This window comes from Saccopteryx leptura, chromosome 3, assembly GCF_036850995.1.
Source record: "Saccopteryx leptura isolate mSacLep1 chromosome 3, mSacLep1_pri_phased_curated, whole genome shotgun sequence".
In the NCBI taxonomy this organism is placed as follows: domain Eukaryota; kingdom Metazoa; phylum Chordata; class Mammalia; order Chiroptera; family Emballonuridae; genus Saccopteryx; species Saccopteryx leptura.
The window spans coordinates 12,140,397-12,284,575 of NC_089505.1; the positions used below are offsets into that span (position 1 = coordinate 12,140,397).

Below are 144,179 nucleotides of genomic sequence, written 5' to 3' on the forward strand. Positions count from 1 at the left end.
CTCATACATACAAAGAACAGATTGGTGGCTGCCAGAGGCAGGGGTAAGGCGTGGGTTTAATGGGCAAAGGTGGTCAAAAGGTATAAACTTTCAATTATAAGACAAATGAGTCCTGGGGATGTAACATACAGCATGGTGAATATACATAGTTAACAACACCATGTTACATGTTTGACAGCTGCTAAGAGAGTAAATTTTAAAAGTTCTCATTATAAGAAAAAATTTTAAGTATGTGTGGAAATGGTAGTCATCTAAGCTTGTGATCACTTCTCAGTACCAAATCATTCAGTTGTACATCTAAAGCTAATATAATGTATGTCAATTATACCTCAAAAATCGTTATGTATACGTCTTGCAACAGCGAGACTTTATTGAGCACTTATTCTGTGGCAGGTCCTTCCTTGCCAAGTGACTTATGAATGTTTTTTGTTTGTTTGTTTTTTCCATCTATTTCTCAAGACAAAACTACAAAGTGGATGGCAATACTGCTCCAGTGGGCACTTAAAGGAAGGGAAGTTCAAAGATAACTTGGTCAGGACCATTCTGCCAGCCAAAGCTACATCCGGGTTCTGATCCTTACACTCTGATTCCAGGGACTTCGCTGTTGGCCACTCTGTTCTAACCCCTGTGGCACATTGCCACTCCTAGATTTTGCGCTGCACAGAATTAACAATCCAGGCTTGATCAAAACAGCAACCTTAGCAAATCTGACTCAGAAAACAGCATATTCAGAAAAAGGAACGGTTTTAATGCCGGGGGAGGGGGGGGTCCGAGGGAAACTTATAAAGAGCTTTACGTGGAGCAGATTGAAGGCCGTTCCATCTTCAGCTACGCAGATAACAACGTCACGAGATCAGAAAGCGCTTTTCCAATAGCCCCAATCGATTGCTTTCAATGTCTCGTGCAAATGAATTTACAGATATGTAAATGCAAAGTCACAGAAGAACTGGCAAACCTGATGAATCTGTGATGCTGCCACCCTTATTAGCCGTCAATAGTTCCGGCAAGAAACTTTGTAATTGACAGCAGTGGCGCAATTATTCTGTTTCCCGTAAGTGGCTTCTGTGGTGACAGCACGTTCGTCACATGTCACATGGGTGACAGCACAAGTACACACATAGCCACATAGCTGTGGATTTTCAATAAGTCAGATACACGGATGAGTATTCTGTAGCAATAACCTTATGGGATGTATTTATGACTGTGCGTGGACACTGACTGAATGGCACAAATGAAAGCACTAGATAAGTAAATATGGCAGACAATGAAACACAGCGCGCAAGTAAACAAAATCCTCTCGTACGTTTTGTAATCTTTGCCTTAGTACTGCTATAGACTTATCCGTGTGTGCCATGTTTCCAGTTAATGTCAGCATGACAACGTCACCATAATCAAATGTGAAGAGAACCTTATGCATTATGTAGTTTGAAGGGAAGAATGATAAACCTAAAATCAATCAGCAGACACAAGCACATCTGGAAACACTTTGGAATCCTATTTTTGAAATATTGGTATTAAATACCAAAGACTGGCTTAATTATCTGATGTCATTGCTCCAAGGAAACTTTTCATTATTTTGCTTCAAAGTCCAAAATATTAATAATGGGGTGATTCATAGACAGTGATGACAGTAACCTTTTCCCTTTGTTATATCTTGAAAAGTCATTTGGTTTTATGGACTTTATAGGCACTTGATTCACATAATTGTGTACCATATATCAGTGAGATTGCATATGTAATGTCAGAAGAGAAAAAGATGCTTTGTGACTGTCTATTAACTGGGTTATCCCCGCCCCTAAATGATAAGTTCCTTGAAATGATTATGGGGTGATTGTGGGGGGTTTTCCTCATTAAATCTTCATGTTCCTCTTTGAATCCCCCAGTGCTGGAGTAGTGTAGGCATGTGCTTCCCCTTTCTGGAATGAAGAAAGGAAGAGAAAGAGGGGGACAGAAAAGAAGGTATGGGGAGAAGAAGGGAAGGAAAGAAAGAAGCAATGAAAAAAATAGGGAGTGAAAAGGAAGGAAGGGAAAATGGAGGGAGACAAGGAGGAAGGGGAAGAGGAAGGGAGGAGGACAGGAATAGGGGAAGAAAGGAAGAAGAACAAATGCTACTGTGTCCTCTTCGTAAACGAGGAGACTCTACCCTTACCTTCCTAGCAGAGGCAGACACGGGAAAGGCATATGAATTTTCTAGACAAAGATATTCGTGCAGTAATGATAGCAAGAAAATGCATCAGCACAATATCTTGCTACTATAAAATTCAGAGAAAATTTCTCTGGTTGCAATGTACTTGGAGTTTCATTCAATTAGGTTAATCAAACATGAGATCATACTGAGCATTGCTTTTTAATAATAAGTTTAAAATACTCAAATAGTGTTTATGAAGTATCTAGTACATGTCCAATATAATGCTAGTTGCTGAAAGAAAAGCAAAAAAAGTTGTGCAATTATCCACTCATTCAGCATTTACTGAGAACTTAGTAATTTCCCAGATATGCTGAACATCAAGGTGCTAAGCATTGTACGTGCATTATACTATTTAGCGTTCAATGTACTTCTATTCATTGTCATTGAAATCTCCATTTTATACTGAGAAAACTCAGCTTAAAGCAGTTAAATAATTTTCCGAAGTCATCAGCTAATAGCAGAAACCAATCAATGGTCTTTCCGGCTCCAAAATTCATGGGCTTAAACATTATGCTTTACAATCTCTGAGCACCTGCCTAAAATTTTGGGTGTAGATAATATATTCTAAGAAATAGAAATTCAGTTTTGCCTAAATTTTCTTGAAAGTGATAAAACCTGAGATACTGCTCTTGAAGTGTTAACATGATTTATATTACTTGAATAAATAGCAGAAAAATTGATAATATCAAGATGAAGGCAGGGATAGTAAGTTCAGAAATGTCAATGCAATTTTATGCAAAATGATGAGATCTGTCGATGAGCAGATAACTTAATGAGATGGAAGCTTTGGGTCCCTGAGGCTATCGAGACCAGTGGACAAGCCCAGATGGCGACCTAGACCTTGCAAGCCCTCCCCTTCCCCATTACCATTTAATGATAGCAGTTCTGTCCCTGTAACTTTTGAATCAGTTTTCTCTTTTCCACCCCCACCAGCAAAACCTTAGTTCAGGGCCGCACAATTTCTTCCCGGGATTAGTACTTCAAAACTAACTTGCTTGTAACACCATGCAAATATTAAATCTCTCTCTACTCCTCAGTTTTATTTTTATCAGAGAAGTGAACAGGATAATAAGACCTGTTTCACAAGCCAGTGTGTGCATTAAAGAAGACAATACAGGTAAAGTACACAGCTTAGTACTTTTTCCCGACAAATACTATGAACACAATAAATATTAGCTTTGTCATATTCTTATTTCATCTTGTTTATGATGTCATTCCTATTAGCTACCTCCTAACCTATGGCCAGAGATGATCTTTCCAAAAACGTATGTTCAATCATTTTAGTCTGATGCTTTGAAGCCTTCCAAAGATTTCTCATTGCTCCCGGGTGAAATCCCAACTGCTTGATCTGTCAATAGCCTTACAGTCTATTCATTCACTGGTAGATTAGTTTCAAAAATCAGCGAGCTCCTTTTATGTGCCAGGAGCTACTCTCGATGTGCAACAGTAACAACAAACTTGGTCCTTCAAAGTCTGGAGCCCAAGATGAAGCTTGGGTCTAGAAATAGAGATGTGGGTTCCTCATTGTCATGCAGAAACCATGGGCATGGCTGAGATTGCTGATGGAGAACATTCAGGTGCAAGAAGGAACAAAGAATCAATGTTGGTCAAATAGGTTTTTAAATATGATATATATGTTTGCTCGCTTATAGTTTGCATTGGGTGTGGGGGACAGGCTGTAAGCAGGCTGGGTCGTTATACCCTAAGGCTTAGTTTTAAGAGACTTCCTTATTTGTATATTGGATTAAAGGTTTTGATTTCTACCCTATAAAATGGGGCAGACCAGGGGCTTTCTCTCTTGGTTCCTGAGATTAGCATTGGAGGGGAGCAGAGAAAGGCCACGTGGAGGAGAGGAGAAGCAGCCAAAATGGCTGAGTGCTGAAGGAGAAGCCAGTTTGTACAGAGTTTGTGCAGAGAGAAGGAGATGGGGAACAGAGGTGAATAAAGCTGGTGAGGTAGAAACCTTTGATTCTAGGAAACTCGGATCAGTCAGTGGCTTTGAGAGCCCTGAATGGAAAGGGAAGTGTTTTCCCACTGTGTCTATTTCTTGCCCGCCTGGTGCAAGCTAGGATTAAAGCTAATGGTCTAACAGTTCTTGGCTTTGTTGTTTCATTACTGTCTGTTTGAATCAAATGCAAACCTGCATGGGCCAGGTGGCTGTGATGGTGGCCATGGCTACTGGCTTTACAATCAACAATAAAGCCTCTGAGACCACCAACATTTGAGGGCAGGACAAAGGAAGAGGTACCTGAAGGAAACTGAGAAGGAACAGTTAGGAGACATAGAACGGGAACCAGAGGAGGCTGCCCTGAAAGTCAAGGGAGATGGAAACCAAGAAGGAGGGTGGGGCCAACCCTGCAGGTGAATAGATTCTGCATTAGCAAGCCGTCGGTGGTGTTGCCTTAGTGACGGAGGAGACCCAACTGCCAGGACTTGAAACGAGAACCGCAGGTAAGAACATGAAAACAGGATTATAAGCTATGTCTTTAGGTGTCTCTTGGTGACATGAAAGACAGAGATCCCTCCACCCCTACCCCTAAATCCCCATGCAGCCAAGAGCTGAACTATCTCGCAAGGGACGACTTCATTTGCTAGTAGTTTTCAACCCTGGCTGCTTATTAGAATCACTTCAAGATACTTTAAGAAATAATGACACCTTGGCCTAATGCCAAAATTTGTGTCCAATTGATTTTGAAGTAGATCTGACATATATATTGTTTTAAAGCTTCATAAGTGCTTCGAAATTGAGGCCAGGTTTGAGGACCATTATCACAGGTGACAGTGAAGAAACCAAGCACAAGTCGCCAGGTCTCACAGTAGAGACATGCAGACTCCTGTTACGTGACAGAGACTTTAAGGAGGAATAGCTAACATGGTTTATGTCTTTCTGCTGCGCTGTGCCTGGGGAATTGATTTATCCCATCTCATCGTATCCTTATAATCATGCCATAAGACTCTGGCCGGTTGGCTCAGCGTTAGAGCATTGGCCCGGCGTGTGGAAGTCCTGGGTTTGATTTCCGGCAGCGCACACAGGAAAAGTGCCCATCTGCTTCTCCACCCTTCCCCCTCTCCTTTCTCTCTGTCTCTCTCTTCCCCTCTTGCAGCCAAGGCTCCATTGAAGCAAAGTTGACCCAGGCACTGAGGACAGCTCCATAGCCTCCGCCTCAGGTGCTAGAATGGCTCCAGCTACAATGGAGCAATGCCCCAGGTGGGCAGAGCATTATCCCCTGGTGGACATGCCGGTGGATCCCGGTGGGCGCATGCAGGAGTCTCTCTGACTGACTTTTCTAACTTCGGAAAAATACAAAAAAAAAAAAAAAAAAGAAAGAAAGAAAAATATCATGCTATAAGCTTTATAACCATTTCCACTGCATGACTGTGGGCACTGAGGTTCAGGAAGGTTAGCTGGTACTTTAGCCAGGTTTAGTTAGCTGGTAAGAGCAGAAACAGGGTTTGTAGGAACCCACGCTGTGTGCCTTGCTCTGCTGCCTTCCACGTGTAGGTCATCAACCCACCACAACAGCACCATGGCTGGAGACACAGAACAGCCAAACTAGTCGTTCATTCCTGTGGCAGCCCAGACAAAAGACAAAAAAGCCAGGTGTGAAAATTTAAGACCAACAACACAAAATGAACTGTATCTGATATAGTGGGATCTGTAGCACGTGGGCGCCCCGGGGTGCCACTTTCCAAAGTCACCCCTAGATCAGTTACTGGGCTAACTATAGGCTGCGGACATTTGATCAGCTGAGCTGGCACAGTCCAGATAAATCACTAAACAGATCGTTAATTTTGCTGCAACTTACCCGGAACCTGAATGGCATGTCTATTCTACCTTCCTAAGTGACCCAAAACTGAATGGATACAATGACATAAACCTAAAGATTTAGTGGAGCGATTACTCAAAAGTTCAAAATTTTCTTCTAAATGATCTGCATAACAGAGAGTCCTAACTTCACACACCAGTGAACGTTTGTAAATGACTCAGCCCAGGCGAGCAGAAGAGTATCACCAGCTGCTCTACACTGTAACTCTTTGTAACTAAAATTCATTTCCTTGAGCGCGTGCACTGACCTGTGCCTATCCTCAAGGAGTGAACATACATGTATCCACGTGGGCACGCATGAGTGCAGGGTCCGCGTTGTTCCTCAACACGGACAAGCTCAGATCCATCCCGGAGTGTGTGGTTGCCTTGACAGCCACAGCATGGCAGGGGCTAAGTAAACAACGAATCCTTTTTTTAATTTGTAAGTGACAGGATGAAAAATATTGTGGATTTTCCCCACCAGACTGTAACAATATTAAGGTAAATCAAATTTTGCACCTCATTTATTTAACAATGTCGTTTTTCGGTTGCTATGGGTTTTGTTTTTTTTTTTCGTCTCCCAAAATATGAGGCTGCACATATTTCCCAGAAATTATTTTTGAAAAGAAAAAAAAAAGTTAGCTCTTGAACACTTAATTATAATTGGCTATGCTTCTTTCTTTTATTAAGTGATAATTTATGAAAGACTACTTCAAGATCGTCTAAAACGCTGCCTTTCGAAAGACTGAAGCCAGGGAATGTGTAATCACTCTGTAATGTAATCAGAATATTTAATGAACATGTAATCATAAAAGAAGAAAATAGTCTCATAGTCGTCATGCCCCAAAGTCAGCAACAGGAATTGATTTGAAAGGTTATATGCTTTTTAAAAGATTTTTTTTAATGAGAAAAACAATTTTTTATAAAGTATTTGCTCAATTATTCTTTTATTTCAAACAGGAAAAATAAGAGCATTGGCCTAGAATTTAGTAATGAAAAGGTACTGCCTCTGGTTTCTAATCAGTTTACACCCGCTCCGTCTCCCCCAGACAACACCTAACTTCTGACACTCTCCTTTGCAAATGCTTCTCTAACCACAGCCTCCTCCATTCAGCGCCTGTTTCATCTTTCTCTTGAGTCATGGGTTACTATTTAAAAGTATCCTCCAAAATTAATTTATGGTCATTTTTTTTTAAATTTAGGAATCCAGAAGAACATACAGAAGTAGAATTTTGGAACGTCACCGAGAAAGAAGGAGGACACAAAATTTTGTGCACCAAACCAAGGGCAAAACAGAGGTCAAAACATGAATGTGATTAAGAATCAAAAAGGTAACACGCAGAATTAAAACAGTGAACGTCGCTTATGGACATGAGGTGGTTTAAAACATTACTTCTTTTAAAAGGTGCAATAAACTTTTGTGTATAAATCTTTTGATGCATGAGAGAGAGGTTGTTGAAGGCAGGTACCTGGAAGAATCGCTAGGTGGTAGGGTGTACAGGTAGTCAAGATGGCGACACACTCTTTACAGCTTTCCAAAGCTGTTATGACAGTTAACACTCCTGCCCACAGGCGGGCAGAGTGCCAGCTCCCTCTTCTTGCCAGCTCAGTAAAATCTGTCACTTTAATTTTTGCCCGTCAAATGAGTAAGAAAGAATACTTCATTTCTTTAGTTTGTACTTCTCTGATTATTAATAAAGTTAAACTTCCTTTTAGATGTTTGTTAACCAATTTGAGTTCCTCGTCTCAGAGTTGTCTTTTTTCATTTGTCTGGTTTGAGGGGAGGTCTTTGTCTTCCTTATGGATTTCTAGAATTTTCTCATATTTTCCGTACGTTAAAGATGCTAATCTGACATAAATTATGTATGTGAAAATTTTTTCTCGGTTTTCACATTACTTCAACTACATATTGTATTTGTTATTGCATAATTAATACCTTAATTTTGATGTGGTCAAGTGTATATATCTCTTTTAGAGTTGCACTCTGTGCACCTTGCTTTAGACATCCTTTCCTACTTCCAGATGATCAATCTAACTCATGTGTTTTCTTCCAGTAGTTTCAAAAATTTTGTTTTTCACCTTTAGCATTTAATCCACACAGAACTGATTTGTAGGTGATGTGAAAAAAGTGCTGAATTCTATTTTCCATATTGAAATCCATTTTTCTCCTTATCATGTATATATTAGTCAATCTGTGGTAAGGTACCGAAGAATTGCAAAAATTAATATTAATATTTTAGAAGGAAGAGTCAGGTTTCTTGCCTCCTCCATTCTGTGGAAAATGGAGAAGAATGTGGGAGCTTCCTGGCTTACAAGGACGTACTATGTACTGAGATAAGAAACCCCCTTTTACTAAGAGGCTTAAAAGGCATTTTATGATTTAGGCCAAGCATTCAGAGAGATTTTGTAAATATGATTTTATATATACTTGTGTGTGATTTACATCAGCTCAAGATGGCCGATCGCATTCATGCTTAGGAAGGGCTATAGTATTGTAAATAGAGAGGTTTCTGTACTAGGTTTTGAATGGAAGGAGGAAGGACACTTGGAACCCCTCTCTTCCCCACACCTATGAGGAAGAAGGTAAACAGCCAGGAATGCGGAGAGGGAAGAAAGATTTAAGTAGCCTTTTCCTCTCCCCTTTCTTTCTCCTTAATGGGCGATTTACAAACGCTTATCCTCTGACATCATGTAGGCCCCCTCCCACCCTGAAATCGTGTGACTGATGTACGTACCTCTAGACAAAGGAGTCGCAAGACCACGCCCCCTTCTTTCCCACCAAACCTGTATGTGATCGAGTGTATACCACTAGCCTCAGCTATACTCGAGGCTACACGATTTGGGTTAGCTATACCCCATGTAAGTCATATGCAGCTGGCTTATTAATAAATCTCCTCTTAGAAATTCTTCTGTATCCTGCTGGTGTCTCTACATAACCCGTGGAATTAAGGTACACTACTTTACAACAAATCTTCTCCCCAGCTGAGCTGCAATGGTGCCTCTCATATAAGTTCTCACACAAGACAACCATGCTTGTGGCCTGTAAACTCTGCACCATTCAGGAATTTGTTCTTATTCCAAAACCAGTTTATATTGTTTTATAATACGCTTTATGCATTTTTAATTAAACTATATTAAGCCTTTGTATATGATAGGGTTGTTATCCTTTTTTTAATTTCTATTTCTTTTATTTAATTTAATTTTTAGATTTGTCTTAGATATTTTTGGACTTATACTTTTCAACGTAAATTCTTAAATCATTTTCTCAAATTCCCCAAAATTTAGTGGGTGGGATTTTGATTGCAATTGCACTGAATTTAAAGATTGATTTGCAGGAAAGAAAAATGGCATCTTTATCACTGTAAGTCTTCCCATTTATAAAAATGGTATATCTTTTGCTTACTTTAAAGCTACTTCAGTATTTTTCAACAAAGTTTTGCCAATTTTTGCATTGTTATTATTTAAAGAAACTGACCAGGTTTTCTTATAGACATCTCTTAGTTTGGAATTTGCCAAATGCATTCAGGTATTATTTCAAATTTTCTTCTATACCCAGTACTTTTTTTGAGATTTTTTAAATTAATTTTAATGCAGTGACATTGATAAATCAGGGTATATATGTTCAGAGAAAACATCTCCAGATTATTTTGACATTTGATTATGTTGCATACCCCTCACCCAAAGTCAAATTGTCTTCTGTCACCATCTATCTGGTTTTCTTTGTGCCCCTCCCCTCCTCTGACCCCCTCTCTCTCCCTCCTCGCCCCCCCTCCGTTACTATCACATTCTTGTCCATGTCTCTGAGTCTCATTTTTATGTCCCATCTATGTATGGATTCATATAGTTCTTAGTTTTCTGATTTATTTATTTCACTCCATCCATGTTATAGTAAATGATCCGATGTCATCATTTCTTATAGCTGAGTAGTATTCCATAGTATACATGTACCAAAAAGCTTTTTAATCCACTCGTCCTCTGACGGACACTTGGGCTGTTTCCAGATCTGTGCTATTGTGAACAATGCTGCCATAAACATGGGGGTGCATTTCTCCTTTTGGAACAGTTCTATGGTGTTCTTAGGGTATATTCCTAAAAGTGGGATAGCTGGGTCAAAAGGCAGTTCGATTTTTAATTTTTTGAGGAATCTCCATACTTTTTTCCACAGTGGCTGCACCAGTCTGCATTCCCACCAGCAGTGCAGGAGGGATCCCTTTTCTCCACATCCTCACCAGCACTTATTCTGTGTTGTTTTGTTGATAAGCACCATTCCGATTGGTGTGAGGTGATATCTCATTGTGGTTTTAATTTGCATTTCTCTAATGATTAGTGATGTTGAGCATTTTTTCATATGCCTCTTGGCCATCTGTATGTCCTCTTTGGAGAAGTATCTATTCATTTCTTTTGCCCATTTTTTTATTGGATTGTTTGTCTTCCTGGTGTTGAGATTTACAAGTTCTTTATAAATTTTGGTTATTAACCCCTTATCAGACATATTGTCAAATATGTTCTCCCATTGTGTAGTTTGTCTTTTTATTCTGTTCTTATTGTCTTTAGCTGTGCAAAGCTTTTTAGTTTCATATAGTCCCATTTGTTTATCCTGTCTTTTATTTCACTTGCCCATGGAGAAAAATCAGCAAATATATTGAAGCAAGAGATGTCAGAGAGCTTACTGCCTATGTTTTCTTCTAAGATGCTTATGGTTTCACGGTTTACATTTAAGTCTTTTATCCATTTTGAGTTTATTTTTGTGAATGGTGTAAGTTGGTGATCTAGTTTCATTTTTTTGCATGTATCTGTCCAGTTTTCCCAACACCATTTATTAAAGATGCTGTCTTTACTCCATTGTATGCTCTTACCTCCTTTGTCAAATATCAGTTGTCCATAGAGCTGTGGGTTTATTTCTGGGTTCTCTGTTCTGTTCCATTTATCTATATGCCTGTTCTTATGCCAGTACCAGGCTGTTTTGAGAACAATGGCCTTGTAGTATAACTTGATATCAGAAAGTGTGATACCTCCCACTTTCTTCTTCTTTTTTTAATATTTCTGAGGCTATTCGTATTCTTTTTTGGTTCCATATAAACTTTTGGAATATGTGATCTATATCTTTAAAGTATGTCATTGGTATTTTAATTGGTATTGCATTGAATTTTAAATTGCTTTGGGTAATATAGACATTATAATGATGTTTATTCTTCCTAACCATGAGCACGGTATATGCTTCCACTTGTTTGTATCTTCCTTGATTTCTTTTACCAATGTTTTATAATTTTCCAAGTACAAGTCTTTAGTCTCCTTGGTTAAATTTACTCCTAGGTACTTTATTTTTTTGGTTGTAATAGTGAAGGGGATTGTTTCCTTAATTTCTCTTTCTGACTGTACATTGTTGGTGTATAAAAATGCCTCTGATTTCTGAGTATTAATTTTATATCCTGCCACTTTGCTGAATTCATTTATCAGGTCCAGTAGTTTTTTGACTGAGACTTTAGGGTTTTCTATATAAAATGTCATATCATCTGCAAATAATGATAGTTTTACTTCTTCTTTTCCAACTTGAATGCCTTTTATTTCTTCTTCTTCTTGTCTGATTGCTGTGGCTAGGACTTCCAGGACTATGTTGAATAAGAGTGGTGAAAGGGGACACCCCTACCTTCTTCCTGATCTTAAGGTGATTGCTTTTACTTTTTGCCTATAAGTATGATGTTGGCTGTGGGTTTGTTATAGATGGCTTTTATCATGTTGAGGTATGTTCCCTGTATTCCCACTTTGCTGAGAGTTCTGATCATGAATGGGTGCTGGATTTTATCAAGTGCCTTTTATGCATCTTTTGAAATTATCATGTGGTTTTTCTCCTTCCTTATGTTTATGTGATGAATCACATTGATTGATTTGTGAATATTGTACCAGCCTTGCCTCCCAGAATGAATCCCACTTGATCATTGTGTATGATTTTTTCCGTATATTGCTGGATCCGGTTTGCTAATATTTTGTTGAGGATTTTAGCATTTATATTCATCAGGGATATTGGCCTATAATTTTCTTTCTTTGTGTTGTCTTTGCCTGATTTTGGAATCAGAACTATGCTCACCTCATAAAAGGAGCTTGGAAGTCTTCCTTCCTCTTGAATTTTTTGAAATAGCTTGAGAAGCATAGGAGTTAGTTCTTTGAATATTTGGTAGAATTCACTTGTGAAGCCATCAGGCCCAGGACTTTTCTTTGTTGGGAGTTTTTTGATAACTGTTTCAATTGTATTTGGTGTAATCGGTCTGTTTAGGTTTTCTGATTCTTCCAGATTGATTTTTGGAAGATTGTATGTTTCAAGGAATTTGTCCATTTCATCAAGTTTGTCTACATTTTTGGCATACAGTCTTCATAGTGTTTTCTTACAATATTTTGTATTTCTGTTATGTCTGTTGTTACTTCTTCATTCTCATTTCTAATTTTATTTATTTGAGTCCTCTCTCTCTCTCTTTTTTTTTTTTTTTTTGTGAGTCTAGTTAAAGGTTCATCAATCTTGTTTACCTTTTCAAAGAACCAGCTCCTAGTTTCATTGATCCTCTGTATTGTTTCTTTAGCCTCTATGTCATTCATTTCTGCTCTGATTTTTATTATTTCCTTCCTTCTACTACATTTGGGCTTTACTTGCTGTTCTTTTTCTAGTTCTTTTAGATGTAGGGTGAAGTTGTTTATTTGAGCTTTTTCTAGCTTCTTAAAGTGTGCTTATAGTGCTATGAACTTCCCTCTCAGTAATGCTTTTGCTGTGTCCCATAAATTTTGAGTTGTTGTATGCTCATTATTATTTGTTTCTAGGAATTTTTTAATTTCTTCTTTGATCTCATTCTTAATCTATTCATTATTTAACAACCTGCTATTTAGTTTCCATGTGTTTGAGAATTTTTGAGTTTTTCTGTTGTGGTTGATTTCTAGTTTAATGCCATTGTGATCAGAGAAAGTGCTTGATATGATTTCAATCTTCTTAAATTTGTTGAGACCACTTTTGTGCCCTAACATGTGTTCCATCCTAGAGAATGTACCATGATCACTTGAAAAGAATGTATATTCATTCTGCTGCTTTAGTGTGAAAGGTTCTGAAGATATCTATTAAATCGAGTTGATCTAGTGTGTCCTTTAAGTCTTCTGTTTCTTTGTTAATTTTCTTTCTTGAGGATCTATCTAGTGATATTAGTGGGGTATTGAAATCCCCTACTATTATAGTATTGCTGTTGATCTCGCCCTTTATATCCATCAAAGTCTGCTTTATATATTTAGGCGCTCCTATATTAGGTGCGTAGATATTTATAATAGTTATATCTTCCTGTTGGATTACTCCCTTTATCATTATGTAGTGGCCTTCTTTATCTCTTACTATATCCTTTGTTTTAAAGTCCATTTTGTCTGATATAAGTATTGGTACTCCAGCTTTTTTTTCCATTTTTATTTGCTGAAATGTTTTTTTCCATCCATTTACCTTCAGTCTATGTGCATCTTTTGTTTTAAGGTGTGTCTCTTCTAGACAGCATATGTACGGGTCCTGTTTTCTTATCCATGCAGCTACCCTATGTCTTTGATTGAATAATTTAATCCATTTACATTTAAGGTTATTATTGATATGTAGTTGTTTATTGCCATTTTATTCTTTAAAGCTGTATTCCTCTTTTGCTATATTCTTTTCCCACTTTGATCTGTTTACAACAGGCCCCTTAACATTTCCTGTAGCATTGGTTTGGTTGTAATGAATTCCTTGAGGGTTTTTTTGTCTGGGAAGCTTTTTATTTCTCCTTCAATTTTAAATGATAGCCTTGCTGGATAAAGTAGTGTTGGTTGTAGGTTCTTGTTCTGCATTACTTTGAATATTTCTTGGCATTTCCTTCTGGCCTCAAGTGTTTCTGTTGAGAAGTCAGAAGTCATCCTTATGGGGGCTCCTTTGTAGGTGATAACCTTTTTTTCTCTAGCAGCTTTTAATATTTTCTCTTTATCACTTAGCTTTGGTATTTTAATTATGAAGTATCTTGGTGTAGGTTTCTTTGGGTTTCTCTTTAATGGAGTTCTCTGTGCTTCTTGAACTTGTGAGAGTTTCTCCTGCATTAATTTAGGGAAGTTTTCAGCTATGATATGATTGAACAAAGTCTCTATCCCTTGTTCTTTCTCTTCTTCTTCAGAAACCTCTATGATGCGGATGTTATTTCTCTTCATGTTGTCACAGAGCTCTCTAAGAGTTTCCTCAAACTTTTTGAGTCTCTTTTCTTTTTTCTTCTCTGCTTTCATGCCTTCATTCAACTTGTCCTCCAACTCGCTGATTCAATCCTCAGCTCCATCCATCCTGTTTTTAATTCCTTACATTGTGGTCTTCATTTCTGATATTGTATTTGTCATCTCCAACTGATTCTTTTTTAATATTTCAATATCCTTTTTTATACTTGCTATTTCTTTATTTAGGTGTTCGTGATGACCATCCATTGTTGTTCTAAGATCCCTAAGCATCCTTAAAATCATTATTTTTAACTCCTCATCTGGAAGTTTGGTTATTTCCATATCACTCAGTTCATTTCCTGGAGGTTTCTCTTGTAGTTTCATTTGGATTGCATTTCTCTGTCTTCTCATTATGTGTGTGTTTGGGTGTTTTGTTTATAGAGCTGGTTGAGTCTAGGCTTGGTGTTGTCTGCATCCAGTTTTCAATTGTGTTATTTCTAGGTCTTCTTGGGTTGGCATCAGCTATTATTTGTAATCCCCTTTCGGATTTGGGCCGCTCTGAAATCTTGATTTGTTTGTTTTCTCAACAGGTGATAGTCTTGTTTACTGATCTCAGCAGGGGGCTTATTTGAAATTGTATCCAGGAATGTGGTGGGTGTAACGTGAGACTCTGGAGACTTCTTCTGCCAGTTACTCTCTCTGGGGGCAGGGTGTTTTCTCAGCTTCAGTAGGAGGAGCTGTATCTCAGATCTCCATGTAGACCTGAGTTACTGCCCCTCCTCCCCACTTCTTGTTTCAGGTGTGTCTTGTTGCACTGATTGGAGCTGGAGAGATGTCTGGAGATCTGTGACCTGGAAGCACTTTAGCCTTTTGTTTTGTGGAAGGATCAGCCCCTCCCCAGCTATGGCTGCCTCCAGCACTGGATGAGTCAGCTTCTCAGGTCGTCCCCTGCATTCCTCTGCTCCTCACTGTCTCTCTCTCCCCTTTCTTTTTGGAAGACAAGCTGGCCCTTTCAACACACCTCATTCCCTGGTTGCCAAGCAAATGGCTGAGCAGTATTTTCTTCTCTTTTCCTTGGAATGAGAGCCCTTTTGGGCTCTCAGCCTCACCCCCCCCCCTCTGTTCCTGTAAGCAGGGGAGATTCAGGCACTCCCTACCAGGTTTGTTGTGGCTTCTTCTTTGCTCCTTGGTTTTTGAGAGCTGTTCTTGTAGTCCAGAGTTGGTTTTTCATGCTGATTGTTCCTAAATTAGTTTGTAATCCAGTTTGGTGGTATGAGCTGGGAGTCTGTGTCTGCCTACTCCGCTGCCATCTTAAGACTCCTCAGTATTTTTTAAATTGATGGTTTGACCTAGAGACCTGATTAAATAAAGTCCCAATATTTTATTTGTCAAAAATATTTTATAATGTTATGTATAATAAAGAAATTCATAATGTCTAATGAAATGGGGTTTTTTTTATGTTAAGAGCTAGTGATAAACTCAAGGTAAATTAGTGTTAGACTTAGGGCTAGAAGGTACAAAAGAATAACTTAAAATTTTTATCATTCTGCCTGACCAGGCAATAGTGTAGTGGATAGAGCATTGGACTGGGATGTGGAGGACCCAGGTTCGAGACCCCGAGGTCACCAGCTTGAGCGTGAGCTCATTTTGTTTGAGCAAGGCTCATCAGCTTGAGCCCATGGTCACTGTCTCAAGCAAGGGGTCACTCGGTCTGCTATAGCCACCCCCATCAAGGCACATATGAGAGAGAAATCAATGAACAACTAAGGAGCCACAACAAAGAATTGATGTTTCTCATCTCTCTTCCTTCCTGTCTGTCCTTATCTGTCCCTCCTTCTGACTCTCTCTGTCTCTGCTAAAATAAAAAATTATCAATCCTTTTGCAAATATAAGCTTGAAAGCAGTAAAGTAGTACTCTTAAAAAGAGAATTTTTTAATTCAATTATTTGTTTACCCTAGGTCCAGTACAAACAGAAAGATAGGATAAAAATGTAAAAATATTTTATTCTTCCCCTTTATCAGTCGCCAAACAATGAACTTCCTTTTCAGCATCTCTATGAATCCACTCATTTAAATATGTTATCTTTACTGCTGTTATCTTTAGTGCTTCTCAAGTTGTCCCATCTTTGGCCAATGGGAACCTTTTCGATCTGGCTCTTACGTCTTCTTGACATGTTACTAAGAGTCTGATAGCTTCCTTGCTTTCTGACAAGACATTCTAGGCTCTCATAACTATCCTGCTCTAGACCTGACTGAGCCACTTCCTGTGGACTGTGGTTTGTTTGATTGGTAAATGCTCCTTAGAAACCACACCCTGAGCCAAGAGAGGATCATTGCCATTGTCATCTGGTTGTGCTCCTTCCCCTTCGCCAGGCCTTTTTAATGAACAAGGCTAGAAAATAATCTTCTAGAGAAATATGTATCATGACTTTATACTGATGTTTCTAATTCAAATCCATAATAACAGAATCTGTACTTAGCCTCATTGACCTCATATCTGTCTCTTCACATTGTTTTTCTTCACATTGAAAAACCTGGTTCTCAATGACACCAATAGGAATATTCATTTGCTTTATCCTTCAGTACACATAATGGTCCTAGAATAGTATCACTACTACAAGTCTATTGGAGTTCTTTTTGTCCTTATAGTATATAATTCAAAATGTAGTCATATTACTTCTTTTAAAATAACTTGGAATAATTTCTCTCTGTGTAGTTATTACTCTTTTAGTCCTAATAATTTAGATAATAATCATCTAATTTATTGTCTGTGGACTGTCTGCTTTGTACTGAATCATGTAGGCACTAAAATTTCAGTATGTAAGGGCACCTCTCAGTCTTAAAGGAAACCCAATAGCTGAGTCCTTCCAGAGGGCATTTTCCAGTGCCTCTACCACATTTCACTGGTTATGGACTATTTTACATTAATTTGTGGTTCTGTGTTTCATTGCCTTTCAGTACACATTCAAGGTTTTAACTGTCAACATAATTCTTTCCTCCCACAGTATGGACCCTAGTCTTCTAGGCTTGCAAGCAAAGATGTTCCTATTATAGAGAACAGCAGTGATTTCACAGCTTCTGCCACTGGGCAGGGAGCCTGGGATCATCTCTTGGGGACACCTGGAGCCTTTTCTATAACCTGTAGGTTCTCAGGTGCATTTTCTTCCTGGAACACCCCCCACCACCATCACCACCACTACTGCTTCACATACTCTCTTCATTTGCCTACCTGGAGTTTTATTTTTTATTATAAACCTGGTTTTATATAAATAATATAATTAATATAATATAGTATAATATATATATATATCTTAATACTTTAAAATAATTAAATCAACATGTCTATATATATTAAGTAGTAACTGCCCTTGCAACTAAGGGCAGTCTTGACCAGAAGCCTCAGAAACTGACCTTGTACAGGTGTTCACACAGGTCAGAAAATCCAGGAGAAATCTGATACTTATAAACATCAGAATAATTGACTGAAGGTTTCACCTGGACACCTGAGTTCATGTAGATACACATTTAATTTAATTTCTGGTACTCATCTGAAAAGATTTTAAAGCATATAATCTATGTCTTACAGTATTTTGACCTTAAGCATGATACATACGTAGGCTCTTAGTGACTTAATGGGAATGATTTATTGCATTCTAGATCATGTGATTTTAACTGATAACGTGAATACAATAAAGCCTAATAGATCTTACAGGTTTGAATGCTCTTTCTCTCGATGTGCATCAAGCCCATATAGGAGCTCCATCTTTTCCAGTTCATTATTTAGTCATTTGTTGTCAAAGAGACCCCAAGGTTCCTCAAGAGCCTCATTTGCATTTAAGTTATTAGGGTCTTCAAAGTGAGCACCATCTCTTTTAAAAGTTTAATTTTTAAAAAGAGAATGAATTGTATATTTTCAGCACTTTCTTCTTTTATGTTTTCAACGTATCTTAAGATGATTTTAAAAAGATATTTAAAAATTCAATTTATCCCTTGGCAATCTGATTCATAGACTAAGGAGAACAAACTTTTACAAATGAACTACTTTTAAATAAATCATTATTAGTTAACTTTGAAAATATATCAAATAAATTTGGATACATAGATGACTAATTACAGTTAAGACAGGTTAGTAATTGTAATACTATTTTTTAACTTGGTTAATATAACATTATAATTGGGGTTGCTTTGATCACGGGGAATGTCAGAGACAATAATTTTTCAAGCTTGGCTGATTTGGAAATCATATGGTTATAAGTATTAACAGCTTAATATAGTATGTGGTGCTGTCCACAAAGTTAAAAGAAATTATTTTTTGTCATAATAAGCGATATTAATTTAATTAGTTGCGTAGAGTTTTCATTTGGAAATGAAAGCAGAGTGGTAGTTGATAGATCTAGTTACTAAAAAAGAGAAAAAAGGATTCTTTGATATTTTAATTTCTTGGGGAAAAATTTTTTGCCTCTTTAGGTTATATTATTTCATGTGTCCTAGAGTTTTTAAGTGCTCATTAATGCCTGTGTTCACTCGGGAACTGCTCACGGGGCTCAGTGGTGGGTTAGGGTCTGTCGTAGCTTGAGTTAACTCTCACATGAGTTCTCCTGCTCCACTGCAATGGCCGCCCACTTCGCCTTGTGGCTTCCAGTCTCCTGTCCTCCCGGGCCATCTTCCGCCATGACACCAAGGTCACCTTCCCATACAACAATCTGGGGCTTGTTTCATGCTTTTTTAGCCTTCCGTAGCTGGCAGTTCTAAATGGAGGATCCACGAGCCATTTCCTGCCAACAGGTGTGTTTTCTCGGACTCATCCTGGGATGTAAGTCTTGTTTCTTGTTTTAATTTAAATTTGACTCCAAATTTAAAAATAAGGAAATTTCATATAGAACGCTCAAAATCTGACTTTTCTTCAAAAATTAAAAAGCCAATAATAATGCCAGCAGCCACCATTCCTTCCGGAGCTAAGCAGAGGCTACCCCTCCCGATGAGCTGGGTCAGAGCAGACACCTCGGACCCTGACTCTCTCATACCAGCACCTGGAACTTGAGTCCGTCCCTGAATACAGGCTCACGCCCGATCTGTTATTGTTCTCACGAGGCTGTCATATGTTTAATTGTCACCCCAAAAAGAGATGTCCCACCGAAACATCAAATGTAACTTTATTTAGAATAGGGTCCTTGTCACTATAATAAAGGTAAGTATCTGGAGATGAGATCATCTTGGATTAGAACGGGCCCTAACTATAGGACAGGTGTCTCATAAGAGACAGAAAAGCAGAAGACGCAGAGACAAACCAAGAGAAGAAAACCACGTGAGGACGGAGGCAGAGACAGGAACAGGGCAGCCCCAGCCAGGGAATGCCAAGGGAGTGGCGGCCACCAGAAGGGACCTGAGAGGCATGGCAGGGACTCTCCCTGAGCGTTTCCAGGCTGAATCAACCCTGCAGGTATTTTAATTTTGGACTTCTGACTCCACAACCCTGGGACAATACATTTCTGTTGCTTTAAGCTGTCCGTTTCGTGGTGGTTTGTGAGCCACCACATTGAGAAAGTAATCAAGGTCTACAGTGATCTGGGCCCGCCTAGCTTCCAGCCCCCTCTCTGGTCTGTGCTGTCTTCCCCTTTCACCTCTGTGTACATGCCTGCAGCGGCCCCACATCCATGCAGCTTTGTCACTCTGCGTTCACCCCTGCTGTGTCCCCTGCCTGGAAAACTCTTACAACTCTTTCTTTCCTGGTCGAGTCGCAATTCACCCTCCAAGACGCAGATCAGAGGGCAAACTCCTTGGAAAATCCCTTCTCCTTCTCTCCCAAACTGAGTGGGTTGCTGCCCCCTAGTGGCAAACTGTACATTAAACCACAACACCTTTATTTCAGAATTTAGCAAACCAGGCAGAAATTATTCCAAGGCAAGAAAACTTCTAAAGGCAGCCATCTTTGAACTAATCACTGAAGGAGGTGAAGTTTACGAGACATGTAATGGTTAACTTAGTAGGTAAACCTGATTAAGCTATGATGGCACAGTTGCTCGGTCAAACATCAGTCTGGACGTGGCTGTGAGGTATTTGTTAGCAACACTGAAATCACTGTGCTCTGAGTAAAGCCAATTACCCCCTGTAATGTGGGTGGGCCCCTTCCGATCAGTTAAAGGCATTAGGAGCAAAGACTGAGGTTCCCCAGAGTAGAAAGTATTCTTCTCAAGACTGAAACAAGGAAACCCTGCCTGAGCGTCCGGCCTGCTGCCCTGTGCAATTTGGTCCCAGGGCTGCAATATCAGCTCTTGTCTGACTTTCCAACCTGCTAGCCTACCTGAGAAATTGCACACTTGCCAGCTCCCATAATCCTGTGAGTTCTAGTCAAGTGGAAGAAGGGAAGGGTCAAGGTTGGTTAGAAAACATATTAAGTCATCCAACATAAAAAAGCAATGTATAGGTTGACCAGAACTACCTATACAATGTGGAGAGGCAGGAAGGTAGAACAATGCCATGAGAACTGTTGGCTACTTTGCAATCATCTGACTTCAAGAACAAAGCCAGAGTTTCACACAGTAGCCTTACAGAAAGCCTCCTCCTCAGTCATATGGCCAAGAAATCCTCTTTCTTACAACAATAATATCATAGCAGGGAAGGCTCTTGCCCACTAAGTATTAATTATGGGTGAACACGTAGATGGTTAAGCTAGCTCCACCTAGAAACAGGGGCAGGAAGGTATCTGAAAAGAGCTTGTAACCCTGGCACAGAATGAGATAAGGAGGCGAAAATTGAAGTAATGTGTAAAAAGGGCAATGTGCCAAGACAAGTAGGTTTGTTCATAACCAGTGCCCGTTGATCGTACAATGCACAGCCATGATTCTCTCATCCCCTGGCCTCCTGGAAGAGGCTGTGGACTGAAAAGGGGAACAGTTACAGTTGGGGACTTTAGCTATTGTAGCACCACCACTTCAACTGACACTTCAATTGGCTGGAAGGGTTGAGGCCACATGGAGAGGAATTGTAGGCATTGAACCAGGCATCAAAAGCAACAATAGACCAATACGCTCATTTTCAACATAGTTATAAGAGTTAATTATTCTTGCAGATGACCCTTCTTCTAAAAAGCATTCCAACACGATTCAAAGCAATGATTTTGTTTTCCCTTCGCGGCCAAAATACATGCTATAAATATGCCAATGGAAAAAAATTTGAATTTAAATTATGTGCCAGTAACAAGGCATTTCTTCAACAATTGTCCTATTAAATGATATTCTACCACGGGAAAATTTATGCTTTAAGTATAAACTTTTAAACTGTGACATAAAATCTACCATCTTCTCGAGACCTATGTTGTCAGTGAAGTAGGAGAGGGTAGCACAAGATGACTGATCCTGTCTTTACATGTGACACAATCACAGCGTAAGAGCTCTAGTCCTTCAGGATCATACTTTTTCTTGATCGGTTCAAGTTCATTAGCCAGGCCATCATAAAATACATTTAGCTCTGGATGCCAATCAGAACAGAAGCATCCATGCACACAGGGAAGTTGTGGTCAGTGGTTTGGGAAATACATTTGTGCATCTATCTTAAAAGTAGCATGGTCCGACAGCAGAGCACAGGACCGAAGGTCGTGCAGCCCCGCCATAACACACACTACCTAGAAGATCTTAGGAGAGTTACTGAGCCTCTTTGTCTCTCCACAGCCTCCTCATCTATAGAACAGGCCCTATGCCTTCCTCATAGGTCTGCAGGGTGAAGTGTCATAATGTACGAAATGCCAGGCACCTGGGAGGCCTGGCATTCTCGTGTGGAGAATGTAGTGGCTACTGGAGATGACCACACCCTCCCTATCAGCACATTCAAGCCCCAAGGTCCAGGACCCAGGTTCTTGGAGCGAGCTCTTAGGGGATGTGCTTTGCTCATTTTTTTCATCTTTCTCCCCCATAGAGCAAAAACATGGAGACAGATGTGTAGTGAGTGATGTAGTGGAAGAACCAGTGGACTTGAATGTGCAGGCTCTAGTCCTGTTTCTCTGCTAACCTGCAATACGACTTTCAACTAGTCCTTAAGGTGAGAATGTTGCTCTATTTCATCCCCTAGGCTCTCTCCATTCCTGAGTACTATGATTCCAGGCCAGTTTGATTCAAATATGAGGCTCTGCAAACTGTCTCTAAAAAAACGTTACTAAGTCTTCTTCTATGCGTACCTCCTGTGCTGTTGGGCGCTGGTGATGATGACGAGTGTGGACAGGGTTGTCCCGTTTTGCCAGTTTCTCGTTTAGTGCTTCTTTAATCATTGTAGAAACCTTGTCATGGTACCAAGCAAAAATATCTCTTTTCTCTGCTCATAATTCTTTCTTCTATTGTCTATTGTTTAAAAAATTTTTGTACTGCTTTGGTTTAGTTTCCTAATGGCCCTTTGTCAACCAATCTTCAAAGTGGTAATAACGCAAATATTGGTAGCAGAGTAGAATAATAACAAATTGCACACGAGATGACAGGCGGAGGTCGAGTCATTTCACGCTGGCAGAGAGATACCACCCGACCCGCTGAGTGATACACTGGCATCCTTCAGGACAAATGTACAATGCTTTCTGCAGCTCATCTTTTCACATCTGGTGGCTTTACTATGAAAACAAAATACTAAACCTTTGTTTGATCTTCCTGTTCGTCTGAACTCTGATCAAACCGTCCCGCCGTTTGGCGAACCAGCCTGTAAGTCACTGGCAGGCTTAAAAGTAAACTTTTCAGCTTGTCTAAGCAGATCATGAAAACAGAGTATTTCAATAGATGTTCATTGGCTTTCTCTCTGGTTACCAGAAAATTCATGGCCGGTACAAAAAAATATTTATTTCTAGGAAGCTTGATCTGTTACTTCGCCCCTCCTCTGTCTATGAAATCAAACAGTTGTAGATCATCGTTGGATTCCAGAACCTTCCCCGGCGGCACAGGGGGATCGGCGAGCGTGCGGCGAGAAAGAGCAGCAGGAGACGGTGGTTTGGAAGTACTCCCCTCGTCACAAATATGTGTCTTCAATATTTAGTTGTTGTGGCAGGAAAACGGCAACAAATACATGAACTGTAAACCATCTGGCCTGAAATATGTTCAAATATGAATGTTCATCTTGAAAAATGAAATCTATGGAATTCTGGCATCCACTTTGACTTTGAGAGACGAACAGCTTGGGCATGCAAGGGAGGGGCTTCTAGGCTAGCCTTCTTCAACTTGCAGTTCTCCTGAACTCCTAAGCGAAGGGAAGCACTGCCTCGCTAGGGAAACTTCAGACTTCAGGGAAGAACACGGGCTGCTTGAAAAGCCTGCAGCGGCCTCTGTGGAGGGGTCTGCGCAGAACTGTTTGAATGTGTCAAGAAGCAGAGAGAGGAGTGAATGTGCTTCCCTCCCGATTAGTTAATGTTGACTGAGTTCCCACTCAGGCTGGACACAGAATAGAACAAACAAAGCATGATACTTCCAGCACCCACTGGATTCCTAAACTAAAAAGTTAAAAAGGCCAAACAGGAGACTTTGAACTGTGCCACTAAGTTCAGTGGAAGAAATGCCGAGTTGGTCACTCAGCTCTCTGTGGACTATGATCGTCGAGTGACAGGGCTGGTGCCCTGAGAAGCAGTTTACAAATGACTTGGAGATGGGTTATAGGTGACTTGCTAAATATACTGCTCACAAAACTTAGGGGATATTTCAAAATGAATATGAAGCGATAAAAAAAAGAAGCATTTGATTTTTTATTATTATTATTAAACAAGAACATCAGGAAAACATATGACAAGTCAAAGAAAGTTGTTCAATTATGCAAATGAGATGCAAAACCAACTTTTATTACATTGGTGAAAATGCACTGTACAAAAGGCTGAATGTTCCCTGACCCCCTAATTCTTGGGAGCAGTGTATGAAGTAACATGTTGCAAGCATATGTGAGCATGAGGAAGAGGAAGGCGGGACAATGGGGCTGGAACTTGGCCCGGAAGCCATCCGGCCGAGCTCACCTGACCAGAAGTGACCACAGGATTATTTCTGTGTGCTATCTGATGTTTGGGGAGCTTAGTCGAGTGACCCCTTCAGAGACACAGACACTTAAACTATTTTCCTCTTTCTCTTCTCCACACCATAGAATTTCTGACAAAACCCAGCTTGATCCACATTGGAAGAGAATTCTCCCCGAGGAAATCGCTCACCCAGGTGTCTTTGTGCTACAGGCGCCCCCAGGAGTACAAGCTCTGTGACTCCAGGATGCACTCACCTTTAAAAGCTGCTTTAGCACATGTACTTGTCACCTCCTACTACCTTGTAAGCATCTAAGGAATGGAATCCAGACTTCGGACACCCACTGCGCTTGGCATCGTGTGACATCTGCAGGGGTCTCAGGAAGAACTCATTTGAAAATATAAAAGTTGGATAAATGAAAGAGTCATGTCACGGATGGGGGGAAATAGCGTGAACTGGCTACTGTAAACTGGGTTTATGATACAAGCCTTTTCAAAATAATATGAAGAGAGGGTAGCATTTCCTGAAATAAAAATACGATATACTCAATTCAGCAAAAAGTAGGGGATTGATGACATGCTTAATTAAATTGTACTTAAAAGTCAGATATATTTTAATGTATGGACTTTCTTATCTTTTGTCTTTTATTGTGATGTTCTCTTGAAAAAAAAAACTGAATTTATTCAACATGTTATTTATCTGATATAAATACAGAATTATCACAACAAATGTACCTCAAAATAGCCAGGTAAGAATTTGAGATTATAAATTTTGTATTTATTTTTCTTTACTTTATCCATCTCTTTTCAATTTAACACTTAAATGTACATAAATGCTTTTAGGAAAAGCAATAAAAAACAATGCATAATGCTTAGAAGAGGAAAATCGGGCAATGTTCTCTTTATACTCTGCTCTGTCCATGGGGAGCTTAGAGTTGAGTATGCCACAGCCCATGCTGCTGCATGATCAATCTTGACCTTGAGGATCAAACTGCTTCTTTGTTGGGTCAACTGTTTAACTAAGAAACTAATAAGAACTAAAAATATAACACAGCAACTCCAGTCCAGGCCCATAATGTGGGCGATGCAGAGTTAGTGTTCGTATCCACGCGCAACTAGCCTGTCTTTTGATAAACATCTTTGTTCTGCTTCCCCTCCGACTCGACTCTCTCATTACAGAAAGTGGGTGTTTAGTGATCTTTACAAGGGAAAAGGCCCACGTCATCTTTTGTGTGTTTACTGAAAAAGCCAATGTGCATATCCACTTACTTAGAAGAATAAACATCATTAAAATGTCTATCTCACCCAAAGCAATCTATAAATTCAATGCATTTCCTATCAGAGTACCAATGGCATACTTCAAAGATATAGAACAAATATTTCAAAAGTTTATATGAAACCAAAAAAGAACACGAATAGCCTCAGCAATCTTGAAAATGAAGAATAAAATGGGAGGTATCACACTTCCTGATATCAAGTTATACTACAAGGTCATTGTACTCAAAACAGCTTGATCATGGCATAAGAACAGGCATACAGATCAATGGAACAGAACAGAGAACCCAGAAATAAACCCACATCTTTATGGTCAATTGATATTTGACAAAGGAGGTAAGAGTATACAATGGAATAAAGACAGTCTCTTTAATAAATGGTGTTGGGAAAATTGGACAGGTACATGCAAAAAAATGAAATTAGACCACCAACTTACACCATTCACAAAAATAAACTTAAAATGAATAAAAGACTTAAATGTAAGTCGCGAAACCATAAACATCTTGGAAGAAAACATAGGCAGTAAACTCTCTGATATCTCTCGTAGCAATAATTTTGCTGATTGATTTCCACAGGCAAATGAAATAAAGGACAAAATAAACAAATGGGACTATATCAAACTAAAAAGCTTCATACAGCAAATTACACCATTAACAAAATAAAAAGACAACCCATACAATCAATGGGAGAATATATTTGCCAATATGTCTGATAAGGTGTTAATAACCAAAATTTATAAAGAACTTCTAAAACTCAACACCAGGAAGGTAAACAATCCAATTAAAAAATGGGCAAAAGAACTGAACAGACACTTCTCCAAAGAGGACATACAGATGGCCAATAGGCATATGAAAAAATGTTCAACATCACTAATCATCAGAGACATGCAAATTAAAACCGAAATGAGTTATCACCTCATACCAGTTAGAATGGTGCTCATTAACAAAACAATACACAGTAAGTGCGGGTGAGGGTGTGGAGAAAAGGGAACCCTCCTGCACTGCTGGTGGGAATGCAGACTGGTGCAGCCACTGTGAAAAACAGTATGGAGATTCCTCAAAAAATTAAAAGTGGAACTGCCGCCCTGGCTGGTTGGCTCAGCGGTAGAGCATCGGCCCAGCGTGTGGAAGTCCTGGGTTTGATTCCTGGTCAGAGCACACAGGAGAAGCACCCATCTGCTTCTCCACCCTTCCCCCTCTCCTTCCTCTCTGTCTCTCTCTTCCCCTCCTGCAGCCAAGGCTCCACTGGAGCCAAGCTGGCCCAAGTGCTGAGGACAGCTCCATGGCCTCTGCCTCAGGCACTAGAATGGCTCCCACCGCAACCAAGCAATGCCCCAGATGGGCAGAGCATCGCCCTGTGGTGGGCGTGCCGGGTGGATCTGGTTGGGCGGATGTGGGAGTCTGTCTGACTGCCTCCCTGCTTTTAACTTCAGAAAAATACTACAGTTATATATATATGGAACTGCCTTTAGACCCAGCTATCCCACTATTAGGAATATATCCTAAAAACACCAAATCACTGACTGAAAGGAAGATATGTACTCCCATGTTTTATTACAGCATTGTTTACAATAGCCAAGATCTGGAAACAGCCCAAGTTTCTGACAGTGGACGAGTGGATTAAAAAGCTGTGGTACATATCCACAATGGAATACTACACAGCCATGAAAAGAAGCAAATCTTACCTTTTGCGATGGCATGGATGGACCTGGAGACTATTATGCTAAGTGAAATAAGCCAGGCAGAGAAAGACAAATATCATATGATCTCACTTACACGTAGAATCTAAGGGACAAAGTGAACTGAGGAACGGAATAGAAGCAGAGGTGGGGTCACAGGGACCAGAGGGACAGCTGTCAGAGGGAAGGGGGATGAGGGGATGGGATCAGAGACTGTAAAGGGAGTAGTGAACTTATATAATGCATAACACATAGATACAGATAACAGGACAGCAAATCCCAGAGGGAAGGGGGAAGGGAGGGAAGGGGAGGGGGTCAAAAGGGGTGTAAATAGGGACACGGGGGAGGGTTGGAGCGTGTTATATTCACTGAGACACTGGAATCCATGTTAACACAGTGAATTAAAATTAATAGAAAAAGAAAAAATGACTACGCATCTTGGAAACAAGCAACACAAATTTCACTTTATTTGTCCTGAAAAATAATATGAGCATTACATATTAGCAGTGAAAAGAATTAGGTAAGACTAGATCAAATTCTGAGTGCTTATATCACGTTAGTAGATTCTATACAATTTCCTCTCTCCTTAGGTGCAATCCCATTAACTTGGCCCAAATCAAGTAGTCTTGATTTAAACTGTGATCTGCACAGATTCCTTCAGTGAAATAAAAACTGAGGCAGACAATAGGGGGAGATAGGCATTCCTGAGCCTCACCCAAGCGGTAGGTAGCCTAAGAATACTGAGAGTCATCACAAGGTCTTACTAATCAAAACTGAGAGCTTCAGGGATGGGACGGAGCCCAGGGCTGAACCGAGTTCAACTTGGGTGTGTGATAGGATATAATATCTTGAGTCTTATGAAGTCTGATTTCAATATTGTCAAGTAACCAGTGGTGTTATCAAATTATTCCTAAATGTGAAAATAGAAAAGTTGAAGAAAAAAGGTATGTCTATCAATTGCACAATAGTGTTGAGCTCTGAATGAATTTGAATATAATTTGAAGTTCATATTTTTTATTGGAGTAAACTCATGGCCAGTACTATAAAAATAAAACTTATGAAGAAAAATGCTGAAGTTATGTCATGACTTATGCTTTTATAATACAACAGCGAACCATTTCTAAATGTTATAAATGAATAACAGCTATAGTTTCCACAATATATCTTTACATATTCAACAGAGCAAACACATTTAAGAAATAAGAATCAAGCATGCAAGGAAATGTTTTTAAACCTAAACCTTGAAGTTTCATTTTTACAGCCAGAAATGTCCTCAGCAATTAACAACAAAAAATGTGACCACACATTGTTATTCAGCAATATAAATATATACCTCTCCCTTATAATGCTGTGTGGAAAGTACAGAAGGCTAGAACATTCCAACTCTTTCTCATACCCATTGAATCTAAAACAGACAAAATAGTATAAAATTCTAGGTGTATTCTCTATGAATTAATTTTTATAACCCAACTGAATAAGGCCTCTAAGATATGCAAATCCTAAACACTTCAGAAATAACAAATCATTTCATCATGAAAGATTATTGGCTTACAGAAATGACTGCAAAGGCTTTACATCTTTATTCCACTCGCTATTAAAGAGGCAACCGGCCTGACCTGTGGTGGCGCAGTGGATAAAGTGTCAACCTGGAACGCTGCAGTCACCAGTTCGAAACCCTGGGCTTGCCTGGTCAAGGCACATATGGGAATTGATGCTTCCTGCTCCTCCTTACTTCTCTCTCTCTCTCTCCCTCTCTCTGTCTATCTCTCTCTCTCTCTCCTCTCTCTAAAATGAATAAGTAAAATCTAAAAAAAAAAAATATATTTCCAAGAAGAAGCAACTGAAGATATTTCACCAACTGCACTCTAACCTCAGGTAATGATACCAAAACAGCTCTACTTTTATATATTTCTAGAGGGGGAGATTCCTTTTAAAAGATGCATTTTCCTAAAGAGAAGAAAAGCTGCTAAATTCTTATGGGTACATCAAAGACTTCTAAAGAGACATCATCTCATGTGTGAGCGTACATGAGCGTGTGTGTGTGTGAGTGTCCGGGGGTGTGAGTGGGGGTGTGGGGGTGTGAGTGTAGGGGAACATGAGGAGAGGAGAAGCAAGCTTGGCTCTATGATGTACACACAATCAGCCCCAAGAAACAAAGTGGAAGCCAAGGCTCAAAGGATTTAGCACAGGAAGGGCTGGATGACAACTAGAAAGCTCACCTATTCATCCAAATGTATAAACTGTGATACCAACGTTGAGGGTGGTTAGAAATATAGGTGTTTTAAAGTGGAATTTGTTCTCATTGAAGATGGTAAGAGGACAGACATGGAGGTCTGGTTTCCAAAAGGAGTGGGTACACCGCAGCACGCAGGCGCGTGGAGAAGCACCCGGGTAGGTCAGGAGGCAGAAGGGGCGCGGAGAGTGCACGGGCCAGAGCCTTCATCCTGGTTTTTGCTCAAAAGAATGAGCAACACAGGGTGAGCAAGCTGCACAAGCTGAGGCTTGAATAGCTTAAAAAATTTCAACAGCCTCTGGTCAGGAGGAGTGGCCTGCCGTTGTCCAGTGCCCGGCCTCGGGGTCCGACGGGGCAGAGAGAACGGTAAACTGATGTGTGAGAGCTTGGGGAAGGAGGCGATTGTGGCGGCGAGCTCCGGCTTGGTCTGCTTGCCCATCAAAGATGTGTTCTCAAGCAAGCTGTTTGCTACCACTAGAAATGACCTCACCCGGTGTCAGCAAGGCCCCAAGATATTAATGACACCTTTTTACATAGAAAATAAACATGATTCATATAATAGAAGAACTACCATTTTTATATAATTCATTGGTATTATGTAGAAATAGATAGCATACTAAATCACCTATAACAACATATTTATTGAAATTAATAAAAATTAAATTAATGCCTATGGTTTAAATATGTCTAATTTATAGGGATAAAATTAGTATCTGTATATTAAGTATGTTTGATGTACAAATCCATATATTAATACTTCATAAAATATGTAGTGTAAGGTAGAGTTTAAAAATAAAGATGTTCAGGTCAGAAAGAACTGAATTCAGGTCCCAACTACTTCTGCTACAAGTGATTTCATTAGGCCTATTTCCACATTTGTGTACAGGGACCTATAATACCTACCTCATAGAGTTAATGTATGATTTAATTGGACAATACTCAAAAATTCTTACTTAACCTGGTACCTGAATTATTTATTTAATATTTAGGATTCTTCTTCTTCTTTTTTTTTTTTTTTTGTATTTTTCTGAAGCTGGAAACGGGGAGAGACAGTCAGACAGACTCCCGCATGCGCCCGACCGGGATCCACCCGGCACGCCCACCAGGGGCGACACTCTGCCCACCAGGGGGTGATGCTCTTCCCCTCCAGGGCATCACTCTGCCGCGACCAGAGCCACTCTAGCGCCTGGGGCAGAGGCCAAGGAGCCATCCCCAGCGCCCGGGCCATCTTTGCTCCAATGGAGCCTTGGCTGCGGGAGGGGAAGAGAGAGACAGAGAGGAAGGAGGGGGGTTGGAGAAGCAAATGGGCGCTTCTCCTATGTGCCCTGGCCGGGAATCGAACCCGGGTCCCCCGCACGCCAGGCGGACGCTCTACCGCTGAGCCAACCGGCCAGGGCCAGGATTATTATTCTTATTATTAAGATCAATAAATAATAATTATTTCTACCAGGATTATAAACATTTTTAATTCTTTTAGAAAAATTAAATACAGTCATATGAAGATGCAGAAAATTTCTGTAGGTAATCATTCAAATGATTCAGCTCTCTTCCTACTTTCATCTTAATTGTCTGAAAATTGTAAATAAACTACTTGGGCCAGGACTAGCCAGAGAATTGCTTTAATTAGGACAACTCTGCCTCCCAGAGTTGTCCCAGTTACTGTATTTAACAACTATAGTATAACACACAAAATCACAGAGAGACCAAGTTCACAGACAGCCACTCCTGGGACCACTGAGTATAAAAGGATATTCTCATTTACTTCACGGGTGCATCAAGTGGGATTAGAGAAAAATGGATTTATTTCATCAAACCCACAAAAATAAGCTACTTCATTCTTTACAGTCATGTTTTTAGAGTTTTCCTGTGATTTTTTTAAAAGATCTATTTCCTTTTTCTTCCCCATCTTCTGAAAGATTGCTCTATTAATATTTATTTAAACACCATTCTATATCGTTTTAAAGAGCTTCTTTTAAAAGGGGGAGGAAGTACGGGAGAGAAGATAAACAAAGGAGAGAAAGCTCTTGTGAAGTGTTTTGCTGTATTGCACACGGTGGTTTGGTTATTTTGCAAATTTACATAAAGACTTATTATCATCTCAACTGCAATCATGTAGAAAATGAATGGCGTATAAAGTACATGAGGATAATTTAATAAAATGAGCTTTCTTTTATTATAAGGTCTTTGAAGAAAGGAATCATTAGACAGAGACTTGCCTTGTATTCAACCTGACCATGAAGCATGTCAGCTCAGTGATGTGCCTTTGGCAAGAAGTCCTTAATTAAAAATTCCTTGAGAGCTGCTCCCAATAGGTGCTTCCTAAGACAAAAAGACAAAATAACTTAGCAGAAGAGCCCTTACTAAGGGTGACTCAGGTGACTCAAGGAAATAATTTTCCAACAGCAAAGGAGCAAAGCTGTCATGATGGGATGTTGGATTTTGAATGAGAGTCTCTCTGTCATATTAGTAGTAAGTTCATTTCTGTTATTCAACCTTAAATATAAATATATTGGATAGTCTTTGATTTTTAAAATAACTTGTATAGAGATGCTAAATAGCTTCAAGTGTTACTCTAGTTAAAAGACTAAGACTTGTTAGAAAACATTCAGTAGATGTATTTAATTTACCCTTGCAGAATCATGTAAAGTTGTTTTCCGATTGAGTTTATTTTTAATTGTTTTTAAAGTCAAGGAGCTTGTTTTTGCATAATGTATGAATGTTTCTCTAAATCAAATGAAGTCTTTGAATTAGACGATGAAATTTAAATTTTTCTAGAGTAGTTTCTAAGTTGTTGCTTTTAAGGGTACCTCCTTCTGCTTGACATCATTGACAAAACATTACAGCAAGGTTGACTAGAAAGCTTTTGTGCTTTTCATAGAATTCCTTAAAGAATACCCTTACATGCTTAAAAGTTTATTTATAAAGGTAACAATTTCTTATTAGTATAGTTACTGTTGAAAATTAATCTATAAAATAATTATATAGAGTAATCCTGATTAGTATTGAGAAGCTCATTTCACTTGAACTGAACCTCAAGAAGATCCCTAAAAGAAAAAGAGAAGAGGTTGAAGATAGTACTAATTGGTTCTTTTTTTCATTCTATTCTAGCTCTTGTGGTTGGGAGTTAATATCTATCTGTTTATCGACACATTCTGTTGGTATGAAGAGGAAGAGTCTTTCTTTTACACACGAGTTATTCTGGGTGTAAGTAGAGTCGGTGGCTACACATTATCATTTCAGAAAACAAAACCCATTCTATTTTCCCAGCTTCCTTGTTTTCACTATATCCCTTTCTCATGTCTTTATATATAAACAGTCGACACTGGCTTGGGCGAGAGCATCTGCAGTCTGCTTGAATTTTAACTGCATGCTAATTCTACTACCAATCAGTCGAAACCTTATTTCATTTATAAGAGGAGCAAGTATCGTAAGTACTAAACTATTTGAAATAATTCTAGTTGTTACAACTAATACACGTGCTGTTGAAAACAGAGATGTACTTTACTGTGAGATTCCCAATAATCTTGTTTAGATTAAGGGTTGTTTCTTTGTAAGTGAACACAACGGCTAAGACTGAAAATCTGAGATCAGGACCAGTGACTTGACTTTTCTTTTTACCACTGACTTCCTGCATGACTTTAGACCATTGCTCAGTCTTTCTCTGATGCATTTGCTCCATCTGGAAAGTAGGGCTATTAAACTTGACCTGCCTCATGAACATGGAAGTGTTATAACAGCTTGAACTATTACCATTTCTGATTGAAAGGAGACAACCACCACTACAAAAACATCTGAGATCTCAACACAGAAAACACAATCACAGCACACAGATTTTATTATGAATACTTTAACCTCTACCAGAGGTAAAAAAACATTTCCTAATTATATTGATTTCACTGTGTTGGGTACTTAACTGAGGCTCATGCTAAACATAGTAACACAGTACACAGAAAAGTGAGATCTTCAATAACCTATGGTAGACAAAATAATTTATTACATACCCATCATCATAATTTTATAAATTTTTACATGTAGATGACTACAGCAGTTTTCTTTTTGTAATAAGGAATAATTTATAGACTACTAAACCACATCAATGACAATTATGGTTATCATCTTCATTTTCCAAATAAGCTAAACATGGATATTAGCTTTATTCTAGAGTTTTGACTTGTATCCAGGGTACTACTAAACTTAATCACTTTTATTGAGTTGAAATTTTAGGAAAGCCAATAATAACCATGTGGTTTTGCTTGTTTGACTAATTAGTCAATGTTCACTAATTCTTGTACTATAATGCCCCACCATTAGTAAGTTAGAGGTAGAGTATGAGTCCTGTTCTCTTAGCTCTTAGAATACTGTCATCATTGTGATATTTCCCAAAACGAGACTTTTATTTTTGTTACTCTAGTGCTGCAGAGGACCATGGAGAAGGCAATTAGATAAAAACCTCAAATTCCACAAACTTGTTGCCTATGGAATAGCCGTGAATGCAAGTAAGTGCTTATTAATAATCGACTGGTGGATTTTACAGTGTCTATTGCTTAACTTTATAGCTTTGTTTAGTTTTTCTCACCAAAGCCTTGCCCTTTGGCAAAAGATATCTTTGCCTTCCAGCTGACCACATAAACCTCATACAAATGGATTTTTAATTTTCTAATTTATACTCATGCAGTTTTCTCTACCAGGCCCCCTGTTACTCAAAGAAAAGTTCATGAAATTTCATTTTTCATCTGTGAGTGACTGAGCTCATTGATAATACAATGATAAATGCCCACTTGAAAGCTGAACACTTTGTTATTCAATATAATTCACATCAGAAATAAAATTGACCTATATTCAAAATTTTATTCACGGTCATAAAAAAGTGACTCTCAAATGGTAGCCTGGGCGATAAAAAGAAGAAAGAAATGCAAGATCGTGTGAACAGGTCCTGAATAGTGCTGAGTTAGTGGATATAAAAGGATCTTGAAAAGACACGCAGCTTTATAGGCATATAAAGTGTTATTGTTATTTCTTGAACTGGAAAACAAAAGAATTCAAGAGAAAGGCACTAAAAATTAACATTCAAGGCCAAGGTTAAACTCTGGTGAGGAAGACAAGTAGAGGGGCAATCACCAACAAGCTTGTGGTTTTGTTTGGACAAAAAAATTACATTGAAATAAAAGGCTATCTGAATAATAAAGACTTATAATTCAGGACTGTTTTCCTCAAACTAATTTAACTATAAAATGTTTTCCTCATTCGCTTTTCTCCTTTCCTGCAATAAAAAAAAATAGCAGAGTAAAAAGAACACACAGAACAAATGTGGGTTTAATTAAGCAACAAGACATGACAGATGGTGTCCGAGTGCCAATTAACACAACTTTGGGCATGTGCGGAGATGTGGGGAGATTTCCCCATCGATTGTCTCCACCATCAAATTAAACCAACCCGGGAAATGTTTGCAAAAGGTCTTTGTAGTTTGTTGAGAAATAAGGGTAAAATGATATCACGTCTGGAGAAAACCAGCTCAGGGAGGGAGGGCAGAGAAGAAGGCTAGTTCATTTTTGTGTACCAAAGCCCACACAATAGCACTGGGCACTGTGCACAGGTGCCAGTGACCTTTGATGAAGGAGTGAATGCGTGAAAGAATGAAGACTCGGGCAAGATTTCAGCTCAGAAATGAAAGTCTTTTCCAGACCTTGAAAATTATCTAAAGTTAGAACAAGGGTCCCCTGACAGTACGGAGTTCCCTGTCCTGGGTGGTGTCCAAGGGGAGTCAAGATTGCTCCCGAGAAGGCTCTTCAAAGAGGAATTCAAGAGATCTCTTAGGTTTCCTTAAAAATCTTAAGAATTCTTCATTCCCACATAAAACAGGAGATAAAACACAGTAAAAAGGCAGGAAGAACATTGCTTCAAGGCGGAACTGGACTCTAAGAGAAAGTTACAAAGATACTGTACACAGAAGGAAAAACAGCAACAACAACAAAACCTCACGGCATCAAAACACATCTGCAAAGAAAGCAAAGAACAAGGCAAAATGTGTTATAAAATAGTTTTCACCTTAAACCTTTGGGCCTGTAAATTTCTCTCTGTATAATCATATATCAATAGTAGCAATGCATAAGCAATGTGTGTGAAATGTCTCCCAGGTGCAAGGTGTTCTGGTAGGAGCTATAATCTTCTCAAACGAGTGGAGTCAGTGCTGTTTTCAGAATGGAGTATAATTTAATAACGCAGCAGTTGACTAGAATCCAGTTATTTTGTACCCCTGTAGCAGGAGATCGGTCGTAGGATCTCAGATAAGTTCCTTAGGCCCCTCCCTCTGTGGAACTGAAAGAACACTAATACAATCTATCCGTCTCTAGAAGATGTGCAGGCTAGTGGTGAGGAAGAAACCTACAGACGACAAGGTCATTCCCTTACTGCCCCGAGAATCAAATCCAAGTTTAGTGTGGCCGGCAGGCTCTCCTCGTCAGCCCTGCCTTCTACTCCAGTGTCATCCCTCCTGTACCCCTGTGCTTTCCCCCTTGGGGTACCCAGCTACTAGTCGGCGCCTTTGCCTCTGCTGGGCCCTGTGTCTGACATTCTCTTCCTCTCCTTCAGTGGGTGAGACGTCGCCACATCCAGGACTCCTGGCCTGGTCCACCTCGCCCTGACCCACCAGCTCCGGGCTGGGGGCCACAGTCACACCTCCCACCACATAGAGAAAGTTCTCAGATTCTGATGACCCCCAAAGGCTGAGACTGGGCCTGATGCATCTTGTATCGTAACAGTTCCTCAACAAATTTGGTCGCACCTGAGGAGGAGTAGGGGGTCGACCAGCAGGCCAAAGAGGCTGAAGAAAAGATAGAAGACATGACAGTGCAGGAGGGTCTTCCAGGGAACCCAGAGCAGTGTAGGGTGCAGTAGACAGGGTGTGGGCAGGGCAGAGATTCAAAGTGATGCCAACTGTCCAAGATAATAAATTCACATCCTGGTGCAACAAGAAAAAGGGTGCTAGCTATTTCTGCCTCTTTCCCTCACAAATCCCTCGAGAGAATCGAGGCTTCTCTCCAGCCTCCTTCCCCTGGATTCCCACCCCCTTGCGGCTCCTCTTCTCCCACCACCATGGCAACCAGCGGGCTGCAGGGGTTTCCATTCCTGGCAAAGGCAGGGGCGGGGGCATAGCTCGCGTCTCCTGAACCCTGACAAAGCAATTATTACATTTCACATTAACTCAGAAATGCGGCTGGCAACTGCACTTTTAGAGAGAGAAAAAATAAAATAAAAGCTAAGCCCTGGGTTACCTAGCTGTACCTTTGCTTTTCACATTTTGTCCTTCTGCCGTATTCGCCTGGGAGCCGCTGAAAAGGTCCCCCGTGCTTATTTTATTAGCATCGCCCATTATGCGGCTTTTCAAATAGCCGACCGGCTTAATAGAGGTGTGTAACCTTGGAAGAGGCGCATCCACATGGAAGTTGGCGTGCCAGCCTCTAATTTCTCATCCGTTCCCCCCATAAGTTGAACTGCAGGCTTTAATTGGTCAAATCATTAAAGGAGGTAATTAGAGCCTGGTGGAAGCCGGCTGGGGGGTGGGGGGGGGGGAGGCAAACAATGATGTCTATAATCAAGGGCATCACCGAAAACGCAGCGACAGGAGCCTTCTCCCCTTGGCTCCCTGCCTTCCTGCTTGCCTGCCTACGATAAGAGCTGCCGTGGCGTTCTTCCGCCACCAATAAATCATTCCCAGGGACATATAACCTCCCTGGTATAAAAATCGTAGATTCACAGCCTCTTCGTTCTTGTTAATGCAGATCTTTCTGGACTCTCTGGTCCACAGTGGACCTGGGAGACCCTTTCGGGTGAAGAGCGCTGCCTGGAGCTTGCGCCCCCTTCAAAGGGGGCTGTCAAAAGTGACCCAGAGCTCTGCCCCGCAGTCTCACAGCTGGCGCCTGCTCGTTCCCAGGGGCACCGAGTTGCCCCTGTGCAGCTCCCGATGACTTGCTAAAGCTGGTTTACAAACCTCTATAAACATACCAGGGACGGGTTGAGAGGAGGGAGCTCAGGATAAGAGTACTGAGAAAAAAAGATTTGGAGGCCTCAGGGTAGTTAGAGAACTGCCCCAGGGGCCCTAACTCTCGGGGCCCGGTTCCTGAAGAATTGCTAGTAACCCAGTTCTGCTTTGGGCACTGGGTGCTCCGCGGGGACCCCCTCCCTGGTCGGGCGAACACGATGAAACGTGAGTTACAAATGAGTGGCACGCAGAGCATGTCATCGTCCATGCGTGTTCCTGCAGAAATCAGAGCACAAATCTGAAAGTTTGGGGCCAGATTCTGGCTGTCGGAGTGCAGCCAGGAATTGTCCCTGGGTCCTTATTTTTCTAACGGCTGCTTAATTAAGAGGTGACTAACTCCAAAATGACTGTTATCACTGACAGGCAGGCAGAAAGAGAGCAGGGACTGACCACACTTCCAAGATTCTCCCTCAGTTATGTTTCCTTTGATCTCCTGAAAAAATAAAAAGCAGGAAAGAAGGAAGGAAAAGGAACTTTCTCAGGGCAACTGGCTCTAATTGTAGCCTTTACGGGGTTTTTTTCTTTTCTTTTCTTCACTCTTCAATAAGAGCTCCTTATTTGAACTTAGAAGCTCACACACCAATTAACTGTGCATTTGTAGTGTGTCCAAGATTGCTGCTCTCTTTTAACTGTAAAAGCACATTGGTGAGAAAATAAAATTGTGGAAAGACCCAATTATACATCTCTAGCCTGGCGTTTAGGGGCATCCTGGAAATGTTTGTCTTGGGCTCTTCCAAGGGCTCAGCAGAAGGTCCCCGGAGGCACCTGGAAGCATGCACCTGCATAGTTGATGGCACTGGATTATCCACAAGGCTTACAATGCCCCTTTAAGCAAGTGTTGATTTTGAAAATATAGTAAAGCATTAGTTTTATGTTTGCATTACTTTCATACTGGACTGTAGACCCCTGTCAGATGCTAAATGTTCCTGGTTACGTTCAGATAGAGACAGGAGACAGGCAGTTGGAAGGGAGCTTAGCTACGGTGTACTGCAGTCCAATTCACCCCTTCAGCAGAGGTTAAAAAAAGTCAAGGAACTATCCTCTTCACTGTTCTTCCTCCGACATGATGTCGAACCTAATAATAGTATATGATTCTGATGAGCTAAGAGAGAGAAAAATAAAGCTGCGTCCCTACTTGATCACACACTTAAAACCATGGTCAGTGTAAACACAGGTAACGTGGCGATTCATGTGAAAATAGCTAAAATGTGTAAAAGGGAAGAACTGAAAATATAATGTCTGGAAATGAACAAAATCATTGTCTCCCCTGGTATCTATCAAGTCCCAATAGCTCTGCTGGAGATGGTAGCTGGGATACCTTTACTTCTAAGCCAAAAATCACAGTAAAATTAGGATCTGATTTAAGAGGAAATAGAATGTTCACACAAACCAAGTGGACCCCAAGTTTTTACTCTGAGAATTGCTGAGGTAAAGAAAATAAGATATTTCACTTATTTTCTCCTTGTGAAAAAAAAAAGCAGAAAAGCCAAGATGGAGGCGGCTGGGCAAAGGAACACTTAAGACATGTATTTTAAAGTGCATGAAAAAAAGAAACTGGAAAGAGTAGTTTTCAGCAGATTCCCTCAGGAGCTACCTCATGAAAAGCTCTGTGGGTTTGCACCTTGGGTTTTTTCATCCTACTGCGTTCATTTCTTCAGCTCTGTGATAGAGACCTGGCAATAACAATAAATAAATAGCTCGACATTCTTGTTCATTCAATAAATATACTCAAATTATTTTAACAGTGATTCTCATGCGGAAATCAATCTAACAGAAACCAGATTGCGCTCAACAACTCATTACACAGAAGACTGTGGTAGAATGTGGCCTATAAGGCATATCCTGTATTCCCTTCTGACCGTCGCATGTGGGTTACGTAATGGGAAATACATCATGTAATTTGGTTTGAAGCTCAGGATCTATTTCTGTCATTTGGGAACAGCTTTCCTCTCTGTCTGGTGTGTTTTATTTAGTCCATGGAGAGAGAATCAAAGAACGCTAGGAGCAGAGAAGTGAGGGCCAATGGCTGGAGTGTGCAAGGAGTGTTCACACCCACCCGCAACGATGGCTCCAAAGCCTGTGATCACTCATAAATCTTAGGAGCTTTTTGAGATCAGTGATACCAAGTAAACATTCCAAAAGTTTTAGCTGAGCCCATTTGAGATATTTGTTTACAGTAAAAAGTAAGGTATAAACAATCATTGATTAATGAAAAGAACCAATATAACTTGAAGATTGAAGCATGGAGCCCTCAAGTCAGGAAAACAGGGTTCTCCTCCACCCTTGCCATTAATGAACTTCAAGTTCCTTACCATTCTGAAGACTGGTCTATAAATTGGGAATAAGACTAACACCTGAGGATTAAGTGAGATATTATGTTTAAAACATTTATGACAATATTAAGAGTATAATAAGCGTTTGATATATGTTACCTATGAGAAACATTACCTGTTGTTGTTGTTTTTTCAAACATTAAAGTAATTATCAGAAAACAGCTATTAGGAATACTGGACAATGTTTGTGTTTAATTTAGTGAACAGTTTTTCTATTTTATATATAGCTGATAGGAACAAAGTATTCCTAGATAAGCTTCTCCAGCTTTGTGGGGGCTGAGACTAAGCAAGGCAGCCCCTTCACAGACGTGGCTGTGTATGTTGACAAATGGAACACAAGGAGAAAATACACTGTCCTTGGGTGCTAACCTCATGGAACCCATAAAGAGACAATCAAGGTCATAGACTCAGAAACACTATGATGGGCTTTGCCTTCATAGGTAGACCCCACTAAAACATACTTGGCTCAATTTCTATGTAAAGGCCGCAAAAAGAAAAAAAAGAAAGAAAGAAAAAGCTATCAAAAATTTACTTCAGCATAGAAAACTCTTTCAACAATGTTGCATTTACAGTTTGACCTTCTGACCTTTTCTTTCTCTCTGTCATTTCATTGTCACTCAGTACATGATTATTAAGGATATACTGGTGCAAAGTAATGCACCAGGTGTTGAAGTTTCAAGATGAACAAGATTTTTGTTTTCTTTTGTCTTGTTTTTCAGTTACAGTCTGCCGTCAATATTATGTTGTGCTAGGTTCAGGTTACAGCCCGGTGGTTAGACAATCATCTGCTTTACAACGTGGCCCCTCGCCCGACACGTCCAGTACCCCCTCCGCACCAGAAGTTTTTCTAATATTAACTACATTCCTTACACTGTACTTTACATCCCCATGACTATTTTGTACAAACCAATTTGTATGTCACCTTTCCCACGGGTCCCCCACCCCCAGCCCCCTGGCAGCCATCAGTGTTCTCTGGGTCTACGAGCCTGTTTCCATTTTGTTTGTTCGTTTATTTTGAAGATGAACAAGTCTCTAAGAGTCATTGTCCACTGGGAAATGTAGGTATAAATAAATACTCATAACAATAATTTCTGGGAAATGTTATAATCAAGGTAACATTAGTGCCTGTGGAATTGAAGACGTTTGCTGGAACACAGCGTTGAACCCTGCCAGGCAGGAAAGGGAACGGCTCTAAGGAAGGAACCCAGGAGACAGGCTAAATAGATGATGGCATTTCTAAATAAATTTTGCCCCTACAGGGACCAGTGACACGAATATCCTCAAAAGTTTCTGCTATTCCTTTTTTCCTAACTACCCCACACTTGAACCAACATGAAGCCATGGAAGGTCCTAGAAACCACCCACAACTTGTAGAGCCTCTATAATAATAGTGTCCTCTGCTACTTTTCACTGTGGCACAGGAAAAAAAGATGTCTATCACCTGGGAAATTACCTAGACCTGGTAATGAATTCTTATTTCACACTTGAAGCTGATTCCAACAGTGGGTGTCAATGGGGCCACACAGCAGGGCTTCCATTTACAGGAAAAGTATAGGGATGTCCTCGTCTCTATGTTGTGGCTGCTGGCTTCCCCACAGATTTCACAAGACAGAAAAGAGTAGCAGCACGGGGCACAGACCCCTTAGGCTAGATGAAGCGGTGTTTCTGAGAATTTAGGCACCACCAGTTCCCAGGATTAGAAAGCTGAGCTTTCTTCTTAACAATATACAAAGAGGGAGGAGGCTTTCGGTCAAGATGACAGCATAGGTATGACTCAAAACCTCCCATAACCGTGTCAAACTTAAACTAGACTACAGAGCCACCATCATTCGGAACTGCCTGCAATCTACCTGAACAGAAGTTCTATAACTAAGGGCATAAAAAAGAAGCCACATGGACAATGAATGGTAAGAGGCACTGAGAAGCAGAACAGATTGGTCTCACACCCACAGGTGGTGGATAAAAACCTAGAGGAATATTTCAGCTGAGTCCCCATCAACCTGGCTAATACTGTTGCCCCACCACCACCACCAACCCCGGTGATTCCCTGAGACCTCGCCCCACCTAACTCGCAGGCCCACCCAAGCCATTTCCAGTGTCTTTTCCGTACAAACAGCCTCTCTTGGTACAGGCTTCAGACATTCCTAAAGTCTCTCAAACAAAGAGCATCCAGCCTCGGTGTGCACCGTCCCTCTTGCTAAGCGGCCGCAGACCCAGCACTAGTGGCAGCCAGCTTTGGCGTGAAACTTGGCCTCTCTCAGTCACCTCCAAGCCGAGTACAAGTAACAGCCATGTGTGGATGGCTCTGTAGCCCACGCTGAGTGGCCCCAGGCAGGGCACAGGCAGTGGCTGACCTGGACCGGCACTTCCTGGAGGCCCCCGAGCCAGTGCGCTTGGTAGGCAGCTTCAGACCATGATGGATTACAACCCAATCATGTCCAGGAGTGGCACAATCAAGGGTCAGATTCCGCGGGCACCAAAGCCCCACCCTAGGGAGTCCTGATCTGCGGGGTCAGCCCCTGTATAGCAGCCCCTCCACTGTTCTCACAGCTGGTCCTCCCAGCCGGTCAGCTGGGGGGCAGGCAGTTTTATTCCCTCCCAGTGGTGTACCAGCAGCGATCAAGATCTTCCCAGACAAGAAAATGTTAAAGGAGTTCATCTCCCCTAAACCAGTATTACAAGACATATGAAAGGGTCTTCCTTAAGAAGAAGGTGAAAAAATTACAGTAATATAAATAATAAAATGGCAGTAACTACATATACTTAAAGCTCTCTTCATTTAAAGAAACATACCAAACAAGGTAATTTAAATTGGTTTGGTGATACAATTTTGACATTTAACTTTTTAAATAAGGTTTTTTTTCCTTTGCATCAACTTTAGCCTTTCCGTCAATATTTCCTACAGCATACCTTTCTGTGTCCCCTCCCCCCGTGTTACTATGTAATGTTAGCATGCTCTGTGACTGAATCTATTTGTTTCTGACTATTTTTTCCAAATTATAATGAATATGTTTTGTTTTGTTTTTTGGGTTCTTTTATTGGGGGGACATGCATATTAATTTCCTGCGGCTTTTCTAACAAAAAATACAAACTGAGTGGCTTAAACAATACAAATTTCTTATCTCACAATAAATTCTGGAGGCTGAAAGTCAAAACACAAACAAGCAAAAAAACACACAAGAAGGTTTAGTTCAATAAATACTGGTTTATTTTAATCCACTAGGAATAACTATGCAAGTATCTGTATATATATATATATACACCCTTCCCTTTTCCCATCACTTTTACATATATATAATAAAATACAGATAGTAAGAAAATAAATTATTATGTCTAAGAGAACAAAAACAGTATCTCCCCAGTAGCTATCATATATATCATATATACATATGTTAGTGCGTCTGAGGTAGAGTATTCCAGAATACTGATTTTGGGGGAGAGAAGTTGTATTCCTAATTATTCTGTGACAATACCTATTCCACATCCAGAAAGATCCCATGTTAATAACCAAATTATGGTGAATTGAAATGTACTCTTGTTTCTTAATCTAATTAATATGAATGTGGAGAATCATACAATAATCTGGGAAGTGTTCGAGTCACTCCATTTAAGACACTGGGAAAGAGGTATGTACAATTCAATTCCCTCTGCCTTGGAGATGACAAAAGCCACAATAGAAAAACTTGGCCATACAGACATGATGCTTCCAAGTAACTGCAAAGGAAGAAACCCACAGGGCCCACGTCCCACGCTGTCTCGTCCTCAGCCATCCACATCGTGGCGCATCTGTGCAACCTGGAGCGCTACCGCTGGGGTCAGTCCGCGGAGGAGGAGGGACTTCTGGCTGCACTTTCCAAACTTGGCGACGCCGCAAACGAGAGCTACCTCAACCCGGTCCGGACCTTCCACACCGTGAGTGCCTGCCTGCTACCTACTTCTTCATCTTAAACACCCTTCCCTTTTCCCATCCCTTTTACAATCAAGAACACTGTATTTTAAAAGCTTTGAATAAAAAGAGCTCGAGAAAAGTTTCTGCCAAATATTAACACTGGTTCCCTTTTTGAAAAAGTTATTTTTTTCTGACATAAATGTTGCTAAGAGGTTATGAGCAAGGAGAAAAGCTGATGCCACTTTCTTTGTTTATAGCAAAAATAATAATAATAATAAACATGCCTAAACAGGATACGCAGTAACCTGTTAAATCCCTAATATTTTAAATTTGAAAAGCAGCCCGTGATTAGCTATTTTTTCGCTGATGTTAGAACCATAAAGAATATGAAGTGCCTTATAAATCCGGGGATTATAAATTAGGTGTCTTCATTTTCAATTTGCAAATTGTTTTCTGCAAATTCTATTCTCTTGTGTCGTATCTCGGCATGCATGTGACTAGCTCGTTTGCCTAATCAGATGCTGGGCAAAGTAGCTAATTTCATAGTGAGACCTGCACGGTTTAGTGCCACCATGAACGTTGGTTGCCTGCGTGCACAGAGTGGCGGCACATGTGGGAAACAGAAAGAGAAGCAGACCTATGACCACACAAATCCCCCGGAGGGATGAAGACATTCCTCTAGCTTAATTTACCCCCCTACCTGTTTTCCGAGTGGATCTAAACCTGCATCCGGAACATTGATCAGGTCTCTAAAAAAGCCTATATTGCCCAAGAAGAGCCCTAAGACAATACAGCAGAAATGGAACTCTCTCCATCACCATCGGGGCCATGTTGCCCATGCAGACTTCTTTGGAAAAGCAAAATTCAAAGTATCTTTTTTGTGTGTATGGAAATTCTGCCATGTCATGTCCCCTAATTATCCTAAGATGACTTCCAATATCAGGCCATTGATCAAATAGAGCTATATTTTCTTAGCTGGCAACAGTTAAAAACACAAGTTTCAAAGTTAATCAAAAGTAGAGCTGCCCTAAGCCTGTGGGAACGCCTTGGTGTACTGATTTCAGCCAGTGTTTATCTGGGCACCTACTAGGGTTAACTGTTTTCCCCGCTAAGGCTCTGGAAAATTCAGTGCTACACACACCCAAGAATAAATCTCAACATCTTAAACAGACTATGTAATAAACAGCACTTATTATAAATACTATACTTTTAAAGCAATGGGACAACATGATTAAGCTACTTCTAATTTACTTATTTCAAAATTTTAGAAGTAATCCACTATATAAGTACTAATTAAGTCCAGGAAACCCTCTAATCTGGGGGTTTGGGAGAAAGATGGGTTTCAGGAACACAAAGTATACTTTATAGAGTACTTCTAAATAGATGCAGTGGGACTATGTTAGAGGATACATTGTAACTCAAACCAGTCTATAACACAAGCTGCAAGAAGAGGGAAGTATAAATTGGCTTTAATAAGCAAAGAGGAATGGTTTAAAATGAGCACATCATATCATGTAAATGGATTTCTAAAACGTGTGAGTACACTTGAAAAAGATTTTTTAACCATGTTAAACGTACCCTTTCCATTTTATTTCCACGGTTTGCTCTATGAAGCAAAAATAAACATCAGAGGGAGTGCCTGTCCAAATGATCTGGAGATCTCAAAGCAACCCAAATTAATGAGATTGTACAGATGAAAGATACAGTGTGAGTTTATTAAGGCTCCTGGTTGTCTCAGCGATAGTAACACACAATGCATGAATACTAATGACTCGGCAAGAATATGAGAAACTACAATAAAAACAAAATGCTTTGTGATTTATATTCTAAAAGCCTATCTAACCATCCCCTGAACTCACGGGCCAGAATCCTGGCCTTTTGGTAGTGTATACCAGACAAGAAAAGCTGTATCTTTATTGATCACCTAGGATTTACAAAGTCTTATGGCAAGCCTCCTGAGATGGCATGAAAGAAATGCAAGTCATGGTCCTTCCAATTAAAAAGCGAAAGCAAGGACTAGCTAACCACCAGAGGGGCGGCGTCCACAGCTGCCTTATCGGGAAAGCCTCGGAGGGGCCTCTCACCAAAAAGGGCTTTCTTAATGGTAAAATGCAATTAAGCAAAGCGATCCACATTTTCATTTTAAAAATTAAAAACTTGACACTCAGATTCTTTTTGGCAGTATTTTATCTTAAAATGTATGTGCATAGAGTGTCCTAATTTCAGTTCAACATCGTAACACTGACATGGAAATTGATTTCCACAGATGAAAAAACTGAAATTCATGAAATGGCATTTGATGAAATTTTCACAAAGCGAAGGTCCGCCATCAGATGGGAGGGGGGAGGGGCAAAGGAGCTCCCTTCCTGCGTTGTATGGGGACCGTTTTAAAGCTAATACAGGGAGGAGCAAAAGTAGGTTCACCGTGTGAGTATGCAAAAAACAGTTTATTCCAGTACTATTATTTTTATTTATTTTCCATACGAACAACTGTAAACCTACTTTTGCCGCACCATGGCTATGTGCCTGATTAGAGCATTTTGAATAGCTCCCTGCTTGGACTATCAAGTTTTGGTCCTCAAATGGAAAATTAGAACTAAGGTATTAACGTCACGGCACCTGTTTCTTTCAGAACACAACCACTGAGTTGCTCACAACAATCGCGGGCATCTCTGGCCTGCTGATCTCGCTGGCTTTAATCTTGATCATGACCTCTTCCACCGAGTTCATCAGACGGACCTCCTACGAGTTGTTCTGGTACACACACCATGCTTCCGTCATCTTCTTTATTGGCCTGGCTATCCACGGGGCAGGGTAAGTCCCCACTGTGCTCAGTGTGCAAGAATTCATCTCTGGGAACCTCAAAATAATCTTAGCAAGGCCTTTGCATGGAAGGACATGACATGCAGGGGACTAAAGGACCCATAGATCACATAAAAAAAAGCACATTCAATGTGGCAAATCCACCTTGCGTACCTTTATTAGTGAGACTGAAAATTAGCACCATAGGTGTTGGGGATTATATTTATTTTTCCTAGCTAACTCTATTGGGGACTCTTGACATGTCTATAAAATGCAGGAAGTGTAATGAAGGTTGATGACAATAGATATATTTTATTTGGAACTTAGCTCTACAATCCAATTTATGTGGCATTAGTCAGGATATTATATATTTGACACTCATATTATATTTTACTTCTGCTCAACCAAAACCATCCGCTAGGAAACCCAGTGTGGTGAGAAGATAGCACATGAGATGGTCTGTCTGACTTGGGCTTTGCCACTGGCCCTTTAAATTCTCTGGAGGTCAGTTCGCCCTCTAACCTCAAACATCCTGGTTGCTCAAACATTCCATAAATGCCATCTCGGCACTCAACCCCTACATGATACTGTTCATTCTCTTCATCAGAACCCTAGCATGGCCCCTAAGTCTGACGTTCTCCAATACAATGCTTTCAATTCTTTAACCAATAACAAAAGAGTTTTGAATCAATTAACCAACTGATGTCTATAAACTAGTTTGTCCCATATTACTTATTTTATAAAGTGGTGCCTTTTCTCCAATTTCACAATTTGCAGAGCACATTCACAGGCATGACCCATTTGACCCTGACAACAGTCCTGTCCAGCAGATACGCTGCTGTTTTCCCCATTTCATTGGGAGGAAACAGATGTTCAGAGGGTTCACTGATTGGCTGAAGGTCCCAGAATGGATAAACGGCAGAGTCAGACCTAGGACAGCTACACCTGCACTGGTAACAAGGCCAGAAGAGTAGGTTTTCATTTTCGAGACGTGAACATTCCTCCTCGACACCTGCCAGAACGTGGCCATCATGCTGCAAACACCATGCGTGGCTTGGAGCAGCTCTTGCTCCGTGTCCTGCACCAGCAGAAGCTCTCTCCTGCACCTTCATCTCCCACCTTGTTCTGCCCATGCCTGGAGGGACAAGCACACAGCCACAGAGACAGCATGGCATGGTGACCAGGGGTCCTAGGTGGGACCCAACACCAGCTCTCCTAGATCTGCACCTCAGCAAGTCACTACCTCCTCACCAGATGTTCCTTCCATCTCAGCACCCACCCCCAGGAGGGGTCACACGTCTGCTGCTGTCGCTCCTGTGTCTAAGACCTCCCCCACCATCCATAGCTTGTCTGACACACAGACACTGTGGAAGGCAGGATGGCCCCTAGGGTGTATTGTACCTTATCAACCGCCAGTCCCTCTGTTGATCCTTAGGATCCCAGTTGGTCAGCATTCGCATTGTTGCTGCCGCTGCCTGGCTAAGGCTTTCTGCTGTCTTAGCCTTAAAATATCACGTTTGACTCATCCGAATGTATAGTTAGTTATTCATAGCTTGAAGGGGGAGGGGTAGTTCCAAAGGGTTTCACCCCAGAGACCATTATTCCCTCCTCTCCCCTCAAATTCTCCTCCGGATGCCGGGTGTTAACCCCTATGCACATCTCAGGCCCTTCATAATCCACATGGTTCTAGAAGTCTCTTCACAAACATTACACACGTACCCCCACACACACACACCTTGACCCTGAAGTCACACTCGCACGCACTGTCCAAGCGCAAGAGGATTTCAACAGACAGTGTTTCATCGGAGATAGATTTTTTAATATCCATATACCATTTCATAAGATGAAAATTTTTTTCCATCGTTTTTAACTCAGTTGAAAGGCTTATTTTAGGCTAAGGGCCTCATTTAATCTTCTCAGCTTGAGGTATTTTACAGCTACTGTTTACAGCAAAAAAAGTAATTTGCAAATTCTAAGTAAAGTAGGATTATTGGAAAGTGTTAAAGCCCACTAATCTTCCTATTATGGGATGGCATAGATGAAGCCATAGCAAATATAAAATTTTTAAAAAGATGCTGCATTTGTGGAATGGCTCGAGTTTTCTTTGGCTCAGATCGGGAACGCTGCCCTGCGTCTGAGAATGAAGGCGCTGACATTCCCAGATCCTCTGCCTCCAGTGCCCACGTGTCAGTCACCCTTCCTGCATCCGGACACCGCTGGTTCCCGGGAGATTCAGAGACGGTTTGGCTTCTCTAACTCCATGGATGTTATCATGTTTGGATGACTTCCATAACAGACTGGGACAAAGGCCAAGACGCCAGGTTTCCAGGCTGTTTCCAAGGGCATTTCTGCGCCCTCCCCCATGTCCTATGATGCAAAGAGGCACATGATACCCCACAGGCTACCCAGACACGAGCCTGTGTGACGCGCAGGCCTTTCAGTCACTGGGTCCCACGCTTCTTAAAAATAAACCAATTCATCGTACTCGTAAACACTTAAATATTAAAAACTTCCAGATTCCACGACCTCAACGTCTTACGTTCCACAGCCTGGGCACCGATGGGTAAATCGAGGAACTTGCACCAGATTTCCTAATCAAGGGTCGGGCAGCACTCCATCTGTGGCAAATATTACACAGAAGGACCACAGGACTCTTGACCCAGGGCTCTGTTCACAAAGGCCAGTTCCCTTTCTCACTCTCAAGTTCACCAGTACAGTCCTGAAGACACACTTCACACTGGCCTATTTTGACCTTGTCAAACACTAAGTCAGCCAGTGTTCACTAGCAGTGTGTGTGTGTGTGTGTGGGGGGGGAATATATATATATATATATCATTATTCAAAGCACTTCTTCTGATTTCTTAACTTGAAAACGTCTAGATGCTCAGAAACAAACCAAGACAGGTAGAAGTTAAATAAATCCGCACAAGACCCAAAGAGTACAAAGCTAGCCAATTAGCCCGGATCAGCAATCAGGACGAGATGTAACCTAATTAAATTCAACAGTCTACAAAAGGATGTGTTCAAACAATTTCCTTTCATTATACATTCTCTAATACAGACACTTTCAATTTAACACAGGATACCATGGAGGGCCACTTCTTCTCTGGGATCTTCAAAGTTACTCGAAGCCTCTTAAAGTCCCATTTTCTGAAGATGCCAAGGGAAATGAATGAAGGATAGCCCGTTGCGAGACAGGGGAAGTCTTAGTTTGGAGCCCAGTGTAGAATATCTATCTGTGGTAACACAAGACTGCACAAAATCAATTTTAAATTTTGGGGTTTTGTTTTGTTCTGTTCTGTCTGTGTTTTAATGGCCAGTCGGATTGTTCGAGGCCAAACTCCCGAGAGCCTCGTGCTGCACAATGTCACCGTCTGCAGAGACCGCTACGCCGAGTGGCGGACAGCTGCCCTGTGCCCCGTGCCTCAGTTCTCTGGCAAGGAGCCTTCGGTAAGGGTGAACCCAGGGGCTTTTAAAAAATAGCTGTCTCCATAGTTAAAATAACGAGGGCTTTTATATGCTTGAGAAAAGAACAGCCCATGTCACCACTAGACAAAGCCAAGTCTTTATTAACTGTGCTAATGGAGAAATCAAGTTATGGATAATTTTAAAAGAGGTTTACTGCCAAAAGCACTCTTGTCCATTTTGAAATGTGTTCTCCCACTTAGGTTTCAATGTGGATGTCTGATATTGTGGGAGTTCGTAGCACTGCAAGCACAATAATGTCTCTGGAGGAATTAGAAAGCCCTGTAGCTCGCCACCCTCTGTTCTCAGCAAGCTCAGCTCCCTGTCCGCTCTTCCTCCCCCCCCACCCCCCACCACCCATGCTGAGAATTAACAGCGTCACCTCTCAAACGAACATTAAGCGACAACCGAAGGAGAACATGCCTTCTTTCTAAGCTTGCCTTCTTTCTTTCTATAGCTTTTGGGAGAGAAAAATTGGGGGTGTTAAATGCATTTATTTCCTGTTCTAATTAAGGTCCCATAACTGAGATCATGAGAATGGGAGCCAAAAAAAGACTTAATTAGAGTAGATGGTAGCACCCACAAGATCTCAAAAGTAAGGTTTCCTTAAGTGTGCTATAGTCATTTCCGTTGATGGCAGAGGCCAGTAGAAATAATGACCCCACTTGGTCTTCTCGGGTCCCTTGGAGGGATACAGACCTTGGGACAGCTGGGCTATGTGTTAAAAAATAAAAATAAAAATGAAGCCAGGGGACTAAAACTATTAATAGAAGAAAACAAGTGCCAAAAATATGTCATAAAAAATGGGTTCATAGTATATAACAGAATATAAATCATGGATTTAGGAAATTAAGCCATGACCTTTTGAAGAATAAAATGATCGACTTTTCTAAAATCCTCAAACGTATTTAATTAAGCACTAGGTTTTAAGGTGAAAACTGCTAGGAAGAAGGTTTAAAACAGAGCACTCTAAAATAGATGTGCCCATAAGACTATGGTTCTTTTAATGGCCAGTATAGATTGTCTCTGTCTTAAACTCAACTATCAGTAGCCACTACTTAGCCTGCATATTAATGGGGAACATGAATGCCTCTCTAAAATTTTCAGCTACAGCGTCTCCATAAAAAAATCAATACCCTGTTACACCTCATGAATACAGACCAGAGCTGCTCCCAGCAGCAGCCGGTGCCCACATTAATTATCATTAAAAGAGAGAACTCACCCATCTCTCCAACTCTCCCCTGCTACACCTCCTTGCGCACCCAAACTCATGTTGTCACTCTTGCCCATTACTTTTTAATGGATCCTAATTCAAAGTGTGCATGGGCTGCGCCACCACCACTTGGCTGGATGTGCGCTGCTCTCTCAGATGTCTTCCAGACACTGAACCAGGGAGGCATCCCAAGGACAAGCAAGGGCTCCTGTGCTTTGCACCACATGGACCCGGTCTTTGCCGGACTTCATTCCTTCCTCTTCGCTTCCCTAACTCAGTGCATTTTCAGGGTGCTTTCATCAGTAGAGCGTTTCAGTTCACCATCAGTGTTGCGCTACTCCCTATGTCAGGACAGAGAACGCTTTGTACATCACCTCATAGAGACTGGCCTCATCAAAGGAACCAATACACCCCACTGTCCCTTCTCCCTCTTTCACCCTGAAACTCGGACACACGCAAAACTCCAGAGTGTAGAATTGCTCCTGCAGTCCATTCTCCAAAGATGCCTGGTCTTCCTTAGCCAAAGAAAGCACCCTACTGCACTTGACTGGGGCATCAGTAAGTAATAATCAGTAGCAATAATAATGGTGATGATGATAAGATTGGTGCTTTTTACAGTATTAGGGAATGACATCAGCAGAATGGGGAAGTCTGGATCTGAGGTAGTGAATTCAGCAACCTCTCTCCAGCTGGCCTCTCCATTGTAGGTGTGGACTTGCACGAGCCGCAGGATTCAGAGATGTGGTTCCTGCCCCTGGAAATCTTACTGCCTAGAAAACGAGGCCATTCATAAGCACACACATCAAATAAAATCAAAACCAGCATGTTCTTATTTTCTGGTAAGAATGAAAAGCCAGGAGTGAAAGTGGAGGAAACAAGTTTCATTACTGCAGCTTTTAAATCAACGTGTTATTTCTGTCATAAAATGCTCACTGTGCAGTGACTTTCTGAGAAATTCTAGAGAAGAAAAGAAATAAATAAAGCCAAAAGTCCACAGAGGATTTTAGCATTAAGGAAACTTAGAGACCGAGTAGTGAGGACCCTTTATTCAATGGATAGAGAAATGGATGTCAAAGGAGTTTTAATTTCTTACCCATGGTCACAAAGAGCAGTCACACAAAAAAAGCCACATCACGAAACCAGACCTTATAACTTGGTGGCCATGAACTTTCATCTCTATACCCTTCAGCATTTATTCCAAATCTCTGGCCTTCTCCCACTTCTCACTGTGTGAGCTCTCTGCTATTTGGCAGCACCTGTCCCTGACACTATATTTATCTCTGTGAATAAAGCTAGAACATTTAAGAGCTTGGGGAGAACCCAAAATAATAATTTCTCCCAACACATTTTATGAAACAGAAAGTTTGAACATAAAAAGGCTCAAGATTTGCCTGAAGGCATCGGGTTGTGGATGGCAACCCCAACACCAGAAACCGAGTCTTCTGAGACCCTGTTCAGATTCTGCCTCGCCACCTGCCCTCTTGCTCTGAGCCACGGCCTCCTTGTCTTCCCTCTCCCTCGTCTGCATTGGTCATTGAGGCTGGGATCACTTCTAAGATTCACCTCTGGCCATACCTCTTCCTTACTCCTTAACTTCCAGGGGCCCCATGACTGTCACAGTGGAACAAAGTTGGGCTTTCTCCTCCTGATGTAGTCTAAAGTACAGATAGAGCTGAGAATTAATAGTTAACATTCTCCTTCCTGACGAGCCATACAAAGAAAACTAATCCGTTATACTTTATCAACATGAAAATAAATCAAAGACCATGACTGATTTGACATCACTAAAATCGAGTCTGTGGTGTCTAAAACTTTCTAAAATGTGCATGGAAAATTATTTTTTAAACTACATAGAGACCACGTGAGTGTTTTTGCAAATATCTCTCCAAATTTATAGAGAAAGAATTGCATTCTTGCTGGTATTTCTGTAAATATCCAAACCAATTCTCAAAACACTTTCCGATTCATTTGAGCATAAGCGACCTGAGTAATCATTGCCTCGGTTCCACCCCATCCTTCATGTCTACCTCTTCCTGTCTGTTAAGCCAGTAGCCTCGGCCACCATCACAGCTGCCTGGCCCATGCAGGTTTGCATTGGATTCGGACAGATGATAATGAAACAACGGAGCCAAAAACTGGTGGGCCATCATCTTTAATCCTAGCTTGCACCCGGCGGGCAAGTAAAAACACACACTGGGCTCCAAAACCCACTCATTCAGTGCTCACAAAGCTACTGACTTACCCGAATTTCCTAGAATCAAAGGTTTCTAGCTCACCAGACTTATTCACCTCTGTTCCCCATCTCCTTCCTTCTCCCTGCACAAACTCTGCACAAACTGGCTTCTCCTTCAGCACTCTGCCATCTTGGCTGCTTCTCCTGGCCTCCTCCACATGGCCTTCTCTACTCTCCTCTCTCATGCTAATCTCAGGAACCGAGAGAGCAAGCTCCCAGTCTGCCCTCATTTTATAGTGCAGAAATCAAAACCTTTAATCCAATATACAAAATAAGGAAGTCTCTAATACAAAGACACTTACCTGAGGCATGATGGGATTGCACCACCCCACATCAAAAAGGGTGGGAAAGGCTTAGTCCTAAAATCAAACCCCAGGCTACAAAAATCCTGCCTGCTCACAGCCCACCCCCAACACACATTAATATCACCTGGGCACGGGCTTCCATGTGGGCAGGGCCATCTTTAACAAAGTGAGCATAATATATTTTATCTGCCCAACACTGTCTTTTCCCTCACCCTGCTCATCATCACAGCCTCACCTGCAGCACAGGTGGACAAAGGCTTTCTTGTCTCTGCTATTCTGAACATGTCTCCAAACCCGACTGAGGCAGAGAAGAATAGATAGGGCAAATTGCTTTGTGTTGCCTGCATCAATCCAGCCTTTTTTCAGGTAAACAAGAGACTCTCAGGGAAAAAATGCACAGAAAGCTGATGTAGGTGAGAGCAGACGCTTCGCAGACACACCCAGAAATAAACATAAGAGAACTAAAAACAACAGGAGAGATAACAAAGGTAAAGATAATGCTAAAGGACTTGTGGCCTGTCAACAGAAAAGATGGAATTGAAAAGCAGGTAAGGGACTAAGGCAGTGGTGGTCAACCTGGTCCCTACCGCCCACTAGGGGGCGCTCCAGCTTTCACGGTGGGAGGTAGCGGGGTAACCAAAGTATAAATAAAAAGATAGATTTAACTATAGTAAGTTGTTTTATAAAGATTTATTCTGCCAAACTTAGTGAAAATCAGACATAAAGTACTTGGTAAGTAATTATTATTATATGCTTTAACTTGCTATAACTCTGCTGTATAAATTTTATAAAGTAAACTTACTTCCCTACTTTATAAATCACCATTACTGTGGAACCGGTGGGCGGTTAGAAAATTTTACTACTCACAGAGATACGAAAGTGGGCGGTAGGTATAAAAAGGTTGACTACCCTTGGACTACGAGGTGATGAAGGCAGTGAGTCAATCGGTGATGGTTTTGTGAACGTTCTTCCTGCTCCTAAGATAGTAACTATACTGGGAGTAAGGTTGTGCTGGGTTTAGCATACCGGGGAGGGAATTTAGGGAAATTGTGAAATGAGTTGAGTTATAGTCCTGGCTCTCCGCAATCCAGATCTATCTCCCTAGGCAACTCATACCCATTCACAGACTGTCTGGTTTTTTTAATCCTATAAATGCAAAGTTAGACTATATTTCCAAGAACCCTTAACATCCTGAAATGTAACTGTAAAGCCAGCAGCCAGGGCCAGGGCCACCATCACAGCCGCCGCCTGGCCCATGCAGGTTCGCATTGGATTCGGACAGTCGGTAAAGAAACAATGGAGCCAAAAACTGATAGGCCATTTTCTTTAATTCTAGCTTGCACCCGGCGGGCAAGTAAAAACACACACTGGGCTCCAAAACCCACTCACATTCAGTGCTCACAAAGCCACTGACTTATCCGAGTTTCCTAGAATCAAAGGTTTCTAGCTCACCAGCCTTATTCTCCTCAGTTCCCCATCTCCTTCCTTATCCCAGATACAAACTCTGCACAAACTGGCATCTCACTCAGCACTCCGCCATCTTGGCTGCTTCTCCTGGCCACATGGCCTCTTTCTGCTCTCTGCTCTGCTCCCTCTGCTCTCTCATGCTAATCATCCCAGGAACCAAGAGAGCAAGCTCCCGTTCCACCCCCATTTTATAGTGTAGAAATCAAAACCTTTAATCCAATATACAAAACAGGGAAGTCTCTCATACAAAGTCACTTATCTGAGGCATGATGGGATTGTACCACCCCACATCAAAAAGGGTGGGAAAGGCTTAGTCCCAAAACCAAGCCCCAGGCTACAAGGATCCTGCCTGCCCACAGCCCACCCCCAACACACATTAATATCACCTGGGCAACGGCCTCCACGTGGGCAGCGCCATCTTTAACAAAGTGAGCATAATATATTTTATCTTCCCAACAGTAACAAATTATTAAGTCTCTAATGTTTTGTAAAACAAATGTCAGTACCTACGTCAGTGCTGGACAGGAAGAAGAGTGATTACACGGTCAAGGTTCAAGGGCGTCACCGGGGTCCTGGAAAGAGCACAGCCCAGGTGGTCAGGCACCTCGGGGTTCACATCTTAACTGTGCACTTTGCGGCCTCTTGTGGCCCTGGACAATATAATCTTGCTGAGCCTTAGTTTCCTTTTCTGTAAAATAAAGAAGGAACTTTATGCCCTGCGGCTTGTTTGGTGTCAAATCTAGGAGAAGCTTGCAAAAATTTTAAGTTTCCATTCCTTTCTTTTTAGGGGAAGAAGATACCCTATGTTGTCAACACCTGATACAGGAATAGCTTGCTGGTCACATGATCATTGATAATACAGTTTATACTCAGAAAAGATTAACACAGGATGGGTTTTAGTAAAAATGGAAATGTTCACTGTCACTGTTTGCCAGACAATTGCTGAGGCTTTTGTTCATATTCTGTAAACATGAGTGTAAAATGCTGAGAAAATCATTTTATGTTTTATTCTAGATAACATTGGCTGTGTGCATGTGTGTGAGTGATTACGTGTGTGTGTGGGGGGGTATGTTTCTTCCGGCAGACTCCCAAATTGTAATGCATTGTTGGCCCCCTGAATTACTATTCGAAATGTTTTTATTTAATTTCCCATGCCCTACATTGGCTCAGTAATGCAGCTTTGTAAGCCTTTGACTTTGGCTGAGTTTGGGAGCATTTATGACCCTATCATATATAACATAAACATCAATCTGCTTTCTTATTTCTTTGCAAATTCAATTATTTCTAATTACATAAAGGCATCATTGATCAAGTAAGCATAAAAACCAATACAGAAGAGTTTAATCTCTTAAATAAGCTTGTAGATTTCAAGGAATAATTGAATGTTCTAGTATTTAATACAAGGAGACATCTTTGTTGTTGACAACTGCCCAAAGTTAAAGAAAAATGTCTAAACCCCATCATGTTATTTCTTAATTTGGTTCAGGTTGAAAATACTGGAGTTCTATTCTCATTTCCTTCCCCTCTGTCTCTGCAGGCTTGGAAATGGGTTTTAGGGCCTGTGGTCTTGTACGCATGGGAAAGAATAATTAGGTTCTGGCGATTTCAACAAGAAGTTGTCATTACGAAGGTACGTGCGCAGCTTTATGTCGGAATAAAAGCCTGAGTGTAGATGAAAATTTTTTATTAGCCCAGGTTTTTAATTTGCCATTTTTATTGCAGAGCAGTCTGTAATTTAGAGGCTCATCTTCTGTTCTAATAATTGCTTGCAACCTGCGCATCTTTTAGTGTGACTAATTTTACGGGAGGCCGGGATCGGGGCTCCAGACTGGGGCGCGGAATTCAGCTAGAGGTTATGGTACAGTGCACGAATCAGAGCTGTCTCCCGTTATTTCAGTTTCTCTCCAGGGGGACACAGGCAGGGGACCGAGTGTTCTTTACACTGGCGTCTCCACTTCAAGTATCATCAATCCCCTCCCCCCAACACACACACATAAAGGCACAGGCTCTGCAAACACACAGATAAAATGCATACATTGTCAAGCCCACAGACTCTCATACCTGGAATGACTGAGCAGAAGATGGGGGAACAGTCACACTCAGGTTCAGAGAGTGGGGTTCAAAGCAGAACAGAAGGGCGTCTGAGGATGTCTACCCTGCAGAATGAGCAGTGTTTTCTCTGCGGTAGCATTCTCCAATCTTGCCAGCCCTACTCACAGCTCACCAATATTGACCTCGGGCTGGAGGAAAATTGAGCAGACAGACCCAAGAATACTTGGTCTAGGAGACAAAAAAAAAAAAAAAAGGCAACAAATACTTGGCGACACCCCCCCCCAGATTTTGAAATGCCTAAGAAAACAATTCCCTGCTCACCAAACCTATACCACTTTGCTAATGCAGTATGAACAGAATACTACGTCTCTTTAACTGTCTTCATGAGAACAGAGGCCTAGAAATTGCTCCATATTTCTGTTTTAAGCTGCTTCCACGCTGCTGTTCCCGAGTTAAGCACCAAAGGCTCTGAGGCTGTATCAAAAGCTAGACAGTTAGACTTCTAGAAATCTACTGAAGCTGTTACCAGGGAGACAATTTAACAGCGGAACCAGAACAAATGTCAGGAGGGAGAGGAGAAGCACTACTAATGACGAGAATGCCTTGGAATTCTCTTTTGTGTGGAGAATACTGTCACGGAACGCGGACACGAGCTCCTGGTCCCCAATACCTCTTGCCACAATAAAAGATCTGGGGACCCGGGGAGGTTGTTCAGAAAACAAGATGGGGCTCTAAACAGGGGAACTAGCTCCTTCCCTCTGATAAGCAGCAAGTTAGAAAGTTCTTACGAAAGTGACAAGAGTTTTGCATGATGTTTCCTATGTCAAAAGTCAGAGCATAAGTAGGAGACTGGATGAGGCGACTGAAACAACACAGAACATTTCCGAGTGAGTTGGAAGATGGTTTTCCCCTCCAAAGGAGGAAATACCAGGGTTAATTCACAAAGGATTGAGGAACGACTCCGATCATTTAAAACTGAGCCTACATGGAGACAGCTCTGTGACTAGTTTAATAACTTGAAGCACAATTAAGCAATGCAACGCGTGACACGCTAGCCTACGTGTCCTCGGGTCCCGCTAACTGTGAAAGCTTGGCCGTTTAGGACAGAATGTCACATGCCAGGCACCACATTGCACGTGGACGCAGCTGCCCAAATTTCAGACCTCACTGGGAAGGAGGTCTGAAATGAACGACGTTCTTGCCGGATTTGCCCACTCAGACGTGCAAGTGATGGCCCAGTTCCTTGAAGGCTCGTGACAAATGGAATATGTAAATGATACCTTAAAAAAATAAAAAGCTGATTTAAAAATTGTAAAACCGGCCCTGGCCGGTTGGCTCAGCGGTAGAGAGTCGGCCTGGCGTGTGGGGGAACCGGGTTCGATTCCGGCCAGGGCACATAGGAGAAGCGCCCATTTGCTTCTCCACCCCCCACCCCCATCCTTCCTCTCTGTCTCTCTCTTCCCCTCCCGCAGCCAAGGCTGCCTTGGAGCAAAGATGACCCGGGCACTGGGGATGGCTCCTTGGCCTCTGCCCCAGGCGCTAGAGTGGCTCTGGTCGCGGCAGAGCGACCCCCCCCCCCAGGGGCAGAGCGTCGCCCCTGGTGGGCGTGCCGGGTGGATCCCGGTCGGGCGCATGCGGGAGTCTGTCTGTCTCTCCCGTTTCCAGCTTCAGAAAAATATATATATAAAATAATAAATAAATAAATAAAAAATAATAAAAAAATAATCACACTAAAAAAAATAAAAAATAAAAATAAAAATTGTAAAACCTCTGGTGCAATGAAGACCGTTTTCTTATGGCTTGACCGGGCCTCCCTTGTCCCCACGCAGGCGGTGAGCCACCCGTCAGGGGTCCTGGAGCTCCGCCTGAGGAAGCAGGGCTTCCGCATGGCGCCCGGGCAGTACGTGCTGCTCCAGTGCCCGGCCATCTCGCCGCTGCAGTGGCACCCGTTCACCCTCACCTCCGCGCCCCAGGAGGACTTCTTCAGCGTGCACGTCCGGGCGGCGGGGGACTGGACCCGGGCGCTGTGTCGGGCCTTCGAGGCGGAGGGCCGGGCCCCGACGGAACCCCGGAGCCTGCCCAGGTCGGATCCCGCTCCTCTTTTCCTGTATAAGCTGGAATAGTCTTTCAAGTACGGTATTTTAGTGCATGCACCAACGTGCTACGGAAGTCAGTAATATCTTTATGCTAAGGGGGTAGGTTCAAGTCCATACTTTACATTTGAGAAGTTATGTAAAAAATACAGGTGTTGAGTGCTAGGGGAGTCAAAGTGTGGACTTTCCCACTGCATGGGGCTGGTGCCTCCCACCCCGCGTTGGTCAAGGGTCAACGGTAATTTAGAAGACGTCGGATAGAAGCAAGTACATTTCTTTAAAAAAAAAAAAAAATGTTCAACAGCAGCAAGTGATGATTCAGGGAGGAGGAGAATGTGGCTTCCCCAACTCCGAAACATCACTGGGCTGGTTGTATGCAGCTTGTGATGCACAGACAGCCCTGTGAGCTCTTTGATGTTAGGCTGAGGTCTCCCACTACCTTTGGAAAGTCGGGTCTTCAGAAGAAGCGTACTTCAGGGTCAGAACTAATCTGGCAGCCTCCATGCCTTGCAGAACAAGGTAACAATTACAGAGTGAAGCTCATAAACTGACAAAATGATCTGAGAGTCAAGAAAGTTAGTGAGGTCAACCATCAGTCAGCCCTGCATGTGTGTGTGCAACAAGTATTGATTAACCTCCACTCTGTGCTGAAAACATAGAGATGGCAAAACATGACCTCCACCCCCTAGGACCTCAGGAGGTCTAATGCAAGCACATGATTTAATTTTGCTACAAGGAAGATGAGAAGGCTGGACAGGCACTGATGTCACCTGGGGTTGTCTCTGAGGGTTATAATGAAGGACCACAAACAGGGTGGCTTAAAACAGCAGAAATACATTGTCTCGCAGTTCTGAAGACTATAGTCCAAAATGTAGGTGTAACAGGGCCATGCTCGCTCTGAAACCTGTAGGGAAGGATCCTTCGTTGCCTCTTCCTAGCCTCTGGTGGTTGACCAGCAATTCCCTTGGCCTTCAGCACAGTGTTCTGTCCTCTTGTGACTGTGCCTCTTGTGTTTCTGTAACCTCTTCTTATAAAGACAACAGCCGTATTGTAATTAGGGCCCACCCCACTGCTGGATCTCATCTTCACTTAATTAATTACATCTACAACAACCCTATTTCCAAATAAGGTCGCATTCTAAGGTACTAAGGGGTGATGATTTCACCACATCACCTGGGGTACATGCCTCAATCCGGGCTCTGTTCAGAAAAGCCCGGGCTCATGACAGAAGTCCCCGTGGGAGTTACCACTCCTTGACTCCTTCTGGTAAACAGCGGCTTAATGTGGATTCCCACTCTCACTGCAGGATTACCCGAAAAGCACACAAAGCTTGTGTTTAGGGCCCCAGATAAACAGGGACACACGTGCAAACACATACACACACACAAAAAGAAATATGTTGAGAAAAACATTTTTGAAAGAATTGATATTTCAAAAGAAGTATCAAGCAGTTCTCTTCTGCCATCCTTGGAGGGTGTCAGGAACTACCAGGCAGTGGCCTCTGCCATAAGAAATCGGGTGGTGAGCACTGTAAAGACACAGCTAGATTGGAACTTCCTGGGGGCAGGATGCTGTCTGTTCTCTTCTGTACTGCCAGTAGCTAGAACAGTGTCGGATACCTACTACGTACAAGTAACTACCTGTTTAAGGAATAGATGAACACCTGGACCCAATGTGGATGCTTTAGCTCATTTAAGTTAGCAAGTACTTACAGGTAGCAAATTAGGTACTGGAATAAATTTAAGGCATAGCATCTCATCAGTGTATTATCCTTACCCCCCCCCCCCCCACCTTCCTATGGGACAATGAGCTGTCACTATGTAGCACTGGACTCTGTTGTGATTAGTAGGTAGGAGAAGCCACATGCGTTCATTCCAAACATTGGTGCCCAAGAGTGGTATGATACCAAACCAGACCAGCGCCCCACAGCCGAACCTTTCCTTTTATCATGGAAAAGAAGCAATGTAACAGATTCTAAGATTCAGAATGCAGTACAAATGCTTAAAATTAGGGATAAAAGTAGGTACACACACACACACACACACACACGCAAACTACTGGTCGCTCTGCCAAGATCAATACCCTCATCCTCTCTGCTAGCCTGGTCTCTGCTCTGGGTGTGCACAGTTATCCAGTCTGTTAACCAACTTTCCCCTTCACAGACCTGCTGGCCTTTTCAGCCAGTCCCCCAACAAGAACTCAGAGCATGTTCCTCAGAGGTTGATACGCTTTCTACGTGTGCGTGGTCAGCTCAGGGCCTGACATGCCCGTCCCGCACCCCAGGCCTCCTGTTCCCTGGGTGCACCGCCATTCTTCTTGTTTTCGCTCACCACGCACACCCTCCCTGGTGCGCTGGCCACTGCTGTTCCCTCCACCGGACGCTCTTCCGGATCTCTGCGTCCCCTCCCCCAAGTCTCCGCTCAGATGTCCCCTAGTGCAGCCTCTCCTTCCTCCTCCACCTGGCTGACGCTCTTCCGGATCTCTGCGTCCCCTCCCAAGTGTCCGCTCAGATGTCCCCTAGTGCAGCCTCTCCTTCCTCCTCCACCTGGCTGACGCTCTTCCGGATCTCTGCGTCCCCTCCCAAGTCTCTGCTCAGATGTCCCCTAGTGCAGCCTCTCCTTCCTCCTCCACCTGGCTGATGCTCTTCCATATCTCTGCGTCCACTCCCCCAAGTCTCCGCTCAGATATCCCCTAGTGAAGCCTCTCCTTCCTCCTCCACCTGGCTGACGCTCTTCCATATCTCTGCGTCCCCTCCCAAGTCTCCGCTCAGATGTCCCCTAGTGAAGCCTCTCCTTCCTCCTCCACCTGGCTGACGCTCTTCCGGATCTCTGCATCTCCTCCCAAGTCTCCGCTCAGATGTCCCCTAGTGCAGCCTCTCCTTCCTCCTCCACCTGGCTGACGCTCTTCCAGATCTCTGCATCCCCTCCCAAGTCTCCGCTCAGATGTCCCCTAGTGCAGCCTCTCCTTCCTCCTCCACCTGGCTGACGCCCCGAGTCACTATGCTTGTGCCCTCCCCATTCTTCTCCACGGTACTCACCACCACCTGACACTAAATACCTGTGCATTTGCTTACCATCTACCTCCCACACCAGAATGGGAGTCCATCAGAAAAGGGACATCATCTCTTTGGTTCACTTCGTGTCCCCAGTGGCTGGAACAAGCCCTAACTCTTAGTTGGCATCATTAAATATGTATGAAGTGAACAAAAAAGGAGGTGTAAACAGTGCAGCTTCCCTTCCTTTGTTCAATTTATTTGAACAAATAGGTGTGTATGTCAGCACATGTGCTAGCAGTAAAACTTTTTTTAAAAATCCTAGAATTTGTTTATCTCTTCAGCCCATGCAGAACCCGAATTTTACTAGACTCCCTTGGATAACCTTATCTCTCAAAGTATCTACTTCTGGATTGACTCAAACTCTTTGGGGACAGTGCCATGAGTGCTCACTGCTTTGGAATCCAGAAAGGATTTAATTTAGCCCCAGGAATGAATCACTAGGGAGCCCAGAGGAGAAGCAAAGAGCCTTTCCTGAGCCCAGGAGAAAGGGAGAGAACAAGAGCCCTTGTGGAAGACTTTACCTTGTGCAGTAAAATAGAAGATGTTCTCAGAGTTGATTCTGGAGTTTTTAGCAGTTTAACCTGCTGCCTGGAGCAAGGGGTTCCAGTGTCAGTTCAAAGCCCAACTAACTGTGTGTGTGATCCTGGAGGATGTCAGTACCACTGTGCCTCAGTTTCCCCCTCTGGAAAGGGAGGATGATACTAATAGTACCTAAAGTTTGCTTAGGGTTAAGTATGTCAGCTCATATAAAGCCCTTTGCATGACGCATCTTTTTAAAAAAGGTTAGTTATTATCATTAGCAAAATAAGAAAGTTCATTTGCCACAAAGATGACAGTGAAGGTGGTGATGAGATCAGAAGACCCATGCAGATGAATAAAAGTCACGGGCTCAAAGAGACATGATGAGCCGATTGAGGAGGCTCTGGGGAGCGCCGCTGACCAGAAGCAACCAGGAACAGCATGGTGCAGATACTGGAAAGGCAAACTGCTTTCTATGCTGCACTGTTACAAAGTCTCTGTATCTGAACCAATAAGGCAGTAGCTCAGTGAACTCGATAAACAAGAATTTGGGCTAAGGAAGTCAGCTCAGGGTTGTGAGAGGTGTTGAGAAATGAAGATACTGTGGTCGAAAAAGAAGAGTAATTAGGGTGTCAGGATAGCTGTTGTCAACTATTTAAAGGCCTGAGACGGCCGAAAGGTCCTGATAAGTATTTGTCCAGAAGACAGAAGGGGTGAGCTGTCAGAAGACAGATTTCAGTGAGACGGGAGAGAAAACCTCTCTAGTCCTGACAGCTGCCCCTAAACGGAACAAAGCCCCTGCCACTCACTATCAGAACATGTCCCCTGTTGGGGTGTGGGGGGGAGGATTACTGTATTAGCAGGGAAGTTGACTGAACGTTTTCTCCTGCTGCTTCCGGCTTAGGCTCGCCACTGTGATTATGCAGAAATCTGTATAGTATGCATTTCCATGGATGATAGGACACACTTTTTCTTTGGATGTAATTGTTATCTTTTCAAATCAGTGCTAAGTAAATCTGAAATATGACTAATTATGAAAACAATTATCGATAGGACATGTTAATCCGTAAACAGTCTCATCCTTTCCCTCTCAATTCCCTTTATCTAATTATTTATGAAATAATCTACATTGGGCTGAGATGCTAACCCTTTCTGGCTAATGACCTTTGTTTTATTTTTATTCTTCCATTTCCATATATCAATATGTAATAAAGCCTTATTAATTAAGATGAACTCAAGGAGAGAGTTCATTTGAATTATTAGGGGGTCTGACATTGTGGAACATTTTTAAATAAACTCAATTGAACTTTCACAGCACATCGGAAGCCCAACTGGGCCAACCTGGGGAGCCCTCAACAGACTCCCCTTAGGGAATGGTTATGAATAACTGAGAACCCTTTTAATTAGCATATCTTTGTTCATATGTAAATGTGTGCTTTCGGAACAGTTGACATTTTTTTTAAATACGTTCTGCTGACTGAAATCTTTTAAACATTCCCTTTACGATTTATTCAACAAACTGTTACGGAACGACTATGTGCTGGATAGTGTGTGAGGTGCTGGCTGCAGCAACGAGCACAGACAGACAAACAATCATGTACACACACCCCAAAACAAGTGGAGAGTTACAACTGTGATGAGGACTACAGAGGAGGGGTGCAGGGTGCTGTAACTTACAGAAGGGATTCAACTAGCCCAACAGGTCCGTGAATCTTCCCCAGGGTAGATGATTGGGATATGACCTAATGAAAAGGCAACTATTAACCAAATAAGGGGGGAAATTGGGGCCTAATATTCCAAGTGATTACTTGGACTGTGATGTGCAAAGGACCTGTGGCAGAATAGGGTGCTATATATATATTAGGAAATGAAAGAAAAGCCAGTGTGGACAACTGGTCATGAAAACTGGAGTAGAATCCAGGAGCGAGCCCATTTAGGACCACATAAAAGACAGTCATATATATTCAATGAATGAATATGCTTTCTTCTTATAAAGAAAAATTTGCTGAGCAAAGACACATCAGCGCCACCCTGGCCTAATTATAACATATTTTGAGTTTGCGCGATCTAAAACAATGAACTTTAGAAATTGCACAGAACTGGAAAATTATCTCAAAATGGTTTGTTTATTTCAAACACAAGGCTTCCAAGAGGCTAAAATTGTGTGAATATATGATACAAAGGTGTGAGACCAAATAAAGAACAGGGGAGAAATATACTAACAAAAGGACAGAGGCGTGAGCTGGAGCTGGAGGGGTCCAGCATTGTCCTCCTGTGCAAGACACCTAGGGCGTTCTCCAGCACAGAGCCAACTCCCTGCACACACGTGCAAACACACCCCGTAACTAGCGCCGGTGTGGGAGGGTGTGGGTTTCAGGAGCAGAGCGACCTGAATGCCACAGCGGCAGTACTTTGTGATTGCAGGCTGGCTGTGGACGGGCCGTTCGGAGGCGCGCTGACCGACGTGTTTCACTACCCAGTGAGCATGTGCATCGCAGCAGGGATTGGGGTCACTCCCTTCGCCGCTCTTCTGAAATCGCTCTGGTACAGATGTTGCGAGTCACAACCCCCGCTGAAGCTGAGCAAGGTATGGAAAAAAAGAATCATCAGCTCTGGCCGGTTGGCTAAGCGGTAGAGCGTCAGCCTGGCATTTGGATGCTCTGGGTTCAATTCCCGGCCAGGGTACACAGGAGAAGCACCCGTCTGCTTCTCCACCCCTCCCCCTCTCCTTCCTCTCTGTCTCTCTCTTTCCCTCCCACAGCCAAGGCTCCATTGGAGCAAAGCTGTCCCAGGCACTGAGGACAGCTCCATGGCCTCTGCCTGGGGTGCTAGAATGGCTCTGGTTGCAATGGAACAATGCCCCAGATGGGCAGAGCATCACCCCTTCTTGGACACGCTGCGTGGATCCCGGTTGGGCGCATGCAGAAGTCTGTCTGACTGCCTCCCCACTACTAACTTTGAAAAAATACAAAAAAAAAAAAAAATCAGTTCATCAGTTCACCCTTCCATGGATTAAAAGGCTCAGCGTCCCCGTATCTATCATCTGCCGATTCTTGGGGAGGATTTTAATTAACTATGAGGGATAAACTCAAGGATCCTTAACTATACTTATGTTCTTAAAAAATCTCCATTCAGTATTACATTTATGAGAAGGGTTCTGTCTAATCTTGTTAAAGATGACAAGACATAAATTTTATTGCTTCATTGCCATTACGGGACATGTAATTGTTCATGTCAGTAAAATATGGACAGGCTGCAAATGGCTCTGTGACTGGGCTGCAGTTAGCAGTATTAACGGGCTGCCTTCCCTCGGTCTCCTTAGCTTGGTCCTCTGGCGGCAAGTGTACAAAGTGTATAAATCTTCATCCCATGGAGTCAGGGTCTTAACAAAAAGCGAAAATGCCATAATTGGGGTCCACTGGCTTGCTTACTTGGTGTTGTCCTCCATTCCCAAGTCTCCCCCTTTGGTCACTTCTTGTATGTTATCTAAGTCCTTCTGAAGCCAGTAGATGTGGCCATCATAGCTGCCAGGCAGGTGCAGGTTCCCATTTAGTTCAGACAGATGGTAAAGAAACAGCGGAGTCAAAAACTGATGGGCCCCGCCTTTATTCTAGCCTCGCAACTGGCCGGCAAGTAAAAACAAACACAAAGAGGGCACCAAAACCCATTCACATGTCCTCCAGTTCCACAACCAGGAGAATTTTTTCCAGTTTTTCCTAGAATTAAAGGCCCCCACCAGTCTCAGCTGAGCTCGCAAGAGCCCTCACCTCTGTTTCCTATCTGCACACCTTCTCCCTTCAATTCTCTGCACAAACTCTGCAAAAACATGGCCTCCTTCTTCTTCCGTCTTCTTCTCTTAAAACTTTTTGGCACGAAAACCCCTCCTCCAGCACACATTAGCATAACAAAGCCCCTTCCCAAGCAGGAAGGTAATTAGCAGATTCACCTGGAGGCACAATTTACCTTGGGCAGTGGCCATTTTTAACAATAAAAGTGAGCAAATCCAGAAAATATAGATTTTACAAACTCATTCACCCAACAGTCCTCCCTGGTCGCTTCCCTTTCTCTGTGCCACTCAGAGACACTGCCCCCTACCCCCACCCTCCCAGGACTGGCTGTGACCCTAGTGCAGAGGAGGAAGGGAGCCTGGCTTAGACCGTGTGGGGTCAACTCCGGAGGACCCCGGAGGGCAGGCGAGCCCGGTTCTGGTCCTGATCCAACTACGTCATGTCTGGTTGACACGTTGGCTTCAGCGTCCTCATCTACCAGAGACAGACGCTTGGTCAGATCAGCACGTCTCAGTGTGTGTCTTACGGAACATTAGTCGTAGGATATGGCCCGCTGCGGAGAATTCTACGGTCATGTGAACCGAAGGAATGCCAGTACAGATCCAACACAGAAACTGAAGGTAAAAATGCAATGATTTATCACATAAACATTTGGAGTAATACTGGGTTTTACTGGGTAGACAGCAAAGGGACAGAAAAGGTTTAGGAGGACTGGAGATCATCCTCAACCGTACAGAGCGTTGCCTGGGGTCCGAATGTAAGGGACAGTGGGGGTTCTGCTGGCTCCGTGCTACAGACCGAAAACGAAGGTAGGAGCAATGGTAGATGGGAGCTAGCAGCATAGAACCACAAAACATCCTGCCGGGTCTTAACCTCCTGGCTTTGCACATGACAGGAAAAGTCAGCAGCTGTACTTGGCGTGGGAAGTGTTTGTCCAAAGCCACCCAGCTGGCTCGCCACCGAGTCAGGATGAGAGCCCGTGTTTCTCATTCCTACATCAGAGCTCTTTCAGGAAAGGGAGCGTTGGTGCTACTGGGAGCTACGGCTGGAAACGACACGAAAGACCCACTCCCTGGAAGTCCGCGTGCATGAGAGAAAGTTTAAGAAGTTTCTGTGTTTTAGAGCAACTTGATGTTTGTTTAAGTACAGATATCAGTAGGCTTTTGTAGCTAATATTTGTCAGGGCTGCCCACAAGCTTTTGAGATATAAATACTACTTCTTCCACTAAACTGTCAGCCTCGATATCATTTTTAAAGTACAGCAGCGCAGAGCAGTATGTATTTATCTAACGGCATGTTCACAATTATAGATCTGAGCCATAGTTTCCAGATTGTTCTCTTCTGTAACAGGAAAGAGAGAGAAAAAAATCAGCCCAGGGATTCAGAGCTGACTTTTAAGCCTAAATGGTTAACCACCGCGGGTTTTCTCCTCCCCGGGGGGAAATGCCGGTTGGCATGAAGGCGTGCACTTTTTCGTCAAAGCCTCGTGTTGTTAAGTCTGCAATTTTAAAAAAATTGCACCAAAGTTTTCTCTGCTGTTCCCACTGCAGCCATTTCTTCTTTACCCTTTTCTTCTGCTGCATTATTCTAGAACACTTCTAAGTAACATGCAGAACAGCCAACAGGAGCCCTGTTGCTCCCTTGGGGTCATGTGCGCAGCACTTTCTATAGGAAGCCGGTGTTTAAAATTTTCTGCCTAACAAGCCTTTATTTTTAACACTAATCAGGAGGAGGTGGAGAGAAAGAGAGAGAAGTGGTCAGGAGGGGACCTCTCAAGAAGGCAAGAGAACAGTAAGTGTAATAATGATGGCTTGCTGTGAAGAAAATGCAGGAAAATTGTAATATAGGGAAGGGATGTTTTGAACCCAGGAGGCAGAGCCAGGCTGCACATAGTGGAAGGCAGACTGAAACACAGGTTCCTAGAGGATTGGCCGCGGAGTGTCTGTGATTCACTGCGAGGAAGTCGGGTACCGAGGGGCATCAATGCCGCGTCGCCATGGACACCCTCCAACTCCTGCCTCACGGCTATGAGTAATCCTACATCACACTCAATTTGTGAAAAGAACTTGAAAAAAATGTGGACAGTTTGCTTGTGCAAACTGTCAAGATAATGGATGAAATAGGCGTGTACGCATGGGCGGGGCGTGGGAAGATTGCTGATATAAAATATATTGACTTCCAGATTGTAGTTCTCCCCCTCCCCCCAATGTCACAGCCGTGTAGACAGAACTGAGAAAAACTGCCCACCGGAAGAGTGGGTTCATTTTCTTAACTGCATACGGAATCTTCAGACTACAATAAAATAGATGATAGAAAAACCGAGGTAATCTAATTTCTTCAGAAATTGTCTTCCTTCATCAGCTCAAGAATATACAACTGAGCTAATAGGTATTTATAGTGTGCCCCATGCAAAATGGCCCTTGGGCTCTTAACCTAATATAATAAACAGATAATTCAAATAAAAAGACAGCACGGGCCAGTGGGAACAAGACAAAGAGGCCAAGAAAGGCAAAAATCCATACTCTCCTTAAATATATTAATGGAGGAAAGGAAGCCCTGCTCTCTTTTCTAATGAATGAAAAATGCATTTAATTGAATCTGTTTAGTTTGAGAAACAGTTTACTTTCCCTTTCCCTGACACCGGAGCTGTGGCCCCTCCTGGAATTGATGGTGTCTCTCAAGCACTTGGAGCGTGGCAGTCACTGAACTGGGAGCAGGCGGTGACGTCCGCCTCTGTAGACACACACGTTCTTCTTTCTATCACCAGATGGTCTCCAAAGACTGCGGTCCTCAGCTAGGCCGCACCGCTGCCTTTGGGGAGGTGAGCAGCGTTAACATGTCTAGTACATATGTTGTTTATTAACCACACACAGCAGGAAAGACTACAGGGATCTTGGAAAAGAGTCAAATAAAATACTCGACCAGTCAGGAGTGTCATTAGTCTTTCTCCCCAGACTGACCACCACCACCTCTTCACTCTCTAGGGGCCCACCATTAAATAATCAAGTGCATCTTATTCCGTTCCTTTTCCACTCATTTGCATGTGCGTACTCACCTATGCACACATACAAGGTGTTATGTTATCTTTACATAAATAAGGATGGAGTGGCGGTGAGAGAAAGAAAGAGAGAGAGGTGTTCTCTTTGTATTGTTTCTGTTTTTGTTCTGTCATGGCTTGGAGCACATTCAGTGTCAACAGCTACTGGGTGACTTTATTTAACACCTTCAGCGTATTCTATAGTATGGGTAACTCACAACTTATGTAACTATTCTATTATTAATGACAGTTTGGTTGTTCAGTGATTATTATTAACTGTAATTGGAACAGACCAAGGTATAAATGAGGTCAGTCCTTGGTCACGGGGCAAACCAGCAGACTAGACATGAAATAGTTCACACTAAGGATGATGGCTTTAAGAAATCTTAAGGACTAAAAATGATTGACACAGTCTGGTCTCAGTCTTATAATGGTTAACCAGAAAAACAATCTTATAATTATATTTTTTAAAAACTGGACATAGAAGCCACATTAAAGAACCTTCTCAATGAGAAGCAATAGTTGCTTCAAAATTCATTACGGTGTTCATCCAAGATGACCTTAACAACAACAACACAATAAAAACCAGGACAAAAGAGCTACCATTTGATGTTTTCTAAATATCAATGGCAGTCTTTATCTTTTTAGAGATAAAAGCTGTCTTTTTGGAAAATGGTCATGATTCCCTCGATGAAGTCTCCACCACTCTGTGGTTTGAGCTTCTGAGCGTTCTGTTATTTCTTACAGGCTGCTATACCAAAAACACCATAGACCGGCTGACTTAAACAAAGCCTTTATCTCCCAGAATCAGAGGGTAAAAGTCCAAGATCAGGGAATCAGCAGGGCAGGGTTCTCGTGAGAAATCTCTTCAGTGGGCAATCTCTTCCTTGCCCACCGGTGGCCGCCTTCTCGTGGGCCCTCACATGACAAAGACAAAGTTCTCTGATCCTTCCCTCTTCTTAGAAGGTCACTAATCCCCTATGGGAAGCCCACCCTCATGACCTTATCTAAATTTAACCACTTCTCAAAGGTCTCGCCTCCAAATACCATCATTACGTTGGGTTTCAACATATGAATTTGAGAGAGACACAAACGCTCAGTCCATGGCAATGGGAAACACTGCCTAGGAGAGGCCAGGGTCACACTGCAACTTCACTGTGGGTGGAGGTGTTGGCCAAGGTCCAGGTCAACCCGGCTCCCTGGAAAACTCCTCCCCGTGAGTTCAGTACACGGGAGCCTGGGGTGCGTTTTGCCAGTGAAGGAGTGCCCTTTTAGGACTACATTTCTGGGATCAATGCTCAGGCTCTCAGACTGGCACTGGAGATAAAGTTTGGCTACTGTTCCTCTCAGTGACCACTGTCTCTGTAATACAGGCGTGATCAGGGGGAACACAGACCTCCAAGTAAGGCAGTGTCCCCCTTTGTTCTCTAAACTTGTGGTGTTTATTCTGTAAGCTCTTTCAAATGGCACTGACAATAGCAGCTAACAGCTCTGAGCACTTAACGCACCTGTCATTGCACAAAATGTTCCCATGAGCCATGTCCTTACATCTTCACAGTAACCTCATAGGTTGTTATTCTGTGATTTTTGTTTGTTTGTTGCCATTTTACATGTGTTGCCATCTAAGCTCAAGTTAAATGATCTGCCTGCAGTTACAGTTACAAGTCTAGTTATAGGTTATAGGATTCAAGAACACACAATATTTCATTGTTATGCCACACTGCACCTTAGACACTAGCTTTTATGTACAATTTCCTCCTTGGGGGGAGGGGGGGTGTTGGTCAAATAAGTTTGTAAAGATGATATATATGTTTGCTTGCTTATAGTTTGCATTGAGTATGGGGGACAGGCTGTAAGCAGGCAGGGTCGTTATAGCCTAAGGCTTAGTTTTAAGACTAAGCTTTTCCCTACACCCTTGACTATTGCATGATGTGGGGTAGTGCACTCTCATGAGGAATCTCATTATGCCTCAGATAAGTGACTTTGTATCAGAGACTTCCTTGTTTGTATATTGGATTAAAAGTTTTGATTTCTACACTATAAAATGGGGCAGAGGAGCCCATGCTGGAGGAGAGCAGAGAAAGGCCACGTGGAAGGGAGGAGAAGCAGCCAAGATGGCAGAGTGCTGAAGGAGAAGCCAGTTTGTGCAGAGTTTGTGCAGAGAAGGAGATGGGGAACAAAGGTGAATAAGGCTGGTGAGGTACAAACCTTTGATTCTAGGAAACTTGGATAAGTCAGTGGCTTTGAAAGTCCTGAATGGAAAGTATTTTCTCACTGCATATATTTCTCACCTGCTGGGTGCAAACTAGAATTAAAGCTAATGGCCCACCAGTTCTTGGCTCCATTGTTTCATTACCATCTGTCCAAATCAAATGTGAACCTGCACGAGCCAGGCAGCTATGATGGTAGCCGTGGCTACTGGCCTTACAGGGGTTCTGGGCCATAAATAAGTAAATAGAGAAATAATTTTTGTCTCCATGCCACCCTCAGGTAATTGACCTGGGGTCTAAAGATCCAGGTTGTATTGTGGATGTGTCTACTGCCCGTGTTTGTGGATGCCTGGCGAGGATATGGCACAGGAAACTCGCTGGGGGTGTCTGTGATCTCCGGCAGTAATATAGATTAGTAGCTTTTTCTACTTCATTTTCTGAAATGGTTTATCAAAACATAGCACAGGTTCATTTGCTACTAGCCCCAGATGGCCCTGACCTGGTCCACACACGGCACGGAGGATTCTCAAGGGAAGCCTGGGCTGTGGGGAACGGGGGATGAGCCCGAGCTCACGGAGAGCACCACGTGAGCGCCGCGCCCACCCCGCCCCTCTGAGCCTGGATTGGCTGAGGCTGGTCTGCTGGCTCGTGCCTGAGAATGCAGTGACAGCAAAGGCCGGGGGCAGGCCACGTGCACACGGACCTCCCAACCCCCATTGTGCACTCCCAGAGTGGCCACCTGAAACATCTGGAGAGCCATTTTATTGAACTTATTGGGGTGACAACTGGTTAATGAAATGATATAGGTTTCAGGTGTACAGTTCTCTAACACATCATCTGTATTTTATTCTGTGTGCTCATCACCCCAAGTCCGATCTCCTTCCATCACCATTGATCCCCTTTTGCCCTCTCACCTCCCCCACCCCCGTTCTCTCTGGTAATCACCATCCTTCTGTCTGTGTCTACAAGTTTTTTCTCTTTCCTTAATCCCGTCATCTTTTCCACCCAGTCCCCAAGCCCCGCCCCTCTGACAGACAGCTGTCAGTCTGCTCTCTGTGTCTATGAGTCTGTTTCTACTCGTTAGTTTATTTTGTCTGTTAGATCCCACAAAGAGGTGGATCCCACATATGGTACTTGTCTTTCTCTGACTGGCTTATTTCACTTAGCATAATACTCCCCAGGTCCACCCGTGCTGTCACAAAAGGTAAGACTTCCTTCTTTATATTTCTTACGGCTGAGTAGTGTTCCACTGTGTAAATACACTACAGCTTTTTTATCCACTCATCTACTGATGGACACTTGGGCTGCTTTCAAATCTTGCCTCCTGTAAATAGCACTACAGTAAACATAGGGGTGCATATAGTCTTCTGAATCAGTGTTTTGGGTTTCTTTCTTTAAATTCCCAGAGGTGGAACTGCTGGGTATAAGGCAGTTTCATTTCTAACTTTTTAAGGTAACCCCATACTGCTTCCCACAGAGAAAGCCAGTTTGTATATATGTATAAGGATGTGCTGAATTCATCCTGTTAAATAACTTCATTATGCTGAAAGTTCAGAACTTTCATCATTTTACTGTGCATAACTTTCTGTTTAACAAAACTTTTTAAAGTAACTTACTTATTTGGGGCCTTTGATATCAGCTACAGAATCCTGAAGGCCATGCTTTACATAAGTAACTGAGTTTAGGGTCATTTTATTTTAGGAGACTGAGGAGGGAGTCGTGTTGGAAGCGAAGGCGTAGCCTATTGTTTGGGACGCTTGTTGTACCACTGACCAAGTCTTTTCTTTCGGCTTAAAGGCATGAATGGAAGCCTTCTGTCCCTCCAAAGTGGGTGCCCCTCACCATTAGAAAGATGAAAAGAGCGTCAAAGTCAATACCTTTCTCCTCTGTTCCAAGTCTCTTTTCTTCTTTCCCTGCTTGGAGCTCTTCTCCGGAGACTATTCTGTTTCCAGCATTGCCTCATGCCCCGAAGCTGCCCAGTGTCACCTGGAAGTCAATTACAGAGAAAGGAACTCACAAAGCCCTTACAGGAAGCAAAGATAGAAAAGGTTGGTGAGCAGTAAGAACGCTGACCCATAGCTGAGCCGAAAGAAAGGACAGGAATGGTTGCTGTTTGAAAGGAAAGCTAAGAAGCGGGCATTTTTCAAGTAAGAATGGTTGGAATTGGATGTGACATTGACAGGTTTTTTGTTTGTTTTCTAAATAATAATAAATTTTTGGCTTATTAGTCCTATGCGAATGTATTTTAAGCACGTTCCTTAAAGAATGGAACTAATAGAAAATAAGTCAGTGAAGTCTGTTCTATACCAACTGTCACCGTTAGTGTTCTTAGATAAAACAGCCTACGGCGGGCAGGACAGGGAGGGTGTGCGTAGATTTGAGCCACACGAAAATTCGGGAGTTTCTTCTGTCTCCATGGGAGCAAAGCGAGCTCCAGGGAGGGCTGAGGTTTGCAGAGGATAATTTAGGTTAGGCACTGTGCCAAGTGCAAGGACAGAAGACAGCAGTATCTGTCCCCAACACAGAGTGGAAAGCCGGCCTCCCAGCTCTAGTCTCTCATCCCTACCGCACCCCCCCCCCACCCACACAGCCCAGTCTGTTCTCAACACAGCACCCAGAGGGGTCCTTCCCTCATGGCCCTGCCTCGAGTTGCACCGCTCCCCTGCTGGACACCGACGACACCCAGCAGTGCCCCCTCATTCCAGCCAGCCACCCTGGCCGACCGCCTCCTCCCTGAGAGGTCCCACGCAGGGCTCCTTCTCTCCTTGTTCCCTCCGTCCACAGAGGTCCTCCCCCGGCTCTGCCGGTCCCCGGCCACAGAGGAAGCATTTAACGCACACTTGTCGGGTCCACAAGTGAGTGGACGAACGCAATCACCGTACTTGTGGGGGTTCACGAGGCCTTCGCCTAAAAGAGCCATCGGCTCCGAACTGCAGCTGAGGGGAGACAGGCAGGCACTCCTTTTGGGGGTTAAGACACTTAAGAGATTATCATTTGTCCTGTAATTAATATTCAAAATACCCTTCCAAGTAGCAGCTGTCCAACAAATATGCAAGCCCTAATTCCCGAGAGGAAAGGTCTTATCACCACTAGCTTCTGTTCTTCCTGACTGTTAATATTTTAAATTCCTGCCCAAACCTGGAGAGAAAAAGCAAGATGGTTAGCCCTGAAATACATTCTGTGAGATTTTTTTTTTTTTTTTTTTGTCCTCATGAATTTTATCTGTTAATTAACTCTCACTCATAACTTTCATTTTGTGACGGGGAACTGGCGGGCGGACTGGTGGAGGGGGAGGGGAGGACACTGGCTACCGGAAGAGATAGTTCCTGGTGGAGATCAAGACCAGCCCCTGGTAGATCTTGTTAAACAGGAGCGATGTGCCTCTTTGGGGAGGAGTTTCAAGCAACAGGAGTGGCCAGCAGGAGGTCGGAGTGTGAGAAACATCAGGGGAATTAATAGATTTATCTCCTGTGGTTTCTTCTAGAGACAATTAGCTAAAGCTTAAAACGCCAACACTACTTTATTTTTAATAAACCCAAACTACTTGTCACATGCCATTGGTTAAGCACAGAGAGTTGTTGTTTTCAATGTTCCTACATATAATTGAATGGCAGCAGTCAACACACAACCATAGCCGCCACCCACCAGCTTTCTTGGACAATGATATGTCTGGCTGAGGGGAAACTTCTGGCCTATGTGGCTTGATAGTGCAATTTCCATAACTTGCACCCTCTGGAGGCCACGCTGGTGAAGTGGATTAGCGCCCAAGCCTTTGGGGTCTCCGACGAAGAGAGTTCAAATCCCCAGCTTAGGTCATAAGTAAAGATGAAGGGGCTGGTCTAGCGGCTGATCCCCCTTCGGGAGCAGTGAAAGGCGCAGCTAGTTAGGATGATTAACCTCACTCAGAGGCAGCACAGCCAGGAACGTGGCGAACTGATCCTCCCCCAGGGAACCCGGCAACAGCCGACAGGACAGGCTCCTGACTCTGAACTTACTCTGGGCTTTTTAAACACAATGTGATTTTTTTTTTCAAAAGAAACCACAGTGTGACTGTTCCCTGGCAGAGAGAAGCATGTTATTTCGCAGAAGTGCCCATTTGGGCTCAAATAATTTAATGGAGATAGAGTAGTCTGCGATTATCAGCACATCCTGAGAAGAGGGACCAATCTGTTCTCTCCTCCTTTCTCTGCAGGTGTACTTCTACTGGATTTGCCGGGATCCCAGAGCGTTCGAGTGGTTTGCTGATCTCCTGCTCTCGCTGGAAATGCGCATGAGTGAGCGAGGGCAAACTCACCTTCTGAGTTATCATATATTTCTTACCAGCTGGGATGAAGACCAGGTACTGACAAGACAGAATGAGCAATGGCATCTAAGTCACGTAATAATGGAGCAGCAATCTCAGTAATAAGACATATGGCTTTCTGGTAGCATGAAAGAATTATTTTTATGTTCTCAAAAAGAAAAGGAGAATAAAATATCCAACCAAATTAGGCCTGACCTGTGGTGGCACAGTGGATAAAGGATCAACCTGGAACACCAAGGTTGCTGGTTCAAGACCCTGGGCTTGCCTGGTTGGGAGTTCAGGCTTCCTGCTCCTTCCCCGTTCCTTCTCTTTCTCTCTTCTCTATAAAATAAATAAATAAAGTCTTTTTTAAAAAAGGTTTAAAAACCAGATTAGGAAGAGCTGTTCAAGTCATAGCAATGAAAGACCCTACAGTTAACGTACTGAGGGATAGAAACGAAGACTGGAAAATGGGGAGGTCAGTGGAAGACGATCCCCAGTTTGGAAAGCCAAGAAAAATTATGTCACTGGAAGTAGCATTTGTCATTTTAGTGACATCAAATAAATATTATTGATTGGCTGTCCTGTCGTGCTGAGCTCCTAATTGGTTCTAATTCTATGCTTTGAGCTGTTCAGAGTTAAACAGAAAAAAATTCTCGGGTGTTTATATTCAACACTTGATACTGTGAAGTACACGAGCTTCTCTAGAAAATGAACATCACAACTGCGTGATTTATCGAGGGATGTTGTTTTCTTAAGGCATTCCTAGAAATCATGTGCATATGTGTTCATTCACCAAAGAGCAAGATGATCTTCTGTCGTGGCAGGTGCCCTGCTGCGGACTGTATTAGAAATACTGAGGTTGAATTTACTGAAGATAATGGGCATCAAAATATTGCACTACAGTAGCATTTCAGTGTTGAGAATACTGAATGATAACTATTAAGTTTTAAATAGTTTTTTAATTCCTCAAACATGGAAGCACACAGTGACGTGATTACTCGGTTGTGAAGTGTGTGTTCTGATTAACACTTCTGTAGCAGCTCCTAGTGATATATACCTTAAGGAAAGTGTGTGTGAGACAAAGAGACTGGTGTCAATCACTAAATTCACAAGTGAATGTGCTTCTGTCAGGAGTGAACGTGCTGTGTGTGTGTGTGTGTGTGTGTCTCTCTCTCTCTCTCTCTCTCTCACACACACACACACACACACACACACCAGCCCTATAGGACATCACTGTAACTTGACTCTGTGGCTCTGCATGAGTAAAATGTTGCTTGCCATTCAGTAACTAACTGAATTCTTAAAGTCTTACTTGCAGTCGGCCTTAAATACCTAGACCTCTGGGATAATTTAAAGCATAGGTTTCTTGGGAACTAGACCTGAAGCATCTTAATAAAGTAAATAGTGCTAATTATGTTTTCCAAACAAACATTTTCACTATTCAGGTGGGGTTTTTGACTAATGATCCACTTGGTGAAGGTCAGGTGTAGCCTTTGTCTTCTGCTGTCACGTACCCTGCTTTGCTTTCCTGCTTCTAAAACGAACTGACCTTTAGAGAATCCTCAGCCATTTGGGGGACTGGTGCTGTTTGATTTTGTGACAGTATGACTTTGCCTCCATCCCACCTCTGCCCCTTCCAAAGTGTGCTGTAATGTATACTTTTTTTCTGAGCACAAGTAAATGAACATAAAGTCCTTACATTTTTGTTATGACATGTTGGAAATACTTCAGACACTCAAATTCCAGGAAAAGAGATAATTGATGCGATCTATTGGTAAGACATCAAGAGACTGTTTTAGAAATAGCCAATTGTTAAACTGAATTCAACAACCTCAAAGTGGCAGAATGACAGGCACAGACGGGACAGATGGAAAAGGTACCGTGAAGGGCAAATCAACAGGGTTTGGAGACTAATTGAGCATTGGGCTGAGAAATATGGAACAAACGTAGTTCCAAAAGCTTGAACACCAGTGATTGGCAGCCCGATGGTACCGCTACCAGAAGTAGGAAAAGCCCCGTTTTCTGCTAAATAATGCCCAAGTAGTTCAAGTCCCTTCCTGACCTGATGGCAACCCACTTGTCCTGTCCCACTCGATTTCCTTTGGCACTGGAGCCACCAAACAATGTGTGTTCTCCTATCCTGCCATGCACCTTCACGTCCTCTCTTACATTGTCCCCCCTCCCTGCCACGCCCCTCCCCACTGCCTACTGCACAGAATCACTCTCTCTAAAGCAGGGGTCTCAAACTTGCAGCCCGTGGGCCGCATGCGACCCGCCGAACAATTTTGTGCGGCCCGCAGACTAATCCACGAAGTTCAAAATATTTTGGATAAAATTAAGTAAGCCTAGGGGGCCTACTTGTATTTTTCATTTCTCTAGCATCCTAGCTAGATATTAGCTTAGTTAACAGCAGTTGTGATGCGAACTACAGTTTCTGGTCGTTTTGTGACACTGAGTAAACTGCATGTACGATTGTGCTTGTTGTACTGATTTATTTTTGTTTTCAACTGCAGTGAGAAAAGTGTTGCGTAACAGTTGCCTTTTGTAGACCTAGTGAGGCCCGCCGAATGGCTGTGATCTTGCTCTGCGGCCCACATGCTGAGTTGAGTTTGAGACCCCTGCTCTAAAGCGTAGTCCCCTACAAAGCCTTCCCCAGTTCAGTCTACATTACTCGGGGCTTCACCAGAACAATTTGTTTCTGTGTCCAGTACAGAGGATGGCGGCCTGCCTCCCAGTTATGCACGTGGGCTGCCCCTTCCCACCGGCCCCACTGAGCAGTCCCTCACAGAGCACAGACCTTCTCTCCTTCCTCTGTGTACCTCCCACTCGGAATGCACTGCCGCTTACAGGAATCACTCAACAGCTGAACTCACAACTCATGCGGGAAGGTTCATTTTTAATTATGATGATCAATCAGTTAGAAGGAACAAAAGGAATTTTTATAAAAATATGTTTAGGGCGTTCGAGATGCAGAACTTTCCTCAGTGAGGAAGATGAGGGCTTGGGAAGAAAGTCTGGACTCATCTTTGTAGATTTTAGGCTAATCGGGACCAGGAATAAGGACGCTCTTGGGAGTGTCATGGTCCGAAAGACCTGCAGAGACGAGAGGCTGAGACTAGAGGCAGGAACATTTTGAGACAGGAGAATATAATAAGAAAACAAAATCTACTGTTCCTTCCTTGGATCAGAAGAAAAGCCGTGGAGGAGGAGAGGAGATAGAATTCTATGATGCAAGCGGAAGCAGGAAGATGCGAGGTCCAGCCACGTGTGAAGAAGCCAAGGAGAATAAGGCCTGAGCCGGTCGTTAGATCTAGCACAGGAGTAAACGGTCTTCTTTGCCCACAGCAGGAACCAGCTGACTGTGTGGCGCCAATCCTGCTGTTCAGCAAGAGGGCGGTGGGGATGCCAAACTGCCCCCTAACCCGGAGGCTGGTACAGCTCTGACCTTGGCTCCCTCTCTGATAACAGGGCGTCTGCCCGTTTCCCAGGCTGACCCCTCACCCACCGCCAGATCGGTGACATCTGATCCTAACGATAAGCATTCCTAGCCCCCATGAAGAATGTATTTTTCAATATGAAATCTATAAAATGAGCACAGTTACTTTACCTTTCACTTAGTAGCAGCTTTATTATTTTCTAAGTGGCATCTGATACCACGATTGTTACCTTAGGCCTTTCACATCGCTTTGCATTGGGACGGAAATGCGGACGTGATCACGGGGTTACAGCAGAAGACCTCCTACGGAAGACCCAACTGGAACAACGAGTTCCGCCAGATAGCCTACCGCCACCCCAGGTGAGGCGCTTCTCCTTGGCCCGCCCCGCTGGGCGCCGCCCTGGGAAGATGCAAGCTGCCCCTCCGGAAGGGGGAGCTCGTGGGCACAGTGGGTAATCTGCTGGGGTGAGCACCGCGTTTGGAGATAAAACATCGGCCTTAGTCCAGGTGGTCATGGGATTTAGTTCAGGAACCCCATGTCTGCTTAACTGGCTGATAACACCTGACAGCGATTACGTTGAACCCTTTCAGGGTTAAACTCAAAGATGGTATTTCTTAAACTATCTTTGGTGTCAAGTTGACTTCTAATTACCCAACGGGAGAATTCACTTAAGTCCAACTGTATCCGGCATGTCTAGCAAAGTAGATGAAGGTGTTCTAAGACCAAGTTGTAAGATTCCACGTGGTAGTTCAAGACCCAGGCTATGGAGCCTGGCTCTGCCATTGACACCAGTTTATTAGGACAGGTTATTTATTCTGCCACCAACTTAGTCTCCTTCTCTATAATCTACAGATAATAACAGTGCTTCCCTCCTAGGCTTCTGTGAGGGTGAAATGTGTGAGTCTGTATGTGATGCCTAAAGTAGACTTTGAAATCAGTAGATGTTAGCTGCTATTATTATTATTTCAATTATTATCATTTATAATACATTTCTATGTAGAAGAGCAAGAGAATTTTCTCTGGGACCATCAGACAGGATGGAAGGCTGTGCTTCTTGATTCTAGAAGTCACTGGCTATGTGACCTTAGCCTGTTCAAGTTTTTAGGTTCCCCTGTAGAACATGGATAATACTATGCAGTCACAGTGTTGTCTTTATAATTTTTTTTTAATGGTGTGTTGAAGAGCTTGGGAACGGGCAAGGCTCTAACACAAACATCTCTCATTGTGATTGTGTGTCCCCTAAATCAGTGTTTGTTTGTTTTGAATCTTCATCATGTAGGATTTGGTTCTTGAGAGTCAGTATGTACTAATACTGTTACAAGCATACTCTCCATATTTGAGGAGAGACCTGAAGGAAGAGAGTGAGTGTGCCTTGTGGACGGACAGCTGGGGAAGAGCAGAAGGGCAGCACGTGCAAAGGTCCTGAGATAAGACACCTTGTTCCTGGCCAGTGCCGTTGGAACAGATTGGGTGAGAGGGAGAGGAGAGGGAGAGGAGCAGGAGAAGGCATTTGGAGAGGTGTCTGGGGGACAGTTAGAGGGAGGTCATGATAAGACTTTGGATTTTATTCTTGTGAGGTAAAGCCACTTAAAGGCTGAGCAGAAGAGTGACATGATCTATCTTATGTTTAGTGGGATCGCTTCTGGCTACTGTGAGAAAGAAGAGTGTCAGAGGCCCCCAGTAGGAGTGGAGAGGCCAGTGGGTGCAGTGGAGGTGCTGAGAAGCAGTTAAACTCAGCATGGCTTTTGAAAGCAGAGCTTGGCCTGGCTTGCTGATGGACTGGGTGGAAGGTGGGCATGAGCCATGTCAGCATGGGTTCGGCACTTACCGATATGCGGGTGACTGTAGGAGGAGAATATGGCAGACATGCCATATCAGAGGTCCTGCTTTGTTGATATGTTTGGCTTAAGATGCCTAGTACATATCCAAATAGAGGTGTCGAGTCAGCGGATGAATATGAGTCAGGAGTGTAGGGGAGAAGTTCAGGCTGAAGAGACACACAGGGGAGCTATCAGCATATAAAATGTATTTGGAGCCATGAAAACTGGATGAGATCACCAAAGAAGTAGACATAGATTGACAAGAGTTCCAACATCCTCAATATTTGGAGGATAGGGCAATATAGTCTAACTCACAGTTACGTTATAATCATGTCATATAGCTCTTCTGTACCCTGACCTTTTTCAACCCACTTCATCAGTGTTGAACCATGAAGAGTAGATGAAAATCTGCTCAGGTATTTCTGACTAACTCCCCGTGTCCTGGTGCCTTGCCCACTCCCCCCCCCCCCCCCGCCCCGCCATTCTGGTATTACTGCCTTCAGGCCCTCTTTTGTAAGGTCATTGCTTCATTAAACTATTTGTGATTCCCTAGTATTTTTCCTGCTCTGTGCAATAATATTCTGGTGAATATTATTCATCTTTTGGACAGTGTGGCTGCTCTTTCTTGCATTTTTTCTTATAGTTTCCTTGTGTCAGAATAATTCTGTTTTCTTTTATATTGTCACTGAACTTGTGAGACTTTCCTGGAGCAGCTATTTAAAGGAGGTTTGGTGAGGAGAGAGATGGGGAAGGAATGGCCAGGTAAGTGTCCAAAAATCATAACCGGTACAATTCCAGTGGCCTCCTTCTTGTGACTTCACTCCAGATTAAACTTCCCCATGCTCTCTGATACCCCTGATGACCGTTTCTATGCCCTGTTCCCTGGAAGCCCACCCAAGAAACCCTGGACCCAAAGCAAGAGAGGTCACTCTGGCGGCTCTGGGCTCCTGGCCACACCAGGCCTGCATCAGCCCAAGCAAGAGACAGGAGGGAGAGGTGCTTGTGAGGACTTACTCCTGACCTTGAATTGTCCTGAGAGGAAGAGACTTGCAACAACAAAGGCCAAGAAAAGTTGGTCCTCATGGTTAAGAGACGGGGAGTGGGCCATTTGCACAATCAGTTTACGCCCCTTGAGGTCAGCCCCCAGTGACCTTTAAGAACTGACCGAGCCCTATAGCAAGTGTCATCGGCACACTCCGGTCACTTCTCCTGAAACCCACTTGCTCCCTTTGCCTCTTGACTTCACACTTGCTGACACTTGGCCTAGAATCCAGTTCTGGGCCCCATCTTTCTCTCCAGATGTGATGCTTCTAACTCATCCTGGGGGCCGGAGCCTGAGCACCTGGCTCCTCTGTGCTCCCCACTCGACACCCGCTCTGCCTCCGGGATGCCTGGCCAGCCTCCCCTGAGCCCTGGAGCTCTCCGCCCCTCATCTCATGGCCATCAGGTACTTACTTGTCCAGAGGCTGAGACTGCGTCACTAGATCTGTGGTTCCCTTAGAAAGACTATCTAGGTAGAAAAGAAAATATATTTATATAAATAGAAAACTAACAAAATGTTATAGGCTCATATGTTACAGCCATAACCAGGTTTTTATGTTGCTATTTTCTCCTTTCGGGGAAAAAATATATTCATCTAATAAATATCTTACACTCAGTTTTCGATTACTATAGAATGAATGTTCCCACTTCGCAAGCTTTTGACGCTAACACATCTTGGTTTTAAGTGCTTATCGACACAACCCCTCTTTCTTATGATTGGCCCTGAGTGATGTCACATTGCATTTATTTTTTGTGTGGTTTTTTTTTTTGTTACCCATGAAGTTTACAACCCAGTGGGGAAGGCTTTCCAAGCCTATCTGTCTAATGAACTCCCTTCCCTCAGAAAGGTGTGAGCCAGAAATAACAGCATCAAGAGACCAAGAGTGAAACTGAGCTTGCAAAAACTCTGCCCAAAAAATGACATTGGGTAGTGCTGACACGTGAGTGTGTCCGATTTTGCAGGGAGTGAGGAATACAGAAGAGTGTGAAACTGGGAAAACAATATAGCTGTCCCCTTTCTTGTTGCCCTCGTGAAGAGCATGTTTCTTCCTTTTCAGAAGCCACAATCAAAGTTGGGGACATAAATGTACATATTTAGCCCAGCTGAATTTTTCAGCACAGTAGCAATGTAAACACTCTTCCTGAGAGATGATTCCATCTCTTCCAGCGTGGAAGAGGCCCTCAAGGTTTGGTTGATGCTGAATCAAACCTTTTCAGCTTACATCCCAGCCCAAACTTTTTAAATAGCGTATTTGCAATAACCTCAGGCTCTAGAACACCACAATTTGTTACATAGCTTCAACTATCCGTGCCATTAATATTAGACACATGTAGGCAAAGAACAATTACCATTTTATCCCTGCAATGCTAGCTCCCTGGGAAGACGCGCCACCAGTAAAAAGTTTCACACCACCCTTCCAAAAGACTTTTAAAATGACCTCCTCAAAATAATTTTGTTTTCTGCTGCGCGAAAGAAGATTTATGTTTAATGAAGCTTTTAATGAAGAAATCTCGGAAAGATGATGCCAATAAAATCTAATTTTTAAACAAGAAAATTTAATATGGAGAAGTATTTCAATATCCTGGCCTTTGTCCAGATATAAATGAAATACACAATCCAATTACGGTTCTACACAAAGGACAAAGTAACATTAATTTTCCTCAAGATGGTTATTAAAGAGATAAACAGCATGTTTTCCCCTGATTATGTCAAGGATACGTTTGTTCCCAAGACTACTTGGCTAGTCTTACAAGACAGGTCTGTCCTGTCATTAGCTCATATCTTTTGGCAAAGATGGGTCAGAAAAAAATTGGTGGGTTTGTTAGTGGCCTCAGAAAAGGTTCTTTGTTCTTGAGTGTCTTTGAAGTGAGCTCTCAGACCATTCCTATTCATCAGCGCGGAGCTGAGCATTGGTAGGCCTTCCTCTTTTAAAAACATTTACCTGTTCGCTCAAAGCTGGAGTTTGTTCTTGTTCTAAAAGAGAAGGAGTTAAATCAAAAGAATAAAAGAAAGAGGGGCAAAAAAAAATTTTTTTATAGGACATGAAAAACAGCACCAAAAATAAAGCTCGAAGGGAAGCAGATCAAAGAGAATAGCGCAAGCTATAAAAGAACCAGAAAATTGCAAAAATAACAGTAATAGAGAAACAAATTGATGGGCATCAGAATGAATACAAATAAGGAAAAGGGAAGAAAAAAACTCAAAAGAGATCAAAGTCTGGAAGTTGAAAATGGGGAAAATGTCTTCTGTTGTTTTTATTTGCAATTAATTTTCATAATTATGTCAGCTGTATTGCAAAAACACAAGGATAGCCTGACCAGGCAGTGGCGCAGTGGATAGAGTGTCGGACTGGGATGCAGAGGACCCAGGTTCGAGACCCCAAGGTCGCCAGCTTGAGCACAGGCTCATCTGGTTTGAGCAAAAGCTCACCAGCTTGGACCCAAGGTCGCTGGCTCGAGCAAGGGGTCACTCAATCTGCTGAAGGCCCATGGTCAAGGCACATATGAGAAAGCAATCAATGAACAACTAAAGTGTCGCAACGAAAAACAGATGATTGGTGCTTCTCATCTCTCTTCGTTCCTGTCTGTCTGTTCCTATCTATCCCCCTCTCTGACTCTCTCTCTGTCTCTATAAAAAACAACAACAACAAAAACAAGGATAGTTTTTTTAAAGAATATCAACCAATAGTTAATGGATGTACAAAAACTGAGTCATTGATTGGCATGCCTCGAATCACATACCTATGCCTACTGTTGCATACTGCTTGTTAGACAAGCACAGAAAAGTATCTAAACACAAAAACAATGAAAATTATGTTTCCAGTTAAAACAGGGGTCAGGAACCTTTTTGGCTGAGAGAGCCATGAATGCCACATATTTTAAAATATAATTCCATGAGAGCCATACAGTATGTTTAACACTAAATACAAGTAAATGTGTGCATTTTATGTAAGACCAACACTTTTAAAGTACAGTAAGTCTCCAAATTCTTTTTAATAACGTTGTTATGCTATTGCTAACCAATGATGAATGAAGTACTTCTTACCATTAATGCGACTTCTGGTGCTGCATGGTTTTGCTGATGGCTTTGTAATCTGGTTGATACGTGGTGAGGTTAAGCTTCATGCAGGCGTTGAGACTTCCATCCATTAAATGTGATCATAGGTTGGTCTTAACATTCTTTAGATGTGAGAAAGACTGCTCACATGCATATGTAGAGCCAAACATTATCAGTACAGCAATACTCACACGCTGCAGTGTGTGGTATGTGACCAAAAGCACGTTCCAAGTTTTGACAATCAGCTGGTCCACAGGTTGAAGTTTTTTCATTTCTCTCCACTTGTGTTTGCTCACCAACTCTGCTTGCTGTCGTGCAAGTCTTTCCAAATCTTCATTCAGTGAATTGAATTTATTCACCCACATGTCTGAGGCCTTCAGGTCAGCAGCTTATAGCTCAAAATCTCTGACGGAGACACCGGGGATGTAACTCAGGTCAGTGCTGTCCACTGCACACTTGTGTGGATGGGTGATGAACTTAAAAAAACGAGTGTGCTCACGAAATTCTCCAAAGTGCGCTTTGAATGACTGCAGGAAATTAAATGTGAAGCCTGCTAGCTGCTGGAGATCAAGATGTTGAGCAGGGTCACTTGCTGTGCATGCATCTTTAAACTCTCCCAGTTTTTCAAAGTGTAGTAAATGACCTGTTTCAATGTCAGTGATGAAGAGTTCCAGCTTGTTTTCAAATGCAAACACTGCTGTTGAAGGGATAAGACTGTATTTCCAATGCCTTTCATTTTCACATTGAGCTGGTTCAGATGTTCAGTCATGTCCATGAAATAGTAGAATTTCAGGAGCCACTCAGTGTTAGCTAACTCAGGGTGCTCGATGTTTTTCATTTCAAGAAAAGTCCAGATTTCATTCAGACAAGCCGCGAAACGTCTGAGCACCTTCCTTCTTGACAACCAACACACACTGCTGTGCAGAAGCAGACCAGGATAATTATTCCCAACTCCATCCAGCAGTGTTTTAAACTGGCAATCATTTAAAGCTCAAGCAACAATAAAGTTGATCACCCGAATGACCAGCGACATCACCTCACAAAGCTGCTCACCACACATCTGAGCACAAAGCGCCCCTGATGTAGGATGCAGTGAAAACTTAGGATGGGTCTCTTTTCATGTTCACAAAGAAGCGCTACGAATCCTCTGTTTTTCCCCACCATGCACAGAGCACCATCAGTACACACCGAAATAAGTCTATCCATCAGATTTTTTTCTTTAGCGAACTCAGTGAAAGACTTGAATAAATCCTCCCCTCTTGTTGTCTCTTTCATGGGCAAAACAGCAAGACTTTCCTCATGTAGTGTGTCACCAACAGCATACCTTGCAATCACGCTGAACTGGGATAAATGGCTTACTTCTGTTGATTCATCCAAAGTGAGAGAAAAGAATGGTGCTGCATTTATGTCCTTCACTTGTGTTGCCTCAATTTGATTTGCCATCATGATGGTACAATCGTGAACAGTTCTTGCCAACAGAGGCATGTCTTTTATTCATTTGATTATCTTGTCTTTATCTAAAAAGTCATCAAAAAGTTCATTGGCAACATCAAGCATGAATGTTTTGGCATACTCCCCATCTGTGAATGGCTTTCCGTTTCTCACAATTGCTAAAGCACCAGCAAAGCTAGCTGAATTCTAGTCACCTTATTGGGTCCAAACACGGAGTTGCTGCTGACTAGCTTGCACTCTGCACAGTAGCTCTTGATATGCTTTCTTCCTGCTGTCCCCTTCTGGATATTTTGATGCAAATGTAGTGTGGTGTGTGTTGAAGTGCTGCTTTATATTTGACCGTTTCATCGATGCAATTTTATCATTGCATATTAGACACACTGCAGAACCTGCTCTCTCTACAAAGGTGAATTCCTCTGTCCATTCCTGCTGAAAAGTACAATACTCCTCATCTTTTTTTCTTTTAGCCATCTTCTTCGTCAAAAGGGTTTCTGCAATTAGCTAGCTGACTACTTGATTAAAAGGAGGAAAGTTTACTTCCTGACCTCATAATAACCCGTGTACATTACGCATTATCCAATAAAAATTTGGTGTTGTCCCAGAGGACAGCTGTGATTGGCTCCAGCCACTCGCAACCATGAACATGAGTGGTAGGAAATGAATAGATTGTAATACATGAGATATTTTATATTTTTAACGTTATTTTTTTTTATTAAAGATTTGTCTGTGAGCCAGATGCAGTCATCAAAAGAGCCACATCTGGCTCCTGAGCTATAGGTTCCCAACCCCTGAGTTAAAATATAATGTTAATTAAATACATGCCTTGATGTCCATATCTTACTAATCTATGAAAATGTGTATCTTAGACAAGTTGGAAGTTGTATTTCATTTTTTTGTGAGCATTGTCAGTATGTTTCCAAGCTTTAGACAAATATTAAGAAAATTGGGAACTCATTTCCAAGAAAGTAAACAGAATGAAAAAAAAATTTTTTTTTGTCACACCTAGTTACTTTTTTAATAAACACATGTTGTGCATATACTCAACCTTCTGGATGTGTGGATCAGTTGTTCTTAATTAATTGAATAAAATGATTTTTATAGGACTTCAATCTTTGATCTTACACTTCACATAATATTTATAGTTTGCCACTTTCGACTTATCTACTAATAACTTCATCATGCCTGGTAGGCGTGAAACTTTATGTGATTAATTACCATAAAAACTTTGAAGAGTTGGCCATTTTCTCATGACTTCAATAGAAGCATTTCTTTCCTCTGGAAGTAAAAATAAAAAATAAAAGAGTACAACCATTTGTTAGAACCATTCAACCCAATATAATAATGAGGAAAGGTGATCAGAAAGGTAATTGGGTGCTTCTAACCCATATTTCAAGAATGTATTTTAGACCATCCATTGTTTCCAGAAATACAAAAATATTTTTATACTAAATCGAGTAAAAGCGTCCATCTGGAACCACATTTGCTTGTATGCACACCCTCCACTTCTCATTCTTACATGCATATGTGCAAAATGTTTTCAAATGATCTTTTTAAAGAAGTTAACATTCTGATTATAGCATACAGAGCCCTCTGTCTAACAGGAATACTGAACATTCATTATAGGATTAAAATGTTCAGAATACTCAAAGAAATAGACTTAAAAGGAAACCCCGCAAATGACAAATTACAGCTTCATGAGAAAACTAATGCCATCATAAACATGACTGGGATATTGGTAGCATATTTAAACAGTATCTTGTCACCAGAGGATATCAGCTCTTCATTTATAATCAAGTGAGGAGCCAATGAAAATTACTGGCAGTACTCCATCTGTGGTCAGTGGGATTAGGGAGGTGGGTGAGCACAAGGTAGATTATCATTGCTCTGTGAAGTTTTTTTGGTGATATTACCTATCAAATCATTAGATCTGGCAAAAATACTAGGCTATTTCTATAAGAAGGTGTATATGTTTTAGTGTTTTATCAAAGAGGGGTAGAGGGCAGGATTGGCAGAAAAATGGATCTACTATTTCCAGGGATCTGATGCTACAGGTCAACTATGTTCAATTTTCTTTCCTATCGGACCATGACATTCTCAAGGACAGCAACCTTAGCTGTGTGCCTCAGAGTCGAGCACAGTGACCAGTCTCAATGAGGGGAGGGGCTGGAGGAAGGATAAGAAAGCTGGGCCAAGGGGAAGCGAGCAGAAATGCCATAGCAGCAAGCTAGGTGGCCGGGTCGTCTGTAGGTCTCAAAGGCCAACTGAGTCATTAGGACGCAGAGAGAATTAACAGGGGAGTCTGCTCCCAATCAGTTTGGAGGTGGGTTAAAAAAAGAAACTTGGCCAACACAATTATCATCTGTGATTATAAAAAAGAAGGTGCTGTAAAAAATGTAATGACGTGATGAATCATTGGGAGGCACTTGTAATGAAAAACTTCCACGAGGAGAGATTACCCAGAAGTTGTGTCCATTGTCGGATACTGAGTACACTGCTCTTGTTATCTCCTTCTAAACCTTCATAAATCCATGGGAAGCTTCTGTTTATCGATTTTATTTGCAGAAAGCACTCAGGGTATAAAGTAATTTAATTTTTTTAAATGGGGTTTAGGGTCTGCCCCTATAGGGTTATAACTTACCAACCATAAAAGCCAACACATAAAAACAAACATACAATTTAAAGCGAGAAGGGCTCAAGGCAGCAGGACCCGAGAATCCAGCAAGATGGCAGAACGACTCCCAGGCGCACCCGCTCTCCCATATATCTGCTGGACGGAAATCGCCCGGTGCTTGACATTTCGAATGCCTGTCATGCATGGCATGGCTAAAGTGTTTTGAAAAATGCATCAACAGTCAGAGCAAAGATGATAGTTATTTAACAAATAAGGGAAAAGAAAGGGGGTTTTCTTTATAATTTACCAGACTTAAATGTAATGCTGCAATGTTAACCATCTTTGCAGCTTGTGTAGAACTTGTCCTCTTCTCATCAAAGTCAGCAGCCTCAGATTGTTCAATGCCACTAACGTCCCTGATCCCACTGCTCCTGCATATGCAAGCTTGGCAGGCTGTCAACTGAAGAACAATGCCTCGTGTTTTTATACTTCTTTTACAGTGTGTGTGTGTGTGTGTGTGTGTGTGTGTGTGTGTGTGTGTTTTAATTCTAAGCAATCGTGGGTAATTAAACTTTATGGAACACTTTGTTGTCTTTATCAGCCCCATTAGGGTTCTGGTGCACTTGCCATTGCCTCGTAAAGGAAAAAAAAATACAGCCACATCTGTGTCTGAACCCCTCCCTATGTGCAGATTCTTGGCTCTGTGAGTCAGTTTGCATTTGTGACAAGAAATCTCCGTATTTGAAATCACAAATGCCAAATAGGGTAAACAAGTCAAGCAAAAGAATGTCATGTGTGGGGACAGGAATGCAGAGAGCCCGTGAAAAACTGGCCTTTTCCCCTTAGCGGAAGGCAGACAGTAAACGGCCTTTGTGGGACTTCGTTGATTGCATAACCATGACAGGTAATGAATACAGAAAAGTGTGTGCTTAGCTGTGCGTTGTAACGGCTACAACTTCAAAAGAGGCGGGGCAGCTGTGAACTGCTGGGGACACCTGGCAGCCAGCAACCAGAATCCTTTGAAAGGGAGTCTTGTAGGCAGAGCATCAAAGGGCAGCCTGGGCGTCTGCAGGCAGTCACTGCCCCTGCCAACGAAGGGGTGACCTTAGCCTGTTGGGAACGGGCCGCTGGCAATCTCTTTGGCGACACCTATACTAATGGAAAAATATCACCACCCATCACAGTATCTTTGAACCTAGATGTAAGGATATCTCTGTGTATCAGACACAGAGCCAATCTGTGACTGCTCCCTGGGAAAGGTTTTGCCTGGCCCATCTATCATTCAAAATGTTTCAGCCCAGAAACTCAAAAAACCTAGTGATGGAGTGTTGATCTGGAATGTATCATCTCTGGGTTAAACAGCCCACTTCATGTCTTCTGTTCAGCTCTGTAGAGCGGGCAGAGATCATGTGGGTCATAACACTAGCGAACTGTTTCTGAGAGCTCACCATGTCCCAAGCATGGGGCAGAAAGCGGTACCTGCAATGCAGCTAACCCTCCCAGGGGTTCTAGGAGCTAGGTGCTGGAATCCTCCTATTGTATAAATAAGGAAACGGGACCTCTGAGGGGGCTCTTAGTGTGCCCAAAGTGAACTGGCAACAAAGAGATGGGACCACCAGAACTCTTAACTACTGCCTTATATTTCCATAGATACCTTACACTAGCTTTATTAAGTCATAAACCTCTATTTTTCAGAAGAGGTGTTTTCTGAAAAAAATACTTTCTCGGATTTAGCCATAGGTATGATGTCATTAAAAATGGGATTTATACATTTGAAATATATTGTCATTTACAAATGAATCCACTTGATAAATTTCTTTGAAGCTAGAGTTTGAAATGTAATTGAACCATCAATTTCCACCATGATATGATTGCCCTGGAACACATAATTAAATGTGGTTAGGACACAAGGCAGAGAGCCATGTTAATATAGAAGCTAAGTAGAACAAGGCTAGAGAGCACTTCCCAATGAAAACTAGGTATGAAGAGCTGGAGGTGGTGTGGTGGGCAGTGCCTGATGTCTGAAGAATTCCCCTAAGACAGTGTTTCTCCGAGTGTGGCTCACATGTCAGTGTGCCTCAATATCATCTGGAGAACTTGCCCAAAATGCACTCCGTAGACTCAAGCCTGGGAACCTAAGCTTTAATGATTTGCCTAGATAATTTTATGCGCAGCAAAGTAGAAGAACTTTTGGTCTAGATTAACTAATTAAACTATGCCAGAGGTTGGAAAAATACTGCTATAAGGAATATAGCAGAATGCAAGACAAGGAAAAACATGGTCTGCATAAGCCCATAGAGAGACTAGTCCCTCCCACTTCCAGAGATAACCTGAATCCTCTCACTGACGGCATTGTTTACATACCAGCAGAGTTGGCAGTAGTGATCACGGGGCATTTGAGCATCCCTGAGACCATCACTTCAACATAGTCTTCTGAAATGCCATGATTACAAGTGACAAATTTTGAGTGACTACATTTTCCACAATGTCTTTTTCCTTTCCAACTCTTCTTTTTGGCCTTCTTTGAAAACTAAAGTCACTCCAACTGGAGAATAAATTAGTTGTTATGACTTTAGTATAAACTGTATTATCTATAAAAGGCAGGGTTGAACAGGACATTTGTAATCACCAATACTTTTTAAATTTTTTTCAATGCACGATCACATTTTGCTTTCAATAAAACATACAATATAGTTATTATTATTACCTTTGCTTTGCACATGTGGAAATTGAGGTCCAGTGTCTTACCCAAGATCATGAAGAAGAGACTAACCTGCAAAACAATTTATTCACTCATTTAATAAACATTTATTGATGTCTACCGTATGCCGGGCACTATTCCAGGTGGTGGGATTACAGTAAAAGAGTAAAATAGACCAGGTTTCTATTCTTAAGGAGCCTACATTCTACCATCCAAGAAGGCATTAAAGTCACTGCACCAAAACTCCTGGCCATATCACCTCCATATTGAAACTCCCTCCCCAGTCATCCTGAGCCTATCAGCTTCAATCTTCTTGGCCCCACCTACCTGTGTGATTTAAGGCAAAACAGGATCCTGGGAACCTTTGGGAGACCAGGGTGCTGAAAATAGAAAAAAAGAGAATCTGAGAAAAAAAGAAAATGTGTGGAGAAAACGCAATGAGTAAAGTCACAACCACAGCCACTTCCCGGATTTTACAATTCTGTCCTGGCTTCTGCTAGCCCTGCCTCGTGTAACCCTTTCTCTCCTCTCTTGCCCCTCCTGCAGCGACAGCGTGGGCGTGTTCTTCTGTGGGCCCAAAGCTCTCTCAAAGACCCTTCAGAGGATGTGCCGCTTATACTCTTCAGCTGACCCCAGGGGGGTCCATTTTTACTACAGCAAAGAAAGCTTCTAGACTTGGGAGATCAAATCTACGTCTAGTGTAAGCAGCCACAATCGTATACGTCACGGATGGAGAAACTTCCTGTTACGGGACAGAAAATAATGATTTTAGGTTCTGCGGGTCATGGTCCCAGGCAGAACTACTCAACTCCACTCCTGTAATGTACCAAAGCAGCCACAAACAATACCCCGGTGAATGGGTGTGGTTGTGTGTCAGTAAAACTTCATTATGGACACTAAAATCAATTTTTATATCATTTTTCTGTATCCTGAAATATCCTTCTTATCATTTTCAATGACTTAAAAATGTAGTAGACATCCTTAGCTCGTGGTCTATCCAAAAGCAGATAGTGGCCAGTGGGCTGTTGGCTAATAATTCAAGACTATTTTGAAGTTCAACATCACAGACTAATACTAATATTTAGTTTTCAGATTTAATTAGCAATCTCTTAAAATGTTTCTTTAGATTTTTAAACCCAAATAACTCCTCCATGAATTCTTGCAGCTGTCTTTTACTATGAACTTCTGGTTAAGAACAAGAGTGATAATTAGCCATTGAGAACAGGACACCACCCCATATTTTTATAGCATATAAATAGCATGTCAGATACAGTAGAACAAAACATTTATAGACATTAAAAAAATAGATCCTATTTTACAAATGCTTCTTATGCTTAATGCTATCATCCTGCCATTAAAGAGAATTAAACTGGTCTGACATGATTTATTTTTATCAAGTCAGGCAGCCAGCTGGCCTCTTTTAGGTACAGTATTTCTAAATTATAAATTGATCATTTCTTTCACTTTATCCTCGGATATTGACATTGATTCTACAATTTTTAAATATATTTTAGGAGAAAATTTGAGTATGTTCCCGGATGCCTCAGAAATTATTACTACTAACTCTTCATTGCAATGTCTCGATATCTTTATGTTTTGCTCAATACCTATCATTCAAACTCTACTAATTTTAATATACCCCGTCTTCCTGTATATTCAGTGCCCCACTTAAGTTCGATTTAGTCTCTGCAACTAGAATTTTTTGCAGTCAAATGTGTTTACTAAATCTTTACTTTAGCAGGGAAATTAAATATATTGAAACAGTTTCTCTTAGTTGTGTTCAAGCATTAGTTTTCTTTTCCAGTCTATTTGAAAATAAAATGCACTCTATATTCAACTAATTTTGTCTAATAAATTAGAATATACTCATCTTTAAAAGAGAGTTCAAGCTCTGTACCATTCTCTGTTTTGTTGTAAACCTAAACTGTTCTAAAAAAATAAAGTCTTTTTAAAAAACCAGATTTTGCTGCATTTTTAAAAATCTCTGCTGTCTACATCCCCTTCTGGTTTGACCTTTAGGTTATTTCCCTACATATATGTAAAGTCTGACCTATTTAGATAGAAAAGAATAACAAAAATCAGTATATTACTTTAACTCAGCAAATAACAAAAATCAGTATATTACTTTAACCAAGTAAAAAGTATGGATTTAAAAAAAAATTAAAGGGAATAATCTATTCAAAATAGAAACCAAATCACAGTAGACCCATCCATTTATTTAACAAGAATTATGCAATATGTTTGGGGGGGAGTGTTTTTTTTTTTATTTTTCCGAAGCTGGAAACGGGGAGTCAGTCAGACAGACTCCTGCATGCGCCCGACCGGGATCCACCTGGCATGCCCACCAGGGGGCGATGCTTTGCCCCTCTGGGGCGTCGCTGGGTTGCGTCCAGAGCCATTCTAGTGCCTGATGCAGAGGCCACAAAGCCATCCCCAGCGCCCGGGCCATCTTTGCTCCAATGGAGCCTCACTGCGGGAGGGGAAGAGAGAGAGAGAGAGGAAGGAGAGGGGGAGGGGTGGAGAAGCAAATGGGCGCTTCTCCTGTGTGCCCTGGCCGGGAATCGAACCCTGGACTCCTGCACGCCGGGCCAACGCTCTACCGCTGAGCCAACCGGCCATTGCAATATGTTTTGATAAATGAACATTTAGAAAAAGACATTTTAATATATGTAATAATATGTTTCTAAATAGGAAGACTAAACATATTGAAAACATCAATTTGTCTCAAATTAATAGCTTAAATAAAATTCCAATCAAAATTTAAATTCTCTTTTAAATTTTTTGAAATGGTAGATACTCTGCAGTTCATGTTGGAAAATATATATGAGATACAAATAAATAAAAAGTGTGGAAAAGAAAAAGAAGAAGAGAGAAAAGACAACATTCTCTTCTCCTGAGAACTTGGTAGATATTACTTCAGTGTTTTGTGTCATTGAATATTGCTGTGGTGAAGTATGAGGCCAATTTCATTCATTCCCCTTTGTAAATAAATTACTTTTTTGTTTGCCTGGCTGCCTAAATAATTCTTCTTTATCTTTGAACTTCATACTTTTTTGTGATTGAATATTTCATATAAAAATTTTCTCTAACACCATGTTTTTCTGAACACTTTTTTCTTCATTTTAGAAAAATTTTCTTGTATTAGGTCTTTGAATACAGTTTTGTTTTCTTTGTCTTCTGATATCAGAGACATCAGTTTTCCTTACATTAGATCATTTTTCTCATTTCCAAGTTTTTCTAATCACTTTAATCTCTTTTTCTTTAATTTACTTGTGGCTTCTCTTATTACTGGTCCACAATCTCTTTCTAAAACCCTAGAACCAGATATATCTTAAAATTCAAAGTGATTTCACATTTTAGAAAATAACAAATGTATACTCCATATTTTACACAATACTCCCAGTAGCGCCTGGGGCAGTACCTAGTACTCAAAATCTTTAATGCTTTTCAGATTAAAAGTATGAAAATGAATACTCCAAATAAGTGGGGAAAACAGTGATTGTAAGGAAGTTTACATCTGTTCGGGACAGATTATGTTGATGGCAGTGGTGGTACCAAGAAAAAACCTCTACTTTTTCCTAGTTTTCTGGATTTTGGCATTTCATCTTAGAGAGAGAAAGTGCACTTGGAATTCAGCCTCAGGAACGTTGGTTCTACTCTATACTGCTTACAATTTTCAATGATTTTTGTAAAGGTGCTGCTTGGAGCCCTGATTAGTTACATAGCTGCTTCAGACCTGCCATATCCCTGTGCAGCTTGTTCTGTTGTTTTATGATTTTGTTTTTTTTTTACCTTATTAAATTAATGTCCTCATTAAGTTCTCCATTATGTGAAGCAATACTGAGGAGTTCCCCAAGATATAATTTCTACTAGATTGGGTTATTTCTTACTTACATGGTTATTTCCCCTTTCTTCCTATAGGATCTCTGTACAACTGCTTTATTCCTCCTATTTTTTGTCTGACTTAGCTCATATTAGTTGACTCTGCCTGCATAGTTGCTTCTGTCTGCATAGATATTTTATCATTTTACCAATTCTTTCATATTATGAATAATTTCTTGAGTTTGTTTGTTTTTTTCCACATCATCTTTAAGACTATGTCTCTCTATCTCTATCTCTCCTCAGAAAAAAAAACTTTATTGAAAAATAATTCACATACCATAAAATTAACCCATTTAAAGCATACATACTGTTGAAATTTTTTAGTATATTTACAGAGTTGTAGAACCATTACCACGATTAATTTTAAAGCATTTTTAGCATTTCAAAGGAAGAGCCACTCCAATTAGCAGTCACTGTACAGAATGTGCATTCTACATTCATGTACAAAGTTTTGAGTGGATCATGATTTTTCTTCTAAAGCTTGGGTTTGGCCTAGATATTTCATGTTTTATTCAGCTTGGGTTGTGTGCAGACCATGTTGGAATCCCTGGGCTCCATTTTGTCTCCTAAGATTAAACTGACTGTCCTATATCTTGGTTTCACTCCAACTAATTGGGTGGGGGAGGGAAGATCTAGTGTGTTTCCATGAAGCCACTCCCAGGCTACAGATCGTTTCCCCCGATTGGCATGAAGTTTGAATCCTTCTCTTCCAACAGGGTGAGTCAGCTCCATTGATTTCTTTCCCTGCTCATCCATAACTTCCCAGAAGAAGAGGGAAAATATAAGAATACGACCCCCTTCACTTTTTTCCACACATGAGAGTATCGGGGACTCACAGTTGGGACTTTAGAAGAGTGAGGCAAGGTGGAAGCCGTGTCACATTGCTGATCTCCACTCCGCTCCATAATCCTCTGTTCCTTTTCTTCTGCACAAGTTGCTAAAACTTATCACATTAGATTTATCCTTTATCTTGTCTACTGATGAATGTATGTGTTTGTTGTTAAATTGATCAACGCTCCATGGTTGAATGTCCACAATGTTCTCTCTAACACACTCTAATTGGATTGTTATCTCCACAACTATAACTATTTTCAATGTCTACCACAACCCCATTAGGATGTGAAATTCAACTTCTTTTTATTGTTAGCAGCAACAGAAGGAGTTGAGTACTTCTCCCTTCTTGCAACATTTTCTTCTTGTGACTTTGGTGACTCTGTTTCCTTCTCAGACTTCTCTGTCCAACTTTAAAACATTGGAGTGTCCTTGGACTTAATCATAGTCCTTCTTCTCTTTTTCTGTCTACCTTCAGCCCCTGAGTAATGTCTTACATTCCCAAGGCTTCAAATACCAACTGTTTTTTGTTTGATGATCACAGAATTTAAAACTCTAGCAAAGACTTGTTTTCAGGATTCCAGTCTGGTATATCCAACTCCGTACTCCACCATTACAAGAATAATTGGCATGTCAAATTTTCCATATGTGAAACCAAAATCTTTGCCTTCTTCCTCATAATTCTGCTCTAATTTTTCTTAATTCAGTTAAGGATACCATCATCTATCCAAATACCTAGGCTAAAAATACTAAATACCTCTGAGTCATCTTTAATTCCTTTTTTTCCCTCATTGCACTCTCAAACCCCTGTCCTAACTGCTGTTTTGTCATATTACCAGTTCTACCTTTTCCCATAAACATTTCAGGAAAGCATAATTTGTGCTTTTGTGACCTTTGATATATACAATAGAAATTTCCAAGTAAATGCTATTGCTTATGTGTATTCCCACTTCAAGTCACTTGTCCAAACTTATAGGCCAAGCTGGTTTACCCTGTGGGCACAAATAATGCCTTGCTCATCATGTTCACTACTCTTTCCTTCTCAAAGAGCTGGGTGGCATCCTAGCTGTGCATGTCTTTGTCTACATAGGTCACCTCATTACCAAATAATCTAGTGTCTCTTTGACACCTCCCAGCCATTAACATGTTGAAATTTATCTTTTCTTTTTCTTTTATTCAATTCTTAAATTGTTCTCCCTGCCAATTTTCATAAAATCATATGCAATCTTCTAAGTTACTTTCTCCCAGTTCTTCCCCTCAGATTGAACAAAAGAAAAGTTGTTTAAGAATGATCAGTTGGCTCTGGCCTGTTGGCTCAGTGGTAGAGCATTGGCCCGGTGTGTGGAAGTCCTGAGTTTGATTCCTGGTCAGGGCACACAGGAGAAGCACCCATCTGCTTCCCCACCCTTCCCCCTCTCCTTCCTCTCTATCTCTCTCCTCTTCCCCTCCCACAGTCAAGGCTCCATTGGAGCAAAGGTTGGCCTGGGCGCTGAGGATGGCTCCATGGCTTCCTCTTCAGGCACTAGAATGGCTCTGGTTGCAATGGAGCAATGCTCCAGATGGACAGAGCATCACCCCCTGGTGGGCATGCTGGTGGATCCTGGTCGGGTGCATGTGGGAGTCTTTTTGACTGCCTTCCCACTTCAAACTTCAGAAAAATACAAAAAAAAAAAAAAAAAAAGAATGATCATTTCCACCCCTGGTCAGGTAGTTCTGTTAATTGAATGATTGAAGCATCATCCCAATAGGCCAAGGTTGTGGGTTACAATCCTTGGTTAGGGCACAGACAAGAATCAACCAATGAATGTGTAAACTCTCCCTCTCTCTTTTAAATCAATAAGCTAATTTTATGATAAAATATATCAATTCAAAACACCATCAAATTACTATTATAAAAATAAAGATAGCAGCTTAATAAAGATCCAGTCTCAATTTCCTGATTCAATTATGTAATCCCCTAGCTAAGGAAAGAACCCTCAACATTACTTTGTTTAGGTGACAGTTTTGTGCCACACCTTACAAATCTCCAACCAACTTACCTCAAACTTCAAATTTATCTTTAAAGCATAAGAACAGTATCAAACAATATAAGGTACCAATAAATAATTCCAACAAAATAATAAAACTTTTAAGAAGAAAATTACAAAGTTCTATCAACTATATCTGCCAGTAAATGAATAGAGGTGATCGGCCTTCATTTCCCTTCTACCCCACCCAGAGACCATGGGATGGAGACCTACCAATCATTTCTGGCTGGCACTAAACCAATATCTTGCAGAGGTTAGAGAGAGGGGTAGGGCAGTAATTGCAGAGAGAAGGGAGCTGAAGAAAAGGAGTCTTGGTCAAATTCCCAAGATGCCACTGTGTGAAACCAACAAGAATCAACACAGCAAATGACTAGAGAATTAAACTCTGATGAGGAGCACTTCCCAAGTTTCAGATTGGCCTCTGGGTGCACACGAGTAATGTATATCAGAATAGCATCGCAAAGGCTTTTAAAACTAAAAAGATATTGGAACCACAAACCACAAACATGGGCCAGGATGTGTGTTCTGAACCTAAACCTGTAAACTGCCAGCTAAAATAGAAGATCTAAAGAAGAACTATAGTGTCATAACATTCTACTCAAAATGGATAGGATACAGTCCAAATTTTTTGTCATACCAAGAACTAGGAACATCTCAACTCAAATGGAAAAAGAAAATCAACAAATGCCAACATTGAGATGACACAAATGTTGGAATTCTCTAAGAAGAATTTTAAAGCAACTATCGTAAAAAACGTTCCAACAGACAACTGCAATCACTCGTGGAACAAATGGGAAAATCATCTCAGCAAAGAAATAGAAGATACAAAAAGAACAAAATGCAAGTTTTAGAACTTAAAATGATAATAAATGAAAAAAACTCACTAGATGGGTTTGTGGTAGGTGTAATAATGGCCTAAAGATGTTCACATCTTAATCCCTGAAGTTTGTGAATATGTGGAATTATTTGTCAAGGAGAAATTAAGGTTCCAGATGAAATTATGGTTGTTTTGACATGATTCTCTTGAGCTGGAAAGATCATCTTGGATTTTCTGGGTGAACCCAATGTTATCACAAAGGATGTTACAAGTAAAAGACATGGTGACAGCAGGTTTGGAATGATGTGATCAATAGCTTTGAAGATGGAAGCAGCCACAAGCCAAGGAGTGTGGGCGGTCTCTAGAAGCTGGAAAAGGTAAGAAAATGAATTCTTTCCTAAACTCTTCAGAAGGGAACCCAGTCCTGTCAAATAGCTGAATTTTAGTCCAGCCAGATTTATGTTGGAGTTAAACCTAAAAAATATATATGACAAAATTTGTGTTGTGTCAAGCTGCTAAATTTGGGGTAATTTCTTACAGCAGCAATGAATAACCAATACAGAAGGAAAGGTACAATATTATTGATAAAGCAATTCACTTCAAAACAATCCATAAATTCAGTTATTTTAATCACAATTCTGAAAAAGTTTTTTGTTAAACTTGACAGACTGTTTGAAAAGTATATTTAGAAGAGTGTAGGGATAAAATAAATTAAGACAAAATAAAAGAACAAGTATTGTCATATTTTTTCCATAAAGAGGCTGGTAATAAATATTGTAGGTTTTGTCAGCCACTAATGGCCCCTGTCATGACTATTGCTTTGATTTTGTTTATTATTCAATTCTTTACAAATATAAAGCACATTCTTAGCTCAAGGGATGTATAAAAACAGACTACCAGCTAGATATGGCCCATGAGCCATAGTTTGTCAGTCTCAGAATTAGAACAACATGAATGAGCCTCACAACAATTTTGATTTTTTAAAAAAAAAAGTTATAAATGAATACATGTAATATGAAACTACTCAAATAAAACTATAAAACATGCAAAACAGTTATTTATTCATACACACACACAGAATCACATGCATATAAGTCTACAGAAATGCACAGAAATTAAATTACAAACCCCAAATTCAGAACACTGCTTATTTCTGTTAAGAAGGAGAAAATGGATACAAATCAAAGACTTCAATCATTTATTTCTTAAACTAGATTTCTAAATTTATATTACATACACTGCAATTTTGTATGCACCTGATCGAGTTTATAATATGAAAACGTTCTTGGTGGATTTTTGCTCTGCTAGGCAAGGAATGATTTGTCAAGTTAGCGTGAGACAAAGAGATTTTCCTCACTGGATGGTGATTTCCAAGTTTGTCCTAGCTGAGGGTTCTCTGCAGCTATTCCATAAAGTAAAGGTAAGATTTTGGGCACTTGGTTTTCTCAAACCAAAGAGAGCATGTCCAATTCATCATTGTGTCTATTTCAAGAAAGCCTAGCTTGTCTCCCAAGGACAGATAGATGTCTAGGGGTTTTTCAAAAGTCTGTGGTAAAAGAGACCCAGGCTCTCTTAGCCTCTCCCACCACTGCCATCCTTCAACACACAAGCACTGTCTCAGTCACTTGTCTCAGTCACTCTGGGATTCAGACTTGGGACTAGGCACCAAGATGCTGCGGTCCTCCAAGATGTTCTTGGCTCTTTTCTCTAGCACTCAGTATGTTTGGCCACAGTCACGCTCTATTGAGTTCTAGGAACCTCCACTTCTTTTTTATTCATTTATTTCTTCAAACAGGAGAAGAAGTCTAGCACAAACATTCCAAACTACAGCACATTGGGGTCTGGGAGGAAGGCCCAGCCTAGGCTACAAAGGCAGTAGGCATGTAAGACAAAGGTGTAAAAGAAGACCTGTGAATCAGGCCCGAGTGGACATTGAGACTTCCAAGAAGAGGTATGCACAACCCAGGAAGGAAAGTTGACCTGGGTAACGGAAATCCAGGTGGGGCAGCATATTGGATTGAGAATGGCCAGTGTCATCAACAGAAAGCTTCAAGCCCAGGAATCAGGATACAAGCTGCAGGGCTGGATGTCAGAGGCAGAGATCCCTGGACTCCCTGGAGGATGACAGAGTAGTGAGAACCAAAAGAGGGTTCATTTCCTAGAAGCAGAGCGCACAGGAGCCCACGGACATCAGAGGGCTCCGGTCTCTGGGAAGCTCGCCTCTTCAATTCCAGGGACTGAAACGGTAGACCCGGTAGAGCCGTTTTAGCACTGCTCCATCTCTGGCCTGAACTGGTCCGGGAACCAGGGCAGAGCTAAGCCTGGCGGAGCACGGGGAGACCTGGACTAGCCCCTGCCGCCCAGGGAAGGTCACAGGGAGAGAAAAACAAGGGCAATAGCATTTCCCCTGCTGCTCACGCCTGGCTGCTTCCTCTTGCCTTTCCCTCCTGTCCCTACCTGGGCAGTAACGCTTTGTACTAACATCTGCAGCACATTTTTCAGATTCATTGCTGGTTCAAAGAAAGCAACACCAAATAAAGTTGTGTTACTGTCTTTTTTAGATGGCGCATCTTTGTTGGAAAAGTGCTTAAGTTTTTGAAACGTCTCCGCATCCGGCATGATTAATGGGGTACATACGCGGCGCAGCAGAGTGAGTGGAGAATTAGCGTCTGCGCCAGTTCACCTGGAGGCATTTATCTTTGCTTGTTTCCCCTGGTGCCTGCGCTGAGCCGGAGGGTAAGCTGACATTTTTTTTTCTTTTTTAACAAATTAAGCTCCATTTTGTTTTGTTTTGTTTTTTGCGTGTGTGTTAAGAATCTTGAAGGGATGGAGCAGCGTCTGCAGCCTCCAACGCCAGCTGCCACGCAGGATGGAAAGAGGTGACAATTTCCCGCAGGTCCAGAATGATTGTTTTAATGGGGCTGGGGGCGGAAGGAGGTACGGAGCGCGGGCGTCCATGTGCCCTGGCCCTGGCGCAACATGCTGTACCTTTTAGCTTCTGGCTCCACGTGGCATCTCTTCCCTGCTTTGATTTATTCTCACTTTTGCAAATCACAGAGGTATGGTAGAGGAGAGGCGTTTAGAGCTGTTGTTATAGTTCATTGAAGAGCGAGGCTGTTATTCCCACCAGAGGAGAATCTCAAGCATTTTAGGGTGAGTGACCCAGGCTAAAAGGAAAGGAAGAGAGAGAGAGAGAGCGCAAGCAGGAGTGTCGATGTGAGGCTGGGATGAAATTGTATTTACCTTGATTGAAAACTCTTTTATTATGAACATCATTGAGATGAGAATGGAAAACAGAGCTATTGGGCTCCTTGCCCGGCCAGGAATGCTGCTGAGTGCACAGCCGCTGGGACAATGTAACTGCATATGTGATGACTGCGTTATTGTTTTTATATTCGGAGGCATTATGCTCCATCGAAGGAAATGAAAAATATCTTCACTGGTTTGCTCCGTCAGCTTCTTCAGCAGAAAATGCTTGGAGGTATGAAATAACAACCGTGGCCAAAAGAGAGAGTATTGGAGGGCCATGCAGGCTTGTGGGGGAGTCATATATCCACCTGCAGCTGTGAGATGCTCCCAGACCCTGGCAACCTCAGAACACTCATGCTGGGGCCCAGGACTGGGGTCTGGCACACATACCCGTCGAGCACGAATTATGCCCACAGCTGCTGTGCTGGGTGACAGGTTGCGTGAGACAGTGGTACCGCCTGCAAGGAGCTTCCAGTTCACCTGGGCGGCAACACGAACACACACAGAGAGGGCATTAAAGATGCAAGGTAGCGAGTTCAGGTGCATTGCTGAAATGATCGAACGTCTAAGGAACGTATGCTAAGGACTTGAGCACTCTTTAGAATTTATATTCCTATTTCTCTATTTTACATACATGATGTATATTTTTACCTTTTCTTCTTAACACAATGAGGAAGTCTCGGTTTCCTTATTTCAAAGACTTTCTCCATGTCAAAACCACACCACGGACCACAGAACTGACAGAGAGTGGAAGCATTTTTGCCTTCACATGAGCCCCCAGATGTCTTCGCCGTCGATTCACCCTGTAATTGACTCCTCACCACCCGGTGTGGACTACTGTTAGTGCTGGACACTGAGCACAGTACAGAGGAGATCAAAGGAAATAATCAGTTCCGAGCTTTAGGCTGTGCAGGAACGGTGCTCAGTGATTCACCTGTTCTCACGTCTGCTTCACGGAAGTTCAGCAAGAGCAGGAATCTTGTCAGACTATCAGCATTGTCTCTTCCTACCTATTGCTGGGGTTGGCAGATAGAATCTGCTCAGTATTGAATGTCTGAGTGATTGAATCTGTACAGCAAATCTGTGAAGTATGGTATCATCACACCATCATCTCACAGAGACACTTAGACTCGAAGATGAAGCCATGAGCACATGGCCACACAACACATATATAGTCACCTGTATTCTAAATAGTTAGGTCTGACTTCCAAGACCAGATTCTTCCCACTTTAACATTGTTTCTGAAAGATGAAAGGCCCACGCTGCCATCAAAGGACTTAGCATCAAATAGGGAAACAGTACTTAGCCTGCAGAGACAAGAACAAAGAGCCAGAGGTAGGTGTGACCAAAAACAAAGAGAATGGACCTGACCAGGTGGTGGCACAGTGGATAGAGAGTTGGACTGGGATGCAGAGGACCCAGGTTCAAAACCCCAAGGTCACCAGCTTGAGTACGGGCTCATCTGGTTTGAGCAAGACTCACCAGCTTGAGCCCAAGGTTGCTGGCTTGAGCAAGGGGTCACTCATTCTGCTGTGGACCCCTAGTCAAGGCACATATGAGAAAGCAATCAATGAATAACTAAGGAGCTGCCACAAAGAATCGATGCTTCTCATCTCTCTCCCTTCCTGTCTGTCTGTTTCTATCTATTCCTCTCTCTGACTCCGTCTCTGTCAAAAACAAAACAAAGGCCCTGGCTGGTTGGCTCAGTGGTAGAGCGTCAGCCTGGCGTGCAGGAGTCCTGGGTTCGATTCCTGGCCAGGGCACACAGGAGAAGCGCCCATCTGCTTCTTCACCCCTCCCCCTCTCCTTCCTCTCTATCTCTCTCTTCCCCTCCCGCAGCGAGGCTCCATTGAAAGTTGGCCCGGGCGCTGAGGATGGCTCCATGGCTTCTGCCTCAGGCGCTAGAATGGCTCTGGTTGCAACAGAGCAACGCCCCAGATGGGCAGAGCATCGCCCCCTGGTGGGCGTGCCAGGTGGATCCCGGTCGGACACATGCGGGAGTCTGTCTGACTGCCTCTCTGTTTCCAACTTCAGAGAAGCTTCAGACGAAAGGGAAAAAAAAACATAAAGAGAACGGGCCTGCTGAACAGGCCTGCTGAGTACTGGTGCAGCCGGCTCTCCTGAGCCTTCCTTACGCTCACCACACCCAACATCCTGTCTCTGGCTGCAGCCCCTAACCCACTCATGCCCACGTCCACATCATGAAAGGGAAGGAAAGTAACAACTAACACACTGGGTTTCATTTCTCCTGCCCCAAATAACCTAAGAATAAGAACGCAAACAAATAAAAAGTTTTAATATATGATACCAGTTTATAAAAAATCTTTTTTTTTTTTTCTGATTCTGTTCTCATAAATTTCTATCAGATGGTTCTGAGAATACGCAGTTCTCTGTCATTCTCTTATTTTCTTGTACCACTCCGTGGTGAGGACATGTGTCCCACCTTAGAAAAGATCAGCCTGTGGTGGTGCAGTGGATAAAGCATCGACCTGGAAATGCTGAGGTCGCCGGTTCAAAACCCTAGGCTTGCCCGGTCAAGGCACATATGGGAGTTGATACTTCCAGCTCCTCCCTCCTTCTCTCTCTCTCTGTCTCTCTCTTCTCTCTCTCTCTCTGTCTCTTTCTCTCCCCCTCTCTCTCATCTCTAAAAATGAATAAATAAATTTTTAAAAATGTGGTTAAGAAAAGGTCAGCCACACCTGGGACACAGGTTAAAGACACTGCTAACGGGAGGCAGGATGAGGAAGTGCTCGGTGCATAGATTCTGGGGTCAGACGCTGCATTTCGTATGCCAGTCAACTGTGTGAAACAACCCCAGTGTGAGGCTTAGATGACGGAATGCAAAATGGGGTGCCAGACTGTCCCCACCTTACCCAGTGGTCAACTGTAGTGCCACTAATGGTGAGACAACCACAACGTGGGTGCCTTCCAATACAGTGCATGAGGACATACACAGCGATGCCTAGGATGTATTCTGGCCAAAATATTTCACCTAAATCTAATTGGGCCTTTAAATGCAAGGGATAGAGGAATAGGTTCAATGATACACCAAGGAAGCAATCAGGCAGATACAGAAGGAGGGACATTATAAAGGATAACAGGCTTGATTTCTTCAATAAACCAGTGTCATGATTTGGGGGGTGGGGGGAATGTTGTACTGTTAAAAAAAAATGGAAGGGAGAACTTTTCTAGATCCAAAGATATTTAAGAGACATAAAGATGTGACAGTTTGATTCTGGTTTAAACAAATGTACTATAAAAGGCATTTGTGGGGGAGAATTGGAGAAATTTGAGTGTAGACAAGTGTTAGATATTAAAGAATTCTTGTTAATGTTAATTTTATCAAGGATGATAATGATGTTATGGTTATGTAGAAAATTCCCTTACATTTCAGAGTGCATAATTGAAACATTCAGGAGCATAATGTCATGATATATGTAACATCAAGTACTTTTACCAAAAAAAGACACAAATACAGAAATAAATGAATGTTAAGTTTAGATGATGGGTTTATGGGTAATTCTTATTTAGATGCTCTAGTTTTATAATGTATGTTTCATAATAAGAAAATTTTGGAGGATGATATAATGCATGTGAATTGTTTAATAGACTTCCTGGCTCACATAAATGCTTAATGATATTGGCTTTTATCATCGTCGTTGCTTTTATTACTTCCAGGCTGTCCTCGCTGCTGCGGGTGCCTGCCAACATGACCATGGATGCTGCCACCACCCAGAGGCCACTGCACCCCTGTCACTGTGGACTGCTGTCTCCTGTCCCTTCCACGGGAACTGGACCAGAGAATCACCTGGGTGGCGGGCTACACAGAGATTGACAAACAAGCCTTGCTGACGTGGGGTGGGTGAGGGTCCAGTAGGAAGGCTCCTGACCCTCGCCTTCCCCTTCCCACGTGAACAGACAGCAGGGAGGAGACACTCTTAACTGACTTTTCTCAAAAGAGGACGACTGGGTTTTCTTATTGGCAAATTTGGGAGCAAGAACTTGGCATGGACAGGCAGGTCGCCCCTGCCTGTATGGGACACGCTGTCTGGTATACATACTTTCCACAAGCCAGAGCTTCCCAGTGAAAGCTCTGTGTCTACAGTCGGAGCCCAGGCCCTGCAGTGATTGGGTGGGTCAATGTGTCTAATCCTGAAATTGAAAATGGAAGCCCACGTAGCCATCCCTAAGCCTTGTTGTGGAGTTTCGTAATAAAACTGCCATCTTCTCCCCCATCTTCCACTTTCTTACATGGTTTTGAACTTAGATGAAAAAGAAAGCGAGTGTTATGTTTTTACTTCCTCGAACCCCAGTATCTTGGGCTAAACACAGTTCTTTTCCAGGTTCTTCATATAAATAGCTACCCAGATACCCATTTTGCCTTATGAGTCATGCAGATAGCCCAGAAATGCCTGAATTTTAAGATAATACAATTGCTTTGGGATGTGTGTCTATGTGCTTTAGATAAGCTCAATAGAGTAGATATTGCTGGATAGCAAACTTAAAGAACTGGGCAAAAAAGGAGTTTTATGTGCATTTTATGTTTAAGAAATTTTCAAGTTAGAGAATGTTCTTAGAAAGGCTGAGTGAAATATGAAACTGCCACCAGGTCTTCTGGGTATTCTAACTTTTCAAATGAGAAAAGAGGACGAGAAAAAAGCTCCATATGCGACAAATATAGAATTAGTAGGTCTTTTAGTAATTAACTTTTCTGTGGTTTGGAGAAATGCTGAAGTTGATCTTGCAGCTGAAATGTTTATGCACACTAGACGCCCTCCTAGTGACCGTCCTGACCTCTTCCTTGCTTAATAATTTCAACCATCACGAGATATATTTCTTAGGATACACCACCAAATTCATGAGGCCAAACAACTGACACAGGGGATTTTGATGAGAGCAGAAAACATGTATGTATAAGCCAGATAAACTCATGACAATGAGCCTGACCAGGCAGTGGTGCAGAGGATAGAGCATCGGACTGGGATGTGGAGGACCTAGGTTTGAGACCCCGAGGTTGCCAGCTTCAGCCCAAGGTCTCTGGCTTGAGCAAGGGGTCACTCAATGTGCTGGAGCCTCCAGTCAAGACAGATATGAGAAAGCAGTCAATGAACAGCTAAGGTGCCGCACGAAGAATTGATGCTTCTCTTCTCTCTCCCTGTCTGCCTGTCTGTTCCTATCTGTCCCTCTCTGTGTCTCTCTCTGTCTCTGTCACAAAAAGAATAAATAAATAAACTAATGACAATGATTCTTGACACATTTTCACTGTGGTAAAGTAGATATGACAGATTTATGATCTTAACTACAGTGTGTCCATAAAGTCATGGTGCACTTTTGACCGGTCACAGGAAAGCAACAAAAGATGATAGAAATGTGAAATCTGCACCAAATAAAAGGAAAACCCTCCCAGTTTCTGTAGAATGATGTGGCAGCATGTGCGCATGCACAGATGATGACATAATACCACGTATACAGTGGAGCAGCCCACGGCCATGCCAGTTGAGATGTGAATTGTACAGAGGAAAGTTCAATGTGTTCTGTGGCTCACTAAGTTCAAATCCGTGACCAAAGTGCAACGTGAATATCAGCGCATTTATAATAAAGCGCCACCACATAGGAATAACATTACTAAGTGGGATAAGCAGTTGAAGGAAACCGGCAGTTTGGTGGAGAAACCCCGTTCTGGTAGGCCATCAGTCAGTGACGAGTCTGTAGAGGCTATACGGGATAGCTACCTAAGGAGCCCTAAAAAATCTGTGCGTGAGCCCACATCGAACTGCACTGAATAGGTATGAAACTGGGAGAGTTTTCCTTTTATTTGGTGCAGATTTCACATTTCTATCGTCTTTTGTTGCTTTCCTGTGACCAGTCAAAAGTGCACCATGACTTTACGGACACACTGTATTTTCAAGGTACAGTTTAGCATTATTAAGTTTTTCCACATTTCTGTGCAATCGCCACCACCATCCATTTCCAGAACCCTTTCCTGAAACGTGGTACCCATTGAAGCAACTCCCTGTTCACCCCTCGTCCCAGCCCCTAGCAACTGCCATTCTACTTTCTGTCTCTATGAATGGGACTACTCTAGGAAGCTCACATAGGTGGAATCATTTGTCTTTTTGTGACCAAAGACAATTCTTTGTTAGTAGTTTCTTTCATGTCCTCAGCTCTCGTTAATGTATTCCTACCATGTGTTTATGTCCCTGATAACCCGCCCAGCAATGGCACCAGCACATAAAGCCGGCTGTTCTGTATGCAGAAGACCACATCTTTCGCTTGACTTTGTATCTAGCACAGTAGTCACCATGCCAAATAAAGCCTCTGTGCCACAACCTGTTTTCTTTGTTTGAAATGAAATTCATAGCACTTTCCAGTTTGCCTGGTGCAAAAAGCTCCCTGTGCACCAGTCTCTGGAAGCCTTACACACGTGCAGCAAACACCAAAAAGAGAGATCAAAGCGAGGCTCAGAGAGCCAAAATCAGCAGTCAGGTGTCTGTAGGCAAAGCTACTGAAAAAAGATCAATGTCAATAGGCAACATGACAGACAAAGAGGTCAACACTGAAGAAAGGACCACTGTGAATTCTCAATAGAACTGTGGTGTCCAGGAATTTGCCTCATGGGGCAGGGGCTGACCTCTAAAATCTGTCTGGTATCTGAGACATATGAGGAAAATACTCTCTAGTCTCCTTTTGTATTGTTTAATATTAAAATAAACTATTTAAATCAGGTCTCTTAACTCATTATCTCATGTCTATCAACAGGGATACCAAATCCAAAATCTAAGCGAAATCTCACAAGAATTCTATATAAACACCTTGCTTTATTTTTCTTAAAAAAACAAAAGCTCATGGTCTGAGGACCCAGAGGAAGTGAGACCTCTCTTTTTGGATAGTTGTTACTCCTATGAAAAGTGGTTTTGGAAATAAGGAGTCACAACCAGTTTGAACTTAGGATCTGAAACAGCATCCACTGACTGTCATAAAGCCATCACTGGAGTTAGTGTCAGGAACCGTAGATAACAGATTTCTCAAACTGAAATGTGTGTGTGTGTGTGTGTGTGTGTGTGTGTGTGTGTATCACTTTGTTGTTAATTCTGGGGCCTGGCACTTTTTGCCATTTGGGAAGACTCTGCCTTTCTGGGTCTCAGATTCTTCATTTACATAGTCAAGGCAGTGATTCTCAGTTCTTTAAGGTTCTGGCAGACATCATCATTTTTATCATCACTGAAACACACACACATTAAAGAACTAAGCGTTTAATCTGGCCTGTGGTGGCGCAGTGGATAGAGCATCGACCTGGAATGCTGAGGTCACTAGTTCAAAACCCTGGGCTTGCCCGGTCAAGACACATACAACAAACAAGCAATGGACAACTGAAGTGAAGCAACTATGAGTTGACACTTCTTGCTTTCTTTCCCCTTTCTCTCTCTGTAAAATCAATAATTAAAATCTAAAAATAACAATAATAATTAAACAATTTAAACTTAAGACTTTATTTCACATGAAAGTTCCCAGTTCCTGGAAATCCCACCTCTATACTCTATTACCATGCCACTCAAGGACATCAATGTTCTAAGCACACAGTCCACTCTAGAGCGTCAGAAAGTAGAAGAGAAAGAGTCTTGGAAGCCAACTACGTCAAATTCTTTGTTTTTCACTTGAAGAAACTTAGGTCCAGACTGGTTTAACTCAGTTAAGGTATATAATCAGAATAAAAGCTCAAATCTCTGGAATCTCACTTCAATGGTGTCTTCATTACATCAAATACAAATATCTAAATAGTCAGAAAATAAATTGATCTTTATTTGGAATCCAACTGCTAAGAGAGTCCCAAAGTCACTTGCCCTTCGTTCTCCAAGATGAGGCATGCTATGGAGTGCCAAGAAGCTGGGTTTGTTAGTAGACTGAAGTACTGACTACTAAATAGACTATGTTGGTCATGATCCATGCACTGAACTACTTGTCAAAACACCTACACTGACCTTTATGGGAATAGGCTGCTGGTGTTGAGGAGCATAAATGATTAACAATCAGAAAAATTCAATTTGAATCACGTCTGGGTCAAATTGAAATTACAAGGCAAGCAAGTTTAGTCCAACCTCCCAAGTGAGGTAGATTCTACGAAGGATTTTAAAGCTAAGCAGATTTCCAGAGTCTGACCATGTAGACAAGATAATGAAAGACATTCACCGATTACCAATATTTTCTGGATAAGTAGAGTCTATGTAGAAGAATGTAGGTGGAGGTAAAGTAGCACCATACATTTAAGAATATTTTTCAAGTTTCAGAAAATTTTAAATTAAGAAGAGGGGAGGAAGATGGATACAAACATAGTGTATGAAGTATCCAAGATTCAAATAAAGCAATCAGGGAGGAAATGAAGAATATATCTGAGAAGAATGAAATAAGGACGCCCTAATCTAAGAACTAATAGGCTGGAGAAGTGATGGAGGAATAATCCACTTTGTGTTACTGCTTCAAATCAACATCAAAGGCTTCCCAGACCTAATGGCCAGATGGGAGCACTTGGCAACAGGGAGGACCGGAATATAATTAGCATGTAAGGGACCAGATAGACTCCTGATGCTGAACAAAAATTCTGTATGGGAAGGACACGGTGCAGGCACGCAGGAGGGGATGTGGCTTTGTATTTTAGGACATCTTAAAGGAAAACCAACTGCAGAACTTTATGGAAAAAGAAAATATAATAGAATCACTGAGGTTAGAAATGCCACACAGCAGTCAGTCCCCTCTTGCCAGTGAGCAGGTGCTTTCCAGAACCTCCAATGGAAGCTAGAAGCCACGGATTGCACCAGGCCCGAGGTATACTATGTTTTCTCCTATATGGACATACCTGTGATACAGTTTGGTTTATAAATGAGGCACAGCAAGAGATCAGCAACAATAACAAATAATAAAATAGAACAAGTATAATGATATACTATAATAAAATGTAGGTAAATGTGGGCTCTCTCTGTCAAAAAATCTGATAGCTAAGTGACTAACGGCGGGAAGAATACACATGGGAAGCCACTGGACAAAGGGGCGAGTCACATGGGCCCAACGGGGAGGGCCCTGCGAGGTTTCATAACACCACTACTTACCAATTGTTTACTTCTGGAATTTTTCATCAAATATTTTCGGACCGCAGTTGATGGTGGGTAACTGAAGTTGTGTAAAGTGAAATCATGAACAAGAGATGGCTACTGTACCTAAATTTCACCATAGGAAGTTGGTAGATGACAGCTTATAGGCCATATCCAATCCACAGCCTATTTCTATAAAACCTGCAAGCTAGGTGAAGTTTCTTTTTTTTAAAAGATATTGTTTGAAAAGACATGATATTAAAAATGTGCCCAAGTAGAAAAATATAAGTAATGTCATACATAGCAGAACAGATGCAAATATATATAAAAAAAATTAAGCTAAAAAAATTGGGGGACATTTCTGAGGAATAAATCCTAATATTAAAATCTTTGATAGAGCCACAGGAGGCAGAAAGACAGCAAGTGAATCAATGAGACCAACTGATTGATGACACAATATAAAAGGCCCACACAGGTCTGAAAAGGAGGTCGCAGAATGAATCAGTTTATAAAGGAAGGCATTAGTGACATTCTCTCTCCTAAATTAACTTCTGAAGCCGATCAGTCACAGGTACAAAATCAAATAGCAATAAATAAATGAGATGTTCTTGGCTGGATCAATAATGCGTTTTTGTCACAATTTTCTTTCTCAAACTTGACTAATCACTAGAAATAAATGGCTCTACCCAAGATGTTAGGAGGAACTCAAGGGTAAAATTTTGAATCCATAGAAACTGGTGTAGACAGATCAATTTAATGGAGGCCTGACAAACTGCTAATGTGACAAGCACATTATGAGTGAGGACCAAAGGAAAGGATTGCTGTACATTTAAAAATAAAATTATCTATAGTTAGAAAGGCAAGACAGCTTCTGAAAGGGAGATTCTACCTCCCTAATTTTGGAGAAGAGAACTCATTTGATGTTTTCTATTTAAATCCTCAGTGAGACTTGGATAAGATTCCATAAAAACAACAACAACAACAAAACACTATGTGTATTTAACAATATTTTTAACTACAAAAGCAATAGCTATTATTTGTAGAAAATGGGGAAAATACAGAGAAGCAAAATGAATAAAATTAAAATCATCCACAGTCTAAGTAACAGAGATGTCCACTGTTAATATTTTGCTGTATACTATTTGGGATCAAACACAGAATTTAATTAACTTTTATCTTGAAAAAGAACTGACACTGGCTCAAAAAAAAAAAAAAAAAAAACAACCACACACATACACAAAAGGAGAGAAGGGCAAGGATAAATATTTTGAAAATGGTTCCAACTCACAAATGGATGCTAAGATGTAACAAGAGACTGTTTACAATAAAACCTTCGGGTCTGCACATGACACTAAGTTCTCTTTAATAATGAAATATTATGCTATTTATGCAGAGGAAACTGTGAGAATTTCACAAGTCTGCATATGGGAGCAGAAAACTGGCAGACGAAATTCCTTACAGGCAAGTAGAAGAGAATACATTTAGATACTGTAAGACCAGTTATTCGGTGAAAAAATGATGGAATCCAAGGTTTCAGACATCATCTAGAACACGGAGCATGCCACCATTACAGACGATACCTGAAAGACAGCATCCTGGGGCACAGGCCAGCATTCTAGTCTCTAACATAATCGTATATCCACAGCTAGAATTCTCTGTGCATTTCCAAACTTGCCTGTATAAAGATCAAAATAATTCAAAGAAAGGATCAAAGAGGTCAAAGACGTAAACACACATGCCTATTAGAACCTGTTAATAATTGCATTCTCCAATCTGTAAAATCTAGTTGTGAAGGCTGAAGTCTAAATAAGATGAAGTCTATAATAGAGTGGTATTTGTAGATTAGGTGACATTACTTAACCTGGGGTGTGTGGACTTTAGAAGATCTATAAATTACTTAAAATGGCATGCATGTTTTCCAGTATTTGCATATAATTACAAAAATAAGATTACATATGTTTGTAATATATATACTTCTGTTGAGTAAATGTGTAGTTAGCATCATATTCTTCACATTCTTAATATCATCATATTCTTAACTTGGGTTCATAGCTCAAGAATCTTAAGAACTAGAGGTCTAGATGTTAAGAGTGTGGATTTGGTCACTAATTCCTTGGGGAGCAGACCTTGAAACTTGAAAGAAAAAGCTTTAGAACAAATTAAGTTGTAGTTACTCCATGGGAAATTTTATAGAATAAGAAGGTATTTTCATGCAATAATCGAGGAAAATCTCTAAGCTTGACACTGGGGCTCCATGGGACAAAGACTGATGTCTGTTTGGTTCACTGCTCTATCTCCAGTGCTTGTAACAAGGTCTGGCACATAGTAGGCACTCAATAAATACTTAGTGATCCCTCAAGAGCTAGATTGGTTTTGGTGGCATGATCAGAAGAAGTGGCTACATGAACACCAGGTCTGTTTCTGGTGGCATTTCTGACATTGACAAGAGTGAGTCTGTTTCCGCCTCCCCTTCCCACATCCTAATTTTATTTTCTTGCTTGACCATCTACCCTTTTGAATGCATCCAGATTGTGGTGAACATGCTGCCGTGTCAGCGAAGAACTATGCTGATTTGGCCTTGGAAGAACACAGGGGGGGAAAAAAAACTAGAAAAAATATCAAAGCAACAAAAAGTTTATAAACGCTTATGAACATTAAACGTGTACAACTGTTAAATGGAATACTGTCAAGCAGATCAATTAGTTAACATTTGGAAAGTGCCCTGAAGATGAAAATTGTCAAATAAGGTCTTTGTCCATTGAGTTAATTTCTTATTTATTAAAACGGGGCGGCATGAGAGACAAGTCCACAAATAGCTGAGACAACCATCGTGGCCACGAGCGGCTACAGGGGGTCTTTGGCTCTCAGGAGGCCGAGTCCAGCATAGCCCTTCTCTAGGATTTCAGTAAAGCATGCTTCCCATGTATCTGTGAGGAGACAGCTGTGGGGCCCCCTCCCCTCCCGCTCTCTGCTTCTGTGTTCCAATTGCCCCAACATTCTCAGGCCTGAAGTCAGCTCCAGTCCCCTTGTAGGAGTCCTCTTAGGACCAAGTGAAGACTTTATATAAATGGCCTTGTTAGATGCTTCCAACACTAATTTAGATTTTGTTAAATTGGGACTTTAGCTCCATTCCCTGGGTAGATTATATTTTAACAGTGTTAAAATATTGAGCTATCCAGATATTCTTAAACCCCAGCATGACAAGAGCCAGAGCTCAGTACCAAGGCCTGCCTCTCTCTTGTGCAATCAGTGATGCTGCCTGGAGGAAGAGTCGGTGCAGGAAACATCCTGAATCAGAAACCATCTGGACTCAGTAGGCAATAACATCTGAAACCAGATTCTTCCAGTATGGTTTGTCTCTGAAAGAAAAAAAAAATACTGGATTCTACCTGTAGTTTGACCTATCTATACAGTATTTTCATTTGGGCCAAAATTTGTTTTGATTTACTTAAATTTTAAGTTCCCTCCTACTTCCAAAAGAACCAAAGAAGCTTATAGATTAAAACAAAGTACACACGCGCGCACACACACAAGTAAAGAATTTAGGAATAAACTAGGACAGACAAAGCATTCCTATGCTGGAATTCATAAGACACAGCATAGTTTAGTAAAAAAAGGATCGGAACAAAAGTTAAAAATTCCTGGGCTCGAGCCACACTCTGTCCCTAGAGAACTGCATGGTCTTGTGCAATCTTTATTCCACTGGCAAAACAAAGACTTTGCAAATTTTCCATATAATTTTGTCAGTGTGCAAAAAATAGTATTCTGGCATCTGTGTGTCAGACAAAAATGGAGTGGGTGTGGTTGTAAAAGGAACCTTTGAGAGAGCAGAGGGTAACCCAGTTCCAGGGGGTTGGCAGTGATTGAAAGAAAAAAGAAGAAGCTTTCCAAGGAAGACTTGACAGAAGTTGGTCACTGACGAGGTATGAGAATGAGCGAGATGACTCTGAGATGCCTTTGAGCCTTTGTGGCCGGGAATGTGACAAGTATTCCCAGGAACAGGAGAAGTGTTTCTAGCAGAGGAAGGGAGGCCAGGACTGAGGAGGACACGCTCAGCCCTGTCCTGTGGGGTTTGAGGAGGCCAGAGACCAGCCCCATGAAAGATGACACAGTGTGCCTGGTGTGAGCTGGCCCCAAGGCAGGACAGCCATCTCTGGAGTCAGATGAGGACACGCAGGAAGTGGCAGAGGTGACCTGAGGGCGGAGTCCTCAGGACCAGATGGCCAAAACTTGTCTCCGATCCTCCGTTACTCAGTACCAAGCATTTGTTTCTGCCATTAAATAGTTTTAACTGTTACATTTCAATGAGCTCTCATCCCATTCAAGAGTTTCCAAACAGAATGTCTGCTAGAGAGGAGAGAAGCTGATGTGTTACATTTTCCTAGCAAGGATCTCATTATTGGGGGGACTGAATTGTTCACACACCTCTTCTGAGTGCATGTTGACTCCAGAAAACGTGAGACTGAATCATTCCAGTTGAGTAAGTGTCTCCTCCAACAACATTTTATTTCCACTTCCTCCAACCTGGCCCCGCCCATTCCAAGTCGCCATGCTTTTAAGGGTCATCATTTGTGCTGTACTCACTGTCAACCCTCTCCAGAAGTCACAGTGGTACACATCTGGTGTCTATTGCAATGTTCTTCCCGGGTGCTTCATTGCTGAGAAACGAAACATGTGAGACTCGCTGATGAAAGGCCAGCTCCCACCCTCAGCCGGACCCCATTGGCCACATTGCAGAACTCCACCCCAGAGAGCACCGGCTTGAGTTTCCCACCCAGAGCCTGGGCTGTGAGCCCTCAGCCCCAGATCTGTGCACAGGGCCCGTTGGGCAACCACTGCTTCAAAGACAATAGAGATGGGGACAGCGACCGGCAGGGTCTTAGGTTGTGTTTACTTCTTCCTACTGACTCAGCACGCTCTTTCCTTCCTTGTTCTGGGCCTTTTCCTCTCCCATATTTCTCCTTCAGGCAACTCCCCTCGTTCTTCGCAGGTCCTTCCTTCTCTCACACTTCTGCATCATCCCCTCCTTCTCCCTCTAAATGGTCACAGTATTAGATCAAAATCCCAATGTCCTCTACATGAAATAAGTCAGGTGTCAAAGTCTCTGCTCTTAAACCACATAAACTAAAGAAATTCACAAATTCTTCTCTCAAAAACAAATGAAATGAGGATGGTTTATTTAATGTAATATATTAAATTTATAATAAATTATATATATATATAATATATTAAATTTATAATAAATTATATATATATATATATATATATATATATATATATATATATATATATATATATATAAAATCTCAGGAGCCCTTGATAGGAATTTAAACTTGAAGCAGTTTTCAGTGGGACCATGACACTCCACGTGGGTCCCACCAGGCCGGCGCAGCCGCTGTAGGACCGAGACCCAGGAAACACCCTAACCTGGGACCACGACGCTCCACGTGGGTCCCACCAGGCCCGGCGCGGCCCCTGCAGGACCGAGACCCAGGAAACACCCTAACCTGGGACCACGACGCTCCACGTGGGTCCCACCAGGCCCAGCGCAGCCCCTGCAGGACCGAGACCCAGGAAACACCCTAACCTGGGACCACAACGCTCCACGTGGGTCCCACCAGGCCCGGCGCGGCCCCTGCAGGACCGAGACCCAGGAAACACCCTAACCTGGGACCACGACGCTCCACGTGGGTCCCACCAGGCCCGGCGCGGCCCCTGCAGGACCGAGACCCAGGAAACACCCTAACCTGGGACCACGACGCTCCACGTGGGTCCCACCAGGCCCCGCATGGCCGCTGTGGGACCGAGACCCAGGAAACACCCTAACCTGGGACCACGACGCTCCACGTGGGTCCCACCAGGCCCCGCATGGCCGCTGCAGGACCGAGACCCAGGAAACACCCTAACCTGGGACCACGACACTCCACGTGGGTCCCACCAGGCCCCGCATGGCCGCTGCCGGACCGAGACCCAGGAAACACCCTAACCTGGGACCACGACGCTCCACGTGGGTCCCACCAGGCCCGGCGCGGCCCCTGCAGGACCGAGACCCAGGAAACACCCTAACCTGGGGCCACGACGCTCCACGTGGGTCCCACCAGGCCCGGCGCGGCCCCTGCAGGACCGAGACCCAGGAAACACCCTAACCTGGGACCACGACGCTCCACGTGGGTCCCACCAGGCCCCACATGGCCGCTGCAGGACCGAGACCCAGGAAACACCCTAACCTGGGACCACAATGCTCCATGTGGGTCCCACCAGGCCCGGCGCGGCCCCTGCGGCGCGGCCCCTGCAGGACCGAGACCCAGAGAACACAGGAACCCTGCTCCACCTGCGCCGCCTCATTCACCCAGTGGAGATGACCCTCTTGCCCCCTTCAACCTGCCGGGGGTAAAATAAGGTACAGATACTTTGAAAAGTTGAAAATGTGACTAAAGTATAGCGTTATCTTGAGTGTTTTGAAGAAGAGGATCAACAGCTCTGAGATGGGAGGAAAGAGCGCTGCAGCACGGAGGCTGAGGTCGGGCTCGTGGCTGCTTCTTCGGCCCTAAGGGTGCTCGGATTCCAGGGCGGGGACGTGCGGGAGGCTGATGCTCTCACACCCACCCCTCCCGTGGTGCTGCTGGCCTTGGGAGGCAGGTCCAGAAGGCCTACCCTCTCCTGACAATAGCTAAGAAGAATTTAAAAGGTGCCAAATCGTTCTCCCCCTTAAAGTACTGAGCAGGAATGAAAGAACTGGGGAAAGGAGGAAGGAAGTGACCGGCACAGGAGAGGGTGAGGGCATATTGGACAGTCTGAAGGATGAGGGAAGAGAATAAGAAGTGGCGAGAGGAAAAGATCAGAAAGAAGAACGAGATTTATTGAGAGGAAGAAGAGAGGAACACTGAGAGCGGATACAGGCCAACTTGAAAAGAAACGGTAGAATGTGTAGAACTGACTTCACTGAGCTCAGGAATAAAAAGCCAGGCCAAATAAAAGGCAAAAGAAAAAAGCACCAAAATGAAAGAGCTATCAGAAAGGGAAAAATGTCACGTAGAGATGAAAGAGATTTTTAAAATTGGGGTAAAAAAAAAATCCTCCGAGCATTTCTATTTAGTTAGCCCAGGAAGAATATGAATTCGAGAGGGTAGAGAGATAATAAAGGGAATGCCAAACAGTCCTATAAGAAATTAAATGATACTAAATAAAGGAACATGGGGAAAAGGAGACAAGTGATTTTGGCAAAGGGTAAAAGTCTTATATAAGAAATGTTCAGTAACTAAATTAGCTTAAAAGCCTTGTTGTAAACATCACTGTCAATAAAAAGGAGGCAGTGAGTTCACTTTGAACCTGGCAAACAGAGGTAGCGAGAACACAAAATCCCTTTAAAGGGAAATCAAGACAAATCAGAAAACAAAACTAGTTAACCTGGAGTAAAAAAAAAGAAAGAAAGAAAGAAAAAAGAAAAACTCCAGATCTCAAAATATCAGCCTTTTATCCTGCCGCCTGACACAGAGACAGAGAAGGCATTCTAAAAGTATTTGTAGAATGAATGAATGAACAAATGAACAAACAAATCAATCTGTGGAGCTCCAGCAGCCTCCTACGTATCATATCTACGGCTCCTAATGACCTCAAAATATTCTCTATTGCCCACCATTACTCCCAACTCACTGTAGAAACTCCCCTTCCTCCTCCTGTTTCGCCAGAAAACATAATCACATCCCTGGGATTGTAGTCGACACAGCAGCGAGTCAGTCCATGTCCCATTTCCCATTAGTTAGAGAAGGAAAGAAACTGAAAGTTTTCCACGTTTCAAAACACATATATAAAACCTTGTTTTTATCTCTGGCAAGTTGTGTGAGGCAACAAAATTAGCTTTAATTAAAATCAACATTAAGAAGTTTAGAGGTCAACAAAAGAAAAAGAAGTTTATAGGTCGTCTTAATGACCCCAGAAACAGAACACTAGAGGTCAGGGGGGTAAGAGTGGCTAGATGGGAAGGTGCCTGAATGCATGATTCAGAGAGAGTTTGGAACTACCGTGGACAGAGACGACTTAGCTTCATTCACGATGTCTTTGAAGTAGTGAGATGTTCGCTGGGTTTTAAATTTTGAAAAAATGGGCTTGAGCAGCTCAGACTAGGGATTGGAATAACGTGCACAGATACACACACGTACACAAACACAATTACGCCACATTTAGAGCCTTTCTCAACACTGAGAATTTAAGGGGCATTTAAATGGCCTTGAACAAGGACTCGAAAACTCTCTCCACATCCTTCAATTGTTTTTATAATAAAATCTACTTCCTACCTATTAAAACCCGTTAATAAATTTAAGGCATCTTTTTTTCCATTAAAAACTATCACTTTTTAAGACAAAAGCTGTAATAAACCTAAGGAGACACTAAGCAATGATTTAAAATAATTAAATGTCAATCAGTCTCAGGCTGGAAGATCATAACTACAAAGGATAGTTTCAGAATAGTTTGTATTACAGGAAGTGATCCCAAGACCTGGGGAATTTTCCCTCAGTTCCCTAAGAGGCAAACAAGCAAGACTAAGAAGTTATGGCCAAGCTTCAGAAGAGCACATCAGAGCTAGACAAATATATTTTGATGTTGGCCCAGAGACTCACAAGTTGCATATTAAATATGGCACATTTAAATAAATGCATTTAAAATTATGTCATGGTAAGCCATGTTTCATTTTAAATTGTCAAGAAACCCATTAGGTAAATAGTATAGATTTGCCCTTTCAAAAAATATGACATTTAACTGTAAAACAAATTTTAAGTTGGAATGTAAGTAGTCACTCATATTAGTGGAATTAATTATCAAAGGTTGACAAATATTGTCAAATTTCTTCCGTATTTAAGAATAACTGAAAGTTCTTTCATGCCTACTTCCTTCAGCTCTGAAGTAATCCAGATGTTGGGAAAGCTTGGGAGATATTATTACTACCTTTAACTTTAAAAATTCAAAACATGAATATTGGTTTCCAAAGTGCATACAATTATTTCATTTATGTAATGTGACTTATTTCTTTCTTAGCTTGTGCTACTAGAAATTGATATTACTATTCTATTCAATTAAGCAGGGCTTAAACACAGACCCACATCTAAATCAAGGTCACAGAATCAGAAATTAAGATGGCTTATACAAGAAGAGAATAATAGAATTTTCTTGGAATTAGAAGGAACCTTGAATCATCAGCGGCACTTAATAAATACATGTCAATTTGAAATTTTCACCAATCATGAAAAAAAAAAAAAAAACTTAGATTTTGAGAAACAGTGCCAGTTCTATATGAATCCATCCTAATCACTGGCTGTTTTCAGCAACTCCTATTTAAATGGTCAAATTTTTCTTTTTTCTTTTTCGCAGGCCAAAACAAAGAGGAACTGAGCGGTAACAGGACCACGAGTCAGAATATATTCTTGCTGTGGAATTCGTCGCCAGAGTTCACTTTTGACTGGTCATGGGCTCCTAGGAGCCTCCTGATGAGACCTGGGAGGAAAAAAGATCAGAAGATGACCATATAAAGTGATGCTGCTGATGGAATGCGTTAAGCTGAAATGGACCAGAGACACCGATCCTCTGACCAATCAGAAAGGTCAGACATTCCCCCGAACAGAGTGGCCCTATTCTCATCAGCTTTTTCACAGCTCCTTAGGGCATCATTCCATGTCACATGAAAAGTACTTGCCAAAAGAGATTCTGGTTCTATTAGGTCACCACGGGAACCCCGCGCTCTTCCCTGCCTCACTCATTCGCTCACTCGTTCAGCCCATGTAACACAGAGTCGTGGAGACCCCAGAGAATTAGTTAGGGGATACTGATGCTTTCACGAGCATCCTGTCTTTTTTTTCTTTTTCATTAAAACAGAAATAAGCAAGTTGGAATGTTCCTTCCACACTGGGCAGCCCAACTATTTTTATTTTATTTTTATTTTTTTATTTTTTTTAGCCTCATTTGGCCACGTCTGATTCCTGTCTGGGTAGCGATTGGAACATACTGACAGATGTAGAAGCGTGATTCAAAACTCAACTGGGGGCAACTTTTCCACAACATAATTGAAGATCGTGCTCAAGCCTTGCGTATACATAGACACCTGCTGTATCTGCATAGCCCAAGCTCGCAGGAAGCTTTAATCAATCATTTTCTGTGTGTAGAATTATCCAACCTGAAAACCATTACTTATTATACCAGAAGAAATTTTAGTTTTCTTTGCAGTTCGATTAGTTGCATCCCATCTCTCCTTCGCCTCCCTCCACCAGCAAACAACGTTTATACCAAAATATGTGACTCAAGGTCCCAGTTTATAAACAATCGCAGCTTATTTTTTCAATCTCCAAAAAAGGTTGATTTTGTCACTTCTTTTGCCAATATGCATAAAAAGTCTATCTTCTGTCACACACCTCTTCATTTATATTTATAGACTGTTCCACCTGGTGCCAGGTGCTAGGAAACTAGGAACAAAAGAAGAAAACAAATGTTGATTAAATAATTATTAGGAGTATGTAATTGCAAAGACCGATGACTATACTGAATGAGACAGGAAAGGATAAAACAGGAGAACCTGACATAGTTGTAGGTCTGTGGGGATAGTGGGTCAAGAAAGAAGCATGTTTGAGCTGAGATGTGAACAAACAGACATTAACCCAGTAGAAGTCGCAAGGGAGGTATCAAGATGGAGAGAAGAAAGTTGCAGAAGAGAAAAAAACCTGACATGTGCAAAGGCCCTGGGGCAGGAGACTTCTCATTCAAAAACTGGAAGGCTTAAGAAAATATATGTAGCCCAAAGAGTGGCAAGGCTGAGGGGGATGAAGCTGGAGGAAGCTGAGCCCAAAGCATGTGAGGCTTTTACGGAGCTCATGAAACTTGATCTTCAAGAGCTATTAGAAGCCATTCAAAAGTTTCCAGATTCCCATTTTAAAAAGCTCATCCTGAATACCGTGTAAAATATGTATTCACGTGAGGAGAACTTAGTCAACCTGAGATAGATGACAGTAGTCTCTACCATACTGTAGGGTTACCTGCGAGTAGAGGGGAGTATATGCATTTTAGAATAATTTAAGAGGTGAAACCTGCAGGACTTGGCTTTGTTAAATGAATGTGAATGCATGAGTATATTCGTGAATTATCCCTCAAAACAGTTAGCATTTATTTATTCTTCCCAACTTAGCACACTGACTGAATTTTAGAAAACTTCTTTATACTAATGGTAATTTTTAAAAAATGGAAAGTATAAAGCTTCACCCAAGAGTAATGTTTCATACAAAAAAAATAGAGAGAGAGAGAGATAAACCCTTACATCTTATGGACCTTATTTCAGGTTATAGATGAACAGTGTTTGATACAACTATTTTTTCCCCTTTGAATATTTATGCAAGGAATTCTCCTTGGCTTCTAATTTATTCCCTACATGTATTAATATGTAAATGTTAATAGCCTTCCATTTAGAGCCAAGCTACAGACTGCTATTTTTTTAAACTATGTTCCCCAGAACTAACCCATGTGAAGGTAATAGATGTCACTTTTAAGAATAATTTTTAGTTAAGAAAGAATAGTTAAGCAATATTTAACCAGTTTCCTTATTAGAGCTTTTCAGAGCCTTTAATATAATATGCATTATAAATTTCCCAGAGAGAACTGTGTAGCGCATCCAGCTCAGGCGGTGGTGGGCTCCTTCCACGGAGCATCCCAGCAGACCGACATTCCATGAGGTCCTTCGGGTAAAGGAGCCAGGTCCATACTGGCTTAGCTCCCTGGGCAGGATTTTGTATACAACGCATCTTTATCATTTGTTCAATGAATGAAGTTATCAATTAAGGGTTTCAAACCCTAACACCACGTGTCTTAGGTAAGAGGCGGTTGGCAAATGCCCCGGGCCCCTTAAAGGACAACCACTCACTACTCAGCTTCCAGCCAACTTGGTGACATGAAATAATTTTTTTTTTTTTTTTGGAGAAGACAGAAATCGACATTTCTATATGAAATTTTATCATTTTTAATATTTTTAGTGCTAAAAGTCGAACAGAACAAACACATAGGCTACCAGTTTCCAACTTCAGAGGCATTCTGATACAGATCCCATTTCATGGCGTTAAAATCACAATGAACGGGGCGGGGAGCAGGACGTAGCTCTAATGAAGCACCCGAGGACCTTCCTGGAAACTCACCAAAGTCTTCCACCCTTGAAGGAAACCCCACTGGCCACTTGAGGAAAATCAATTCTTTCATTGTTTGGAGACATCACCAGAGGCCCAGAAATGGATAACTTACCAAATAATGCTGTCAGACCTCAAAAGAAAGAATTATGTCACTCCGATAAGCACGTTTTCTCCCTGTTCAGGAGAGATCAGGTTTCAGGAATAAAGAGAAATAGACAAGAAGTCCCATTTGAGAAAGCACACTACTGCACCAGAGGCAACACTTAGTACAGAAACACAATCAGACCCGAGTTTAATTACAGATGTGACTGTGCTGCTAACAAGAAGAAATGTCACTGCCTAAATATTGATAACAGTCAACTCTCAGTTATTTAAGATCTGATTCGTCATCTTATTGGTTACCCAACCCCAATTTTTTTTCCTTTCTTGCTTAGAATATTTATCTATTTCAATATTAATAGATAAAGGAAAATATATATTTATCAAGTTTATTTTTTTAAGTTGAATTAAAACTACACATCCGAACACAGACACACACACACTATTCATACAGGTTAGATTTTTCATATTTTGATTTTTTTTCTTTTGTGCTATTGCTAGAGCAAGTACTTTATTGCTTATTCTTTGCTTAAAATTCTATTTGTATATGTCTTTCTTTTTTATCATCTAGAAGTTCAACCTGAATAGTGGGGAGAAATTATGGTAGTAACATTTCTATTTTGTAAAAATCAATTCTATTTTTAAATGAAGTGTTAACTTGAATGAGATTTTTATTTATTTATTTATTTATTTTTACTGCTAATGGAACCGTATGTACACTAACACCTTTTTAATCTGGAGATAACTTGTTTCATGACCTCAACAATCTAAACCATATTCAAGAAAATGGAATTGAACTCATAAGCCCGTGAAAGCCCACATAGCTGATAACAACGAAGAATGATACCTCCCCTTCCTGTTGCTTGCGCAGGGTGTTCTTTAAATCATTTTAAAACACTTTTAAAATCTCATTGGGTCCTCTTAACATTAGAAGAAAGAAAAGGATGGAACATCCCCCTCCCATCTTTTCAGATGAAATACGTAGGGTTACCATATCAAATTTCACTGTCATCATGACAATGATTGGGGCAGTATTGATTAAGACCCCGGGACAATAGACATAAAATGGAACATACAGTCACCCTAGCGGGTATGCTGGCTCAAAGCCATGTCATCATTCCATCGACAAGCCCTCAAGTCTTCTCTCACAGCTTATTTGCTCCTTGAAATAGCTGATGTGTCATCACCGTCATGCTACCTGTAACTGACACGTAAGAGGCGCAGCGTCACCTTAGAAGGGCGGAGTTGGACCTGGCAGCCTAACATTGAGTGACTTAGTCCAATGGTCCAAATCACAACTACCAGGGCACACTTCATGTACGTGCAGCCAATGTCCAATTCAAATGACAAACCAGTCCTAAGGACACCTGCAGTGCCCAGGCTTTGGGTCAGGCAAAGGAAGAGTCCTGGTCTCGGGGCTTTGCTCACACTATTTCCTGGGAGCAGGGGTTCCAGGGATGGGTCAGAAGTCTGGGACAAGAGTGCTAAAATTCAAAGCAGTCCCCCACCATAACAGAGAGGAACGCAGCTAAAGAGGAGTACGGAAAACAAAGGGACATTAGGGACATAGGCTACACACGTGTGGTGGGACCTGATGGGCAAGTAGCAGCATTGTGGGTGTTCATTTTTCTAGGAACTGGAGCACTAAATATCAGATTTAAGAAAATAATTCTCAGTCCAGGATTGAAGCTTCTCATGCCTGCTAGGCTAGTGGCCAGGGGAAGATCTTCGGGGTTTGCAGGTGGTGAGAAAAAAAATGGGAGAAAAGAAAAGCTAATGGAACCCTAGTTCTGACCAGCTTCCCTAGCTGATCACCTTGGTCATGGACTGTGGGTGGGAAACGGGGCTGCCGCCGGACCCAGGCACTCACCGCCAGAGAACCGCTGACCAGCGGCCTCAGGGAAGAGACAGACGCCCACCCGTGAACGAGGGAGCGGGACCGCATTGGCTAAGCAGGATTCTGAGTCCCGCTAGTTCTTGAGGGCTCTTGCTTAGATGCTATCTAATGGCTTCTTAGCTCTAAAAATAGTTTTAAATGATGAAACTGAACCTTCTTTTCCACAAAGGTGAAATTATAAGCTGGTTTAAAAGGTGTAGCCATACGTAATACATCTTAGAAAGATGATCCCTTCAAAATAACGTGGAAAGACTTGGATGCTTCAAAAGTAAGCCCGCTGAGCTCCTCGGAGCCGCAGTCACCCAGAGTAAAGCATTCAAAAGTGTCCGGGAGCCCAAATTTCAGTGCAGCTGAGTATTACTCTGCTTAAAAAGGTTAGGATCCCTCCAAAGTTAGCATATACCTAACCCCTTCTTATTCTCCAACTCTGTACGCCCCGCCGCTGAGCCGTGGTGCGCGGGGAGCTTACCCCAACGCGCTGGGCCTCCTGTTTTCATCTGGAAAGGAGGGGACTCGGTTCTCAGATCAGGGGTCAGCACACTATCGCCACTGGCCGAGTCCGGCCTGACGTCTGTTTCTGTAAATAAAGTGTCACCGGAACACAGACACCTGCACGTATTTACATGTTGTCCGTACCTGCTTTCCAACCACAGCGGCGGCGTTGAGTAGCTGCAACGGAGACCGGTTGGCCCACAAAGCCCAAGACACTTATTCAGGGGCCGCATGTTCACTACTTCGCAAAGTCTGCCCTTACCAGACTTAATTATTCTGGGTTGTGTTAGAACAGAATGACAGATATAAAGTGTGGAAATTCATGTCTCTAATAGAAAAAAAAAGAAAACTGTTCTGACTATTAGTGATGTCACTTCTCAGAGCTCAGACTTGTCATTTCCTCGCACACTAGAGCCTCTGTAGCAGTTTTCACACTCACCACAGTGGTCACCCTTACCTCCCTGTCGCGGTTTCCAAGTGGCTTCCCTTTGTGTCTCCTAGACTCTCTCTCCCTCTTTTTAATGTCCCCCTTCCCTTCTTAGCAACATCTGTCCAAGGTTAACCCCATATACCTGACGATGCTTTGAATTGATATTTTTCTTTATAAAGGCAAAGAAAGACCTTTAGTCTTTTTTTTTTTTTTTTTTTGAAAAGGCAAAGAAAGGTCTTTGAAAATACTGGGATGTGGTATTAAAAACAAAAGAACTTTTTAAAAAATAAACAAACGCAAAATTGGGGGACTTGGTTTCCTCCCAACTAGTTATCTTTTTTTCCGACCTCGGGCCTAAAATGGTCACTGAGCTCCCTAATTCGGGCCCCACCCACACCCGTGTCTGGCAATGTCATGCGTGGCTCTAACAACTTAGCTGTTCCTCTGCTTCCACGGCAGGCCGATGGCTTCAACCTTCCATTTCAACCTGAAGTCCTCGCCTTTCTCTGCCGCTCGGCCTGCCGTGAACTTATTTATTCATTCATTGTGAGCTGCACCACATCGCTTCCTGCGGCTGCCTTCTGTTCACACGCTCACATTCTTCTGGTCATAATGGAAGCATGCTGGCTAAATACTGTCTTCACTATCTGGGAAAAAAAAAAATCCCGTAGCCTTGACAGTTTTTTCCTCCTAAATAATTTTAAATAACGTTGCTAAGTTCTATTTTTACCTTTTTAAAAACTGTTTTTACCTCTGAGGATTAAATGAGTCGCGCACTTCTTTCCCTCAAATATCCCAATACAGAATGCCCACCGAGGTGACTGGTTCTGCACATTAGCGATCGGCGTTGGGCTTCCTTTCCCAGCCTGCTGCTTTTAAGAGAACTGTAGAAAACAGTGAGACAAACCACAGTGTGGGTTTGGCTCTGTAGTGAGTCTGAGAACGAGCAATCAGCTTCAACTGACAGCAGAGCCCTGTCCATCCATAGTCACAGCCACACCTGCTGGAATGTGTGCTACCGCAGAGGAGAGGCGGTGTTGACGGAGTAAGCTTTCCTGCACTGTGGTAGAGCATGGCTCGGTAAGCTACAATATCCACACTGACCATGCACCTCCAGGTCTGGACAAGAGCATGTTAGCCCTAAAGCATCTCTATTATGGTGTAGGTTCAATAACTTAAAGTAAAAAGCTAACACTATTGATGAGTCAGGGTACGACAGTTCTTATGCATGCTGAGGACTTGATAGAATCATCTCTTGTGATCCTTCCTGGAACAGACTGTTACATCATAACCATCTCACACTACGGAAATAGTTTTGTATTTACACCATAGCTTTGCTAACTTCAGAGGTGACCAAGCTATATATGTATGAAGACAATTTGGTGGCAGGTGACTGTAAAATGTCTTTTTTTCAATAGGATTGCTAGATGTATCATTTTCAGATTGATATTCTTTCAAAGGAAGAATATGTTTAATTAAAAAGGCGAAAGATTTATACGATATGAAGAGAAACAAGAGTATAATTAAAAGGTCTATTGATGATCTAACAATCTTCAAAATAACCTGTGTTCTTAAATAAAAAGTTGTTTTTCTCACTAAAATACTGGTTTATTAGCATATTTAAATTTTAGATAAGAAAATTAACTAGGCTCTGGCTGGGTAGTTCAGTTGGTTGAGAGTGTTGTCTTCCTATTCCAAGGTTGCAGGTTCGATCCCTAGTCAGGGCACATACAAGAATCGACCAATGAATGAATAAATAAGTAGAACAACAAATCAGTGTTGCTCTCTCTCTCTCTCTCTCTCTGTCCCCCTTCCCTTCTTTCTAAAAATCAATAAATAAATAAATTTAGAAAAAATATCTATCAGCATCAATCTACTGCTAAAGAGTTCCTTTTTTAAAATGCAGTCAATTTCATTATGTTACAAATAACTGATAATAACTAATATTAATTTAGCATTAATAATATAAAAAATTAAGTATTAAATTGGCATAAATTAGAGATTACTTCATAATGATCTAATTACATTAGAGAGCTTGTTTATTTGTTGCTATGGAAATTTCATAATTAACTGTTATTAAAATTTTTGGCTTGTTACATATCTATTATTTTTAAATTTCATTTTCTAATTATTATAATTAAAAATTCAAATTATAGATTCTATTATGGTGAATGATTTTTATTATTTATTCAGAGTGATTTTTGTGTTTGTATAATTGTAATTAATGAAAAATATATAATATACCAACTTCAAAAAGATTTTTTACTTGCGAATGGCAACCTTTAGTTAATTCACGCAAGGCTGTCCTGTCAAATGGCAGCCACCTTCCACCTCAGGATGGAGACCATACGGTTATAATTTCTTCTTTACAGACAGGAAAGGGAGGCTTAGAAATGCTAAATGATTGGCCCAGATTTACAGAGAAAGCAAGTCACAGGGGCAAGTGTTAAAACCTAACACTTTGAACCAGAGCCCTCATGCCTAACTGCTGATCAGCAAGGTTTGTGGAATTATAGGTATCCCTCCCCGCAAAAGATCTCTCTTGCATTCTTGCTTGATGGACATTTCTACTACTGATGCCACTGACAAAGTCACTGTGATATAGATGACAAAGGTAAACATCACAGCAATGACAATGGAAGCCGATCATATTAGCAAGCTAGAAGTGCCATTCAACACTGGATTTCCAAAAAGGTTCTTGTTGTGGGGTGTGGGGAGGAAAAATTATTTTCCTTCTACCCTTCTGGTTTCTTCTGGCTGGTCTAATAATCAAGTTAATGTGAGACAGATCAACAGGAGGAAATAACCAAGTGTATTATTTATGCACATTCAGGAGTTCCCTAAGAATATGGGACAGTTAAGGCTTATAGACTGGGGGTCTGTTTGAAAGTTCAAAAGGCAGTAAGACTATTCACAATGAAACAGAAAAGCAAACGTTTGGTAAACAAATGGGACAGAGAGGACTCTATCAAACAGGACTTGCTAGGTTCCTCCCTGTTTATCATACCAGTTCATATTCAATGGAGGATTGGCTAAAGAAGAGGTGGTACATGTACGCTCTGGAATACTACTCAGCCATAAGAAAAGAAGAAATATTGTAATTTGTAACAACATGGATGGACCTTATGGATATTGTGCTAAGCAAAAGAAGTCAGAAAAAGGTAAGAACTATATGATTTCACTCATATGTGAGATATAAAACTGAGACCCGTAGACATAGAGAAAAGTGAAGTGGTTACCAGAGGGAGGGTGGTGCAGGTTTAGATTCACATTCTGCCCCTGACACTTCTTCACGAACTTTCCCCAAACCCTTGGTCCCCTCCAGTCTACATCTCCGGTCATTCACTCGTCCGAGCCAGGATCCTTAGCATCAGCCTCCACACCTCCCTTGCCCTCCCCACCTGCCTCTCCCCACGCTTCATCAAGAACTGTGCACTTGACTTTCCAAATACTTCCCAAACCAGTGTGGTTTCTCTCCGTCTCTGCCACGGTCACCCTGGACTGAGCACCGTCTCACACCAGCGTTACTACACCTGCCTACCCAGTTTCCCTTCTTACACTCTGGCTCTTCTTCAGAGTATTCTCCTCACTTCACCCAGAAGCTTCCCATCTGAGCCAGGCATGCATTCACTTACAACCCGTGACTAGCTATTGTTCCTAAACCTCAAGTTCTACCCAGGCTTACGTGGTCCTACAAGACCAGGTCCTGCCGCCTTCTCTGGCCATCTTTCCCCCTGGAGGCATCTCCCCACTCTCTGCACACTAGACCTGTTTTCAGATTCTCAAATACTCCCAGCTCCCTCCTCCATGGAGGGCTTTCCATGTGGGGTGCACTTTGGCCCACTTAACACCCAGGATTCTTTGAAAACCCATCTTAAGCATCAGAAGCTCCAGGTAAGGTCAAGCTTTCCGACCTTGGCCTTCTCCCCAGACCTGTTCCCACCCATGGGCTTGCGATCAGGTCAGTTCACAATGTGCTACTTTCTCTTCCATGGTACCTTTCCCTTTTCTTTCACAGACCTTATCATGGGTTGTAATTGTATGTTGACATATAGTTATTACCTGATAAATGTCTGTCTTCCCCAGTGGACTGTGAAGGAAGAATAGGAAGAGAGCATGGCTGATTTGCTCAGCATTTTGGACCTCTGTACTTAGCACAAAGCGCAGGTCACTAAATTCCTTTTAATGGACGAAAGGACTATGTGGCTTTGAGCAAATCACTTAAACTTTCTGAATCTCGCTTTACTCAACTGTAATTAATTAATTAATTAATTAAAGGATACCGACGATACCTGCCTCAAAGGTTATTGTGCAGCCTAGCTGAGGTCAGCACTGTACATCAGACACATGGTGGCCCTTCACACTAGTATTTCCTGTAGGCATGGGCTACAGGAATTAGTTCGTGTTTTCAAATTATTCAGTCCTATAAAAAGGGAAGATGTTCACAAATAATTAAAACATGCAGAAGATGAGTATTCCTGATTAGCCCATAGAAAGCCTGGCCTAAGGCCCAAAATGTGAAGTAGCCGCCATTCAGAACACCTCATTATAGTTTCTCTCCCCTAGGCCTCTAGGAGGCCTACTGGTTGTAGGAGCCAAACAACAGCATGTAGAGAGCTGGCTGGCTGGGCCTCACCTCCTCAGGGCAGTCCTTCCTAAGGCCACAAGGGTGACTCTACTCCTTCCTGCTCCAACGTTGTGTGTGTGTGTGTGTGTGTGTGTGTGTGTGTGTGTGTGTTAAGAAATAAAGTTCCTTAAGGCAAGAACCATTTTAAAAAATAGTTGTTTTTTGCCCTGGCCGGTTGGCTCAGCGGTAGAGCGTCGGCCTAGCGTGCGGAGGACCCGGGTTCGATTCCCGGCCAGGGCACATAGGAGAAGCACCCATTTGCTTCTCCACCCCTCCGCCGCGCCTTCCTCTCTGTCTCTCTCTTCCCCTCCCGCAGCCAAGGCTCCATTGGAGCAAAGATGGCCCGGGCGCTGGGGATGGCTCTGTGGCCTCTGCCCCAGGCGCTAGAGTGGCTCTGGTCGCAACATGGCGACGCCCAGGATGGGCAGAGCATCGCCCCCTGGTGGGCAGAGCGCCGCCCCATGGTGGGCGTGCCGGGTGGATCCCGGTCGGGCGCATGCGGGAGTCTGTCTGACTGTCTCTCCCTGTTTCCAGCTTCAGAAAAATGCAAAAAAAAAAAAAAAAAAAAAAAAAAAAAAAAAAAAAATAGTTGTTTTTTATGTCCATATCACATTTCAACTACATTAAATACTCAAGATTCATTGGATGGATGGATGGATGGATGGATGGATGGATGGACAGACGAATGGACAGAAGGATGTACGGATGGATGGGTGGACGGGTGGATGGGTGGATGGGTGGCTGGATGGATGGAAAGGGAATGAACTTCTGTACAAAGTAGTGGATGGGTGGGAAAGACAAGTGCACAAGAGGAACCAGGCTGTGGGGGAGACAGCACACAGGACCAGAACATGATGCTGTTCAGAGGGTTCTCAAGAGACAGATCAAAGGAAAATGGCACCTTGGCAAAGGGCGGCACCGGTCTGTTTACCCTCCAGCCACTTCATCATTTACTTGCAGTCCCCGCCCCCAGGTCTGCTCTGCCCTAAGATCCTTAAACGTTTGGGGGAGGCGGAAGATCACTTAACTGCTATCTGATTTCTAATCTGTGAAATAGAGCGGAGGACACTGACCTTCCTCCTAGCACTATTGTGTGGGATAATTAATTAATAATTGCAGAATCCATTGAGAGGTTGAAGTGCGACATAAATGCTAAGCATTATTTCCACGCGGTCTCTGCTGGCTCCTCTAAAGCACATTCTGGTCTCGCTGCCTTTGATTTGCTGTTATCACCTGAAATAGAGCAAACAATGCCTTTGTGTCATTAAGCAAATGCATAATGAATGCTATTCATTGTTAAAGGTTACTTAGCAATATAACTTTTTTTCTCCCCTTTTGAATGGGGACATCCTCCTGTGAGAGGATTATGTAAACTAATGGCTAATGTATCAAAGGAAAGGGGAGAGAAGAGGCAGCCATGGCAACCAGAGCCAGCAGGCCCACGCTTTGGCCTTCAGGAGAAACCTGTGCCTCCAGCGGTGGGGGGGGGGGGGGGGAGGGGGGGGGAGGGGGGGGAGCGTGGGGAACGTGGCGGCGAGGGAAACGCCCCCACGGCCTCCGCATCTTCCCGCAACCACCTGTTTATTGATTGGCAATATTGCAGAATGTGACGGCTTCCTGCGAGGGTCAAGTTTCTCCATCATTCCCCTCTTCCTCGCACCCCTGGGTGCTCTCCTTTCTGTTCACTGCTGCTTTCTTGGGGAGATTATGTTTCTCTTTGGAATATAACCTTTTCTAGAGATAGAGGTGGGCTGGGCTGTGACCAGAAGGCCTTTGTCCTCTCCCGCATGCCTACTGCTGCTCGTTTATTTCCACAGACACGGACCTGGCTCAAAGCCCTGCAGTTTCCGAGGCAGGTTTACCTCCAGGGAGCCCTCATGCTAGAACTCCAAAGGTGAGCTAGAAGGCCTGATGGCGAGCACGTTCGCCTATAAAATGTGAAAAACCTCCAAACTTGTTGACTGCTTCCTTTTCTTTAATATTAACATATTGGAACAGGATTACATGTCCCTTATGTGTTCCTTTTGGATTTGACAAAAGAAGTAACGTGCATATTGATTTGGTTTAGATTTTGCAGGTAAATGTAGACTCTTATGCTCTAGTACAGTTTTAAAGTATTCAGTTATTCCACAAGTTAAATCTTTAAATGTCAGAGTTAACTTTTAAGCTATATGTTTCAAAACCTATATAAATTGACAATGTACTCCTCTCCCTGTTCACCTTTAAATAATACCGAAGCACAATCCTTCTCTCTCCCTCCATCTTTCACTGCCTCGACAACAGGGATTTTATGTCTCTTACTTGGCATTGCTGTTTATTGTCATCCCTCCATAATTCTGGGAGTTTTGCTGACCTGATTTTATTTCGGTATCCTTTCGAAAATCTTTCTTCACTCTGCCTGGTTAATTCAAACGTTGGCACTATAGGTAAAAGCTATAAAATCTTTCTTAACGTGGAAAAAGATCGCCACCCAGTGGCCAGGCTGAGCTTACTTCTGTGCAGCTTTCCGGATTTCTCCCCCAAACACCCACATTTTTTTTTTCCATTGGATTATATCCAGCAGAGATGTCCGTAAAAAAATATCTAACATTCTTCAGCTGAAAAAATTGAAGTTCACAAAGGTTAATACAGTAAGACCCACGCCTTATGACATGCTACACCCTTAATTTTTTCAAGGACAGTATCTCGGAGCTGAAAGTGGGCTTCAAGGTCAACCAATCCAAGGCTTCTATCAAAAAGATGAAACTGAGGCACAAAAAGAGGGAAATGGTTTCTCACAGTGCAGAGGTGGCTGACATGACACTTAGCCCAACATTCCTACCAGACCAATCTCCCTTTCAATGGTATATGTTTCTTCCGTAAAGGGTCATTATTGCAGTTTTTAATAGGTGACCACGGCATCTGAGACTAGCGTGGTCACAGAGAAGGAGCCCCCCGAAAGGCAAAATTCATTCTTGTGAATGAATTGCCCCTTGTTGGCACAAACAGAAATGCTTCCCACTTTTCTTTATACTTTAGAGGTAATGAATTTAAATAAAGGGAATTAGAAGGTCTAACTATGCTTTCATTTAGCTTAAAGAAGATACTTACCTCTAGCTCACACTATCTGGATGCTAGAATTTAATTGTGTGGACGAGGGAACTCTCCTTGGCAAGTTGGGACGATTCCTCATGGCCTTTCACACCCCTGTCCTCTAACCTCAAGGCCATCTTAAAAGAAGGAAGGTCCATAACACTGAAGATTCCTTACCACTCTAAACAACTGTGAGTTTCTAAATGCTCGAGTAGAATGGGGTCACACAGACTGGCAGGGGCACGTTCTCGCCCACCCCATAGCCGCATGCCCCCCTGAGTTCACCTGCCGCTGTGGCTCCGGGCAGACGGGCGGCTTCCCGCCCCCGCGGCTGCCTTCGGTTCTGAGGCCCGTGGGAGCACCCCCAGCTTCCGGTGGGAAAACTCTGAGTCAGGTTTCACCAAGCTTTCCAAAGGGGCTCAGTGGGATTGAAGTTACCTGTCCTGCAATCCTGACATTAAATTACTCTGGAACCACATTTAATTGGCTTTCGCCCCTTCCCATTTCCTCATTTGAGCTTCCGGGGATCACCTCCCACATAAACTACCATCCACATTGTGGCCTCGGGATCGGATTTTGAGATGACACAAGCGACGATGCTTATATTGCAAAGAAGCCCTTGTTTGGCTTTGGTGCCATGACTAGTCCTCTAATTACGGTGTCGCCCGGAGGTCGCTGAGTCTGGCCCTTAGTCCTGTACAGGAGCAGACTGACCATGATGCTGGCTGGGGAAGTGGAAGCGTCAGAACCTTCCCTGGAGCGAGCCTCTCGGGGGAGCCCTGGAAATGAACTCACAGGGCTGTATGTTTGTGTAAAATGTGCAAAAGGGAGACGTGACCTGTAACCATGGCAAAGACGGTCATCTCTTTCCGGGTGGCGTTCTCATGGCAGAGAACGCTTTGGGAATGTGGTGGAGAAACCTGAGTCAGAAAACTATAATTGGAATTTGGAAAGATGTGTTAGGACGTTCAGTAAAAAGCAATGCAAAATTAGACTGGATTTGTGTAAACATGGAGTGTGCTCTCTGATGTCTTTAAATGTTATGTATTTAAAGAACTGGGGGGAGGGAATTAGATTTAAAAAGTAATGAAGTAAGAAACAAAAGCAATAGCATGATCTACAAAGCAATAAAATCAATGGAAAATATTTCTATACCAAGATATGAATTGCAACCAAAATTCATCACATCAAATGCAGTAATTTATAAAGAGTATTAAATAAATTGTGTAGAAGTAATGAACAGGCTTATGGATTGCTTGATAACCCAATTCATAAAGAGGAGTGAATCATATTAACACATTGGGAAAAATTAAATGTCATGATTATTTGACACCAAATACTGACATCACTTCATATAATATAAACTTATAATACATCACTACAATGAGGACACCTATGACAAATTAGTTCGTGAGAGTCATCAATTCAAACTATTTAAAATTAAACACTGCACAAGAAACTTGGAATGCCCGCAAAAACATGCAGATCATATACGCAAAAAAAAAAACTTAATAGAGGTTTTCCAAATCTGACAACCATCCTAACAAGGTATATAACATAAACAAAAATGCTTAGAGAAGCCGTGAGAAATATTTCTGAACTATCAAAAATAAAAACCAAATTGTGATCAATCATGGTAGTGCAAAAACTAAATTACCTTTCTATTCTCTCTATGGAAAAATTCATAAATGTTGTCACAGGAGGATTCGACCAGTGAGTTTGCTTCCCAAAAATGTAGGGGGAAATTATCAAAGGAGTCTGAAAGTAGTTAATAAAACTATTATGTTACTTTTCCCTATGTTGTAATGTTTGCGCTATTTGTCATTAAGTATTTGTTATGTCTTATGATTCTTTTTCCTTATTCCAAATAAATGTTGACTTTTCTCTCTACTTTTATATTCCTAATTTGCACTCTTTTTCATAAGGAAAGCCTCACAATTTGTATAAGCTTCTGAGTCCGTCTCTCCCAAGGATTCCGCTAACAGTAAAGGTGATGCATCGGCCTCAGTCAGAAAAGAAACAAAATGTGCACATTTTGCTTACTATACCAGAAGTGGCTGTGTGCCATGAGACCCCAAATATCAATGCACAGAAGGGGGCGAGAAAACAGGATATAATTTTTCTGATGACATAAATCATTGTATTTTACAATAAGTTGAAAGTATATATATATTTATATAAGAAAAAAAAATTACCTACCTATTATGTTTGCTAGTAATCTGCGCTGCTAGCACTTCCAAAACTTAAAAAAAAAAACAAAAAAAAAATTGTCGTGTGAGTTAGAGATGGTCATCTCTGCCGGTGAATGAAGGAAAACTGGTGAGGATCTTGAAAGAGAGTCCTATGTCCCACTTCTTACATTTAGGAGCCAATAAATAAATAAGACAGTTACAAACTACAGGTCACAGTCTGTGAGTCAGTAGTAAACACTAATATAATATTCTCTAAAATCATTTTTTAGAGAAGACAGAAATGATTAAATAGAATAGACTAGGAAGTGGATAACAACACAGAGTTAAGTGTTCTACGAAACATTTGTGTTGGGGGGATTCTGTGTATAGAGGCGCAGCAGAAAAGGCATTTATGTTTTTCTACTGTGGATCACAGTCTAAAAAGCTTGAAAATTACCTATGAGAATTTAAAGTGGCTGCCGACTGAAGGGCCAGAGAATAAAAATGACAGGGACAGTTACTAGGTTTAGTCTGTGAATTTGTGGCAGGTGATTTGTAAATTCTTTGGAATTTGGAGGCATTTTTCCTATAAATAGTTGTTTAAGTCATGATTGAATTTCTGGATGGAACACAAAAACTTATTTAACTCATAATACAAGTAATATATAAATCATACTATGATACGTTAGGTGGTACAATGTGATAAGAGAGATAATTAATATAACGACATGACATAATATCGTGAACATAATGCAATGTAAATTAACTAGTGTAGCTATCATACCCCTAAACCAGGGGTAGTCAACCTTTATATACCTACCGTCCACTTTTGTATCTCTGTTAGTAATAAAATTTTCTAACCACCCACCGGTTCCACAGTAATGGTGATTTATAAAGTAGGGAAGTGACTTTACTTTATAAAATTTATAAAGCAGAGTTACAGCAAGTTAAAGCATATAATAATAATTACTAAGTACTTATGTCGGATTTTCGCTAAGTTTGGCAGAATAAATCTTTATAAAACAACTTACTATAATTAAATCTATCTTTTTATTTATACTTTGGTTGCTCTGCTACTGCCCACCATGACAGCTGGAACGCCCCCTAGTGGGCGGTAGGGACCAGGTTGACAACCACAGCTCTAAACCAACACTCCCATTTCCCTCCCATTCATAAGACTCCTGAGCAAACTGTTTTAAAGACAGTCTAAAACTGTAGGATTTCAGTCACACCAACATGCGTTTACATTTCACAACACAAGGTAACATTTTAAAATGACCATTTAATATTTTATGTTTTGTACTGCCACTCGATCCAGTATAAATAGCTGTTACCTGAACCCGCCTAATTGGAATCAATCACCCTCCCTCCCCAAAAAGAACAAGAGAGGTATTGGATAGACTAAAATGAATACAGTTTTTAAACTGGGGAATTCTAAGATCAAATCACACATTCGTTTTAGGGCACAACATTTGTAATTCTATCCTTAAGATAATTCTCAGGTGTTAAAATTGTCAATGCCTCTAAATAATGAAGCAAAAGAATAAAGTTAATATGCAACAGCCACACGCAATAAAAACCTGCACAAGGGAAAGTCATCTTTCCTGAGAGCCATAGAATAATTATTGGCAGGAAATCCTGCACTTACTTCGTCATATGTCACAACAACATTAAGGGAACTACATCCCAACAGTTATTTGATTTCAATACCATAATAGTATTAACAATTCATATGTTGATTATATATAGTTACATATCTATTTGCTAGATAAGTATGTTCAGACAGAAGAGTAAGAGAATAAACATTTACAAAATACTTTCAATGTAGTGGGCGCTATATTTGGTCCACTATATGCATTTTTTATGTGGTATATTGATACATAATGTTTTGTAATATTTTAATATTACAAAATTTTTGTAATGCTATAAATTACTCATTATTATATTCATGTTATATTGTATATCCAACATTACACTATGTTATATTATTTCTCTACAGCTGCTACAACTACCACAAACATGTTGCATCAAGACGATACAAATTCATCTTACAGTCCCATAGTTCAGAAGCCTGAAATAGGTCTCACTGGGCTAACGTCCAGGTGTCAGCCTCGCTGTGTTTTTTCCTGGGGACGTTTGAAGGGAACTCATTTCCTCACTTTTTCCATTTTCCAAAGGCTCTGCACACCTTGGAGGTCTGACCCTCATTTCTCCATCTTCAACGTCAGCAGTATTGGCTAGCCCTTCTCACGCTGCCATAGCTCTGGGTCTCTCCTCCGATTCCCTCTTCAGCTTTTAAGGACCCTTGTAATTTCATTGGGCTCACCCAGATAATCCAGGATAATCTCCCTATCTCAAAAGCAGCTAACTGGCAAGCTCAGGCTCCCTCAGCCATGTAACCTAATATATTCACATTCACCAGCTGAGAGTGGGAGGTGACACTTCTAGGCAGAGAAGAGAGGAGGTGAGAAGTTGGCATGTTTGAGGACAAAGACCAGCATGGTTGAGGTTTCCTAGGAAGGTGGAGTGAAATGAGGTTGGAGACAGGTAGGGGTCAGATAGGTTTTTTAAGGGCCATAGCAAGGAATTGGATTTTTATTTCAACTGCAGTGGGAGGCCCCCGAAGGGTTGTATACAGATGAGCAAAGTGATGCATTTTACATTTTTAAGATCATTTTTCTGCTGACTATAAATGGACTCTAGTGCAAGAAGACTGGAGGCTGTTGTAGGGATATATGGTGTTGGGCAGATAAAATATGTATTATGCTCACTTTGTTAAAGTGGCGCTGCCCACGTGGAGGCCGTTGCCCAGGTGATATTAATGTGTGTCTCTGGGCAGGCAGAATCCTTGTAGCCTGGCTTGGTTTTGGGATTAAGCCTTTCCCACCCTTTTTTGATGTGGGGTGGTACAATCCAATCATGCCTCAGAGAAGTGACTTTGTATTAGAGACTTCCCTATTTTGTATATTGGATTAAGAGTTTGGATTTCTACACTATAAAATGGGGACGAAGTGGGAGCTTGCTCTCTTGGTTCCTGAGATTATCAGTAGAGGAAAGAGCAGAGCAGAGAGCAGAAGGAGGCCACGTGGAGTAGGCCAGAAAAGCAGCCAAGATGGCAGAGTGCTGAGTGAGATGCCAGTTTGTGCAGAGTTTGTATCTGGGATAAGGAAGGAGATGGGGAACTGAGGAGAATAAGGCTGGTGAGCTGGAAACCTTTGATTCTAGGAAACTCAGATAAGTCAGTGGCTTTGTGAGCACTGAATGTGAGTGGGTTTTGGAGCCCAGTGTGTATTTTTACTTGCCCGCCGGGTGCAAGCTAGGATTAAAGAAAATGGCCTATCAGTTTTTGGCTCCGTTGTTTCTTTATCGACTGTCTGAATCCAATGCGAACCTGCATGGGCTGGGCTGCTCTGATAGTGCCCTGGCCGTGGCTTCTGGCTTTACATATGGGTAAGATGCTGGCAGTGCAAATGGAGACTGGACGTCAAGTTGGGGTTTCAGGAGTTGATGGTAGCAATGGGATATGGGTGTTGAGGGGAGGGAGAGGTTGACCCCTAGGTTTCTGCAGTTACCGTATGGGAAACTTTGTGGAGACGTATGCTTCCTCTTCTCCAAAGTTTCATGGAGAAAAAGAAGCATCCTATTAGAACATATTAAGTTTGAGATATCTGAAAAGCATCCCAGGGGTACATAAAGCAGGGAGTTATACATGCAGGTTTGGGGCTGGAAACATAAATTTAAGAAGCATCCATATGAAGGTGGCGTTAAATCCACGAAAATTAATGAGATCACCTAGGAAGATGCAGGGAAAAGAGAGAGGAGGATCTTGGACCAAGCCTTGGGAAATCGTACACTGAGAGTTTGGGTAGAGAAAGAAAAACCAGCATATGAGAAAGACATGGGTGTGGTTAAAGTGGAGAGAACAGTACTTCATGGAGAGGTTGGTGGCCAGGCAGCAGCGGGAGCCAACACAGCCCAGAGAGGAAGCAGGTAGACACTGCGGCCAGCCTTCCAGAGTTCGACCTCCTTCTCTGTGAGTGCACAGTTGTGCAAACTTGGACACTCAACCTCTCTGTGCTCAGTTTTCTCATTAGTAAAAGGACACCATATGTTGCATTTAAAAGTTAATATGGGCAAGGAAGCTAGAAGTCAGCATGCTATGTAGTAAGCATTGATAAATCTACCTATTATGAGCACTAACACGGTAAGTAAGAAGAGAGTAGATGTGTCCTCTGGAATTGGAAACATGGAGATCTTGGGACTCCTGACGACAGTAGCCTTAGACGTAAAGAAGGAATGAGCTGAAGGAAATGAGAAGGTCAGGGCAGCGGGTATACCAGACACTTCGGGCAAGGGGCTGGAAACAGGGGCTGGAAACAGGGCAAGAGCTGAGGAGTCACGTTGACTCAAAGGTGTATGATTTATTTTCTTCTTCATTTAGGATAGGAGACATTTCATTGCTAGGAACCACAAATTCTTCCTTTTTTGTCACCTTTTCCAGTATGGCTTCCTCTTCTTCAAAAGCTATAGTGGGAGGGTTAATAGTAGCTCTGCCTTCTCCTCCTTCCGAGCATCCACTCTGACACCCGAGGTAGAAACTGCCTAAGTCAGGACTCTCATCTTAGCTGAAGGAGAGGAGCTGCCAACCTAAGCTTCTGACCGGGAGGTTGCCTGGTTCCAGATCCCAAACGGGAGTAACATCACTGTCTCTGGGGAGATAACAAGCATGCTTGTTCTATGTCCTTCAGCCCAAAGCTGAGATTCACTCGGGGAGTGGTACTCTAAATGGAACTGTAGAGAACAGTGAGGAGGATATGTATTTTGGATGCTTTACAGGAGCTGAAGTCTAGGAAGGGAGAGGAATACAGTAAGTTCAACAGTCGTCTGAAAGCATTGGGGTCCGGGTGGGGCCGAAGGGAAATGAGAGGGTGTCAATCACCTGCCCCGGCCCTCCCCTCCTCAGCTTTGGGGAAGCTGCCCCATCCTTCTTCGTCAACCCTTTCCTGGTAGGAGGAGTGGGCAGCTACTTGCTGTGTATTAATTTCTACTCCCTGACATGAACAGAGAAATGTGGATCCCAGGATAGGAGGAGTGGGCAGCTACTTGCTGTGTATTAATTTCTACTCCCTGACTTGAACAGAGAAACGTGGATTCCAGGATAGGAAGAGTGGGTAGCTACTTGCTGAGTATTAATTTCTACTCACTAACTTGAACAGAGAAATGTGGTTCCCAGGCCAGGCGTGTGCACAGGAGCGCTGCCTCCTCCTATGGCCTCAGCCTACATGCTTTGGTCTTTGGAGAACGAGGCAGAGATGGGCAAGATCCAGAACAGAGAAAGAAGGAATAGACGGAGCCTTACTTAGTAGTCTACCCATAGTCCCCTTGCTGGGGGAGAGCAGGGAGCCTGTCGTCGAGATGCCCAGGAAACCTATTTACTTGCTGGACCCAGAACCTCCCCATTCATGGAACAATTATCAATGCATGGACAAGTCTTAAATTCAAGTGCATTTATATTCATAGTTTTATTTCTTCTTAACCTTTTTTCAATTAAATGTTGTGATAAACTATTAATATAATAAAGGCTAATTATTTTTACAATGCGTTTGGCAGAGGCTGATTTTTTCTTCCTTCACAAAAAGATTTGCTTTGTTATGTAGAAGAAAAACTGAGTCAAGTCATCCTGCGTGGAATGGGTTACCTATTCTCATCACCCTATTAGGATACTTGACAGTATTTCACAGGTCTTTGGGGATAATCAGCAGGCTTTCAAATACTGCCTGGACTAGTGATAAACACTATATTTTAAGAATAGTATAACTGTTACATGGTTCCCTCAGGCAATTAACCTGTGTTGCTTGCAGTAAGTTGCCCTGCTTCTATCCCCACAGAATAAGTATTTGGTCTGTCTGCTCAGAATTATTATGTATTTTCTTCTTCCCTCTAGGTAGGTCACTAGATTCCTTTGTGAACAGTGGGCATCAAACAGCCATTTAAAAAAGACTAAATATGTGTAAAATGCAGCTTTTAACATTTCTCTGGAGCATTGAGTCATATTATACTGAATTATAAAATACTATCAGAAAAGGGTACTTTCCATACCATAATAGTCATTTTATAAAGTTCAATTTGGCAATTCCAAGCCGCACTTAATTTTCTCTGAAAATCCCCAGGTGGCAGGAAGACATTGCTCTTTGCGGCTTTCATGTCTGTTTCAGGGAATTGGTAAAATGACAACCTTTGAGAAGTAGCACTTTTTCTGTAAACAGAAGCTAAATTGCTTATGCGAAATAAAGTCATGTATTCATTTATATTAAAATAAATACTAAAATAATAAATAATTTTCCCATAAAACCATTCTGGGATTTGTACAAATTAGAATTTTGCATTCTAGCTTAGTGCCCCTTAGAATCACTTGTAATTCTTCATCTTCTCTGATAGGTGGAGCTAGTAATTTCTGTATTAATTATAATATTTTAGCATATTAAAATCTATATCTAGATGAAGCAGATACTTCAAAGCTTCAAAACTGATGAAGCTGCATACTTCTCTTTTAAGGGATAAAACCATTTGCATTAATATGTGAAATACACGACTAAAACACCCCCTGCTAATTTCATAGGCTTTGCAGGGAGTTATGCATAATTTTCTGAAAAGTAAAAGGCTGAGAATCAGATATTTATGATGATAAAAATTAGCTCTCAAGAACTATTAAAAACTTAGAAGATTCTCCTAAGATGGAATTTTTTATTCAGTTCCACAATTACTTAACACCAGAGGTAAAATAGTAGAGCCAGAAAATCAGATTTTGAGACTCAAAGCACACTTACTAGCATTGTAACGGTGCTCACCGACTATCTTTGCAAACCTACATTATAGAACTCAAATGAGGATTAAGTGAAGTGACATGGGAAACTGCTTTGTAAATAACAGGTCACAACCTCAGAGACATTGCTTGTTTATGATGGTATGGCATAAGACAATCTTCATATTTAGATCTGGGGACAAATTCTCAGGAATCCGTATGTTCTCCATGTAAATGTATTCTTGCTCTTTTTAAAAATTTGTTTTGTTTTTTTATGTTGGTGTTAAGCTTTTTAAATGTTTGTGTGGGCA

General features: G+C 42.1%; 1 protein-coding gene across 1 annotated transcript; it reads left to right on the forward strand.

Annotated features, from left to right (window-relative positions):
• The first annotated feature begins 31,715 nt into the window (after positions 1 to 31,715).
• Positions 31,716 to 92,907, forward strand: NOX3 (NADPH oxidase 3). The gene is made up of 13 exons (XM_066371720.1): positions 31,716 to 31,799; positions 32,439 to 32,534; positions 32,647 to 32,757; positions 33,742 to 33,826; positions 43,468 to 43,613; positions 46,223 to 46,404; positions 49,713 to 49,842; positions 56,613 to 56,705; positions 58,957 to 59,210; positions 65,219 to 65,381; positions 76,022 to 76,168; positions 79,786 to 79,910; positions 92,781 to 92,907. Exons 1-13 carry the CDS (start codon positions 31,752 to 31,754, stop codon positions 92,905 to 92,907), a joined length of 1,707 nt encoding a protein of 568 aa, XP_066227817.1. The 5' UTR covers positions 31,716 to 31,751.
• Positions 92,908 to 144,179: the final 51,272 nt, after the last annotated feature.

Coding starts and splice junctions, on each gene's coding strand:
- NOX3 (XM_066371720.1), top strand. CDS start 31,752: ATGATGGGATGTTGGATTTTGAATGAGAGTCTCTCTGTCATATTAGTA. Junction 65,382..76,021: donor CCCCGCTGAAGCTGAGCAAG/GTATGGAAAAAA, acceptor CTTTCTCTGCAG/GTGTACTTCTACTGGATTTG. Junction 79,911..92,780: donor ATAGCCTACCGCCACCCCAG/GTGAGGCGCTTC, acceptor CCCCTCCTGCAG/CGACAGCGTGGGCGTGTTCT.